This window comes from Arachis ipaensis, chromosome B8 (assembly GCF_059453495.1).
Source record: "Arachis ipaensis isolate K30076 ecotype BB chromosome B8, ASM5945349v1, whole genome shotgun sequence".
Classification (NCBI taxonomy): Eukaryota; Viridiplantae; Streptophyta; class Magnoliopsida; order Fabales; family Fabaceae; genus Arachis; species Arachis ipaensis.
This window is the reverse complement of record NC_142443.1, coordinates 129,191,601-129,335,779: the sequence shown is the minus strand read 5'-3', so window position 1 is coordinate 129,335,779 and position 144,179 is coordinate 129,191,601. Positions and strand designations below refer to the sequence as shown.

General features: G+C 36.8%; 7 protein-coding genes, 1 non-coding gene and 2 pseudogenes across 25 annotated transcripts; 5 read left to right on the top strand and 5 right to left on the bottom strand.

Moving 5' to 3' along the window:
* Window positions 1–16,235: 16,235 nt before the first annotated feature.
* LOC148549835 (uncharacterized) lies at window positions 16,236–16,730 on the bottom strand. Its single transcript, XM_088495802.1, has one exon. It carries the CDS (start codon window positions 16,728–16,730, stop codon window positions 16,236–16,238), a length of 495 nt encoding a protein of 164 aa, XP_088351928.1.
* An 8,399-nt stretch (window positions 16,731–25,129) lies between these two features.
* CPSF73-II (cleavage and polyadenylation specificity factor 73 kDa subunit-II) lies at window positions 25,130–92,149 on the bottom strand. 16 transcript variants are annotated; one of them, XM_088496408.1, is made up of 17 exons: window positions 91,695–92,126; window positions 35,140–35,206; window positions 34,868–34,928; window positions 34,609–34,738; window positions 34,357–34,534; window positions 34,176–34,248; window positions 32,985–33,124; window positions 31,976–32,093; window positions 31,544–31,617; window positions 30,557–30,693; window positions 30,083–30,146; window positions 29,544–29,609; window positions 29,374–29,443; window positions 28,351–28,455; window positions 27,239–27,380; window positions 26,636–26,729; window positions 25,130–25,744 (listed from the first exon to the last, which is right to left on the bottom strand). In XM_088496408.1, exons 8-17 carry the CDS (start codon window positions 32,064–32,066, stop codon window positions 25,301–25,303), a joined length of 1,287 nt encoding a protein of 428 aa, XP_088352534.1. In that variant the 5' UTR covers window positions 32,067–32,093; window positions 32,985–33,124; window positions 34,176–34,248; window positions 34,357–34,534; window positions 34,609–34,738; window positions 34,868–34,928; window positions 35,140–35,206; window positions 91,695–92,126; the 3' UTR covers window positions 25,130–25,300. The 16 variants fall into 16 exon arrangements, with proteins under 16 accessions (XP_088352534.1, XP_088352537.1, XP_088352539.1 ...); XM_088496411.1 differs by having other exon boundaries at window positions 91,734–92,126; XM_088496413.1 differs by having other exon boundaries at window positions 34,352–34,534; window positions 34,609–34,928; window positions 91,734–92,126.
* On the top strand, window positions 43,219–43,326 carry LOC148549834 (small nucleolar RNA R71). Its single transcript, XR_015897953.1, has one exon. It is a non-coding gene; the product is annotated as a small nucleolar RNA R71 (small nucleolar RNA).
* LOC148549833 (uncharacterized) lies at window positions 48,749–49,384 on the bottom strand. Its single transcript, XM_088495801.1, has 2 exons — window positions 49,375–49,384; window positions 48,749–49,278 (listed from the first exon to the last, which is right to left on the bottom strand). Exons 1-2 carry the CDS (start codon window positions 49,382–49,384, stop codon window positions 48,749–48,751), a joined length of 540 nt encoding a protein of 179 aa, XP_088351927.1.
* LOC148549832 (uncharacterized) lies at window positions 50,719–56,297 on the bottom strand (annotated as a pseudogene).
* LOC148549831 (uncharacterized) lies at window positions 78,899–79,919 on the top strand (annotated as a pseudogene).
* Window positions 91,862–109,326, top strand: CYL1 (alpha-N-acetylglucosaminidase family / NAGLU family). The gene is made up of 19 exons (XM_016314962.3): window positions 91,862–92,118; window positions 93,433–93,506; window positions 94,236–94,447; window positions 95,018–95,139; window positions 96,107–96,192; window positions 96,719–96,813; window positions 96,964–97,045; window positions 97,241–97,347; window positions 97,439–97,469; window positions 98,033–98,150; window positions 98,612–98,662; window positions 101,433–101,542; window positions 101,636–101,738; window positions 101,990–102,088; window positions 105,812–105,922; window positions 106,780–107,024; window positions 107,260–107,497; window positions 108,626–108,704; window positions 108,846–109,326. Exons 1-19 carry the CDS (start codon window positions 91,903–91,905, stop codon window positions 109,082–109,084), a joined length of 2,418 nt encoding a protein of 805 aa, XP_016170448.1. The 5' UTR covers window positions 91,862–91,902; the 3' UTR covers window positions 109,085–109,326.
* Window positions 109,327–115,925: 6,599 nt separating this feature from the next.
* LOC107613480 (Cyclophilin-like peptidyl-prolyl cis-trans isomerase family protein) lies at window positions 115,926–122,322 on the top strand. Its single transcript, XM_016315493.3, has 7 exons — window positions 115,926–116,262; window positions 116,859–116,882; window positions 118,021–118,108; window positions 120,043–120,135; window positions 120,922–120,954; window positions 121,061–121,117; window positions 121,952–122,322. Exons 1-7 carry the CDS (start codon window positions 116,084–116,086, stop codon window positions 122,060–122,062), a joined length of 585 nt encoding a protein of 194 aa, XP_016170979.1. The 5' UTR covers window positions 115,926–116,083; the 3' UTR covers window positions 122,063–122,322.
* Window positions 122,323–123,446: 1,124 nt separating this feature from the next.
* LOC107613611 (LYR family of Fe/S cluster biogenesis protein) lies at window positions 123,447–128,353 on the top strand. Its single transcript, XM_016315699.3, has 2 exons — window positions 123,447–123,859; window positions 127,944–128,353. Exons 1-2 carry the CDS (start codon window positions 123,647–123,649, stop codon window positions 128,127–128,129), a joined length of 399 nt encoding a protein of 132 aa, XP_016171185.1. The 5' UTR covers window positions 123,447–123,646; the 3' UTR covers window positions 128,130–128,353.
* A 1,602-nt stretch (window positions 128,354–129,955) lies between these two features.
* LOC107613231 (transcription factor TGAL1) lies at window positions 129,956–138,611 on the bottom strand. 3 transcript variants are annotated; one of them, XM_016315129.2, is made up of 10 exons: window positions 138,120–138,611; window positions 137,361–137,419; window positions 137,055–137,253; window positions 136,744–136,815; window positions 136,577–136,636; window positions 135,351–135,428; window positions 135,172–135,223; window positions 132,784–133,055; window positions 130,857–131,105; window positions 129,956–130,390 (listed from the first exon to the last, which is right to left on the bottom strand). In XM_016315129.2, exons 3-10 carry the CDS (start codon window positions 137,118–137,120, stop codon window positions 130,244–130,246), a joined length of 996 nt encoding a protein of 331 aa, XP_016170615.1. In that variant the 5' UTR covers window positions 137,121–137,253; window positions 137,361–137,419; window positions 138,120–138,611; the 3' UTR covers window positions 129,956–130,243. The 3 variants fall into 3 exon arrangements, with proteins under 3 accessions (XP_016170615.1, XP_016170616.1, XP_020965465.1); XM_016315130.3 differs by having other exon boundaries at window positions 137,361–137,437; window positions 138,120–138,594; XM_021109806.2 differs by having other exon boundaries at window positions 137,361–137,431; window positions 138,120–138,544.
* Window positions 138,612–144,179: the final 5,568 nt, after the last annotated feature.

Below are 144,179 nucleotides of genomic sequence, written 5' to 3'. Positions count from 1 at the left end.
CAAGCACACTAGTCTCAATCACTTAATTTTCATTTCTTTCAAACAAAATAACAGGTACAACTACAGCAAGAACATGAATAAGTCATTTGTTTCTTCCCAGATACAATTGGCCAAACTGCCTATCTAACTTTAAGACAAGAATAGCTACTGTAACCAACAGCATAAATACAAACACCAAAACTCCACCCACTTTCAGAACCCTAACTTCAGACTCTAATCTTCCAAGTTTCCAAGCAAACTTCAGCTTCCATTCTTCATTGTCAATTGAAGGGCTTGCTCTACCATCACATGTCATCACATCTTCTTCAAGAATTTTATCAATCCACAAAAACAAACCACACCACTTCTTGCCTACAGTCTACACCAAGGTAAAAGAATCAACCAAATTTATATCCAAAATTACAGCAAACAACAACAACAAATGCTTACATTGTAGTTTGGGCAACCCACGAACGGTCTCCCTGGATTAGAACCCGTTGTTGACCATCGCAGCACTGGTCTCAAACCGCATCTACACCATTCTAGCAAAATCGAGTCCCTGTTCCTGTTCATTCTTCTCATGATACTTCCAAACGATCGTGGGTTGTTCGAGCTCCCAGCAGCGTTGCTTGTGCTAGCTATTCCCGTCTGGGTATCAAGATGCTGAAGAGAAACCAACGGAAGAGACCAAACGAGAAGAGAAGGGCACTGGAGATTGAGCTTCAGATTTAGGAATTAGGGATTTTAAACTTCGAATTAGGGACCAAATTGAGTCATTAAATTCGTTCATCCACCTCAGCTAGCCGTTAGCGTTGCCCAGGTGTCACCAACTTAGCCACATCAGCTTTCCGAACACGCCAGCTGGAGCAAATGTGCCGGAAGGACAACATTGGGTCCCGAAGTGTAACTTCAGGTACTATTTTGAGTAATTGTTAAGTTCTGGGACCACTATGAAGCACGAGTGTAACTTCAGGGACCACTCTGAGGTTTAGCTCAATTGTTTCCAAAAAAATTGTTTTATATTTTTCATTTCAGAGAACGAAACTTTAGCCCAATAAATATAATTAAGGGTAGTGTTAGTAGGTGAACAAATCTTTTTGATAATTAAGTTTAATTAATCTTTTTGATATAGCAAAAATCACTTACATAATATGCATGTAAATTATATATTTCTTATTCTGCAGTTGCACAATTTTCTTTCTTTTTTGATATATATATATATTATTGTTGCTTTTGCTTTTTTTTTTTTCCTTTTGAAAGGTGAAATAAAAAGAAGAAAATGAAAAAGGAGAAAGAGAACTTTGAAAAATAAACAAAAAAAAAACACAATTTTTTGTTAAAAAATACAAAAAATTTAATTGAAAAATATAGAAATTTTGTTGGAAACAGAGAAATTTTAGTTTATATAATATAAAAGTTATTTTGAACTGTACAGTTTTTTTAGTTGAATTGAATGGAAAAGAAGAAAAATACAAAAATATTACTTAAAAAATACAAAAATTTTAGTTGTATAACATAGAAATTGTTTTGAATACTTTAGATATTTTAGTTGAACAATAAAAAAGGAAATAGGATAAGATATGGTATGTTGTAAAGTATTTTTTTTATTGGCAAAGAAGGAGTGAAATGCACACATATGGTTTAAAGAAGTGTGATATATATCTATATGATCATTTGAGAAATCAGATTCTTCGATTTTATTTTGAAATAAATAAAAAAGTTTATTTTAAACTAAAATCAGATACTCTAATTTTACTTTTCACAAAATTAAAAAATTCAAAAAATTTATAATATTAAAATTGGACCTTCTAATTCTTATTTTTAGAAAATTAAAATATTTTAGAAATTAAATCGTCATATTTCTATTTCAAGTTTAGATTTATATTTTAAAAAAAAAATTAAAATCATGGTTCATTTTTTGATATGGAACATAATTGAGTGTTTACGCATTGATATTGGAAAAGTTGTGTGTTTTCTCTTATGTGGTGTTTATTTTTTTTAAAATATAGGTAATTAAATCGCACCAACCGATTTATGCTGGATGGGTTAAAAGAAATCGAATTGTCAAATTTTTTTTAGAGAATTTGAAAATTTGTTGTCCATAAATCGGTTGGTCCAAGTAGTAGATTTGTCTTTTTAAACTACGAAGCCCAAGTCTCTGGGTCCAAATTGTGGACTTGTAATATTTTTGAATAAAAAAACCCAAATCGTTGGATCCCACAAGTAAAAAAAAAAATTTAGAAATTAAAGGATATTTTTTTGGTGACTTACAATTTTTTGGTGACTAAATTAAAGGATATAAATTGAATGGAAGTAAGTGATGGTGAAAAAAAAAAACGAAAAGACTTCACCACCTCTTCTCAGCATGTCTTTACCCATTGCTCATCACTCTTTTTCGTCTTCACCACCTCTTCTCATCGGGTCTTCTCAGTCGAACGAATGGAAGTAAGGTAGCGTTTGTTTTTAGAGACACGACAGAATAGGACATCGAGACAAAGACAATAAGACGGAGACATTAAAAATTATGTTTTGTGTATCGTGTTTGGATACGATGGATAGGACACTAATGTAATGTCCAGTATTATGTTTAGATACACATGGACAAGACTAAAATATTATATAAAATGACTAAAATAGCTATGTGATTCCAAATTTTCTAATATAAACTAATTTAATAAAGAATGAGAGTACGCAGGAGTACAAACACTGGGAACTTGAAAAAAATATTTAAAGCAGTCAAAAATTTTAATAAAAAATTATATAATAGTATTTATATTAAAATAAAATTTATAAATATAATTATTTTTTTTAAATTTATTATTAATATGTAAGAATCCATATGGTTAATATTAACAAAAAAAATAAATCTCAGTTTGATTAATAAAAAATTTCGTTTAGGTTAATAAGCCAAATTAATTTTAAATACAAAATTAATTTTAAAAAAAGAATCCAACTTTACATGAAAAAAAAATTAATTTTTGCACATAAATCTATTTTTATTTAGAAAACTATTTTTTTTATCTAAAATTTTATTTTTCTTTTTAAAAAATTGATTTTTCTTTAAATTATATAAAATCAATTACAACTTATAAATTATTTTTTAGTATTTTTAAATATCAATTTTACCTTTATAATATTTATCTTTCAAAAGTCTCAAGACTAATTATTTTTGTTATTATTTTTATTACAAATCAAATAATATAATATAAAGTTAAAATAATGTTGAAGTAAGAATGATAAAAAAAAAGAATTATCCAGTCCAATAAAAATTTCTATAAAAAGGTGAGAGTACCTGAGAAAAAAAAGAGAAAGAAGGAGGATGTAGGGATAGAAAAAGAGTATGGAGAAAAAAAAAATACTTTCTGAGAACGATGCAAAATAGGAAAAATAAGAAGGGGTAACAGTGGAATAATAAAAAATAGCACCATGGACAAAAAAGAAAAAAAATTCATAAAAACAGTCCGCGTCTCTCTTCTAAATCCCGTGTCCATCATTGTCCTTCGTAAAAGAGTGGACACAAAAGTATAAAAAACTGTCCCGTAGACAATATGTTTAGTGTCCATGTCTTTGCTTCCAAACGCTTTTTAAAGATGTGCTGTCCATGTCTCTGTATTGTGTCTTCAAAAACAAACGCTACCTAAGTGATAGTGAATAAAAAAACGTTAAAATTAAGTAACATTTGTACTTAATAGCATTCATTCAATATACCCAAACAAAAGACTTTGTCTCATGCCGTACCTATAACTAACTATCTATGTTTAATCAAATTAACACACTAATATATATACACATTATCTCTGTCATGGGTCAGGATTCGGTGGTCTCAGAATCTTTGGACCACTTAATGGTTCCATTAGAAAACATGTTTTTAGAGTTTTTTTTAATAATTGTTACATAGTCTTTGAACTAATTTTAATTACAAATTAACTCCATATATTTTATTTAATTATAGAAACTGTTTTTTATTTTATAAATTATTATTTTATCAATTATCTATTATATTTATTAACAATCAAATACAAAAACAACAACTAATTATATCTTCCATTGATCCTAATAAAGCTTTTAGCCATTCCAATCGATTAAAATATTAAATTTGATCTCGTGACGTTCGTCATGGCTTCCAAATCGTGTTTCCTTGAAATTCAATCGATTGGATTACAGTGTATCACAAAACAATCGATTGAAAGTTGTAAGGTAGAATGGTTTTCGCTTAAACCAATCGATTGTTTATACTTTCCAATCGAATGAATGCCTCAAAACAATCGATTGTTTTTGTTACTCAATCGATTGAATTCACGAAAACAACATGGATTTGCCAAATACAATCGATTGGAAAGTGATGACATTGAAGTTTTAGCCAAATTTAATCGATTGGTAATGTAATTCAATCTATTGCCAATCAGTGCCTCTCTCACAATCAGTGGCCTCTCTCATAATGGAGAAGAAGAAGACAGAAGCTTTCTGGATTTTAGAGAGAGGAGAGAGGTGTAGAAATGGCGTTCGAACGTTTAAAAGGGGGAGAGAGTGGGTGTGAATACGCAGGGTTATCTGCTTTAATACATAGTACGTTTCAAATTTCAATCGATTGGATTACATTACCAATCGATTGAATTTGGCAAAAAGTTCAATGTCATCACTTTTCAATCGATTGGATTGCATTACCAATCGATTGAATTTGGCAAAAAATTCAAAGTCATCACTTTTCAATCGATTGGGTAGCATTACCAATCGATTGAAGTTGGCAAAAAATTCAACTTAATCACCTTCCAATCGATTGGATTACATTATCAATCGATTGAATTTGGTTAAAACTTCAATGTCATCATTTTCCAATCGATTGTATTTGGCAAATCCATGTTGTTTTCGTGAATTCAATCGATTGAGTAACAAAAACAATCGATTGTTTTGAGGCATTCATTCGATTGGAAAGTATAAACAATCGATTGGTTTAAGCGAAAACCATTCTACCTTACAACTTTCAATCGATTGTTTTGTGATACACTGTAATCCAATCGATTGAATTTCAAGGAAACACGATTTGGAAGCCATGACGAACGTCACGATTGAAATGGCCAAAAGCTTTATTAGGATCAATGGAGGATATAATTGGTTGTTGTTTTTGTATTTGATTGTTAATAAATATAATAGATAGTTGATAAAATAATAATTTATAAAATAAAAAACAGTTTCTATAATTAAATAAAATATATGGGATTAATTTGTAATTAAAATTAGTTCAAAGACTATGTAGCAATTGTTAAAAAAACTCTAAAAACATATTTTCTAATGGGACCATTAAGTGGTCCAAAGGTTCTGGGACCACCGAATCCTAAGCCCTCTGTCATATAAAATTAAGTAATTCACTAAATATATATAATCTGCATACAATAAATCATTATGACCAAACAAGATCCAACTAACTAATATTTTTTTAACTAAAAAATAAAATATAACTAGAAACTAATTACTCACATAATTAAAATAACAAAGATAATTAACAATGTAAAATTAGTACGATCAACATCTTTAATTTTAAGTTTTTTTGGAATTGTTATAGGATGAAAATGATGAAGCAAGGCTTCTTCCTTCTTTTATTCTTCACTTCTTCTGGTATGTGAAGAGAAGAGTTTTAGTTGACAAGAGATATGTGAGAGTGATGAGTTGAGTGTGAGAAGAGAGCTTTTAGCCTTATAAGCATATTTTAGTCTTTTTAAAATTATTTTTAAAAGAGTATTTTAGTATTTTTAAAATTGACTAAAAGGATATTTTAATCCTTTTAAATCAAATTGACATTTATAAAAAAATCTAAAAGAACTTTGATCATATAAGGGTATCTTAGTATTTTGAAATTAGTCCTAAAAAGATTATCTTAGTTTTTAAAAAATTGACTAATATTTTCGTCTTTTTAAATCAAATTAATTTTTGTATTTTAACACTATCAAATAACCTTAATTCTAAAGAAAATACTCTAGTCTTTTTTTAAAATTAACTAAAAGATATTCTAAAATTATAAAATTAAATTCAAATTATAAATTATTAATAAAATTAAATAACCTTAATTCTAAAAGATTATTTTAATCTTCTTAATATCAAATTCAAAATTTAAAATTCGAATACATTTTTCTATGAATTATTTCAACGATTAACTTATTAAATTTTTCAAAAATGCTATTTATACACTATTTTTCAGCCACCAATTCAGCCACTCTCACTAAAATACAGTATAAAATACGTTATGTATAAGGAAGTAAAAAAATACGGTTACAGTAGCAAACGCGCTGGGAATGGGTTTCTTCATCGCGCCAAAATCTCTCGCGCTTTCTTCTCTTCTCGCAGAAAGGGTTCCATTTCATGCACCTCAATTCTCTTCTCTTCTCTTCGATTGCGCCAACCTCACTCCTCACTTTCTTCTCTTCTCCGTGGTTTCCTCCGCTTTGCTTCGTGCCGTTTTTGGTTCTTGTTATCTTAGGGTTTTGATTATAACTTTTGATTCCATGAAATCCACAAGCTCGAATGATGAGGTTTGTGTTTAATTTACTTCATTTGTTAATTTGTTATTCTTGATTTGATTTTAATTTTTTGATTATCCATGTTTTATTCCTGATTTGATTTTAATTTTGTTGATTATTTAGTTATACAAATGCTTCTGATTTGGCTTATTCTTTGATTTGAGCGACATCACTGATTTAGTAAATTACTATACACCGATCAATATTATTTCTCGAAAAATTTCAGTAGCATAGGCCTGTTAGAAAGAGGAGCATGTCACAAGCTTATGTCAATGGAAGAATTTGCATATACAGAAGTAATTGCCTTTTATACACAAGCTTATTCCATAGGCAAATTCCTAATAGTTATGCTTCTGATATGTGGCTTCATTATGTCATTTAGATCCTTTTACATCATGTACGTTGTGTGATTATATCCTAAAAAATTTATGTTATAAATTTGTATAATGAGAAAAATGTTTAGCTTTTGGATTGGAGTCAAATTGGTAGTTTGCATGTTTAAAATTTCTGCATTTGCTTAGATCAAATGATGATGCTATGAATGTGTTGGAGTTTAGTGTTATATTTGACTATTGAGTTTGATTATCATGTTTACCGAGTTTGATTATATTCGGGATCAGTATTATATTTGACTACTGAGTTTGATTATAAATGTTTACTGAGTTTGATTATACTCAGGTTCAGTGCTTGACTACTAATTTGTCTTGTTCATTCATAGAAAATTTAGAGCATTTTTATACCTGATTTGATTTTATTAAATTTTTTATTATCTATGTTTTTAGGTTGTTCCAAACATAGGAATGGCATTCTCCTCTGTGAAAGATTATGAAACTTTTTATACCAATTATGCAAAAAAGGGTTAATTTTTCATGGAATATAAGAACTATTAAGTGGGATCAAAATAGATAAATTACATACCAAATCTTGGTATGTTCTAGAGCTGGTTATCGAAGATCAAAAATTGATCCACTAAAGAAGACAAATATAACTTTCGAGCAAAATTGTAAAGTTAGGATTATTGTGAAAAGGGATAAGAAGATGGAATATGTGTTAACCTTTGTTAATGTCCAGCACAACCATGCTATTAGTCCTAGCATGACAAAGACTCTAAGAAAGAACAGGGAACTAAGCTTGCATGCCAAACGGATAGCTGAGATCAATGATCAAGCTGGTGTTACAATAAGAAACACCTATCAAAGCTTAGCAACTGCTGCTGGTGGATATGATAAATTAACTTTTACTCAAATAGATCTTCGGAATCATGTAGCAAGAAGTGTTAGAGTGATAGAAAAAGAGGGGGATGCGCAATCATTAATGCAGTATTTTCAGAGGATGCAAGAACAAAACCGCAACTTCTTTTACGAAGTTAAATTGGACGAGCAACATCACATAAAGCATGCTTTTTGGGCTGATGCTAGAAGTCTTGCTGCTTACGAGTACTTTGGCGACGTTGTGAGCTTTGATACGAAGTTAATTATATGCATTTTGGTTTTTGCATGTGTTTAATGTATAGGGATAGGCAGAATAGAATGAATTTACTGTTGCTGTGCATGATATACTGATTTTGATTATGTACTTTTGTTTTTGCATATGTTTGATGTATAGATAGGTACAATAGAATGATTTTGCTGCTGCTGTGCATGTTATACTAAGTTTGATTATGTACTCTTATTTTTGCATATGTTTGATGTATAGGGATAGGTACAATATAATGAATTTGATTATAGGTAGAATAGAATGATTTTGCTGCTGCTGTGCATGTTATACTAAGTTTGATTATGTACTCTTGTTTTTGCATATGTTTGATGTATATGGATAGGTACAATATAATGAATTTGATTATAGGTAGAATAGAATGAAACTGAGTTTGATTATTGTTCGTTACCTGGTGTTCTCGGGTCGTCGGTAGGTGATGATTAGGAGAGAGAGGAGACCCCGAGCTGGCGTGGAGCGAGGGAAATCGTGCGCTGGCGACGTCGGAGGTTGAACGGAGCGGGGGGTGGCCACTTGCAAGGACACTCCAACGATCAAGTCAGAGTCCGTACTGGAGGGTGGCAGAATTAGGTAAGGATGTGACGTACCTTAGGGGGAGAGCTGTCCTCTCCCCTTATATACTATGTTGGGTGGGCTCATTAAAGGTTAGGCCCATTGATAGAGGACCTGTGAGCTGTTGCTTTCCACGTGAGTGGGTCATCCCGTACTTCGGGTCGGGATGCCGGGTACAGACCCTGAGGGTATCGACCCACACGATAGCATGCTTTGGGTGGAGTTGGTCGGGCCCTGGGTCGGGTGTTAGGGACCGACCCGTGGAACCCTTTTGCTGGAGGTTTGGGCCTGGGTGGGGTAGTGCCCCGACCCGACGACTTCCTGGGCTGGACTTGGCAGTCCGAAACAGTGCCTCCAACGTGCCAGCCTTGAGGTCTGGGGCTCGTGGCTGGACACGTTTGTCTTTTTCGCCAAGGGGGCAAACTTTTCTTCTTTTTCGGGAACTCGTTGATAGCGTTTTGTGTCACCCACGCATGGTCGCTTCGACCTTTGTGCTGCTTTCTTGGTTTTGGCGCTGGGCATTAAATGCCCATCATTTCATTGATTTAAAATTTTGGGTGAAATGGCAAATATGCCCCTGCCTTTTGGCGCTTTTCCTCGGCGGTTATGCTTTTCTCCCCTTTTTTATTTCGTAACCTCCTCTTTTCTTTACTTTTCCTTTTCCTCATCTCTTATTCTTTCGCACTGTTGCTGCTCCTGCCCTTGCTTCTGCTTCGAACATTCTTGCTCCTTGCTGTTGCTTTGATCATTCTCGCTCACAGTGTCCCATCTTCCTTCCTATCTGCTTCTTACAGATTCTGCTTCTTCTGGTAAGCTTTCATGGCTTTTCCCCTTTTTGGTTGCTTATTTCCAGTTTTCGTGTATTTTTGCTTGTGTGCCTGGGCTTCTTCGTTTTGCTTTTTCTTCTTAGAGGTGGTGCCACTGGGTTTTCTTGCATTTTTACTTGCGTTTCTGGGTTAGTATAAGGGGCTAGAAGGTGGATTCATAGTTATCTTTTCAATTTTTTTGTTTTGAGGGTTTCCGACTTTCCATCTTGACTAAGTGGTGCCCCCGCTGTAGGTATGGCTGAGCGTCTTACTTCCTCGAGTCAGGCTCAGCGCCCCCTAGCCGACTTCGTTGACCACTACGCCTGGGTTTCCTCCGATGTGAGGGATACTCCTTTTAGGATTACAAAGGAGGGGCTCTAGAAACTACGACAGTCAGGGCTCTTGTGTGGAGGGGGTCCCGAGGAGGCGCTCTATCAAGTCTATGTCCCTGCTGGTCGGGAGAGCGTCTGCCAAAAAAACTTGGCTTCCCCTCGAGTTGTTGATTGGTTGTGGGTTTACGAGCCCATGTTCACGACCTTGGGGCTTCGTCTGCCTTTTTCTCCTTTCGTTATGGGTTTATTAAATTGCTGTGATGTTGCACCGTCGCAGCTTCACCCGAATAGTTGGGCCTCCATCCGGTGCTTTGAGATGGTTTGCGAGTACCTGAAGCTGCCGATCTCAGTGAATGTCTTCCTCTACCTCTTCTTGCTCACGAACCCTTCTAGCTAGGGAAAGGCTAAGAAGGGTTATATGTCTTTTAGGGCCCAACAGGGGCGTAGAATCTTTGCCTATTCGAGGATTCCTATCATGGCTTTAAGTCTACCTTTTTTAAGGTTAGACCGGTCGAGGGTCATCAGCCTTTCTGGCTTACGGCTGAGGGGGCTAGGCGGATCCCGACTTACTGGAGTTTTCGGGCGGGGTCCGACTATCTTATAAAGGTATCTTATGACTGGCTGAGCCCGGAAGATCGCAATATTGCCGATATTCTGTTGGCCATTTTTGGTGAGAAGAACCTTAATCCCCGTATGGTGATGGGGGACCGGGAGGCCAGTCGGTCGTATGTTGGTGGGTTCCTTTTTCCTTTGAGTTCTTCTATTCTTTAATTTTCTATTGTTGACACCTTTTCTCTCTTTTTCTTTACTCGCAGTTTCCATGGCTGGCGGGAAGAAGACTTTGGATGACTTGATGAATCTCATCAAGGGGAACGAGGAGGGTGAGGATGACTCTTTGGCGACCCCTATGGCAAGTCAGGGGCAAGGGGAAACCGGGGAGGCCAGTGGTCAGGTGCACGGGGCCGACCAGGCTCATCTGGAGAAAGTTGTTCCTCCCGAGAAGGTTGCTGGGTCCGATGGTATAGAGACAGAAATTTTTGAAGATGATTTTAGTTTTGGTGATGATGAGCTGAAGGTTGTGGGTAAATCCAAGAAGAAGAAGTGAGATACCGGGAAGGTGCTCTCGGTTATGGAGAAAAACTTCGATGCCGGGGGTTTCATCGACTCCCAGTTGCTCCCCAGCACTGAGGAGTTTTTTCATGAGGCCGACCTTTCCGGGTAGGCCAAGTGGATCTACGGTAGTCTTCTCCGAGCTGCTGCTATCGCCAAGAAGGTGGAGCCTGTCTTGGGCAACTATCATGCTATGGAGGTAAGGCTTCACAACTTCCAAAAAGATCTGACGGACTCGCGATCTCGGGAGGAATCTCTGAAGACAAAGTTGTCCGAGCAGGAGAAGAAGGCTGAGGAGGATGCCAAAGAGATTAACAGGCTGGTGGATCGAGATATGGCCTTGATGAAGGATCTGAATACCTCCCGTGGTGAGACTGCTGCCATAAAGAAGAGGGTTGAGGAGAAGCTGAAGTTGGCGGAGAGCTCGGCGGAGGCTGCTTCTCAGGAGATGGCTACCCTGAAGAAAAGGAACAAGGAGCTTGCAAAGGGGGCTCGTGAGGCCGTCAAGCTGACTAAGGAAGGATAAAGCTGCAGGTGGCCGTTCTGGCTCCCGATCTTGACCTCTCCCAAGTTGGTACGATGAAGACTGTGGAGGCCGGGAAGATTGTTGACATTCTTTAAGCGCTTGGATGGATATTTCCCGGTTTCCTTTGCTCTTTGTTTTGTTTTGTAACTTGTTCTTTATTCTGGGGCCTATTATGAGGCGTCCTTTGGCTGTACCGAATACTTTTTCTTTTTGCTTATATTTACGACTGCCGTTTAGGTTATTGCTGGTTTTATTCGGGCCGTCGTGGCCTTGCTTTTGCTTTTTGTTTGCTCGGGCCGTCGCGACCTTTTGGTTTACCGTTATCGTGATATTTATTTGTTGTTGCTTGTCTGAGCCAATTTGTTTTCTTTTGGTCCCTTATGGTTCCCGGGGTGATCAATCTCGGATTTCCGTTAGGTCGACCATTTTGCCTTTCTTGTCTCGCTTGTTATTCCGATTTGAGACTTTGCAAAAAGTAAACTTATCATATTGTTAGGATTCTGAGACAAGAAAATAATGTAATGTGTAATTAAGTGAAAGATAATAGAAGGAAATGACATGATTGTAGAAAAGAGAGACATAGAATGAGAATGTAAAGGTGGGACATAGGAGGCGGGTTGAGGTTGTCGGATCGTGTGGTCGCCCCTTCTTACGAGTAGAACCTCCTGAGGTTTGCCATGTTCCATGTTCTCGGCATCTCGTTTCCATCCAGTTTTTTTAGCTTGTAGCCTCCTTTGCTGAGGACTTCTCTTACTCTGTAAGGTCCTTCCCAGTTCGCGGCTAGCTTGCCTTCCCCAAGGGTTGGTGGTCCTATGTCGTTACGTCGCAAGACCAGGTCGCCTTCTCCTAAGCTTCTCTTCAGTACTTTGCCATTGTACCTTAGGGCTATTCTGTGCTTTATTGCTGCTTCTGCTAGGTGTGCCATTTGCCTCGTCTCATCGGCCAGGTCCTTTTCGATCGCCTCACTTCCTCCTCCGAGGAGTAACCTTGGGGTTGGTTTCCCGACCTTGACTGGGATGACTGCGTCGACCCCGTATGTGAGTCGGAAGGGGTTTCGCCGGTAGATGATTGGGGGGTGGTTCTGTACGACCACAAGACTGAGGCTAGCTCGTCTATCCATGAGCCCTTCTTCCCTTCAAGTCGCTTCTTCAGCCCCTTTAGGATGACTTTGTTGGCTGCTTCGATCTGGCCGTTGGTTTGGGGGTGTTCGACTGAGGAGAACTTCTGTTTGATCTTTAGACCTTCTAGGAATCCTTTGAATTTTTTGTCGGTGAACTGTGTCCCGTTGTCTGATATGACGCTCTCTGGGATCCCGAATCTAGTGACCACTTGTTTCCACATAAACTTTTGACAATTAGCTGCGGATATGCTGGCTAGTGGTTCTGCTTCCACCCATTTGGTGTAATAGTCTATGACCACTATTAAGTACTTCACTTGCCCGGGCCCCGGTGGGAATGGCCCTAAGAGGTCGACTCCCCATTGGACGAAAGGTCGGGGGGCCATCATTAGACTAAGCTCTTCGGGAGGTGCTTTGTGAAAGTTGGCATTTTCTTGGCATTTTTTGCATCTTTTCACGAACTCCTGAGCGTCCGACATCATTGTGGGCCAGTAGTATTCTGCTCGGATGATCTTTCTTGCTAAAGATCTTCCCCCGATGTGGTGACCACAACACCCTTCGTGGACTTCTGTTAGGACATAGTCCGTCTGGTCGGGGTGTAAGCATTTGAGTAGGGGTTGGTGAAGCCATCGCTTGTACAATTGTCCTTGTATGATTGTATATTTGGGGCTTCCCTTTTAATAGCCTGTGCTTCCTTCTCATCTAGGGGTGTTTCCGCATGCTCCAGATACCGGGAGATGGGGTCTATCCATGAGGGTGGATTTGGCACCTGGGTTGTGCACATGACGATTGCAGGTTTCGTTGCCAGCCCTTGGATTAGGGATCTGTTCCCCGTTCCGGGTTTGGTGCTCGCGAGCTTGAAAAGGAGGTCTGCTCGGGCGTTTCTTTCTCTTGGGACGTGCTGGATTGTGACTTCTTCGAAGCTTTTGCATAGCTCTTTTACCTTTTCCAAGTATTTCTGTAGTAGCGCGTCCCTGGCTTGGTAGTTGCCATTTACTTGGGAGGTAACGACTTGGGAGTCGCTACTGATTTCCACTTTTGACGCTCCGACTTCTTTGGCTAGTATCAGTCCCCCTATCAGTGCTTTATACTCGGCCTGGTTATTGGAGACCAGGAACTCGAACTTGATGGATTGCTCGTAGGCTATTCCTGCAGAGTTTTCGAGGATGATCCCGGCACCTCCGAATATTTGGTTGGATGCTCCGTTAACATAGAGTTTCCACCGTGTGTTCGGTGTGTCGGGAGTCTCCATTGTGACTTCTACAAGGAAGTCTGCAATGGCTTGGGCTTTGATTGCCTGTCTTGGCTCGTATTGCAAATCATATTGGGACAGCTCTATTGCCCATGCCATCATTCTTCCCGCCAGGTCGGGTTTCTGGAGGACTTGTCGAATGGCTTGGTCGGTTCTCAGAATGATTGTGTGCCCTTGGAAATATTGCTTTAGCCTTCTAGATGAGATCAGTAGAGCGTAGGCCAGTTTTTCCAACTTGGTGTACCTCATCTCTGCGCCCTGGAGTATTTTGCTGATAAAGTATATTGGGCGCTGAGCCTTGTCTTCTTTCCGGACTAGGACTGCCGCCATCGCTTGCGTAGTGACTCCCCTTCTCTGGGCTTGCTGAGTACAGGAGGCTCCGAGAGTATCTTCTTGAAATGGATGAATGCTTCTTCGCATGCCGGGGTCCATTCGAAGGCGATTCCTTTCTTCATTAGGTTGAAAAATGGGATTGCCCTTTCAGCCGAGGCTCCGAGAAACCGAGATAGAGTTGTGAGCTTTCCGGTGAGCCTTGGCACATCTTTGATGCACCCAGGGCTTGTCATCTTGAGGACGACTTCGCACTTGTCCGGGTTGGCTTCTACCCCTCTTTGTGTTATCATGAACCCCAGAAATTTCCCTACTTCCATGGCGAATGCGCATTTAAGCGAGTTAAGCCTCATGTTGAATTCCCTTAGTGCTTTGAAGACAGCCTGGAGGTCGTCTATTAACTTCTTCGGCTCTGCTGTTTTTACTAGGATGTCATCGACATATACCTCTACCGTCTTGACGATGAGGTCGTGGAAGACTTTGCTCATTAGCCTTTGGTAGGTGGCCCCTACATTCTTCAGTCCGAAGGGCATTACCTTGTAACAATAGGTGCCCCCTGGTGTTATGAATGATGTTGTGTCCTCGTCGGGTCGGTGCATCTGGATCTGGTTATAGCCGGAATAGGCATCCATGAAACTGAGGAAACGATATCCCGCCGCCGAGTCAACCAAGGTGTCAATGTTGGGGAGGGGAAAGGATTCTTTTGGGCACGCCTTGTTCAGGTCGGAGTAATCGACACACATCCTCCATTTTCCACTGGCTTTTTTTACTAGGACGACATTGGACAGCTATGTCGAGTACTCAAGTTCTTTGATGAACCCTGCTTCTAGCAGTGCTGCTATTTGCTTGGCGACTTCTTCGGCTCTTTCTTGCGACATCTTCCTTCGCTGTTGGGCTACCGGTTTGGCCTCGGGCTTTATGGCTAGCCGGTGGGACATGACCTCGGGATCCAAATCCGGCATGTCTGATGGAGTCCATGCGAAGAAGTCACCATTTGCTCTTACGATCTCTATGAGGGGGCCCTTGAGTTCATGGGGTAAGTTCCTGTTTATGAAAGTAAACTGATCTGCCAATTTCCCTATTTGGAACTTTTCCATGTCTCCTTCTGGTTCAGGTCTTGGCTTGTCCTCCATCCTGACGTCCAGATCTGCTAGGAATATGCCAGCTGCTTTCTTAGATTCTTTCCTTAAGGAGAGACTGGCGCTGTCGCAGGTGACTGCTGTCTCTAAGTCTCCCCTTATGGAACCAACTGTTCCCTTATCCGTTATGAACTTCATTGTTATGAACTTGGTGCATATTACAGCTGAGAATTCATTGATAGTTTTCAATCATAGGATAATGTTATAAGTAGTAGAGTCTCTGAGGACTACGAAGTCTGCCATAACCGATTTCCTGGTGTCACCAGTTGCATATTACAGCTGAGAGATCATCCCGTTGGGTTTAATGTAATTGTCACCTAGTCCCATAACTCCGTGTTGGTGATTTTTGAGGTCGGATTCCTTAAGCCCCATGCGTCGAAGACGTTTCTAAATAAGATATTAGAGTCGGCTCCCGTGTCGACGAGGATGCGTCTAACCAGTCCTATTCCGACCATTGCTGTAACTACCATGGGGGGTTTTCGGGGAGGTCATTGAACCATTTGTCTTCTGGGCCAAAGGATATTGTGAGGTGCCTTTTGCTGGTGGCGGGACCATTTGCCGAGATGGAGAGCACGCGGGCATCCCTTTTTGCTGCCGACTTGGATCTGGGGGGGCTGTCGCGCCCGACCACGATGTTGACCACGAAAGTTGGGGGTTGCCTGCATCCCCTACGGGTTCTTGTCTTGGCTTAACAGTTCGGCTCTGGTCTTCCTCGGAGCGTTCTCTTTCCCGCCTCCTCGGTTCTCTGATGAGCCGGGAAAATTCCCTCAGCTTTCCTTCTCTAATGGCTTGTTCCAGGGCATCCTTGAGGTTGAAGCAGTCTTGGGTTTTGTGTCCAAACCCCTTGTGGTAATCACAGTAGAGGCTCTTGTTGCCTCCCGTTCTCTCCTTCAACGGCCTAGGTTTGGATAGAATTCCCTTGTCTGTAATTTGTTGGTAGACTTCTATTATAGGTGCCGCAAGTGGCATATAGTTCGTGAACCTTCCTAACCGTGGGTGCTTGGGTGGCTTGTTTAAGGTGTCGTCCCTGGTGGCTTCTTTGTACTTGTCGATTTGAGGGGCCTGCCGGGTTGACGAGCTAGGGAGCTACCGTTTATTGGCTGCTATGACCTGGCTGACTTCTTCATCGTTGATGTATTCCTTGGCCACGCTTTGAATTTCCTGCATGGTACATACGGGCTTAGTTGTGAGGTGCTTCCTAAAGTCTTCGTTTAGTAGGCCGTTTGTTAGGCATAGACTAGCGACTGAGTCTGTGAGGCCGTCGATCTCCAAGCACTCATCGTTGAACCTATCTAGGAATTTTCTAGTCGGCTCCCTGGGTTTTTGGGTAACCCCCAACAGATTGATTGGGTGTTTCGCTTTGGCCATGCGCATCGTGAACCGAGCTAGAAAGCTTCGAGCTATGTCTACAAAAGTTGTGATCGACTCTTGTGGGAGGGTGTTGAACCATCGAATCGCTGGACCAGCCAGCGTTACGGGGAATGCTCGGCATCTGACCGCGTCACCTACCCCTTCAAAGTTCATCCTTGCTTCAAAAGCCATGATATGCTCTTGGGGATCCTTGGTCCCATCGTACCTCATGTCCGTCGACTTGTCGAAGTTTCTCGGGAGCCGGAGCTTGAGGATTGACGGGTGAAAGGGGGTGGCTCCTAGGATAATGGGATCTTGTTGTCTCCGGGGTTTCCTTTTTGGGGATTCTCAGCGGCTTTCTGATTCGCCTTGGGTGGGTCTTGAAGTTGCTTGTGTGTGCACCTCTTCATGCCTTGTTAGTCTTCTTCCTTGGCTGTCATGTGCTAGGGAAGGGGAGCGGGTGCGGGCATGGGACCGGCTGGCGCCGCCGTGTGAGTGGCTGACGCCTTCGTGGGATTGGTTCCTTGCCGCCAGCTCCCGCTCAAGATTTTGTACTCTATGCCTGAGTTCTTGCATGATCTTGGCGCTGTCGGCTCCCGTCCCTTCGAAGGGACACCTTTCGGGGGTCTTGGTGTACATTTGTTGATTGGTTGAACGGAGGTTCTCGGTTGTTCGGCAGTGCGGGCTGTCGAACTCGCCCTGCTCAAACGAGCTCCGCCTCCTTAGCGGAGCTCCTCTGAAGTGATGGGTCGCTCCATGTCTGCATTGGGTCCCCACAGACGGCGCCAATGTTCGTTACCTGGTGTTCTCGGGTCATCAGTAGGTGATGATTAGGAGAGAATGGAGACCCCGAGCTGGCGTGGAGCGAGGGAAATCATGCGCTGGCGACGTCGGAGGTTGAACGGAGCAGTGGGTGGCCACCTGCAAGGACACTCTGACGATCAAGTCAGAGTCCGTACTGGAGGGTGGCAGAATTAGGTAAGGATGTGACGTACCTTAGGGGGAAAGCTGTCCTTTCCCCTTATATACTATGTTGGGTGGGCTCATTAAAGGTTAGGCCCATTGATAGAGGACCTGTGAGCTGTTGCTTTCCACGTGATCGGGTCGTCCCGTACTTCGGGTTGGGATGCCGGGTACCGACCTTGAGGGCATCGACCCGCACGATAGCATGCTTTGGGTGGAGTTGGTCGGGCCCTGGGTCGGGTGTTAGGGACCGACCCATGGAACCCTTTTGCTGGAGGTTTGGGCCTGGATGGGGCAGTGCCCCGACCCGGCGACTTCCTGGGCTGGACTTGGCAGTCCATAACAATTATGTACTCTTGTTTTTATTATAGGTATGATATGCCTTTTGGCACATTTGTTGGGGTTAACCACCATGGCCAATCATTGCTACTTGGTTGCGCTCTTCTTTCATGCGAAGAAGATAATTCTTTTGTTTGGTTATTTGATTGTTGGATACGATGTATGGGTGGCAAGCCGCCTATTGGCATATTGACGGATCAATGCAAAGCTATGCAAAATGCCATTGAAAAATCATTACCAATGACACGACATCGATGGTGTATTTGGCATATCGCGAAGAAAATTTCAGAAAAAACTAGGAGCATCCAAGCAATTTAACGAGATTTGTGTTGATATGACACATATTGTGTGGGATTCTAGGTCTAAGGAAGCATTTGAGAGTTTTTGGACTGATTTTATCAACAGATTCAGTTTGCATGATAATAATTGCTTAGCAGGTATTTTGTATGAGTTTGATTATCTTATATATACTGTTTGATTATTTATCATTTATTAATCAATATGCCTTACAAGTTTGATTATACCCATTTTATGGTTTTAGGTTTGTACGAAGAACGTGACAGGTGGGTCCCTATTTTTTTTAGCAACAGTTTTTGGGCAGGCATGAGTAGCACTCAAAGGAGTGAAAGCATGCACTCATTTATGAAGGGCTACCTAACCTCAAAGAGCAACTTGCAATAATTTGTAACACAATATGATAACTGTCTGCAAATAAAGCTCAACAAGAATATGAATTGAATGCTACCAGCTTCAATACCATTATCCCTTGCATTTTTTCTAGTTGTAATAGGTTTTACATGTGATTAGTGAATTTACACTCAAACATTCTGAGTTATCTAAAATTCTGAGTTATTATTGGCCTTAGGAACAAAATGATTGGTGATCTCTATTCTCTAAGTCGCAACATATATTTAACTATACACTTCCAGCTATGGTGAATTTAATAAATAGTAACATCTAACAGGGCTTATTGAATATTATAAATGAAATCTACAACTTCTTACTCGAATTTTATTATAATCAAACTCAATAGTCAGATATAGCACTGGAAGTGACTATAATTAAACTCAATAAACATTTATAATCAAATTCAGTAGTCAAATATAGCACCAAACGTGACTATAATCAAACTCAATAAACATTTATAATCAAACTCAGTAGACAAGCACTAAACCTGAGTTTGCACCGAACCTGACTATAATCAAACTCAATAAACATTTATAATCAAACTCAATAAACATTTATAATCAAACTCAGTAGTCAAACACTAAACCTGAGTTTGCACCGAACCTGACTATAATCAAACTCAATAACCATTTATAATCAAACTCAGTAGTCAAACACAACCTGAGTTTGCACCGAACCTGATTATAATCAAACTCAATAAACATTTATAATCAAACTCAGTAGTGAAATATAGCACCGAACGTGACTATAATCAAACTCAATAAACATTTATAATCAAACTCGGTAGACAAGCACTGAACCTGAGTTTGCACCGAACCTGACTATAATCAAACTCAGTACTCAAATATAGCACCGAACCTGACTATAATCAAACTCAATAAACATTTATGACTATAATCAAATTCAATAAACATTTATAATCAAACTCAATAAATATTTATAATCAAACTCAGTAGTCAAACATTGAACCTGAGTTTGCACCGATCCTGACTATAATCAAACTCAATAATTAGATGGTTGAGACTAGATTGGATATATGTTTAAATTCAGGACAAAACTTATAATTAGATGGGGGAGTTCTGCAGTTATCCTTTCTGGTATGGGTATATGAACACTTATAGGGTAGATAATCAACTAGCTCATGACTATAAGTGTGACATAGCGGTAAGGTCTTGCTCGAAGTAAAAAAACACACTATCCATTTTAATCAATCCATACTCTATAGTGGTAAATTGATGACTTTAGAGTGAGACCAATCCAAATTTTGTGCATATCCTGAAATCAAACAAGACCAGAAAACAGTGTTCCTTTGGGGCATTTCAGCATATAGCTTCTGTGTGCATACTAATCAAACTAAGCATAATCAAACTCATTCAGTATAATAATCAAACATACTCCAACTCATATCACAAAAATCCAGTTATAATCAATTAATAGTCTACTAATAATCAGTTGTTAAAATTAGTTAACTGAGACTTCAATTCAAAATCCTAACTTAAATATTTTTAGTACAAATTATGCACAACACAAATTCATTTATAGAAACTCAAAATGAAGAAGGAAAATGCAATTGAAGAAGCTAATAGAAGCTCAAAACGAACAAGGAAAATGCCATTGAAGAAGCTGATAGAATAAAACAAGAAAAATGCACGAAAAATACATAATCAAACAAGGAATAGAAATTTACCTTGCAGAATCAAACAAAGAAAATGCAGTCGATGAAATTCGCGTCTGAAACACAGAGAGCACCACGCCTGAGATAGGAAGGAGAATCGCAACTGCGCTTGAAAGAGAGCGAAGGAGAATCGTGCCACCAGAGAGAGAGGGAAGGAGAGTCATGCCGCCGGAGAAAATCACTGTTGAAAATCAGGATGAGGAAGGAGAATCACCGTCAGAGAGTGAGAGTGAGAGTAAGGGAAGTACAGAAGAAGAACATTGTTTCAGCGAGCACGTGAGAGTAATATTGAGAGTGAGATTTTTATTTTTAAGTTTTGAATTTTGTATTTTGTATTGTATATGTATAAAAATACAGTAGCTAAATTAGTGACTGAAAGTACCGTAAATTTTTTCTACTATCTAGATCTTTTTTAATTTTTTTCAGCAAGACCTGCAAAATGTCTTGAAATATTTTGGAACCATTTAAAGCAAAGCCGACTTTGTTGGTTCATTCATATACATCCCTAGCTTCAACGTTAGATAAAATTAGTTTCATTGCAATCTTCCCATCATTGCAAACCAAGTGCAGCACAAATATACTGCTTTGGTTTTGATCTGATAGATCTTTCGAAATCCTACAGAGTTTTGATTCACTTCCATGTAACCCACATAAAAATAAACAAAAATTAAGCGCAATTAATTAGCTTGTGATTAGGGGTGGCAGGAGTACCCGAACCCGCGGGTACCCGCCCCGACCCGACCCGGGCGAGGCGGGTTTAAACCCGACCTGGAGCGGGGCGGGTTTTGATCAGGGCGGGTAGCTGAGCGGGGCGGGTCGGGGTCGGGGTCAGGGTAAACCCGCCCCTACCTGCCCCGGAGTGCATAGTATATATACACACTTACAAAATTAGGGTTTCTCAGTTCTCACAGGCGCATAGTTTACCTTCACTCCTTCAGGCTTGAGCCCCCAACCCTAACAGAGAAGAGGTCACTTCCTCTTCCTCTTCAGCCGCAACCTTCTTCCTCTCCTGCCGAGCCTATCACCGCTGCGACGCTACCTTCCTCCGAGCCCCTCGCTCACTTCCTCTTCCTCTTCAGTTGCAACCCTCTTCCTCTCCCGCCGAGCCTATCACCATCGCAACGCTACCATCCTCCGAGTCCCTCGCTCACTTCCTCTTCCTCTTCAGCCGCAACCCTCTTCCTCTCCTGCCGAGCCTATCACCGTCGCGACGCTACCATCCTCCGAGCCCCTCGCCGAGTCTTCATCTGCTGAATAGTGAACCCCTCACTGTGTCACTGCGCTGCCGTCCTGCGCTACCAAACCTCTGCGCTGCCCTCTTTGTCGCCGTATTCCTCCTCTAGTAAGTGGTAAGTTGCCTCTTTCTCTATCTCACATTATGCTCTCTCTGTTTTTTCTTGTAAGTGCTTGATCGATTTGAAATTGTTCAGATTTTGTGATTGTTCATATCGCATTTGGTGAGCCAATAATAATAATAATCGCCATATTAGTTTCATCATGTCTGTTAAGTAACATAACCCGCCCGTTTTAAGCTAATTTCAACATTCAATTAATAGTTTGGTAATGCTTATGAATATTGCGTTGGTGATGCTTATGGTTTCATTCAATCATTGTATTCCTAAGTTTGGAATTAACAATAGTTTTGTTCAGGAGCATCCATGTACCAATCTGAGGGTTATTTATTTATGAAATTATTGAACATAATAATATATTTCATATCTTTTGGTTTTCTTCATATATTTTTTATATTTTCCTAGTAGTTCTATGCTATTCTTAAACATTTTCACCAATTTAATACTGTTCTCACCAATCTGAACAGCATTCTTTGTTTTCATTATAGAGTTGCTATGAAGGAATTATAGGTTTCCCTTTGGCACCTTTTACATGCTCTGGAACTTAAAAAGATTCAGCAGCTGTAACTGTTTTTGGATATTTGTGATGAATTATTTGGTTGATAAATGAAAAACCATAAGTGGAATGATTCAGAGGGATTCAGATTTTTAATGTTTTAGTGATGTGAACATGATTAATGACTAGATACCTATATAGCGCTGGAATGTTCATATTAAACTATCATGTCATGAGTTATGATAATTTAATCCACAGCTATGATAGTTTGCCAATTCTTAAAGTTTGTTTTGTGTTTTTTTTAATTGTTTCCTCTTGTTGTGATTGAAATTTTGTGGTTTATTGAATTGTGGACAAGAATTTGTTACTTTATTGTTGTGATTCATTCTCCACACTTATATATCTCTAGTTTATATGCTTTGTGTTTTCAATGTAGGTTTGTTAAGGTAATTTTATGGCTAGCAACGCTAGAGAAGATACACAAAGCAATAATGGTGCTTCGACCGATAATGAAATTAAAGTTTAAAGTAATATTAATCCAACTTTAGAAACTCCACAAGCAACGGATAATAATGCCTCAAATCCAGAAGGATGAACTCCTGTTGAAGGTGACAATAAGGCTAATGTTAAGAGTGCTTATTGGGAGTATTTTGATCGTTTAAAAGTCGAAGGTGAATGGAAGGCAAAATGTAAATTTTGCAAGAGTGTGCTTAATGCAAATTCGAAGAATGGTACCAAGTCACTGAGAAACCATGTGAACTGATATTGTAAGAGAATAAAAGTGGCGAATTCAAGGCAATAATCAATTGTTGGATCTCTAGCAAAACAAGCACAAGTGTAAAAAGTAAATAAAGATGGCTTTGTGTTTGACCCTTCAAAGACAAGAAAGTGTGTCGCCGAAATGATTGTCCTGCATGAGTATCCTTTGAGTTGTGTGGACCACCATGGACTGAGGCAAGCGTTTGCATCAATGCAACCAACATTTAAAATGCCTAGTCGCAATACGGTTAGGAAAGACATCTTGAAGATGTTTGGGGATGAGAAGCTGAAGTTAACTCTTCAACTAGATGAAAATGATAGTAGAGTTGCGATAACTAGCGACATGTGGACTTCCAATCAAGAAAAGGGTTACATGATTGTCACAGCTCACTATATCGATAGTTCGTGGAAGTTGCAAATGCGCCTATTGAGGTACTTCAAAAATTTTGTAAACTTTTATACATTGTGTTGTCTTTGTACGTTGAGCTTCGTTAATCTAAAATGCATGCATGTTTGTTTTATTTTTCAGCTTTTGTTATGTTCCTTGTCCCCATACAAGTGAAGTTCTTACTCAAACATTGATGAAAATATTGTTAGAATGGAACGTTGATAGAAAACTGTCTACTGTTATATTGGATAATTATTCCACTAATGATGCTATGATAGATGAATTGTTAGGGCGTCTAGATTCTTCATTCTTAATGTTGGGGGGTAAATTGTTGTATATGCGTTGTTGTGCTCATATATTAAATTTGATTGTGAAGGATGGTTTGAGTATAGTGAAGGAAAGTATTGAAAAGATTCGTAGTAGTGTATTGTATTGGACTGCAACGCAGAAAAGGAACGAAACTTTTGTGAGTTGGTGTGCTAAAACAACGATTCCATTTACTAAGAAATTGGTTCTTGATTGTCCGACTAGGTGGAACTCAACTTATTTGATGTTAGAAACTGCATTGTTATATAGAGATGTCTTTCCTAGGTTAAGGCAGAAAGAACCCCAATATAAAATTGTGCCAAGTAATGAGGAGTGGGAACTTGCCAAGGAAATATGTGATAGATTGAAGTTGTTTTATGATGTTACTCAGCTGTTTTCTAGTTCTAAATTTTCGACGGCCAATCTTTACTTTACTTTGGTTTGTAAAATAAAAGTCTCATTGGATGAATGACAACTTTCTAGTAATTCTTTAATTGCTAATATGGCATCTAGCATGAAGAAAAAATTTGAGAAGTATTGGGATGAGATTCATGGCATTATGGGTGTTGCTGCTATTTTAGATCCTAGGTACAAGATGGTTGGAGTTGAGTTTCAATTTGAAAAAATGTATCCAGATCCAATAGAATGTTCCAAGCAAGTTGACAGAATTCATCAGTTGTGTAATGAGTTGGTTAATGAATACAATCAAAAAATGAGTTCTGATGTGTCACATGTTGGTACAAAGGAAGCTGATGAAAGTGGAAATACAAGCATATTTGGGAGTGATGATTATATAGTGTATCTTAAAAGAAGAAAAATGACAAGGGGTTCATGTGTAAATGTTGAGATTGATCATTATTTTGAGGAAGAAATTCATCCTCCAAATGATCCTAACTTTAATGTTTTGAAATGGTGGAAGAACAATCAAATGAAATTTAAAGTTTTGGCAAAAATAACCAAGGATATATATGCCATTCCAGTATCCACTGTTGCTTCTGAATCTGCTTTTAGTACAAGTGGTCGTGTAATCTCTCCTCATCGCGGAAAGCTCAAAGAAAGCATAATTGAAGCTTTGATGTGTGGCCAAAGTTGATTGTGGGCAGCTTTAGGAAATAAAGGTGATATATTACTTAATATTCATTTATGTTAATTTTTTACATCATAATAATTATTATATTAATTGCTATCTCTTTTGATTTTTAGGTTTGAATCTTGATCTTCAAACCTTTAATGATGATGAAGATGTGAAAAGTGATCAAGAATAAGGATTGAAGACTTTTTTATATTTTAATGATATAATTTCTTTATGTTTGTATTTTAATTTAGTTATTTAACATTGTATGAACTCTTTTTTAATTTTAAGTTATTTGACATTGTATGAATCTTATGTTTGTATTTTAATTTAGTTATGAATTTTAAGTTTGTATCTTGATTTATATATAAATGTGTAAAATTTAAAATGTCATTTACTTTTTATAGGGGCAGGTAGGGGCGGGACGGATACCCGTGGGGGCAGGTTAGGGTAGAGTAGACTACTACCCGCGGGTAGAGGCGGGGCGGGTAGTAGTGGGGTACAAGGAGGGAGGGGCGGGGTCGGGTAGGGCAAAAACCCGCCCCTACCCGCCCCACTGCCATCCCTACTTGTGATTATGCGAGAACAAGAGAGAAGGATAAAACTCGTAAGCGATTTAATCCTCCAAAGCTTTTTCCTCCCCTCCAAAATCCATCTAAACTAATAAACACAACCTAAGATGTAAAACTAGCTAGTGCCACCAACCACCCGCCATAGATATTCTAATAAACACACACACCACACACCACAAGATAATTTGCATGCTAATCCTCCGTCTTCTTTTCCCCCAGCATGACCAAAACCTCATCATTGTGCACAACTTTCAGCTTTTTGCTTTTATCCTCAACTATAAATACAGCTTTTTCATTTATCACTTGAAGCTCAGGCACTACGTTTTTGTCTGTCAAGGTTTTGATAGATGGCTCCTGTGAACTGCATTTATGTAACTTGAAGTTTGGCTTTAAGCATCTTTCCATGAAAGCATCACTTGCTTGAGCTTTTACATAGACAGTTGAAGGAACGGATACAGTTTCATTATTTGCAGGATGATAACATGGAATCCCCATTTCAGAATGAATTTTTTCTTTAAGAGAAACCATCTTAGGCTTCTCACCATGCACTAGTATAACATGCTTAGGGGAGAGAAATTTTATTAGATCCATTATCCCTTTAGAATCCGTGTGAGGACTGAAAGCCAACTGATGAACCTGTCAAAATATACAACAGTAGTCAAAGTTATTCCAGATATTAATAAACTGAAATGAATTGAATCCATGTCAATTTGCACTAGAAAATCATTTGATAGCAAAATGCATTCTTCTTTTGTTTCTAAAGCACATAAGGAATTTCAAATAACCACAAAAGCTTTCTGTCGAGGAGCATGAAACTTTTGAAACTCAGTTCATAATGTTTAAATCAATTGCGAGTTAGATTTTTGTTTCTCTTAAAAGATAGAAAAAGTAATACATGGTTTCAGTTGTGTACTTGCCCCCAAGTCCCAAGTCATGTTAAATGTAAATCTCATCACACTATAAAACTCAGAAAGACTAATAAATGCTCAAGTGTTCTTTTTCTTTTGGCAGCTTTCAACATACTATCATCTTATTTTATTCACTAGGCAGATTTAGCAAGATATAGGTATTCAATTCGAGAGCGAATAGATGAAGAAACTCTAGTGTATTAATGGACCAAAGGCTGATATCAGTGAGATATCAAAATAGAGCAGGTGATGAAATATAAATAAGAAAAGATACATATGGTGAAGATTTAGCACTCTTGCACTAGCCTCTGAACTATTTTCCTCGGCATTAATTGTCTCGATATAAATATTTCCCAACCCACAAGAACATATCACTCTCCAAATTTACTGCCAGCTTACTTATGCATTAGTGAGACGAGACCTATATTTTTCCAGTTTCCCTACTCCATACAATATCAATATTTTTGGTCTCATAATTTATTTACATGTGTATCTGCTTGCACTTTTGTCTACCCAGTTGAAAACTAAATAATCTTTTTTCAGAGAAGAAGAAAGAGAGCCTCACATAGAATGCATGTTTCCATGTATGTAAACAAATTAGCAGAAGAAATATATTTACCTGGCAACGCACATCAATTTTTGTGTTGGGGTCCAATTCAATTTTTGGGGGCTTAGACATTAATACATGTCCTACTGTTCCAGGCAAACAATACCTACAATAATAACGAAATAAAATATTTATACAACACATCAGAAATATAAATCCTTCAAATATAAGATTGATATACATGGCTTTGCAGGAAACAAATAAAAATCTATGGTGAATGAGATATGAGGAACATCCTTTTACATCCAAACACACACAAACCTCTTATACCAGAAATCTTGCAACTATTCAGTTTTCCTAACTGATGACACAGATTGGAAAGAGAATTAAATTTTAGATAGAAAGGAGAGTCACTTTCACTAGAGGAGAACTTCAAAACGCAGGGGCTTCAATCATACAGGCTATATAGAAAATGTGCACAGTATCAACTGCTTGTCGAAACTCTCTATGGGCATTTTATAGATTTGGTCTCACTTTCTATGTTTGAGTTTATCTCAATGATCATGAAGTAAAATATCAATATAACTCAATTTAGGGGGCAATTATCGGCCTTTTGGTCATCCTGCAATTAATGCGAAAGGAGAGAGAGAGAGAGAGAATAAAAAAAGGATGTACCCAGGTAAAGCAACAAGGGTATTTTCAAATGGTGCCCAACGTTTGAAAACTTCGAGCGAAAGCCCACCGCTTATCATCCCAGGAGATGCAAAAAGAACACACGGACCAGGAGTATCAAGTACAGACCTTTCATACTTGCAAACTGTAGCATCAAAACCAGAGCACTGAAATGAGGAACATATCAAGCAATATGAAGCAGTGAATTATATCGCCAATCTCAATTATTATAAAATTTACATTAACAGAAACGAGAAGAAGATGTTTACGGCTATTCACCATGTAATTTGATTATCCTTTTCTTTAAACAAAATTCAATTTGAATAAAAGATAAAAATCCTTTATTGAAAATTCACAAATGACTAGATAAAAATCCTCCCTTCACCATATTCCCCTTCATTCACTACTAACTTTGTAACAAACTTCTGACTATTTTTCCTGCTCATTCCCCTTTCATTATTCTTTTTACATGCTTGAACCTGATTCTCAACCCATTTTCTTGCCCTTCCTATCCCTTCTGCTATACACCAATCCATAAAAGAATCTCTGACATAGACCAATTTCCTGAAGTTTCAGGGATTTTCTCTCCTTTTCAACAAATCTAGATTTGGTAGCACAAGATGTGAAAAAAAAAAAAAGAAGGAAATCCCTCACATTCAAAAGCTCTAACAAAATTAAAGTTGTCATAAGTATGTATAGTCTAATTACCTGGTGGTGAACATGCTTTGACCTAAACCCTTTATGCATGTCCTTCTAGAATACTATGCACGGCTGACTGCTGCCAGTCATATATCAATATTTTATCTCAGTTTCTGCTGTCTAAATACTTCATATTTTTTAATTTGAAATGCCTTGAACAAGTGGCAGAAATTTTCTTCAGATTAACTAGTTGTTACCATTATAGAATATACAAGTAGTCTAATCACTAAACACAGGTTTCAACAGCATATCTATAAGGCATCACTAAACACAGGTTTCAACAGCATATCTATAAGGCATCATTACCTGCTTGTTATTGAATGCAGAAAATAGTATGCAAATATGTGAAAGCGCATATAAATGCATAATTTGTGCCAGATTAAAATTCAAAAATGTATGAAATATATGGAAATTACCATTCTTAAAATCAAAAGCATTATTTGTAGGGTATGAATCTTTAATCTTCTGGCTTGTCCAATTGATAAGCATCTTATAGTACACGTTAGCTTGCTTTGTTAAACCTGAAAAATACAGATTCTAGTAGTTAGGTCTACTTTGACACAGATAAATGAAGAAAATAGTAGAAGAAACGGCTTTAAGAAGATCGACAACACAAGCAACACAGCTAAGCAGTAGAAAACAGAACATTGTCATATTTTCAGATTTTTAGTTGCAATAATTGAAACAATTTTCTGAAAATGCAGTGGCATCTATGTTACATAACATGACTTATTTAGTTAACTTCTACGAAGAGCCGTGTTTGGTCATGGATGACGATCTTCCGTTCTTTCCCAGTTTCCCCAATGCTTCACATTTTGTGCCTTCTTGGATATTATTAATATCAATTTTTATTAGTCTGTCCAATTGTTATTCTTTTTTCTTCCTTTCCTTTTGTTGTGTATGGAAAAGTTATTATTTGCTCTATGATAATTTCAATCTTACTTATTTTGCATGTTTTCTTTCTATTTGTTATCTCATTTTTTAACAACATTACCTTTCTTTTAAATTCTATTGAACATTTTGTTGTTTGATTCAAATCCTTGCAATCAAATAAGGCATAAAGAAATAATCTTGTTATTTTCATTTCCAATAAGTTGTTTCAAATATCCATGAGTGCTCATTTGGAATGCTAGTAATTATTTAATTAATTATTGTTCTCCTTGGATGACATTTTGTGGAATTTCCACTTTATTCGAGTTTGAATGGTGGAGAAGTTAATGAACTAGACTTCTTAATTTGCTTAATCATCACATTAACTAGGATCTGGACTCTTGACACCTCCAGTATTTTTGCTGCAAATCTTATTTTAATTCTTGACCTCCTATGTGAACATTGAAAGATTTCTATTGGAAACATAATCAAATGAATATACATGTAATGAATATTCAGCAAAACGAGTATATATAATGTTTTTAAAAGGAACAGTAACTAATTCAAACCTGCTGAGAAGTATATAGGAACCTTCAAATTCATGCGCTCCCAGTAGTCATCCATCAAAATGCATAGTTCCTAGACGTCATAATAACATAGAAAAAAAGAGACAACTATTATATCTCCATCAATATCATGAGAAGAAGTGATGGTCTAATGGTTATCTTGATGAGAATACCTGAGCCCTTCCAAGACCAAATGTTGGAATAAGCACCTTTCCTCCCGCAGAAACACATTTATGAACCTAAACCAATTATTTTGAAAACTTAACAGTAGCCATAGATTTGAAGCACTTGAATTAAAAAGGAAAAACAGAAAGTAAAAGATGCAGAGATAATATATATGGCACCAAATCAAGAAAAGTCAAAACGTGATCACCACAAATCATGAGCAAATTCTCCATTAAAAATAAAATAAATAATGGAGGCGACAAGAAGTAAAAACAGAGGATTCACTGTTCATTCCTCTTAAAATAATAAAATGAATGAAGAAAAGAAAGGAGAGGAGGATGAACATGAGAGATGGAATCCTTAAAAGATCCTCTACTTTGCACCATTGGAAACCAAAAAGGTAATAATATCCCAAATAAAATCAATAGTTGAAAAGAAATCAAACCCTAGAGTTCCTTTCCAAACAGATACACCAGGTTAATGTAAAAACCAAATTACTAAACAATTATAGCACATAATTCTACAGAGTGGGTGTTACAATACATACAGCATCCAGGAATTCCCTCTCACGAGCATATTTTGAATCACGAATTGTAGTTCCATATGTGGATCTGAAAAGAGAATCAAATGCAATTTTCTCAGTTATATAGATTAGAGCAGAAAGTGTAATAGGATCCATCAATTAGTGTGGCACAACACATTTGATACTGAAATCAATTGATTTAAACTGAAAAAGTGGGCAACTGACAAATTAAAATCATGAGCTCTTGGTCACATACACTACCAGCTTTCCAAGAGCTTAGCTTGTTATATGCAAGACAAGAAAGTCTTATATTTCTAATGTAATATCAAAATATAGTGAAAATAATGTACCAAAAGCTAAAATCAATTTAGAGTATGATCTAATCTATGAATATAACTTGACACAACAAATAAGAAGAAAAAATAGTTTATTTCTTTCTCTAAATACTCAAATGTTGTTATAGGCAAGACTCGTGGACTCAATTAGTGCTGGTCTTACTCAGTAATGAGAAGGTCAAGTCGCAATCGATCAATTTGGGCTGCTCCAAGGTGTCTATCTGGTGTCATATTGTAGTCTCCTGTATATACCATTTCCGAGTCTCCCACCTTTGCATGGAACATTGCAGCTCCAAGAACCTTAAGAATTAATGTAAGGTACTCAAAGAAGGTAAACTGGATAAGGCAAGTGACCGCAACAATGCAAAACAATATCATACACATCCAATAAATTATGATCCATGAATGCTGCTTGACTGCTTCACATGACATTATTAATAATGCAAACACAGTGTTATCAATTAGGATATGCTGAACACAAATAAGTCTTGCAATGATAATAATAAATTCAACCATGCTGCTAGCCTAAGAGCTTCTATGGCCTCTCTTAACCCATTCCTATGTATGAGCACCTTTTGGTAGGATCATATATGACGGTGAATTGATTGTAAGTTACATAAAATAATTGTAACATGCATTTACAAGAAGTGCATTCCATATAACTTAAGGAGAAGAGTGTATTTTTCTTATTCTCGGCAGAATGCAGATTATAAGCAATACCTAGACATACAGCAGATAGGGAAGAGAGAAGGAGGTTTCTCCTAGAATATCTGACCATCTCAGTACACTGAAAAATAACTCTTATCCTAGCAGATGAGTAACATAGTGGGAAAAATCTAATCCTGACTTAATAACTCTCAACTTATCTTTCATATATTTTGGAGTTAAAAGTGGTTGTTGGGTGATATGGATGACAAATAACCCAGTCCCACTCAAAAACTAACACACTCACAAAACGGCCAATTGTTCATGACAACAATCAGGCTAACAAGCATGAAAAGGCACCATCATGCAGGGAGGAAAGAAAAATGCAACAATAAAAGACCAAAAACAAATTTAAGAAATCAACAAAGTGTATGTAAGTTGGATTACCCAACGTTATTTTAGAAGTCTAGTTTTGCAAATAAAACATGGCCTCAGAGAGACTTACATGGCCAGCATAATAGGCACGAATTTGAAGATCTTTGTCTACTTGTATAGTCTGCCTCAGATCCACAGCAATAACTGTATAGTACACAGGAATAAACCAGATTAAAATGCTTTTATAAAGTTAAAAGGTCGAAGTATAATAGTTTTAGTTAGGAAGCTGCTGCGTTCACCAAAATTCCAAAGTTCAAACCAAACTATTGCTAAGAAAAGTAGACCTTTTAAGTGAATAAATTTTAAAGTTCTCACAAAATTATAACAATAAATCTTGTAAAAGCAGATCGGTCAATAAAAATAATAAATAAATAAATAACGACATACTAGATATACGAGAAAAAGAATTATTTTCAGTCATGAGCATACTTAGAAGAAGTGGCACCAGCTATGAAAATGTACAGAAATACAAATCATGAACATGCTTGACTGGATTGGATACCTTTCTTCATGCACTCAGCAATATGATCAGAATTAAACTGCTCTTCCTCGCCACGGCGTTCAACCATTACTTTCCGATAATCTTCCAACATCAAAGGAGCCAAAGCTTTTGTTGGGTACTGTTTAGAATCAATAGTCAAGTTAAAGTTTGATTATAGAATGGAACCTTGAAACCAGCTAGTACAGTATTTGAAGCACAAAAGAAAGAAAATGTATGTCAAAATAGTGTATATGCAATATTGCTAATATTTCCAAAGAATGTCAAAATACCACAACCACTTTGATAACCAGTATTTCTAATACCATAATATTCTACTCAATAATTTCTTCCCAAGAATGGTAAACCACCAAAAATACACTTGAATTATCTTGAGGTTAACAAAAATGCTCCTGAATTTTGTTATAGACAAAAATGCCATCAAATAATTTAAAACGTGCCAAAAATGCTCAGCCATGATCAAAGACTTGTTCCATTAACAGAAAATCATGACATGGCTCATTTGCCAATGTCAGAGTTTCACCTGCCACATAGGAAGCTTCGTTTGCCACATCACTTTTTTCCATTAATGCAGAATGTTTGAGTTCATGGATGTACATTTTGTCACATTTTTAAATAATTTGAAGACATTTTTGTCAGTAAAATTTGGGGGCATTGCAACAAAATAATTCAAGTGCATTTTTGGTGGTTTACCCTTCCAGAAAAAAATTTGAAACATCAATCAAGCTCATCCTTTTTTCGATAAATATTCTGATTTTGTTAAAACTATTAATTTTTCTTTTTCTTTTTTTTTTCCCCACTTTTTTTTCCCAATTATGCTCAAACTAATACATAGAAAATCTCTTAAAATAACATCTACCTACCAAGAAAATACAAGCAATTATTCTGAAAACATATTCAGGGAATATTGCATTAAAGGCATGGAAAGCTTCACTTTTTTTCCTCCCCTAGATTCATATTGCTATTGATGCAGAACATAATCATGTACACTTAAGAATGTATTGAAATTGACCTGATAGTTTTGCTTAGCTGGTGGCTATGAATGGAATGAACATGGTGATTGCCCTGCTTGGGTATGTTTATGGTGCATATACTATTTAGATGACAGTGCTTATTTGGTGCTATCCATCTAACTGTTGAATACATAAGTACCTATTATGAAAGATTATTTGTACAAAATTTTGTAAAAATTGAATATCAATAAGGGTATAATCTAACATCCTAATTTCATGTTCGTTTAAACTTTTCTATATCGTTAATTTAGATACATATAAAAGTATATCAAAATGATTTTAGATTGACATATAACTATGATCTATAATGTATAAGATTCTAATCTAGAGTGGGTTCTGTATAAAGTTACTCTAATAAAAGAGTATTCAACAGTATAAGATTTACTTAAATGACCCTATAATCAATTAATCTTAACTCTTATGTTTGGATAATTTACTTTAATAGAAGTAGCATCACCAGAAAAAATAGGAAAACAAAACTACAATTTTCAATTTTTTTTATAAAAAAGGATGCTTTAAGATACATTGATTTTATGTCCAAAGATAAAACAACTTCTACATTATGTATCTAAGCGTGGATGTCTCATCATCATGAATACATTCTTTCTCGCTTAGCAAAATTCTTCATTTGCTATCTTTTTTTTAAGAAAAAGCAACCAATCAATGTCAAATGCCAAATAATTGGAAAAAAAAGCTCAGTTCAAGGATGTCGTATGCAAGACTGGTCAGGTATTCGTTATTTGTTATAGTTAACAATTGGAAAATGCTAGATAATCATGAAGAGAAGGTTATTATATAGGAAATTTTGAATTAAAGCAGCAAAGAACTTGGGTTGTCCGTTTTGGTCTCATTCAAAAGGAAGCTAATAAAGTTGAAGATTTGATGGCGAAGGAGGTGCACAATCAGATTCAATATTACCATAGTTTCAGTTATGAGGAGTGATTGTAGTTTTGAGGTGCACAATCGGATTCAATATTACTATAGTTTCAGTTATGAGGAGTGATTGTAGTTTTTAGGAACCTAGTTTCTTATTTTTTTTTCTGCTTCCGTCCTCTTTTTTTCTCATTTTACTTTGCACACCAAAAATGCCAAATAATTGAAATTATGTACTTACGTGAGAAAATAATTATCATCCTCTCCCCACCCAAAACAAAAGCATTACATTGAACACGTAGTAGGAAACAACTCACCGTCATGTAAATTGGTCCGTGAAACCCACAAACTTCAGTGAAATAAACCAATGCACCAAGGTGGTCCAGGTGACTGTCACCAATTATGCCAAAAAAATATATAAAAGAATAAATCAGTGAGTGAGAAATTTTAAAGATTAAAAAATAATGAAAACGAAGGAAGAGTATGTTGATACAATACAAATGGGTGATGATGATGCAAGAGAGGGCGGTGTCAAAATCGCCGGTGGGAGAGATGAGACTGAAGTTGGGGTAACGGCGGTGGTCCGAGACACCCATGTGCATTCCGCAATCGAACATGATCCGCTTCCCATTTATGTTAACCACCACGCAGCTCTTCCCTACCTCTTGCCCAGCACCTGAAAAAGAAATAATAAAATGTAATGCACGAGAGAAGAGAAGAAGAAACAAGAGGAAGGGAATAAGGAATTACCGAGGACTAGAGTTTCAATAGCCATGGATGGTGTGTAGCAGTAGAAAAATCTCCAAAGGAAGCCAAGGAGCAGATTGGAGCTCAGCTTGTTAACACTACTATGTCCTTCTATTGGCTTTACCACACTCTCCTAATCCAACATCCATGGAACAAATTCATTGAATGACATGCATAATTTGAACATACATAAGTTAAAGAAATTAATCAAACACATGGTGCGCGTGACATGTAAAATTTGAGTTGAAGAAATGTCATCCACCCCCTCAGGGAGGGCAATAGAGTGGCCGATTGTTTGGCTAGAATCGGCGCCGAAATTGATGCTGGTTTGTGATGATGAGAGGGGAAGATCTTTACCCAGTGTTGCTAGGATGTATAGTGCTTTTTTTTTCCCTCAATGTATTCTCTGTCTCTAAACAGGTCAAGGAGGTCAAATTGGTCAATGAGTTATTATATACAAAAAAAAAAAAATCATATTGGAACCTTCAATATTTATTTACGCAAACTAACGAACGAATTACTAGACTAATCCACCTTAATTGCGAGGATGTATAGTATTGATGTTTGTTTCGTTTTCTTTGGGCTCTAGCCTCTAGGCCTTCTATCAAAAACTAAAAGTGAAATGCTCATTTTACTTTTGAGTTACATTTTTTAGTAGAAAGAAGGTTTTGAAAATTGAACTAATTATTGAATGTTCTAATTATTGGTTGATTGATTTACTGATTTAATCGGTTTAATTATGGTTTAACTAAAAAAACCATTTATAATAAAATAATAAAAAAATTATAAATAAATATTCTATAAAAGTACAAACATCAAAATATTAACAATTAATTTTTAATGTTGGAAGAAATAATTAAATCACAATAACAATTACACAGCGACCACACCAATAATTAAATCACAATAACACAATAATAAGTTACACAAGAGCAACAAACTTTTTCAAAGATTAACAAGGATTATCAAAATTTTAGGCAGCATCACTACTTTCTTTGATTCATTATGATTAAGGTGGTTGTTGTTCTTGAAGCATTTTGGGTTATCTAAGAGTATGCTTTGAACTTGATCCCTTCACCAGTTTCCACCATTAAATTCCTATTCTAAACTTGATCCCTTCACCAGCTTCACCAGCAGCTCTCAAAAGATCCCAATCAAAAATACCATTACCAACACCACAACAGACTGAACAGCAGCCAAGAATCAAGAACAATCAGCAACAAAAATTAAAAAAGCAACAACAATTAATCACCTTAAACCAGAAATCAATAAATATATCATTTAACATTCAAAAACAGCATATTCACTCCCTTAAAAATTAAAACTCAAAAACAGCATACTTCCATCAGATGCATGTCAATAAAAAATAAAGAACACATAAAACAACAACACAGCAACACTCAAAATAGCAACACAGCAGAACCAGAGCTCATTCAATAAAAAATCACAACACATAAAAACAGCAACACAACAGAACTAGAGCTCATTACTAATCAAATAATCATTCAATAAAAAATTAAAACACAAAACATTCAAATAATCAGTAATTAAATAATCATTGAACATGGCATGAATAAAAAACGCAGAAGAAGTTAGCAGTGAACTGAAAATTGACCTTCGAAGTCTAGGGTTTTTTCTTGGTTTAGCTTCTGCTCTCTGAACTCGAAGGAAGAAAATTGAAATGGAGAAGGGTTTTTCTTCTGAGCAGTCTGAGCAGAGGGGCAGAACCGCAACGGAAACAGGGACCAAGCGACGAACACGTCTTAGAAGACGGTGGTGGGTTGGAAGAACCTGCGGCTGAGCAAACGAAGAGCAGAAAGACTACGAGCTCGAGGAAGAAGCTGCAATTGGTGGGTTGGGGACTTCGAGCACGACAACCAGACGAAGACGTTTGTGCCTGAGCGCGCGACGGACGGCGGCAGGAGGGCGACGGAGCAGATGAAGACCAGGGACTGACGCGCCGAGCTCGAGGAAGAAGCTGCAATTCTTGAAGGAGGAAGAAGCACGGACGACCAGACGACGATGGTAGTGCCTAAGTGCAACGGACGGCGGCAGGCGGCTGTGGTGGAGAAGCTAGGGTTTCCTGTTTCAACTTTTTTTTATTTGGGGAAAAGCTGTTAGGTAATTGGTGTGCGAAATCGTGATCATTCCTTCCTTGGTAACGGCGCTAAAAACTTAATACGCACGTTCATGTTCTTAATTCTATTTCACAACTTCGTACAACTAACCAGCAAGTGCACTGGGTCGTCCAAGTAATAAACCTTACGTGAGTAAGGGTCGATCCCACGAAGATTGTCGGCTTGAAACAAGCTATGGTCACCTTGTAAATCTCAGTCAGGCGGATTCAACTGATTTTATGAATTGATAAGTAAAAGATAAATAAAATATAAAATAGGATAGTGGTACTTATGTAATTCATTGGTGAGAATTTCAGATAAGCGTATAGAGATGCTTTCGTCCCTCTGAACCTCTGCTTTCCTGTTGTCTTCATCCAATCATTCCTACTCCTTTCCATGGCAAGCTTTATGTAGGGCATCACCGTTGTCAATGGCTACATCTCATCCTCTCTGGGAAAATGGTCCAATGCGCTGTCACTGCATGGCTAATCATCTGTCGGTTCTCGATCAGACTCGGTCCCCTGTATTAGATATCCAAGAGATATCCATTCAATCTAAGGTAGAACGGAAGTGGTTGTCAGGCATACGTTCATAAGTTGAGAATGATGATGACTGTCACGATCATCACATCCATCATATTGAAGTGCGAATGAATATCTTAGAAGCGAAATAAGTTGAATTGAATAGAAAAGCAGTAGTACTTTGCATTAATCTTTGAGGAACAGCAGAGCTTCACACCTTAATCTATGGTGTGTAGAAACTCTACCGTTGAAAATACACAAGTGATAAATGTTCAGGCATGGCCGAATGGCCAGCCCTCACAAAAGTCTAAGATAGCATAAAACTAATCAAAGATCTCCCAAAGATAGTAAAAAGTCCTATTTATACTAAACTAGTTACTAGGGTTTACAAAAATGAGTAAATGATGCGAAAATCCACTTCCGGGGCCCACTTGGTGTGTGCTTGGGCTGAGCATTGAACTTTACACGTGTAGAGGTCTTTCTTGGAGTTGAACGCCAGTTTGTAACCTGTTTCTGGCGTTTAACTCCACTTTGCAACCTGTTTCTGGCGTTTGACTCCAGAATGCAGCATGGAACTGGCGTTCAACGCCAGTTTACGTCGTCTAAACTCGGGCAAAGTATGGACTATTATATATTGCTGGAAATCCCTAGATGTCTACTTTCCAACGCAATTGAGAGCGCGCCATTTGGAGTTCTTTAGCTCCAGAAAATCTACTTTGAGTGAAGGGAGGTCAGAATCCAACAGCATCTGCAGTCCTTCTTCAACCTCTGAATCTGATTTTTGCTCAAGTCCCTCAATTTTAGCCAGAAATTACCTGAAATCACAGAAAAACACACAAACTCATAGTAAAGTCCAGAAATGTGATTTTTATTTAAAAACTAATAAAAATATACTAAAAACCAACTAAATCATACTAAAAACTATGTAAAAACAATGCCAAAAAGCGTATAAATTATCCGCTTATCACAACACCAAACTTAAATTGTTGCTTGTCCCCAAGCAACTGAAAATCAAATAGGATAAAAAGAAGAGAATATACTATAAATTCCAAAATATCAATGAAACTTAGCTCCAATCAGATGAGCGGGACTTGTAGCTTTTTGCCTCTTGAATAGTTTTGGCATCTCACTTTATCCATTGAAGTTCAGAATGATTGGCATCTATAGGAACTCAGAGTTCAAATAGTCTTATTGATTCTCCTAGTTCAGTATGTTGATTCTTGAACACAGCTACTTTATGAGTATTGGTCGTGGCCCTAAGCACTTTGTTTTCCAGTATTACCACCGGATACATAAATGCCACAGACACATAATTGGGTGAACCTTTTCAGATTGTGACTCAGCTTTGCTAGAGTCCCCAATTAGAGGTGTCCAGGGTTCTTAAGCACACTCTTTCTTTTTCTTTGGACCTCGACTTTAACCGCTCAGTCTCAAGTTTTCACTTGACACCTTCACGCCACAAGCACATGGTTAGGGACAGCTTGGTTTAGCCGCTTAGGCCAGGATTTTATTCCTTTAGGCCCTCCTATCCACTGATGCTTAAAGCCTTGGATCCTTTTTATTATCCTTGCCTTTTGGTTTTAAGGGCCATTGGCTTTTTGCTCTTGCCTTTTGGTTTAAAGAACTTTTGGCTTTTTCTGCTTGCTTTTTCTTTTTCTTTCTTTTTTTTTCGCTATATATTTGTTTTTCTACAAGCTTTTGTATTCACTGCTTTTTCTTGCTTCAAGAATCATTTTTATGATTTTTCAAATTATCAAATAATATTTCTCCTTTTTCCTTATTCTTCAAGAGCCAACATATTTAACATTCATAAACATTAACTTTGAAAGACATATGCACTGTTCAAGCATTCATTTAGAAAACAAAAAGTATTGTCACCACATCAAAATAATTAAACTAGTTTCAAGGATGAATTCGAAACCATATACTTCTTGTTCTTTTGTAATTAAAACATTTTTCATTCAAGAGAGGTGATGGATTCATATTCATAACTTTAAGGCATAGACACTTAGACACTAATGATCATGTAATAAGACACAAATATAAATAAAACATAAAGCTCAAAAATCGAAAAACCGAAAAATAAATAAACAAGGAGATTAAGGAATGAGTCCACCTTAGTGAGGGTAGCGTCTTCCTCTTCTTGAAGAACCAATGGTGCTCTTGAGCTCCTCTATGTATCTTCCTTGTCTTTCTTGCTCCTCCCTCATAGCTCTTTGATCTTCTCTAATTTCATGGAGGATGATGGAGTGCTCTTGATGCTCCACCCTTAGTTGTCCCATGTTGGAACTTAATTCTCCTAGGGAGGTGTTGATTTGCTCCCAATAATTCTGTGGAGGAAAGTGCATCCCTTGAGGCATCTCAGGGATTTCATGGTGAGGAATCTCCTCATGCTCATGTTGAGGTCCATGATCTCTTATTTGCTCCATCCTTTTCTTAATGATGGGCTTATCCTCTTCAATGAGGATGTCTCCCTCTATGTCAATTCCAGCCGAATTGCAGAGGTGGCAAATGAGGTGAGGAAAGGCTAACCTTGCCAAATTGGAGGACTTGTCAGCCACCTTGTAGAGTTCTTGAGGTATGATCTCATGAACTTCCACTTCCTCCCCAATCATGATACTATGGATCATGATGACCCGGTCTATAGTAACTTCAGACCGGTTACTAGTAGGAATGATTGAGCGTTGAATGAACTCTAGCCATCCCCTAGCCGCTGGTTTGAGGTCATGTCTTCTTAGTTGAACCGGCTTGCCTCTTGAGTCAATTTTCCATTAAGCTCCTTCCACACATATGTCCATGAGGACTTGGTCCAACCTTTGATCAAAGTTGACTCTTCTAGTGTAGAGGCGTGCGTTTTCTTCCATCATTGGCAAGTTGAATGCCAGTCTTACATTTTCCGGACTGAAATCTAAGTATTTCCCCCAAACCATGGTGAGCCAATTCTTTGGATTCGGGTTCACACTTTGATCATGGTTCCTAGTGATCCATGCATTTGCATAGAACTCTTGAACCATTAAGATCCTGACTTGTTGAATGGAGTTGGTGAGAACTTCCCAACCTCTTCTTTGGATTTCAAGACGGATCTCCGGATACTCATTCTTTTTGAGTTTGAAAGGAACCTCAGGGATCACTTTCTTCTTGGCCACAACTTCATAGAAGTGGTCTTGATGGACCTTATAGATGAATTTCTCCATCTCCCATAACTCAGAGGTGGAAGCAATTGCCTTCCCTTTCCTCTTTCTAGAGGTTTCTCTGGCCTTAGGTGCCATGAATGGTTATGGGAAAACAAAAAGCTATGCTTTTACCACACCAAACTTAAAATGGTTGCTCGTCCCCGAGCAAAAGAAGAAAGAAAGAAGTAGAAGAAGAAGAAAAATGGAGGAGAGGGAGAGAGAGATGGTTTCGGCTAAGGGGAAGAAGAGAGGGTTTTGTTGTGTGAAAATGAAGAGGGAATGAGGGGTTTATATAGGAGTGGGGAGAGGTTTAGGGTTTGGCCATTTAGGGTTGGGTTTGGGAGGGAAATTATTTTGAATTTAAAGGTAGGTGGGGTTTTTGGGGAAGAGAGGATGGATGTAATTGGTGAAGAGGTGATGGGGAAGAGTGATTGAGTTGATTGGTGAGGGGTATTTGGGGAAGAGAGTTATGGAAAGGTGTGAAGAGGAGAGAAGAAGTAGGTGGGGATCCTGTGGGGTCCACAGATCCTGAGGTGTTTGAGGATTTCTCATCCCTGCACCTATTAGACGTGTAAAACGCCCTATATATGCAATCCTGGCGTTTAACGCCAGACTGTAGCATGTTTCTAGCGTTAAACGCCACTTCCTTGCTTGTTTTGGGCGTTCAACGCCAGTCTATAGCATGTTTCTGGCGTTGAACGCCAGTATGGTGCATGTTTCTGGCGTTAACGCCAGTCTGGTGCTTGTTTCTGGCGTTTAACGCCAGCTTTCCTCTGGGTGCAATCTTGGCGTTTAAACGCCAGACTGCTGCTTGTTTCTGGCGTTTAACGCCAGTTTCATGCTCTGTTCTGGCGTTAAACGCCAGCCAGATGCTCCTTACTGGCGTTTAAATGCCAGTAAGCCCTTCCTCCAGGGTGTGCTGTTTTCAATGCTGTTTTTCATTCTGTTTTCGATTTTTCAGTAGTTTTTATGACTCCACATGATCATCAACCTAATAAAACATGAAATAACAAAGAGAAAATACAATAAAAATGATTAAATAACATTGGGTTGCCTCCCAACAAGTGCTTCTTTAATGTCAATAGCTTGACAGTGAGCTCTCATGGAGCCTCACAGATAATCAGAGCAAGGTTGGGACCTCCCAACACCAAACTTAGAGTTTGGTTGTGGGGGTTCAACACCAAACTTAGAGTTTGGTTGTGGCCTCCCAACACCAAACCTAGAATTTGAATGTAGGGGCTTTGGTTGACTCTGCAGTGAGAGAAGCTTTTCATGCTTCCTCTCCATGGTTACAGAAGGAGATCCTTGAGTTTTAAACACAAGATAGTCCTCATTCAGTTGAAGGACCAACTCTCCTCTGTCCACATCAATCACAGCTCTTGCTGTGGCTAGGAAGGATCTTCCAAAGATGACGGATTCATCCTCATCCTTCCTAGTGTCTAGGATTATGAAATCAGCAGAGATGTAAAGGCCTTCAACCTTTACTAACACGTCCTCTACTAGTCCATAAGCCTATTTTCTTGAGTTGTCTGCCATCTCTAATGAGATTCTGGCAGCTTGCACCTCAAAGATTCTCAGTTTCTCCATTACAGAGAGTGGCATGAGGTTTATCCCTAACCCAAGGTCACATAGAGCCTTCTCAAAGGTCATGGTACCTATGGTACAAGGTATTAAGAACTTTCCAGGATCCTGTTTCTTCTGAGGCAATCTCAGTTGATCCAGATCACTCAGTTCATCGATGAGCAAGGGAGGTTCATCTTCCCAAGTCTCATTACCAAATAATTTGGTATTCAGCTTCATGATTGCACCAAGGTACTAGGCAACTTGCTCTTCAGTAACATCTTCATTCCCTTCAGAAGAAGAATACTCATCAGAGCTCATGAATGGCATAAGGAGGTTCAATGGAATCTCTATGGTCTCTAGATGAGTCTCAGATTCCTTTGGTTCCTCAGAGGAAAACTCCTTGTTGATCACTGGACGTCCCAGGAGGTCTTCCTCACTGGGATTCACGTCCTCTCCCTCCCTTGTAGGTTCGGCCATGATGGTTAAATCAATGGCCTTGCACTCTCTTTTTGGATTTTCTTCTGTATTGCTTGGGAGAGTACTAGGAGGAGTTTCAGTGACCCTTTTACTCAGCTGGCCCACTTGTGCCTCCAAATTTCTAATGGAGGACCTTGTTTCATTCATGAAACTTAAAGTGGCCTTAGATAGACCAGAGACTATATTTGCTAAGCTAGATGGATTCTGCTCAGAATTCTCTGTCTGTTGCTGAGTGGATGATGGAAAAGGTTTGCTATTGCTAAACCTGTTTCTTCCACCATTATTAAAGCCTTGTTGAGGCTTTTGTTGATCCTTCCATGAGAAATTTGGATGATTTCTCCATGAGGGATTATAGGTGTTTCCATAGGATTCACCCATGTAATTCACCTCTGCTATTGTAGGGTTCTCAGGATCATAAGCTTCTTCTTCAGAAGATGCCTCTTTAGTACTGTTGGATGATTCCTTCAATCCATTCAGACTTTGAGAGATCATATTGACTTGCTGAGTTAATATTTTATTTTGAGCCAATATGGCATTCAGAGTATCAATTTCAAGAACTCCCTTCCTTTGAGGCGTCCCATTACTTATAGGATTCCTCTCAGAAGTGTACATAAACTGGTTATTTGCAACCATGTCAATGAGTTCTTGAGCTTCTGCAGGCGTTTTCTTTAGGTAAATGGATCCACCTGCAAAATGGTCCAATGACATCTTTGATAATTCAGACAGACCATCATAGAATATATCCAGGATGGTCCATTCTGAAAGCATGTCAGAAGGACACTTTTTGGTCAGTTGCTTATATCTCTCCCAAGCTTCATAGAGGGATTCACCTTCTTTCTGTCTGAAGGTTTGAACATTCACTCTAAGCTTACTAAGCTTTTGAGGAGGAAAGAACTTGGCTAAGAAAGCCGTGACCAGCTTATCCCAAGAGTTCATGCTATCTTTAGGTTGAGAGTCCAACCATACTCTAGCTTTGTCTCTTACAGCAAACGGGAAAAGCATAAGCCTGTAGACCTCGGGATCAAACCCATTGGTCTTAACAGGATCACAGATCTGCAAGAATTTAGTCAAGAACTGAAAAAGGATCTTCAGATGGAAGTCCATGAAACTTGCAGTTCTGTTGCATCAGAGAAACTAATTGAGGTTTAAGCTCAAAATTGTTTGCTCCAATGGCAGGGATTGAGATGCTTCTTCCATGTAAATTGGAATTAGGTGCAGTGAAGTCACCAAGCATCCTCCTTGCATTGTTATTATTTTCGGCCATATCTTCTTCTTTTTCGAAAATTTCTGTCAGATTTTCTCCAGAGAGTTGTGCTTTAGCTTCCCTTAGCTTCCTCTTCAGAGTCCTTTCAGGTTCAGGATCAGCTTCAACAAGAATGTTCTTATCCTTGTTCCTGCTCATATGAAAAAGAAGAAGAAAGTAGAAAAGAAAATATGGAATCCTCTATGTCACAGTATAGAGATTCCTTTATGTGAGTAGAAGAAAGTAAGAATAGAAGAAGGAAAAGATGAGAATCCAAACACAGGGGTGAGGATAGAAGTGTTAATGGATGAATAAATAAATAGAAGGAGATTAGAGATGAGAGAAGAATTCGAAAATTTAACAAAATAAAATAAAAATATTTTAAATTGAAATTTAAAATTCGAAAATTAAAATTGAAATTAAATTAAATTAAAATTAAAACAATTAGTTAACTAAAACGAAATTTTGAAAAAGGGGGAAGGGATTTTTGAAAATTAAAGGTAGAGAGTTAGTTGGGCAGTTTTGAAAAAGATATGATTGAAACAAAAAGATATGATTGATTAAAAGAGATTTGAAATTTGTTTTTGAAAAAGATATGATTGAAATTGAAAAAGATATGATTGAAACAAAAAGATAAGATTGATTAAAAAAGATTTGAAAATTGTTTTTCAAAAAGATAAGAAGTTAGAAAGGAAGTTAGAAAAGATTTTGAAATTGATTTTGAAAAAGATGTGATTGAAACTTAATTTGAAAAAGATTTGAAAAAGGAATTTAAAAAGATTTGATTTTGAAAATTAAAGTTGATTACTTGACTAACAAGAAACTAAAAAGATATGATCCTAGAGTTTAAAGATTGAACCTTTCTTAATAGGCAAGTAATAACTTAATATTTTTTTGAATCAATCACATTAATTGTTAGTAAAGATTTGAAATTATGAAACAAAATAAGAAAAAGATTTTTGAAAATCATTTTGGAATTTTCGAAAATTATGAAAGAAAAATGAAAAAGATTTGATTTTTGAAAAAGATTTGAAAAAGATAAGATTTTTAAATTGAAAATTTGATTTGACTCATAAGAAATGACTAAATTTTAAAATTTTTTGACTAAATCAAATCAAATTTTCGAAAATTATGAGTGAAATAAGATAAAGATATTTTTTTTATTTTTGAATTTTCAATGAAGAAAGAGAAAAACAACCCAAAGACTCAATGCATGAAAATTTTGGATCAAAACATGTGATGCATACAAGAACACTATGAATGTCAAGATGAACACCAAGAACACTTTGAATGTCAAGATGAACACCAAGAACATATTTTTGAAAAAATTTTCAAGAAAAGAAAACATGCAAGACACCAAACTTAAAAATTTTTATTCTTTAGACATTAACAAATTAAAAATGCATATGAAAAACAAGAAAAGATACAAAACAAGAAAATATGAAGATCAAACAAGAAGACTGGCTAGGAACAACTTGAAGATCATGAAGAACATATGATGAATTTTTGAAAATTCTTGAGAAAAACAAACACATGCAAGACACCAAACTTAAAAATTGACTCTAGACTCAAACAAGAAACATAAAATTTTTTGTTTTTATAATTTTATAAGAATTTTTTTGTTTTTTAGAAAAAGATTTTGGGAAAAAACGAAAAAGAAATTTTTTTTGTATTATTTTCGAAAATAAGAAATAAAAAAGCTTAAAAATAAAATAAAATTACCTAATCTGAGCAACAAGATGAACCGTCAGTTGTCCAAACTCGAACAATCCCCAGCAACGGCGCCAAAAACTTGGTGTGCGAAATCGTGATCATTCCTTCCTTGGTAACGGCGCTAAAAACTTAATACGCACGTTTATGTTCTTAATTCTGTTTCACAACTTCGTACAACTAACCAGCAAGTGCACTGGGTCGTCCAAGTAATAAACCTTACGTGAGTAAGGGTCGATCCCACGGAGATTGTCGGCTTGAAGCAAGCTATGGTCACCTTGTAAATCTCAGTCAGGCAGATTCAACTGATTTTATGAATTGATAAGTAAAAGATAAATAAAATATAAAATAGGATAGTGGTACTTATGTAATTCATTGGTGAGAATTTCAGATAAACGTATAGAGATGCTTTCGTCCCTCTGAACCTCTGCTTTCCTGTTGTCTTCATCCAATCCTTCCTACTCCTTTCCATGGCAAGCTTTATGCAAGGCATCACTGTTGTCAATGGCTACATCCCATCCTCTCTGTGAAAATGGTCCAATGCGCTGTCACTGCATGGCTAATCATCTGTCGGTTCTCGATCATACTGGAATAGGATTTACTATCCTTTTGCGTCTGTCACTACGCCCAGCACTCGCGAGTTTGAAGCTCGTCACAGCCATCCCTTCCCAGATCCTACTCGGAATACCACAGACAAGGTTTAGACTTTCCGGATCTCAGGAATGGGCGTCCATGGGTTCTAACTTATACCACGAAGACACTAATAACTCGGACTCGGTCCCCTGTATTAGATATCCAAGAGATATCAATTCAATCTAAGGTAGAACGGAAGTGGTTGTCAGGCACGCGTTCATAAGTTGAGAATGATGATGACTGTCACGATCATCACATCCATCATATTGAAGTGCGAATGAATATCTTAGAAGCGGAATAAGTTGAATTAAATAGAAAAACAGTAGTACTTTGCATTAATCTTTGAGGAACAGCAGAGCTCCACACCTTAATCTATGGTGTGTAGAAACTCTACCGTTGAAAATACACAAGTGATAAATGTTCAGGCATGGCCGAATGGCCAGCCCTCACAAAAGTCTAAGATAGCATAAAACTAATCAAAGATCTCCCAAAGATAGTAAAAAGTCCTATTTATACTAAACTAGTTACTAGGATTTACAGAAATGAGTAAATGATGCAGAAATCCACTTCCGGGGCCCACTTGGTGTGTGCTTGGGCTGAGAATTGAGCTTTACACATGTAGAGGTCTTTCTTGGAGTTGAACGCCAGTTTGTAACCTATTTCTGGCGTTTAACTCCACTTTGCAACCTGTTTCTGGCGTTTGACTCCAGAATGCAGCATGGAACTGGCGTTCAACGCCAGTTTACGTCATCTAAACTCAGACAAAGTATAGACTATTATATATTGCTAGAAAGCCCTGGATGTCTACTTTCCAACGCAATTGAGAGCGCGCCATTTGGAGTTCTGTAGCTCCAGAAAATCTACTTTGAGTGAAGGGAGGTCAGAATCCAACAACATCTGCAGTCCTTCTTCAACCTCTGAATCTGATTTTTGCTCAAGTCCCTCAATTTTAGCCAAAAATGACCTGAAATCAGAGAAAAACACACAAACTCATAGTAAAGTCCAGAAATATGATTTTTATTTAAAAACTAATAAAAATATACTAAAAACTAACTAAATCATACTAAAAACTATGTAAAAATAATGCCAAAAAGCGTATAAATTATCCGCTCATCAGTAATTAGGTTAGGTATTTGGAAGAGTAAATACCCATAGTCGTCCCTCATATTCGCGTAAATACTCAATCTAATCCTCAAGATCCCGATTTTTCCCTTATAGTCCTCCAGATAGAGCTCCAAGCACTCAAAGAGGTCCCTGGGCATATTTTTGGTGATGAGTCATCACCGGAGCGCTGACGTGGACTTGGTTTGCCACACTGGAGGGGTCCAACGGCTAGCTGAGCTGGCTGATTTCCAATTTGTACCCACGTTGGTCCCTCCTGTTATATGTAAGCCTAAATTCCCAAATTTTCATACATTTCATATCTTCTTCTTCGTCATCTCTTCTTCTTCTTTTTCATACACTTCTTCCAGTTCATACACTTCAGTCTGGGGCCGCTACTCATGTCGATGATGGGTGGTGGTAGCACTGTAGGTGGAAGCTCTGTCCGTTCCCCTTCAAGCTGGAACCGGACGAGAATGCAAATGAAGAGCAGAAGATCGGTCCCGCCAGAATGGTGCGGCTGTGGCTGCCGGCCGGTTCTCAAATGGTCTGGCACAGATACGAATCCGAACAAACCGTTTTATGGCTGCCCCAATTATAATGTCGGTTAGGATAATTACTTGTGTTGTTATGATTGTCCTCCCTTCACTGTTCTTCTATTGTTCCTCTCTGAACTTTGATTGTTTGTTGGTTACAGACAAGTGGGAAAAGATGGTGCGGGCTTTTTGTGTGGGCAGATTCTGTGAATGAGAAACAGGTTGATAAATCAGAATCTTGTGGTGATGATTATGAAGTGAAGATGAACTTTGATTGGAGGCTTCGGAGGTTGGAGGAGGATGTCCATATGCAAAAAGTGATTATCCAGTTGTTAGTGTTAGCTGTGTTTGTACTGATAGTGTTGTTGGTAATCCTGTATTGTAAATGATGAATGAGTTGGTGGTTTAGGGTTCCCTGTTAGCAACAAATGTAAAAAAACTTCTTGTTGATGGAATGAAAATGTTGTTAACTATGAAACTATTGTTATTTATGTTTGTGCATGAAATGAACAGTAATTAGTAAAGGCTGAATAAGGCAAGAAAAGTGATTGGTAAACCACAAAGCATAGTGTATTAAGATAAATTCCATTATTTATCAAAAAACAACAAAAGACAAAGATAAAAGGCAGCCAAGGAACATGAATGTTGCTATCTATAGTTTCATCAAAAGCAAGGCATCTCAAAAAGGCCTTTGGATCACAATTCACCATATAGTCATTATATGATGGAAAAGACTAATTACACAAAACAGAAACTCCTAAGTAGATTTATCTAAAGTCTTTAGTTCTTCTTGCTTGGTAGCTTAAATCCTGGCGTTGTGATGAACTTCATCAAGTTGGCAAACTTTGTAGCTGTTGCTGAAGATGCACCCTGCAAAGGGTTCACTGTTGGTGAGGTTGGCAGCAAAGAGGATCTTCTTCTTGGTGACAGCTTCGAAGGTCTTTTCAGTCCAGGATCCTATATGAGAAAAAGTTGGCATTAAGTATAATTGATCGACGGAAATAATAAAAGCTTGAAGATATAAAATTTTAGTTACATTTTGAGAATCCTCTTGCTCAGAAGCAATAGGCTAAGTTATCTCGATCTCCACGGGATTGCTTTGCACATCTACTTGGCCACAATCATCTTGGGGCTGCTCAACAGGCTGCTCAGACGCATGATCCTTTTTCTTCTTCTTAGCCGCCTCAGTAGCAGCGACAGCATCAGCATCCCTCTTCTTTTTGCAGCCTCTCTTCGTATGCCCATTTTCACCACAGAAACTGCATGTAAAGGCCCCTAGATGTCTTTTCAGGTGTACACCGTCTCCAATGTTGCCCAACAGTTTTGGGTCAACTTTAGGCTTCTTAGTTCCAAAACCACTCTTCTCATCCGCATCCATCCTCCTCTTCATCTTTAATTTTCCAGGTTTTGTCTTGATTTTAGGGGCATGTGGCCTGTTACAGTCCTCTGCTTGCTCCCATAGTGGTTGCCTCAGAATTGGATTAATGTGGTGGTTATAAATTTTCCTGTATGATTCCATGGTCAGCCATCTGTGACAGAAGTCCTCTGGCTGCTTATTCACATGAGAGAGGGCAGCACAAGCGTGCACACACGAAATACCTACAAGTGCCAAACAGTGACATGAACCATGTTATACACAAGCAACTTGAAGTAACTACTATGCATAAAGACAATTGTTATACACAAGCAGCTTACCTGTTAGCATCCAAAATTGGCAGGTGCACAATCTTTTTTCTATGTCTACAACATGGTTAGTTGGATGTCCGTGCACCTCAAATTTCTCATATCTGTTATCCCCAGTCCAAATGGGCTTCCAATGCTTGGATTATTTCCTAACCTTTTCCAGCCTGCTCTTTATAACCGGTGTGAGCTTCCCAATGTGATTCTTCAGTTTTACCTTGTTCTTCGCTATGGTGCGCATGACAAACATTCTTACTTCCTCCAGTAATGTTATGATGGGTTTGACTCTTGTATCTTTGATCTTAGCATTGAACACCTCGCATGCGTTGTTACATATGCTATCCAACTTTGGCTTATGGCTGAATAAGCTTCTGGTCCAAGCATCCATCGGCCACTTCTCTAAATATGCCCAAGCATCCTCGTTTAATTTTTTGATCTTATCCATTCCATCCCTAAACTCTTGGTAAGTTGTTGCCCTTGCACATTCCCACAAAAGCTCCCGTAGCTGTAAGTCCTTCCAATTCTTGTTGAAATTTTCCATAAATGCCAGATGCAGAAATAGTGATGCACGTTAGGCATCACCTCTTTTACTGTTGATATCAGTCCTTGCCAGTTTCATGAAACATTATAGTACATGACTACAAAAGTAATGTGCACATATACGTCCCTGACATTATAATCGTGACACATAAAAGTCCTTAAAATTTGATAAATATCCCCATAATGGTCCCTAAAAATCATAGTAGTGACCCATACAAGTCCTTAACCTATATCCAGCGTGCACATAGTGATTCAGGAAGTATATAATATAATTACAAGACACCCTGATTAATCAGACAACCAATAATTACAAGTTTTCCATATAAGCATACAAGCATAATGATTTAAGAGATTAACCTATTTGTCGCATCTAGCAGCAACCTTTGTATAACAACATAATTACAAGTTCTCCATATAAGCATGTAAGCATATAAGCATATAACAACACAATTCTTAATGGAACATCTAACCATCAATATCCAATAAAATCAAAGCAGGACAATAAGTATAAGTGCTCCATACCTTTTGCATATCTGATATGAAGCACCAGTCATGATCTTTATAGTAACCCAAGTCCTGATGAAGTAGCTCAAGAAACCATCTCCATGTCTCTGTATTTTCCACTCTAACAATAGCTCAGGCTATTACATAGATATGGTAATTTGCATCTAACCCCACGGCTGACAAAATCTGGCCACCAAACCTTGTCTTCAGGAAAGCACCATCCAGACCTATCAAAGGACGGCAGCCAGCCTTGAACCCGTTTTCACAGCCGCTTAAGCATACATACATCCTATCAAAGGTAACTTCACCATCTGGTTAGGGGGTGGTGCATATTTGCACAATGGAACCGGGATTAGTCTTCAACAGCGTCATACCATAATCCCTAACCATCCTATATTGCCCTTTCTCATCCCCATATACTACACTTCTAGCATCCGTTAATGCCCTGGATATTGAATTCTTATTCAGTGCCAAGTCAAACCATGTCTTGAAGTAAGTTGTAGCCTCGCAGTGTCTAAAATTTGGATACTTTCTCACCTTCTTTACAAGCTTATTGCATACCCAATTCCTGTTGGTAGCCCTATTCTTGTCCTCTCTTGGACAAGTGTGGTCATCGTTGAAGGTCTTAATTTGCCAACACGTGTCTTCATGGTCTCTTGATGCATAAGCCACCCATGGACACTCTTTGACCTTACACACCGCCCTGCACCTTATGTTATCATTTTTCACTAGCTTTATGCTTCTACCCTCTTAGATTGTGTATTCCCTCACGACTTCTCTAAATTCCCATTTCGTTTTGAACTTCATGCCCACCTCAAGATGCAGCTCTCCAAACCTTGCACCCTCCCTAAACAGCGAACATGCCTCTTCAGAATCATTTCCTTCCTCCAGCTCATCTTCTGAGTTTGGAGGCGTCTCCATCTCCTCTGAGTGCCAAGAATTGGTACCATCTGAGTAAACACTTGGGTCTAGTCCATCCTCTGCACCTTCATCACCACAACCCACGAATCCAAGGTCAACTTCAGCGTCGCTCACCTCCTGCACCAAACCGTCGTCTTCATGTAATATCTTCTCCTTCCCTTTACCTAGTGGATTAATATTTCTGGATCCAACCTATGCATGTACCATGTTTCTCCTAATCCTACTCCTAGTTTTAAGATCATTCCCTGCAGCCTCAGAATCAGAGGAACTACCCTCATCCAGACCTGGCTTAAACAGGCTATGCTCTTCACTGTCAGAGGAGTCAGAAGATATATCAAAGGGAACTTCATTGTTAAACACTTTGCTCCTGAATCCTCTAGCAGCAGACCGTGTACAGGGTCTCCTGAAAATACTTGATCTCTTGGACAATTTCTACTTGTTGCTCTTATCTGATTTAGTGCTCTAACTGGGCTTCGTGGGCTGGCTGGTTTTCATGGGATTGGTGAGCTTGGTCGGCTGGATGAATCTACTGGCTTCGTTGCCTTTGGGGGGTTGGTCTTCTTGGGAGGGTTGGTTGTCTTGAGATGATTAGTGTTTTTTGTAGGCATCTTGGTTTTGGAGTGTGATGGTTGTGATTGCCGTGGAGATGTTTTGTTTTTTTTGGGACTGGATTTGCAAGAACTATTGGGTACAACCTTCGGTATAGGAGCAACTATGAGTGTATGAGTCTCATTGAGTGGGGGACTCACATCAGCATCTGTACTTGCATTACACCCCTATCCACCATCGTCATCCAAGTACACATCTCCCTCTAACACCTCCGGCACTGACACTCCATGATCGAAATATACATCAATCAATCCCTCATTTGTCCTAGCACAATTAACCATCTCTCTTATCTCTTTGTCACTGTTTACATTTCTCAACCCATTATTCAAACCTTTTCCAGGAACATGCCACCAACACTGTTTTATGTCATTGTACCCAAGCTCCTTATGGTAGTTCCATATGTAGAAGACATCTAGAGTATCAATGTCTAGATCACCTAAATAGTATTTATGCCACCAGCACTGTTTTATGTCATTGTACCCAAGCTCCTTCTTGTTGCTAAACGTAACAATGAATTACTTTTAAGAAATCATGAAGCGCGCCCAGCTGGCACCGCTCCATTTTCTGAAGTAAATGCGGCAAATCATTACCCCGGAAGAGGTAAATGGCAATGTTTTAGTAACAAAAAAAATTATAGAAGGAAAAAGAATTATGTTCACAAGAAAGGGTCTCACCAGAAGTGAGATCAAGAAAGAAATAATGGGCAAAATAAATCAATTGAGGATAAATGTTTCCATTGTGGTGGAAAGGGCCATTGGTCACATCCCTGACGTACCCCAAGGCACCTAGTCGATCTTTATCAAGCATCTTTGAAAAAGGACGACAAAGGAAAATAGTCAAATTTTGTTTCAAATGATGCTGAAAATTCCACCACTGATTATGATATATCTGATTTCTTTGAGGATCCTAAAGGAAATATTGGTCATTTGATCAATGATGGAATAGTTTAATATGTGAGATTGTTAAGTATTCATGTAAATAAATAATGTAAGAAACTTATTGTTAAGTTTTACTTTCTATGTATTTAAGTTTCAAATATGATGTATATAAATAATGAAATATTAATGTTTGTGTTTAAGAATTTTGAAATCATTAAATATGTTAAGTTTTAAAAATAACAATAATAGTAATAATAATAATAAAATTTTAGTATATGACATTATGTACAGTGTTTCTGAAGGTTGTAGAAGGCTTAGAGAAGTGGGGTTGAATCTATGACCTTCTTTTACTTTAATTAAATAACCCTTTAAAACAAACTTTCAATCTGAATCTGTTTGAACTCAGCAGCAGAAAATTTATGAGACAATTTCATTTTGTCTCATGAATATAAAAAAACAAAATAGATCAGGGAAGAGAGAAGTTGGCACCATCATGTATCTTGGTTCGGTTGCCTTGTGCAATGCAACCTACATCCAGTCTCCACCACAACAGTGGTGAAATTTCCAGTATAGTTAAAGTATTACATACACCAATTCCACAGGATTGACACCGTCCTTTCACTCTCAATTTCTAACCTAACTTGACTTGGTTATGCTAATACCTAACTCTTCACTCTTAGTGCTCACCTAACTAAGAAATAGGTACCTCACAGGTACAAGATACGAGACACAGAATCAACCTAAAAAAATCTGAAATCACTCTAGACTTTTCATTCAAGTGTATCACCCTGTCTCTTTCCACTCTTAGGCTTTTACTTGAGCTCTCTCATTCTGCCTTTTACCTTAAGAAATTATAGAAAGATAAACATTTAAAAGAAAATTACAATCTGTAAAATATGAAGGAGATTAACAGCCTCTTTGCTATGTGATGAACCAGATTGGCTTGCCTCTGATTTAGTTTCTCATTCTGATGGAATGCTCCTTTGACTAGGAAGCACTGTCCAAGTTGATGAACTTCTTCAGAGAACTCTTCTCAGAACATAAACCTCAAAACAATGGTTATCTCTCCTTGGCTTCTGAAGGATGAAAAATCTTCTTTTGTATCTTCTTGCATGTTGTTCAGTTGCTCTCTCCTAGGTCAACTCTTTGAGCTGTGTGCTTCCCAGAAGTGACATTTCACTTTCTTCCATTAACCCTAAAATCAGGGATTTCAAATCTAATATTCTTGCTTGACCGAAATCAATTGAGCAGCGAGAATGGTGGTTCAGTGATGAGCCCCAAATCCATACCATTAAAAATGTGCTTTGGCTCCAAGTAACTTTGTGAACCATTGATTTACAACAGCATAGATCAGAAATAACTTTTTCCATTTATCCAAAAATAGTGTCGCAGAGAGTTGGAGATGGAGTGAAAAAAATGAATTGCATGCAAATGGAAATAAATCACCTTTTATCTTTTGACTTAGCTTAACATAGTTTGATTTTGGTGATTAGACATTTGCTTTATGCTTAACCCTTCTCTTTCTTTCTTCTTTGATAAAATGGACAAGAAGAAGTTCTCTCTCTCTTTCTCTGTGATTCTGACCACAAATGAAAAAGGTGAATGTTGCTTTGGAGGCAACACCTTGGAGAGATCAGCTTGAGAGGAATCCCTTGGGCTTGGATCATATTCACTTACTATTCAGCCCATTTGCTTTCTGTTCATCACCTTCGGGTTGTTAGTATTTTGTAGCCCACCAGCTTTGGTTTTATTTTCCATCCTATTGGGCTACTGCTTTGTTTTTCTTTGGCCTGCAACACTTAAATAAATTCAATTAAAAACTAATTGGGTGTTTAACCCACTAAAAATAATGTTTGTCATCATCAATTAATTTAGTTAATTTCTTAACTCAACAATCTCCCCTTGATGATAAGCATAATTAAAACATTAACCAAAAGGAATTGAATTTGAATGAAGTTAAGGAACTTCCCTTTGAATGTTGTCACTTGCTTTTGTGTTACTCCCCATTTCCTTTTCAAAAGTAGCTCTCCCTAGATTTATGCTCTTCTCTTCCTTCCTGTTTACATTATTCTTATAGAGAGCACATTGAAGCACTACACACAATTTAACTTGATGAGGGATAGTGCACAACTAGTAACTTAAATTGAATTCAGCCCAAAACTAAGCAAAACATAGCAGTGTATTATGTAAGGCAGATTCATAAACTGAAATTCACTTTCAGAATTCATATGACAGCACATTCAAAATTCACATGACAACAGCTAAATTTAAAAATATCACACACAGTAGCAGCAATCAAAATTCACAATAAAATTCACAATATTCATGCTACTTATGCATATTCATGCTGCTCATGCTACTACTCCTCCTTTTGTCATCAAGGGTGGAAAATAGTCAATATCAAGTAAAAACTGCACCATAAAACCTGCAAGAAAGTGTTAATGCACAGTCTACACACCAAATTAATTGAAAGTAAATGCAGCAGTAGTTAAAGTATTACAATCATCCGAAATAACAGAAAGTAGTTCAAAGGTAACAAGAGAAATAGTTTTCATGAGACAAAAGTGAGCAGACAACGGCAGTTTCATGAGACAAATCTAGGCATCTGAACCATTTTCCTGAGAATCAGCTTCTTCTTCAGCATCAATGGCATGATCTTCATCTTGTTGGAGATTATCAATGAACTTGAGAAAAATAGCAACTCGATCTCTTGATTTTCGGAGGAAATTCTCATGCTTGTTTGCTAGCTTCCTTTGTTCCTTACTCATGGCAATCATATGATTGGATTGGGAGACAAATTCTTGGACCACATCTTTAACGACATTAAACAGAGCATATTTTTTGTCCAGTGGAGATGGAGGTGCCTCGGTGGAAGGAGGAGGAGATTCCTCAGGAATGAACTCATCATCTTCATCATCTAGAACCACCCTCTCAGAGTGAGTAGGTCCTTTATGCTGTTTCACTGAACCACTCCCCCCCCTTTAGATACGAATGTCTATTTTCATAATCCTCATTGGACAAGTCAACACCAAAATGCTCAAAAATACAAGTTAGAAACATGCCATAAGGAAGAGCTTTATCTTTCTTACTCCTAACAAAATCAAACATGTATCTTACCATCAAATAAGCAAAAGAGATTTCTGTTTTAGTGAGAAGGGCATACAAAACAAGAGTGTCAGTGTAAGATACCCTTTGGTATGAACCACTATGAGGAAGTATGATAGGATTTACTATTCGGAGCAACTGAGCACGTTCATAACCCAGGGCTTTGTGAGTAGGGGTTATGCCATCAATCAGAGAAACATGTTCACAAATATGAGCCATAGCATCATTGAAAGAGATACCAACTCCTTCAACCCACTTACCAGAGGTATATGCACAAGCCCCAATATCAGTATATTTCAATGAATCATTGATTGTTTTACTGTTTAACACAATATCTCGGCTCTTGACATAAGAATAAACACTGCCCTCATGATAAGTCATGTTAGCATAAAACTCTTTGACCAAAAGTGGGTAAATAGGCTTTTGATGTTAAATAGATGATTCCAGTCCAGAAATTCTAAATTTTCAATAAAAGAAAAACCTTTCTTTTTCAGATCTGGTAAATCAGCAAGAAATGAGGGACACAGGGTATGGTACTTAATGACTCCTTCATAAAAATCATTATTCATGGCAGACTTAAATCTATAAGGGTTATAGTCTGAGTGGGAGGTCATGAAGTGTGATTTGTGTGCAAAGGAATCAATATCTGGTTCTTTAACAGATTTAAGAGGGATACGAGGTTTACCTCTCTGAGAACAAGTGGGAACGGACCTTGTCTTAGGATGAGTGGGCTCAGAGGTAGGTTCGGCAGCAGCTGGGCGTTTTCCTTTGGAGGTGCTAGGCTTTGATTAACTAGGTTTTGAAGGAGGTTCCTTCAGTGGTGGCGTCTGCTTGGGTGAGGGTGAAAACCTTGAGGAATTCTTAGTGTGAGCCATTGGATCCGAGTGAGGAGGTGAGGTAGGAGGAGAAGGAGAATGAATGAAGGTTCGGTCTTGAGAGCGATTGGAAGGTTTCTATTTTTCAGGAAGCTTGAAGATCTTTTCACGAGGAGGCTTTTGTGAGACAGTTTTCTTCCTCATTTGGTTGGTTTTTGGTTTTGAACAAAGAGAAGCAACAAAGGTAGTGAAAAAAACCGAAGAGTTTGAGGAGGAGTTATGAAGGGGGAAGAAGAAGTGTTGGTAACTGCACCAAAATTTTTTTTCTTAAAACATCCAATTGCATCATCTCTGATTTGACTTTGAAAGGAATTGACATCACAAAAGGAAAGATTTGATTTTATTAAAAATTAAGATGGAAAGTAATTTTAAATTTTGAAACCTTTTGACTGAAAGACAAAATGAAAAATAAATAAAGTAAACCATGATACAATAAATAAATGAATCATGTAACACTCATATTGGGCCTAGAGGTGGTTTGGTTTAAGGAAACATATTGGACCACCCAAATTCTGAATTATAAGGTTGGCCCAGATGATTCTGCACGTGCAACAAGGCCAGAGAACGCTGTTTAGAGAGATGGTTCTTCATATGCCCAGAATTGTCTCATACCTGTTTATGAGACAAAAACTCCAACAAACACATCAGCAATTTTCAAACAATGAATCATAACTCAAAATCTCTAGACTAGTCCTAAGCATGCAAAATCTGTCCTCAGCTAGTGGTTTAGTGAAAATATCAGCCAATTGCTCTTCTGATTTAACAAATTGAATGCTAATATCCCCTTTTTGAACATATTCTCTTATTGAGTGAAATCTCACTTCAATATGTTTAGTTCTTGAGTGCAAAACTGGGTTCTTTGAAATATTAATGGCACTCATATTGTCACACAACAAGAAAATATTTTCAGCAATTAATTTATAATTAGCAAGCTGTGTTTTTAACCACATAAGTTGAGAACAGCAAGAAGAAGCAGCTATATACTCAGCCTCTGCAGTGAAAAAAGTCACTGTTGATTGCTCTTACTTGACCAAACATTCAAAGACTTTCCAAGAAAACAACATAAGCCTGATGTGCTTCTTTTATCAACTCTATCACCAGCAAAATTTGCATCACAATAGCCAACTGCAGAAAAATCATCAATCTTAGGATACCATAGACCAAAATTGGATGTGCCATGAACATATCTAATGATCCTTTTTACTGCTGAAAGATGTGACTCTTTAGGTTTTGATTGGAATCTTGAACACATTCCAACACTTTGCACAATATCTAGTCTAGAGGAAGTTAAGTACATAAGAGAGCCAATCATTCCTATACCTAGTCTCGTCTACATCTTTCTCAGTTTCTCCCTTTTCTAAATTTGAATTAGGGTGCATGGGAGTTCCCATGGGTTTGGCATTTTTCATACAAAATTTCTTAACTAGTTCCTTGGCATACTTCTCTTGATGAATAAAAATACCATTTTCAGTTTGCTTAATTTGAAGCCCAAGAAAAAATTAAGTTCACCCATCATACTCATGTCAAATTCACTTGTCATGAGTTTTCCAAATTCAGAACAAATGGATTCATTGGCTGATCCAAAAATAATGTCATCAATATATATTTGGACTAGAATGAAAGAATCATTAGAATTCTTGATAAATATAGTAGTGTCTGTGGTGCCTCTTTGAAAACTATTTTTCAGAAGAAAAGAGCTAAGTCTCTCATACCAAGCTCTAGGAGCTTGTCTTAAACCATAGAGAGCTTTTGATAATTTGAAAACATGGTTAAGAAATTCTTTATTTTCAAAATCAGGTGCTGCTTCACATACACTTCTCTATCTATCACACCATTTAAGAATGCACATTTCACATCCATTTGATATAATTTAAAACCACAAAAAGCAGCATAAGTTAAAAGAAGTCTTATGGCTTCCATTCGGGCAACAAGGGGCAAAAGATTCATCAAACTCTATTCCTTTTTCTTGGTCATATCCTTGTGCCACTAGCCTTGCTTTGTTTCTTGCAATGCTACCATCTTCTCCTAACTTGTTCCGAAATATCCACTTGATGCCGGTCACTTTCTTTTCATTCGGCCTTGGAACCAATGTCCAAACTTGGTTCTTCTCAAACTCATGAAGCTCATCCTCTATTGCCTTTACCCAAGAGGGTCATCAAGGGCTTCCTTGACATTCTGAGGCTCCATTTGAGAGAGAAGAGCAGTGTCTGATTCTTCACTTGCCTTTCTAGTTGAAGACCGAGTTTTAACACCATGAGAGACGTCCCCAATGACAAATTCCTCAGGATAATTCTTCAAGAATCTCCATTCACGAGGTCTGGTGGACTTGGAGGCAGATTCAGTCACCAAGGGATTCAGGGAACTATTGGTTTCAGGATTTCCTTCAAATTTATGAGACAAAACGGAATTGTCTCTTGTTGGATTTTCAGTCGTTGCAGTTTCTGGTTCAGTTTGTCTAGAATTTTCATTTTCATGATTTTGTGCAGTTTCATCGTTCTTTTATGCTTGATTCCCTGCATCACAGTCTTCCAAAATACTTTGAACCAAGTTAGTATCACAAAATGTAACATGTATGGACTCCTCAATTATTCTAGCATCTTGATGATACACTCTATATGCTTTGCTAGTTGTAGAATATCCTACAAATAAACACTCATATGCCTTTGGATAAAATTTTTCCAAATTGTCTTTGTTATTTAGAACAAAACATTTGCATCCAAAGATATGTAAGTAGTTCAAATTTGGTGGGTAACCTTTCCAAAATTCATAAGGTGTTTTCTTCAAAAATTTTCTTATGATGGTTCTATTCAAAATGTGGCAAGCTGTGTTAACCGCTTCAGCCCAAAAGAATTTTGGAACATTGCTCTCACAAAGCATGGCTCTTGTCATTTCTTGAATGCTTCTATTTCTTCTTTCCCCAACACCATTTTGTTGTGGTGTCCTTGGACAAGAGAAGTTGTGAGATATTTCAAATTCCTCACAAAAGGATTCAAATAATTGGTTTTTAAATTCAGTTCCATGATCACTTCTTATAGAAGAGATCTTTAAATCCTTTTCATTTTGAATTTTCTTGCTAAAAACTCAAAGGCCGAAAATGCTTCATTTTTGTGTGCAAGAAATAAAACCCAACCAAACCTAGAGTAGTCATCCACAATTACTAAACCATAATGTTTACCACCTATGCTTTGAGTTCTTGTTGGACCAAATAAATCAATATGTAGCAATTCAAGTGGTCTTTTAGTAGTGATGTCTTCCTTTGATTTGAATGAACTCTTTGTTTGTTTTCCCATTTGACAAGCATCACAAGTGATTTTTTGTCAAATTTTATCAAAGGAAGACCTCTTACTAATCATTTCTTGACAAGTTTGATTATTTGAAACATACTTGCATGACCCAATCTCTTGTGCCATAGCCACTTTTTAGATTCTTTGGAATAAAAATAAGCTACATTTTGATCCTTTAGTTCATCAAGGGTAAGTCCATACACATTATTACAACGCTTAGCAATAAACAAAACTTCATTTGTTTTTTCATTCATAACACAACATTCTAATCTTTTGAAAGTCACTAAATAACCTAAATCACACAATTGGCTTATACTCAAAAGATTATGCCTCAACCCATTTACTAAAAAGATATCATCAATGAAGGTAGAATGATTATTACCTACTTTTCTAACAGCAACTATTTTACCTTTTCCATCATCTCCAAAAGTCACAAAACCTCCATCATACTTGTTTAATTTGATGAAGAAAGTTGACCTTCCAATCATGTGCCTTGAGCATCCACTATCCAAGTACCACATATCCATTTTGTTCTTGGATGCCAGGTAAATCTGCAATAAAAACTTCAAGTAACCTTAGGTATCCAAATTAATTTGGATCCTTTAAAGTTAATCCATCTTGGTTGCCCAAGTGCATTGAAATCACAAACAACATTGTAAATTTAGTTTCCTACAATTCTTTTTTCAATGAAGCATTGTGAATATGAGTGACCAAATTTCTTACAGTTAAAACAATAATTTTCTGATGCATATTGCTGAAATCGATGTGAGTCATTATGTTGGAAATGATTAAAGGACTGAAATTTTCTGGTTTTTGGAGGAGGTGCATTTCTCTTGGCAAACTGATTCTTGTTATAATTTTTTCTCTTTGTAAAATCATTCCAACCGGAATTTTTGAAAGCTTTTGGACTTTTCGAATGTGAGGTTTTGTTGTAAAATTGTGGCTTTTTGAAAGCAACCTCATTATTCGAAATGTATCCCAGACCTGACCTATTTGATGTAGGTTCGGTTATACTAGTGTAAAATTCATCAAGTTCCTCCTCATGTGTGGGAGCATATCCAAGACCATGTTTGTTGGAATTGGGTTTAGTTTTTTATGAAGAAGCCACAAATTTCATAGAGGAATCATTAAGAACTGCACTTTTCTTGGTTACATAACCTAAACTAGATTTTTCAAACAATAGTCTTTGACTTGCAAGTAATTTGTCTAAGTTACTAGAATTTTGAGCAAATTTTGCTAAATCACCATTCAGCCTTTTAATCATTTCATGTAATCTTTCGTTTTCAGCAATAAGCTCTTGAGAAGAATCCACAATGTGCTTTCCTTTTAGTTTTTCAAGTTCAGGTTTCAGAAATCTATTTTCTTCAATAATATCCAAAACACATTCAGTTTCCTTCATTTTTCCTCTCAAAAAATCATTTTCAGCTTTCAACATATATTTTTCAGATTTGCATTTATTGTACTTATCCAACAGTTTTGAGGAATTTAGTGTAAGATCATCAATTATAGCATGTAAATCATCTATGGACAAGTCATAATAATTTACCTCATCAAGATGATCATTACCAGCCATGAAGCAGATTTTATCTTCACCTTCAGAGTCTTCTTCCTCATTTGAGTCATTCTCAAGATCCTCCCAAGATGCCATGAGCACTCTTTTCTTTTCTTTCTTCCTTTTGTCCTCCTTCTTGATCTTCGGACAGTTGAGCATGACATGTCCAGCCTCCTTGCAATAATGACAAGTCACCTTGCTCAAGTCCATCTTGTGTTCCTTTGAGCTTGAACCCTTGTACTTGCCTTTGTTCTTCATCATCCTTCTAAGTCTCCTAACAAAAAACACAAGTTCATCATCTGAAATACCATCACTAGACTCACTCTCTTTTGATTCTATTTTTGACTTGAGGGCTATTCCCTTTTTCTTTGAGTCCGGGTTTGTGTGTGTGGCTTCATAGGTAAGGAGTTTTTCTCTCAGCTCATCATAGGTTATAGGGCTTAGGTTATTGCTCTCGGCTAGGACAGTGGCAGTAGTTTTCCATTCCTTTGTGAGGCTTTTAAAGAGTTTTCTCACTAGGGTTTGTTCTGAGTAGGTTGTACTCATATCATCAAGGTTATTGATTATGATTGAGAATCTCTCAAATGCTTCATCAATACTTTCTCCATCCTTCATATTAAACACCTTGTACTCTTTTCGCAGCATATCAATCCTCATTTCTTTGACTTGTTTAATGCCTTTGTGTGTAACCTAGAGTTTTTCCCAGATTTCTTTGCCTGTCTTGCATCTAGACACCTTTTGGTACTCTTCAAAGCTGATAGCACAGTGAAGAAGGTTGATGGCTTTAGCATTCAGCTCCATTTTCTTCTTGTCGTCATCATTCCATTCAGTTTCTTCTTTCGGAGTTACCACTCCATCAACACTTGTTTTTGTTGGAATCTTAGGATCGCTTACAATAATCTTCCATATGTTGTAGTCAATGGATTGAAGGAAGATCCTCATCCTCTCTTTCCAGTAGGCATAGTTCTTCCCGTTGAAGAAGGGAGGCATATTGTTTGATTGGCCTTCAGTTAGAGTGTAGGCAACCGTGGTTGTGCCCAAGTTTTTCTACATTGGACATTTGCTCCAAGCGGTGAAGCTTGATTCTTGAGACCGAGGCTCCTGATATCAATTGAAGGTTGTAGAAGGCTTAGAGAAGGGGGGTTGAATCTATGACCTTCTTTTACTTTAATTAAATAACCCTTTAAAATAAACTTTCAATCTGAATCTGTTTGAACTCATCAACGGAAAATTTATGAGACAATTTCATTTTGTCTCATGAATATCAGAAAACAGAACAGATTAGGGAAGAGAAAACTTGACACCATCATGTATCCTGGTTCGGTTGCCTTGTGCAATGCAACCTACATCCAGTCTTCATCACAACAGTGGTGGAATTTCCACTATAGTTAAAGTATTACATACACCAATTCCACAGGATTGACACAATCCTTTCACTCTCAAGTTCTAACCTAACTTGACTTAGTTATGCTAATACCTAACTCTTCACTCTTAGTGCTCACCTAACTAAGAAAGGGGTACCTCACAGGTACAAGATACAAGACACATAATCAACCTAAAAAAATCTGAAATCACTCTAAACTTTTCACTTAAGTGTATCACTCTGTCTCTTTCCACTCTTAAGCTTTTACTTGAGCTCTCTCATTCTGCCTTTTACCTCAAGAAATTATAGAAAGATAAACATTAAAAAGAAAATTATAATCTGTAAAACATGAAGGAGATTAATGCTTCAACAGCCTCTTTGCTATGTGATGAACCAGATTGGCTTGTATCTAATTTAGTTTCTCATTCTGGTGGAATGCTCCTTTGACTAGGAAACACTGTCCAAGTTGATGAACTTCTTCAGAGAACTCTTCTCAGAACATAAACCTCAAAACACTGGTTATCTCTCCTTGGCTTTTGAAGGATGAAAAATCTTCTTTTGTATCTTCTTGCATATTGTTCAGTTGCTCTCTCCTAGGGCAACTCCTTGAGTTGTGTGCTTCCCATAAGTGACATTTCACTTTCTTCCATTAACCCTAAAATCAGGGATTTTAAATCTGATATTCTTGCTTAACCAAAATCAACTGAGCAGCGAGAATGGTGGTTCAGTGATGAGCCCCAAATCCATACCATTAAAAATGTGCTTTGGCTCCAAGTAACTTTGTGAACCATTGATTTACAACAGCATAGATCAAAAATACCTTTTTCCATTTATCCAAAAAAAGTGTCGCAGAGAGTTGGAGATGGAGTGAAGAAAATGAATTGGATGCAAATAGAAATAAATCACCTTTTATCTTTTAACTTAGCTTAACATGGTTTGATTTTGGCGATTAGACATTTGATTTATGCTTAACCCTTCTCTTTCTTTCTTCTTTGATAAAATGGGTAAGAAGAAGTTCTCTCTCTCTCTTTCTCTGTGATTTTGACCACAAATGAAAAAGGTGAACATTGCTTTGGAGGCAACACCTTGGAGAGATTAGCTTGAGAGGAATCCCTTGGGCTTGGATCATATTCACTTACCATTTAGCCCATTTGCTTTCTGTTCATCACCTTCGGGCTGTTAGTGTTTTGTAACCCACCAGCTTTGGTTTTATTGTCCATCATATTGGGCTGCTGCTTTATTTTTCTTTGGCCTGCAACACTTAAACAAATTCAATTAAAAACTAATTGGGTGTTTAACTCACTAAAAATAATGTTTGTCATCATCAATTAATTTAGTTAATTTCTTAACTCAACAGTTTCTTAGAAAAATAATTCCAATCAAGAATTCAATTTGACTGTGCATGTATTACTACTCATTTTATTATTATTTATCTTTGAAGAAAATAGCAAGGATAAATAATGAAGATGTATGCCTTGCGGATAGTGCAAGTTCGCACACCATTCTCAAAAGTGATATATATTTTATCCATCTTGTGCTAAAAGAAGAATGTGTTAATACTATTATTGGCTCAGACAATGTGATAGAAGGCTCCGAAAGAGCTATAATTTTGTTTCTCAGAGGAACAAAATTCATAATAAATAATGTACTATTGTCTACGAAGTCTCTAAGAAACTTGTTGAGTTTCAAAGATATTCGCTGAATCGGATATCATATTGAGACAATGAGTTAGGAAAATCATGAGTACTTATGTATCATAACTCATGATTTAAATAAAAAGGTTATATTAGAAAAATTACCCTCATTTTCATCCGGGTTATATTATACCAAGATTAGTGCAATTGAATCACATGCCATTGTAAACCAGAAGTTTACTAACCCAAATGAATTCATAATTTGGCACGATCAATTGGGTCATTCGGGAACAACCATGATGTGGAGAATTATTGAAAACTCCCATGGACATTCACTAAAGAACCAAAAGATTCTTAAAACTAGTGAATTTTGTTGTGCTGCATGTTCTCAGGAAAAGTTAATTTTAAGGCCATCACTAGTAAAGATTGGATTTGAGTCCCCTAAATTCCTAGAAAGGATTCAAGGCGATATATGTGGACCAATTCATCCATCGTATGGATCTTTTAGATATTTTATGGTCCTAATAGACACATCTTCGAGATGGTCACATGTGTGCTTATGTCTTCTCGCAACCTGGTGTTTGCGAGATTACTGGCTCGAATTATTCGATTAAAAGCACAATTTCCAGAAAACCCAATCAAAGCAATTCATCTTGATAATGCTGGTGAATTTACTTTCCATGCCTTTGATGCTTATTATATGGCTAATGGAATAAGTGTTGAACATCTAGTAGCTCATGTTCACACACAAAATGGGTTAGCAGAATCACTTATTAAACTCCTCCAATTAATTGCTAGACCATTACTTAGCTTATGAGAACAAATCTCCCAACCTCAGCTTGGAGGCATGCTATTTTACATGCCGCAGCACTTATTCGATTGAGGCCAACGAGTTATCATCAGTTCTCTCCTATGCAATTAGCTTTTGGCCAGCAGCCAAATGTTTTCCATTTAAGAATATTCGGGTGTGCGATATATGTTCCCATTGCACCACCTTCTCGCACCAAAATGAGACCCCAAAGAAAATTAGGAATATATGTTGGATATGATTCTCCCTCTATAGTAAGGTATCTTGAGATTCAAACTGGGGATGTATTTAAAGTCCGATTTGCAGATTGTCATTTTGATGAATCAAAATTTCCAACATTAGGGGAGCAGAATAAGCTTCCTGAAAAGGAACTTAATTGGAATGCATCATCCTTGATGCATTTGGATCCTCGATCAGGGTAATGTGAACTAGAAGTTCAAAAGATTATACATTTGCAAAGAATAGCAAATGAATTGCCTGATGCATTTTCCGATACAAAGAGGATAACCAAATCTTTTATACCAGCGGAAAATGCCCCAATTCAAATTGATATCCCTGTTGGACAAATTGCCATTGAAACAAATTCACGCCAGAAGCGTGGCAGGCCTGTCAGTTCTAAAGACAAAAATCCTCAAAAAAGGAAAGAGGTAAATACTATTCATGTTGAAAAAGACATAGTAAAGACACCTGTAGTTGTCCAAAATTTTGATATAGTTTTAACGCCAGAAGACGTTCAGGTACCTGAAAATTATGAAAATGATGAGATCTCGATAAATTATCTCTTAACAGGAGAAAAATGGGAACGAAATAAGACAATTGTCAATGAAATATTTGCATATAATGTGGCATTAAATATCATGCATGAAAGTAAGGATCTTGAGCCAAGATCAGTCGAAGAATGTCGACAAAAAAATGATTGGCCAAAATGGAAAGAAGCCATGAAGGCTGAATTAGAATCACTTGCAAAACGTGAAGTCTTTGGACATGTAGTCCGTACATCAGAAGATGTAAAACCTATTGGATACAAGTAGGTATTTGTGAGAAAACGAAATGAGAAAAATGAAGTTGTGCGCTACAAAGCCCGACTTGTGACACAAGGTTTTTCACAAAGACCTGGAATAGATTATGAAAAAACATATTCCCCTGTAGTGGATGCAATAACATTACGTTATTTGGTCAGTTTATCTGCATATCATAAACTACATATGCATTTAATGGATGTGGTAACAGCCTATTTATATGGCTCATTAGATCGTGATATCTATATGAAAGTCCCTGAAGGATTAAAAATATCTACACCATCCAATGAATATTCACAGGGATTATTCTCAGTTAAATTGCAAAGATCTTTATATGGTCTAAAGCAATCTAGACGAATGTGGCATAAGTGTCTTACTGAGTATCTGGCCAAAAACGGATTTAAGAATGATGATATCTGCCTATGTGTTTTCATAAAGAAATCTGCATCTGGATTCATTATAATTGCTGTGTACGTTGATGATTTAAATATCATTGGAACTCTTGAAGAGATTCCAACAATTATAAAAACACTAAAAGAAGAGTTTGAGATGAAAGATCTTGGAAAGATTAAATTTTGTCTCGCCCTACAGATCGAACATACAAAAAATGGGATCTTCATTCATCAAACAATATACACAGAAAAGATCTTGAAGAGATTTTATATGGATAAGTCACATCCATTAAGCACCCCAATGATCGTAAGGTCTTTGGATGTAGAAAAGGATCAATTCCGTCCTAAAGAAGAAAATGAAGATATCTTTGGTTTTGAAGTACCATATCTTAGTGTCATTGGAGCGCTAATGTATCTTGCTAACAATACACGACTGATAAACCCCAATTTGGTGGTTTATATTGTGTAGAATTTGGGGGGTTTTGTCAATATTTTTCACACTTATCCACAAGAATTGCATGGTTTTATGTTCTCTTCCTAATATTGCTCCATGATGGAAAGCATGCTTCATTTGCCTTAGAATTGCTATATTTTGATCTTCTTTTATTACCATTCGATGTCGTGACGTGTTTGTTGAGTGATTTCAGAATTTATAGGGCAAGAATGGCCTAAAAGAGAGAAAGAAAGCATGCACAAGAGGAAGGAACATGAAGATTTGGATTTTTGGGAACTTCAGCATGGACGCGCATGCGCACCTCGCGCGCACGCGTGGGTAGGGACAGCTGGAAGCGGCGCGCAAAGATCGGCGCATCCGCGCATATTAGGGAAATCCACACCGGCGCGCACGCGTACATGGCGCGCACGCGTGGATCACAAAATCAATTGGCGCGCACGCACACATAGCGCGTATACGCGACAAGCTGCACGTGACCTCATTAAAGGAAATCGTGCCTGGCGATTTCTGAGGCTCAAGAGGCCCAAATTCAAGCTAGTTCTGCATGGAAAAGACCCAAGGATGCTAGGGGAAAGGGGGGATCATTCATTGACACTTAGACACAATTTTTAGCTAGTTTTTTGTTCTTGTTATTCTAGAGAGAGAAACCCTTGTTCCTTTCTAGATCTAGTTTGATTTGATCTTTCCTTGTTGAATTCTGAATTGGATCTTGTTAATTACTAGTTTTGATTGCTTAATTTGAATTTCTTAGCATAATTTTGTTTAGATCTTGTGTTAGTTTTATGTTTTCTTGTCAATTGTCATTTTATACCCATTTCATGAATCTTGTGAATTTTGGATTGTTAATGTTACATTGATGATTTTTATGGTTAATTGTGTTGTTTGAGTGATTGTATGTTGATAATTGTTAGTGGGTACTTGTTAATTTCAATTTAATTGCAATTTGAATATGTCTTTTAGTAATGCTTACCATGTGTTTGATGAAATGTTTCCTTTGATTATGGAGTAATTCTCTTTACTCTTGGCCTAGGCTAAGGAAATTGGGTAAACTTGAGTCGTTGGGTCTAATGGATTTGATGATTTGAGAACCCTTAGTGGTCAATTTGATAGCCATTGACACTAGCCTACTACTAAGTCAATTAGTAGCTAGGTTGGACCTTATGGGTTGATGTTGACTAAACCATTTAACGTACTTCAAGTATAGAAGTAGACTTAATGAGTTTGGTTCCTCATAATTGTCAAGATATGGTTATTAGACAAGGATAGTGATCCCAATTCCCATGTCTAGCCAAGAGTTGCTTTATTATTCATATTTGAAAACTCCAAAAATCCTAATTGCTTTGTCTTGGTCATAGTTATTTGGTTAGTCTTAGAGTAGAATTATATTGGATGTTATCTTATTAGTTTGGAATTGTTCACATCTTGCTTTAGTTGTTTGAATTAGTTTCTTGCACTTCAAGATTACTTGCTTGTTAGGATTCTTAGTTTAATTTCTTGCTCATAACTTGCAACTCCAGAATTCTAACCAATGTTGAAGCACATGTTTGCCCATTCCTTGTGAGACAACCCGAGGTTTGAATACTTTGGTTATTTTTATTGGGGTTGAACTTGTGACAACCAATTCCTTCAAAATTTGATTCGCGGATTATTTGCCGGTTGAGGGCTATACTTGCAACGCAAAAATCTTGTGAAATTCCTTACCGACGGTATTCTGTGGCCATCAAATTTTTGGCGCCGTTGCCGGGGAATGGTTGCAACATATGCCTTGATATTGGTTATGCGAATATGTGAATATTGTAGATAGTTTACTTTCTTTCAATACTTAGCTATAGTTTAGATTTCTTTTGTATGTGTGCTATGACTCCCAAATTTGATGACTCGGTCTCAACCGAATTCTAGCTTAGCCGAGTTTGACCCTGAGATTGAAAGAACTTTGTTACATACTCGGCAAGCTAGATGGCGGTTGGACTATACGCCTAGTACTTTGGCCTCTCTTGAGGAACATACCGAGTCACTAGACGGTACCGAGAGTGACTTGGAGTCCGCTACTTCCTATTCTTCTGTTGGCACTATTAATACATCTTTGCATCCTACAGGTGAACCATACTTGGTGGAGCCACGACGGATCACTTTGCATGAGCAAGGAGCTCCGGATATCATACTTCAACCTTTGCAAGTAAGGTATCCCAACCTTGATCTAAACTTTGAGTTGAAAAGTAGCTTGATACATCTACTTCCTAAGTATCATGGGTTGCCGGGTCAAGACCCCATCCGACATCTAAGAGACTTTCAAGTTGCTTGTTCTACGGCTCAAAGGCATGGAGCCGATGAGTTGGCTATTATGGTTTTTGCCTTTCCCTTCTCTCTTGAAGGGCAAGCAAGACATGGTTTTATTCGCTACTGGATGAGATTGTGACCAATTGGGATTTCTTGAGAAGAGAGTTTCTAGATAAGTTCTTCCCAACGGAGAAGACCGATTACGTCCAGAAGGAGATCTCGGGTATAATGCAAAGGGACCAAGAGAGTTTATATGAGTATTGGACTCGGTTCAAGAGGCTACTGGAATCTTGTCCACACCATGGATTGAACACTCACTTGCTCATTAGTTACTTCACCGGAGGTCTTTGTGTGGAAGATAGAAGATTGCTCACCACTTCTAGTGGTGGTTCCCTTTCAAAAAATAAGACGGAGGGAGAAGCTTGGAAATTGATAAATGATGTTGCCGAGGCTACACAACATGTAATGGTGAGAAGTAATCCTCTCAAAGGTGTGGTAGAACCATCCCCTTCCGAAGCAAGCTTGACCAAAGCGCTTGGGGACATGACCACTATCCTCATGCAAATACAAAAAGATCAAAAGGAATACTACTCCATCCAAGCCCCACCACCAGTTGCTCAACTTGAAGGCCCTCCTAGAATTTGTGGTTTGTGTGCTAGCACCACACATTACACCAATCAATGCCATCAAATTTAAGAGGAGCATGCCCTTGTCGTGGCCAATGTGAATTACAACAACCATCCGCCCTATCCTTCTCAAGGCCAAAACAACTACTCTCATGGTAGTAATCAAAACCAAGGGTGGATGGGTAATGCACAAGGGAGCAATCAAAACCAAAGATGGAACAACTCTTCTTATCATCACAACAACAACCAATCTTCATCCCAATACCACCATAACAACAACAACCCCAAGCCAACCAAAATTACCACAACCAAAACCAAAGCAACTACACCAAATACCAAGCACCACACCATAGACAACAATTCAACCAAACCTCTTCATCTTCCACCAATCAAGTTGATGAGCTTAGAGCCGCTATGGAGAAACGGGATGAGAGCAATAAGGCTCAATTTGATGCCTTGGGCGCTCAATTGGCCAACCTCGCCGACATGCTTTCAAAGATGTCCATGTCCTCCTCCAACAACAACACCAACCAACCCTCAAGCTCTTCTAACCTTCCATCCCAACCCCTTCCAAACCCCAAGGGCGGTCTCAACGCTATCACTCTATGGTCGGGGACTACATTGGAGGAGATACCTCCTAGGGTCATAGAAGACATTCATGAGGAAGAAGTGGTTGTTGAAGCTCCACATGAAGAAGAGGAGGTAGACAAAAGGCATGAGGAAGAAGGAGTAAGCCTTAAGGAACCCAAGAGGAAAGCTATAGTGGATGAGTCCATTCTTATCCCATTCCCTTCCATGGTGAAGAAGGCAAAGAAGACTCCAGAATTTGATTTGAACATGCTTCAAGTGTTCAAGAAGGTTGAGGTAACCATACCACTTCTTTATGCTATCCAACAAATTTCGAAGTATGCAAAATTTCTGAAAGACTTGTGCACACACAAGGATAGGATAGGAGAGTTGGAGACATTATCCTTGGGTAGTTCGATTTCTTCCTTGATGGAGCCTATTCCAAAAAAATGTGGTGACCCTGGGCCTTGTTTGGTGTCTTGTTGTATTGGTGGGCGCACTTTTCATGACTATATGTGTGATCTAGGAGCTTGCGTAAGCATCATACCGCTTTCTATCTTTGTGCGGTTGAATTTAGCTCCATTAAAGAAGTCGGCGGCGAAGTTTGCCTTAGCTGATAAAAGTGTGATCACTGTGATGGGAATAGCAGAAGCTGTACTTGTGACGATCAAGGACTTGGTCTTTCCGGTTGACTTTTATATCCTTGAAATGCCCCCAACAGAAAATAGAAGCTCATCCTCCGTTCTACTTGGTAGACCCTTCCTTAAGACCTTTAAATTCAAGTTAGATGCCTTCACCGGCACATATTCTTTTGAGGTCAGAGACAAGACTATCAAGTTCAATTTGGAAGAAGCCATAAAGCACCCTCCCGAAGAGCATTCTGTTCTTCGATGTGATGTAATCGATGAAGTGGTAGCGGAAGTGCGAGAAGAAGACTACAACAAGTTATGCTACCCTATTGTTGAAGAGACGGATGACCACGAGGATGAACAAGAGAAAGTTGTTGAGAATGAATCCCGTGAGCTTGATGAAAAGGAACCTCAGCTTGAGGCAAAGAGTGAATTGAAGCCTCTTCCATCTCATTTGAAGTATGCTTTCTTAGAGGACAACCAAAAGTTTCCGGTCATTATTGCTAGTGAGCTTCCTAGTGAAGAAGAAGGGAAGATCCTAGATGTTCTAAGAAAGTACAAGAAGGCAATTGGTTGGAGCCTAGCCGATATTGTGGGGATTGATTCCCGCAAGTGGATGCATCGTATATTTCTCCAAGAGGGAGCTAGGCCAGTTAGGCAACCGCAAATGAGGCTCAACCCAACCATATCCTCGATGTGTTAAAGAAGGAGGTCACCAAGCTACTTGATGCGGGTATCATATACCCAATTTCTGACAGTGAGTGGGTAAGTCCGGTCCAGGTTGTTCCCAAGAAATCGGGCATCACTGCGGTTAAAAAGGATGACGGTAAAGTGGTCACCAAGAGAGTACAAAACGTGTGGCGAGTGTGCATCGATTATAGAAGATTGAATGCCGCTACAAGGAAGGACCACTACCCTTTGCCCTTTATCGATAAGATGTTGGACCGTTTGGCGGGTAAATCCCATTATTGTTTTCTTGATGGATTCACTGGTTACTTTCAAATTCACATTGCCCCTGAGGATCAGGAAAAGTCCACATTCACTTGCCATTTTGGCACCTTTGCCTACAAAAGGATGCCATTTGGACTATGTAATGCACCTGCTACTTTTCAGCGGTGTATGACAAGTGTCTTTTCCGATCTGATGGAGAATTGTCTAGAAGTCTTTATGGATGACTTCAGTGCTTATGGAACTTCATTTGATTGTTGCTTAGAGAACTTGGCCAAAGTCTTAGCTAGATGTGTTGACACTAACCTTGTCTTGAATTTTGAAAAATGCCACTTTATGGTAAGACAAGGCATAGTGTTAGGACATGTAGTATCTCATGAAGGTATTTCTGTAGACCCGGCCAAGGTCGATGTTATCACCACTTTACCTCATCCCTCATCTGTGAGGGAGGTCCACTCGTTTTTGGGACATGCAGGATTCTACAGGCGCTTTATTAAAGATTTCAGTAAGATTGCTTTGCCATTGTCGCACCTACTCCAAAAAGATGTGGACTTTGAGTTTGACAGTGCATGTGTGAGTGCATTTGAAGAGCTAAGGAGAGTTCTTACCACAACACCGATTGTGCGAGGCCCAAACTGGACGCTACCGTTTGAGATAATGTGCGATGCGTCAAACCATGCTATAGGTGTCGCGCTTGCACAGCGCGATGGTAAACTCCCTTATGTCATTGCTTACTCTTCTAAAACATTGGATGCAGCACAATCCAACTATACCACTACAGAAAAGGAACTCCTAGCTATTGTTCATGCTTTAGATAAATTCAGATCTTATTTGCTAGGGTCCAAGATAGTGGTATACACAGATCATGCAGCTTTAAAGTACTTATTGACAAAGAATGAGTCAAAACATAGACTCGTACGTTGGATCTTGCTTTTGCAAGAATTCGACATTGAGATTAGGGACCGGAGTGGGTCTTAAAACTTAGTTGCGGATCATTTAAGCCGCCTTGAGAATTTAAAATTTGACCCATTTCCGATCGATGACTCATTCCCATTGGATAGTTTGTATGCTGTGTCGGGTAGCTTTCCTTGGTTTGCACCAATGGCGAACTACTTGGTTGCAGAAATCTTCCCTCCTAACTTTTCTAAACACCAAAGAGACAAGTTGAGGAGTGATTCCAAATACTACATTTGGGATGACCCTCACTTATGGAGGAGGGGAGTGGACCAAGTAATTCGAAGATGTGTTCCGGAATCTGAAATCCAACCCATTCTTGAAGCTTGCCATTCATCCGAATGTGGTGGCCACTTTGGCCCACAGTGGACAGCTAAAAAGGTGTTAGATTGTGGATTCTGGTGGCCAACCTTATTCAAGGATGCTAACGGGTTCTATGTGTCTTGCCATCAGTGTCAGAAGTCAGGAAACACGTCCCAAAGGGATGAGATGCCTCAGCAACCTATGTTGTTCTGGAGATATTTGATGTGTGGGGCATTGACTTTATGGGACTGTTCCCCAACTCAAGTGGGTATCTATATATTCTGTTAGCGGTTGACTACGTGTCAAAGTAGGTAGAAGCAATACCTATCCGCCTTGATGATGCCAACACCGTCATTTATTTTATTAGGAATAACATTGTATGCCGTTATGGGTTACCACGAGCAATCGTGAGCAACCAAGGATCCCATTTTTGTAACAGGAAAGTAGAGGCACTGCTCAAGCGCTATGGAGTATTGCATAAGGTTGCCACTGCTTATCACCCACCCAGAAGTGTCCAACCGAGAGATTAAGAGAATCTTGGAGAAAGTGGTAAATCCACAAAGGAAGGATTGGAGCCTCTGGTTAGGAGATGCACTATGGGTGTATAGGACGACCTACAAGACTCCGTTGGGGACGAGTCCCTTCTGGATCATCTATGGTAAGGCATGCCACCTTTCGGTGGAGATTGAGCATAAAGCCTATTGGGCAGTAAAGCAGTGCAACATGGATTTAACCAAGGCGGGTGTGGCTAGGAAGTTACAGCTAGAGGAGCTCGAGTGTTTGAGGAACGAAGCATATGAAAATGCCCGGATCTACAAGGAAAAGACTAAAGCATTTCATGACCATCACATCCGGAAGAAGGATTTTCAAGAAGGTGATGAGGTTCTCCTCTACAACTCGAGGCTTAGATTCATGCCTAGCAAGCTCCGTTCTAGATGGGAAGGACCCTTCAAGGTGAAGGAGATAAAGCCCTATGGGGTGGTGGAATTGTTTGATCCTAAAAGTGAAGCAACTTTCAAGGTGAATGGACATAGAGTGAAAAAATACCATGGCTATAAGCTCCCAAAAGAGCTAGAGGTGTTCCTACTAACGGATGCACCTAGAGGAGGAGAAGCTTGAGCGACTGACCATCCAACTTAAGGACATTAAAGAAAAGTGCTTGGTGGGAGGCACCCCACCGTGGTAAGATCTTCCTTGTGTATACCTTCTTGCTTTTAGCTCTAGATTTTTGTACATTTTGTGACTTCTTGATGTTGTTGATTGCATAGGAATGCTAGTTTTGTTGATCTTGTTGGATAACTAGGGCGTTCATATAGATTTCATCATTTTGGTATGGATGAATGGTTGAAGTAGAGAGAATGTTATGTTTTGAATAGTGCATGAATTTGTGAGTGTTTTCTTGACTACTAGCTTAAACACCTGCCAAGAATATGTTAGAATAGCCCTTTTTATATTGTTTAAAAAAAAGGAAAAAGGGGCATCCGCGCGCGGGCGCCGGTGGTGCATTTCATACTCCTGGTCCAAAAACCCGAGAGTTATGCCCACCTTGTGCCCACTTCATGCCAGGCACCCACGCGCCAGTGTGCATGCCGCCTGCGCGGCCCTTGCAACTTGGCCATCGACGCGCAAGCGCACTATGCGCGCGCGCATCGGTTGTGCAATTTGAACTCCCTGGTACAAAAACCAGATAGTTATGCCATATTTGTGCCTACTCTGTGCCCGCACTGACACGCAGGCGTACTTGGTGCGTCCGCACTGGTCGCCAACTCGATCAGGCACGTGTTCGCGCACTGTGCGTGTCCGTGCCGCCTGTGCTGCATGCCAACTCTGGTACAAATAGCCCGAGAGTTAGGCCTACTCTGTGCCAGGAGCCCAACTGACTTCACGCGTACGCACCCCTCGCTCCACCCTCATCGACGCGCTAGCGCACCGTGCGCGCGCGCGTTGATTGCGCGACCCAGTTTTAAACCTGGCGCGCCCTGTCTCTTCCCTCTTTCTCACCTCTTTTCTTATTTCCTTTCTTCTTCTTCTTCTTCTCCCATCACCTCCTCTCTTCTCCTTCTTCTTCCATACTTCACCACCGTCTCCCGCCACTCACCGGCGACCACCACCACCTCCGGTGGCACTACATCTCTTCTATCTCTTTCTCATTTTCACAAAAAGAAAATTCTACCTTGATTCTTTTACACTTCTCAAGGTTCTACTTCTTCTATATCTCATCTCTTACTCTCTTTGCATAATCTCTTCTTCTAGTAAGATGTTTCTTGTCGATTCACTTATTTCCTCTTTTAGTTGCATGATTACACTACTTGCTTTTTGTTTGTTTACTTTTTCCCTTTTTTGCTTTTCCATGAATGTTGAATTTGAGTTTTAATTTGCTTTAATAGATCTTCTTGTTATCTTTCATTATCTTTGACAGTAGGTGATGTTGTGTGATTATTGATATTTCATTTTGGGCTTCTAATTGGTTGAGTATCTCATAATTGCTCATTGCTTGATAACTGAACACCAAGTGTTTGAGAAAATGCACGAATGCCATTTTGGTTTATTTTAATCATGTACCTTCAATTTGGTGCTTCTTCCTCACTCACTTGCTTTCTTCTAAATGTATTGAGTCTACTTTGCTTGCTTAGAGTGTATGCTTGCTAATTAGATACTTATTGAACATGACTTGCTCTTTGTCATGGATGCTTGAGATCATTCTTCTCATGCCATATTGCATGCTTTACTCCCTCTTGTATCCTATGCGAAGTGTTGTGACCCATGTCTCTATGATCACCTTGTTGCACTATTTCTTTTGAGCACTACCTTTCACTTGCATGTTTTTGTTGAGATGATTCTTTGGGTTTAATGCTTTCCTTCTTTCCCTTCCTTTTTCAGGATGGCCACCAAGAAAGGCAAGGAGAAAGCTTCAAGGAAACCAGCCGCAAAGAGGGCACCCCAAAAGTCAAACTCTAAGGCACACTCTTCATTAGGAGCCAAACCCCTATCTAAGAAGGCGAATGCACCCGCTCCTATTGATGAAAAAGAGAAGAGCAAACCGGCAAAGGATTCTTCAAGGTTCCCCAACCGCTTCTGTGAACTTGTGTTCCCCGCCATGGTTGAAAGGAACTATCATGCCGAGCATCTACTCGCCCCACCGGACAAGGTTGTAATGACCAAAAAAAAAAGAAAAAGGAAAGGAAAGCACGTGGGGGGCACATGCCCCCACTTAAATTTCTTTCCCTATTTCCCCTCCCCTCCTTCGAAGACCCCGTCCCCCGTCCCCCTTTCTTTCTTTCACTTTCTTTTATTTCCTTCCAACAAAACCTAAAACCTTCTCTTCTTCTTCCATTCTCATTCAACTTTTCCATCTTCTCATCTCTTCTTGCAATTTCACACCATTATCAAACTCATCTTCATCATCTTACTTTCCTTTCTTTTTCTACTCTATCTCTATTCATTCAAAATCTCATTTTCTCAAAATCCTAAATCATGGAATGTCAACTTAATGAGTGAAAGAAGCATTCAACTTTGAGTTCCAATTATTATTGAGGCTTCAAGGTAACTCTTTGACTCAATAATTAGCCATATCCCTAATTTTTGTCATCTCTATATTTATGGGTATATATAAATCCGAATTTAGGATTATTAGGATTAGGAAATTTGGGACTTTTGGTCAAGATGAGTTAGATTATGTTAATTGACAATGTTAGCAGCTCACAAACATCATTATTGTCATATTTTTAGAGTTGTAGAGTTATTGGACATCATTTGGTAGCTCGTTGGCGCGCTCAGAGTTGCTTCCGATTCTTTGAAATCAAGTTGTGAGTGGATATTATATCTATAATTGTTTTTAAATATATTATTATCAATATTTTGTTGAATCATTAATTTTGGAGTTTGAAAATATTTTACTATTGTGATTTTTGAATTCTTGAAATAAATAATGATTCATGAAACTCACAATTTTATAAAAATACACACGAGACGATATTTATATATTTTGTAAAGCATACATGTTTTTTTTATTTGACTTTATTAAATTTTAATTAAATTTTAGTATGCATTCTTAATATATTTTTGATTTAATATGACAATTTAGTAATATGTTATAATTGTTAGAGATTTGTTATAAATGATTTCGTTTGGATTGGTTTGGGAGACTCTGACTAGAAAACCGTAGTTAACAGCGGTTATGACGTTAACTTAGATGCATCTAACTCAGACCTCAGCTAGCAGGGGCGTTGCTAGCCCAACGTGTAGGCCACACGTTGGATCTGTTATACCGTACGGGCACACTAGAGGAAAGGGCTACCCTTAGAGGTGAAGCCGCCCTAAGTGTGTAATATTTGATTTGATTTGACTTCTGGAATGAGAACTCCCATTTCAGTTCATCCGCTTAACTACCTATCTTTTTGTTTGCATAATTAATTAATATAAATTTCTCATCTCTGAAAGGAAATATAATTTTCAAGATAAACTCTGTATTGTCTCGTGTGGGTTATAGATGTAATGTTTGCTCACTGAGTTGTAAAACTCACCCTATTATATTCCCATATTTTTCAGATACAGGAGTCATTCCCGATTCTATTCCACCTACCCCTCAGTAGATCTTAGTCATTTTGGTGAGCCCTTCTTCTTTCCAAGGGCTAAGTAATTATGTAATGGAACCTTTACTCAAAATTTAGATTATGTCAATGCTCCATATATCACAGGCAGGATCCTCGTGTGGGTTATGTTATTTTGAATCTTGAACTGTTTAGGTAGTAATTATGATTTGGTTATGTATGACTTATAAATTTAACCATATACTCTAGTTATCAACTTGATATATATATATATATATATATATGATGCGTATTTTTGATATACTTGATGGTGGATATGATTGGAATGTGTTGTTGTTGTTGTCCTTGGAAATGGATGTTTATTATTGATACAGGGAGTTAATATTTATGTTGGTAAGGTCCTAGAAATATAGGAGATTCTGTCTGTTTTTCTAAAAATTTGGTCGTTTGGCTTGCTGAGGGATTTATCCCTTGAGCGTCAGTCATGGCTTGGTCCGAGCCTTGACAAAGTGGTATCAGAGCCTTAGGTTTTCCTGTGTAATATGGAGCAAGTGTTCTTTAGTAAGATCACAATTGTGTAAATGGAAGCCGGCCCATTTTCACAAAGTGTGATGTTACTAGAGGCCTATAGAAAGTTGTCCTCAATCTTTTGGTCTCATAATTCTTTCTGTCTGTCCTATTGTTTTTTAACTCCATATACATATGTCGTTGGTGATCCAATCGCTTTATTTACTCAATAGGTAGAAGATGCCACCTAAGAAAAGACGTGGTGGAGCTGTTAATGCTCCTGATACTGCTGAGTCCAATAGGGCAGTTTTTTCGCCACTTGGAGCGCTTCGACAAAGGCCAAGGAGCCAAAGGATAGCTGATAGGCGCGAAAGAGAGAACCCCGCAGTAAGAGAGGCTCAACCGGACTTAGCGGCTGAATTAAGGGGAATGAATCAAACCCTTAATGCGGTATTACAGGCCCTAACAAATCAAAATAGGGGCGGAGCAGGCATTCCTAGTATGCCAAATCCTCAGCCTCATAGAGTTCATCAATTGTTTGGGGATCAAGAGCCACCAATTGAGAAGTATTTAAAGTTGAATTCGTCCACTTTCAATGAAGATTCATTGGATGAAGATCCACAACAATATCTAGAGGACGCAAAGAAAGCTATTCGAGCTCTCAAGTGCACCAAGGAATGGGCTGTTGAGTTAGTATCCTACAACTTGCGTGGTTCGGCAAGATATTGGTATGAGTCTCTTCTTGAGAGCAAAGAAGCAACCGGACTTCCTCCTCCTTCTTGGGAAGAGTTCACTGAAGAGTTTCTCGCTCGATTTTATCCAGCTAACAAGCAAGCAGAAGATGCAATTGCCTTTGAAAGATTAAGGCAAGAGAATATGACAGTGACTGAGTATGCTAAGGAGTTTACTAGACTTTCTAAGAGTGCTCCATACTTGGTGAATTCAGAAGAGATGAAAGTTCGTCGTTTCGTTCATGGATTGGCAGAACCTATGTTCACTACTCTTATGCCTGAAGTCAGACGCATGTCTTTTAAGGATGTCCTAAACTCTGCTTATGGAATTGAAGCTGGGATAGCGGAGAGAAATGCTTTTAAGGATGTTGGTAAGAAGCCTAAGATGAAGGGACAATTTTCTGGTGGAGCTAGTTCAGGAGGATTTCAGTCTCATCATGGTCAGACTAATCAGCAAGGTTATTCGGGGTATCGAGCTCGTCCTCAAACATCTTTCGGTGGGGTTGCTTCTTCTGGATCTGTTCCTATGAGTGTTTCGAGTCCAAGACCTTTTGTTGGGGGCACCCTTCAATCTAGCGGACATGGTTTTAATCAGACAAGACCAACTAAATCTTACTGCCAGAAGTGTGGGATCTACCATTCTGGTATATGTTTCAAGGCTACTGGTGCATGTTTTGGTTGTGGTCAATCTGGTCATCTTAGGAGGGATTGTCCAAATCCTAGAGGAGGCTTTGCTCCAGGTATTGCACGTCCTACAACACCAATGCCATCATCTTTAGCTATGTCTATTGGAAATTCTTTTGGTCCTAGTGGCAGCGGAGCAGGTGGCAAGGGTCAGACTTATAACAGAGGAGAGAGCCAAAGAGGAAGAGGTCAGGCACGTGTGTACGCTTTAACACATCAAGATGCTCAAGCTTCTAATGCTGTGGTGGCAGGTACTTTACAAGTTTGTTCTTTAGATGCTCGAGTGCTATTTGATACGGGTTCTCATTATTCATATGTATCTCCACATCTTGCATCTCATTTCAATAAACAACCTGAACTGTTATCCCACCCATTTCATGTTGGCACTCCACTTGGAGTCTCCACGGTGGTTCGAGTCGTGTTTCGGTCTTGTGTTGTTAAAATTAATACGGTTGAAACCTTAGCTGATTTGATTCTTTTAGAACCAATGAAAGATATTGATGTCATCTTAGGCATGGATTGGTTAGCAGCTTGTCATGCTGATGTGGGCTGTTACTCCAAAACTGTGAAGTTTGACATACCGGGTATCTCACCTTTTGTTTTTAAGAGTGATGACTGTCCCACTTTAGCTAGCATCATCTCATCTATGAGTGCTATGCAATTGATGGATAAGGGAAACCAAGGATTTCTAGCAGTTGTTAGGGATGTTGATGCCAAAGTGCCTAGTCTTGATCAGGTTCCTATTGTTAGAGAATTCCCTGACGTGTTCCCTGATGAGCTACTGGGGATGCTGCCTGACCGTGAAGTTGAGTTTTCCATAGATTTGGCTTCGGGAGTCCAACCTGTGTCCATTCCTCCCTATCGTATGGCTCCAACTGAGTTACGAGAATTAAAAGTTCAATTGGAAGATATGCTAGAGACAGGATTCATTCGTCCTAGTACTTCTCCGTGGGGAGCTCCTGCTCTATTTGTAAAGAAGAAGGATGGAACGATGCGACTATGTGTGGATTATCGTCAGCTCAATAAGATAACTGTTCGCAACAAGTATCCATTGCCAAGGATTGATGATTTGTTTGATCAACTTCAAGGAGCTACCTGTTTCTCAAAAATCGACCTGCGTTCAGGGTACCATCAATTGAAGATAAAAGAGGAAGACATTCCAAAAACTGCTTTTCGTACTCGCTATAGGCACTATGAGTTCTTAGTAATGTCCTTTGGTTTGACGAATGCGCCTGCAGCTTTCATGGACTTAATGAATCGAGTCTTCAAACCTTTCTTAGATCGCTTTGTTATCGTCTTCATCGATGATATCTTGGTGTATTCGAAAAATGCTACGGAGCATGAGTATCATTTGAGGATTGTGTTACAAACCTTAAGGGATCACAAGCTTTATGCTAAGTTTTCTAAATGTGAGTTTTGGCTTGATCAAGTGACATTTTTGGGGCATGTGGTATCAAAAGATGGAATCATGGTGGATCCAAAGAAAGTGGAAGCCATTCAGAAGTGGCCAATGCCTACTACAGTGACGGAAATTCGTAGCTTTCTAGGATTGGCCGGTTACTATCGGCGATTCATCAAGGACTTCTCGAGAATTTCGGCACCATTAACCAAGTTAACTCAGAAAAATGTGAAGTTTCAATGGTCAGAAGCTTGTGAGGAAAGTTTTCAGACACTTAAGGCTTGTCTAACCTCAGTACCAGTTCTTGTTTTACCTTCTGGGTCTGGGGGATTCTCAGTCTTTTGTGATGCATCTCGGATAGGACTGGGTTGTGTATTGATGCAGCATGGCTGCGTTATTGCCTATGCCTCACGAAAACTCAAGAGGCATAAGCAGAATTATCCAACTCATGACCTGAAAATGGCAGCAGTCATTTTTGCTTTGAAGATTTGGAGACACTACCTTTATGGTGAGACCTGTGAGATCTATACAGATCACAAGAGTTTGAAGTATATATTTCAACAAAAAGATTTAAATTTGAGACAACGGAGATGGATGGAGTTGCTAAAAGATTACGATTGTACTATTTTGTATCATCCTGGAAAGGCAAATGTTGTAGCAGATGCCCTCAGTAGAAAATCTATGGGTAGCTTGGCCCATATCACTCTTGCAAGGAGACCAATTGTTGAAGAAGTCCATCAATTGGAGGCTGGTGAAATTCAATTTGACCTTGGAGAATCAGGAGTTTTCTTAGCACATGTTCGAGCCCAATCTTCCCTAATAGAACAGATCAAGGCTGCACAACGTGATGACCCAAAACTAAGAAAGCTTATAGAAGATGTTCGCAATGGGAGGAACTCAAACTTTTCTCTTGATCAAGATGTCTTGCGTTGTGGTCAACGCTTATGTGTGCCAGATAACCATGACTTGAAGAAAGCTATTTTGGAGGAGGCTCACAATTCTAAGTATACCGTTCATCTAGGCTCCAATAAGATGTATCAAGATTTGAAACAATTGTTTTGGTGGGAAGGCATGAAAAAAGACATAGGAGTTTTTGTTTCTCATTGCTTAACTTGCCAACAGGTTAAAGCTAAACATCAAAGACCTGCTGGGTTATTGCAACAAATTGAGATACCTGAATGGAAGTGGGAAAGGATTACGATGGATTTTGTAACAGGTTTACCTCGTAGCTTTAAAGGTTTTGATTCAATTTGGGTAATTGTGGATAGAATGACAAAGTCAGCTCACTTTCTTCCGGTAAAAATAACTTTTAGTGCAGCTCGATATGCTCAACTTTATGTTGATGAGATAGTTAAGCTACATGGAATTCCAGTGTCCATTATTTCAGATTGCGGGCCCCAGTTTACCTCTCATTTTTGGAAATCTTTTCAAAAAGCGTTAGGAACTCGTCTGGATCTTAGCACAGCTTTTCACCCTCAAACCGATGGACAATCAGAGAGGACGATCCAGATATTGGAAGACATATTAAGGTGTTGTGTTCTAGATTTTGGTGAAAATTGGGACAGCTATCTACCTTTGATCAAGTTCTCTCATAATAATAGTTATCAAGCCAGCATTCAAATGGCACCTTTTGAGGCTCTTTATGGGAGAAGATGCAGGTCACCTGTTGGGTGGTTTGAGGTTGGTGAGGTTAAGCTTTTGGGGCCAAATTTGGTACAAGATGCAGTTGAGAAGGTTCGCATAATAAGAGAACGTTTATTAGCAACTCAGAGTAGGCAGAAGGCTTATGTTGATAATAGAAGGCGTAACTTAGAGTTTTCAGTGGGTGATCAGGTATTTCTTAGAGTGTCGCCTATGAAGGGAGTGATGAGGTTTGGGAAAAGAGGCAAGCTTAGTCCTTGATACATTGGTCCATTTGAGATACTGGACAGAATAGGTGCAGTTGCTTACCGCTTGGCATTGCCGCCTGAGTTATCTATGATTCATCCAGTCTTTCACGTATCAATGTTGCGCAAATACCTTCATGACTCATCTCATGTGCTTGCACCACAAGCCATAGAGCTTAAGGAAGATTTATCATTTGAAGAGGAACCAGTGGCTATAGTTGATCGCCAAGTAAAGAAACTACGTTCTAATGAGATAGCGTCTGTGAAGGTTGTTTGGAAGAATCATTAGGTAGAAGAAGCAACTTGGGAAGTAGAGGACGCTATGCGCAACAAATATCCGTATTTGTTTGAGTCCGAAGGTAACTATCACACTTATCACCATATATGAATTCGAAATTCGGGGACCGAATTTCTTAAGGGGGAGAGAATGTAATGACCAAAAAAAAAAAGAAAAAGGAAAGGAAAGCACGTGGGGGGCACATGCCCCCACTTAAATTTCTTTCCCTATTTCCCCTCCCCTCCTTCGAAGACCCCGTCCCCCGTCCCCCTTTCTTTCTTTCACTTTCTTTTATTTCCTTCCAACAAAACCTAAAACCTTCTCTTCTTCTTCCCTTCTCATTCAACTCTTCCATCTTCTCATCTCTTCTTGTAATTTCACACTATTATCAAACTCATCTTCATCATCTTACCTTTCTTTCTTTTTCTATTCTATCTCTATTCATTCAAAATCTCATTTTCTCAAAATCCCAAATCATGGAATGTTAACTTAATGAGTGAAAGAAGCATTCAACTTTGAGTTCCAATTATTATTGAGGCTTCAAGGTAACTCTTTGACTCAATAATTAGCCATATCTCCAATTTTTGTCATCTCTATATTTATGGGTATATATAAATCCGAATTTAGGGTTATTAGGATTAGGAAATTTGGGACTTTTGGTCAAGATGAGTTAGATTATGTTAATTGACAATGTTAGCAGCTCACAAACATCATTATTGTCATATTTTTAGAGTTGTAGAGTTATTGGACATCATTTGGTAGCTCGTTGGCGCGCTCAGAGTTGCTTCCGATTCTTTGAAATCAAGTTGTGAGTGGATATTATATCTATAATTGTTTTTAAATATATTATTATCAATATTTTGTTGAATCATTAATTTTGGAGTTTGAAAATATTTTACTATTGTGATTTTTGAATTCTTGAAATAAATAATGATTCATGAAACTCACAATTTTATAAAAATACACACGAGACGATATTTATATATTTTGTAAAGCATACATGTTTTTTTTATTTGACTTTATTAAATTTTAATTAAATTTTAGTATGCATTCTTAATATATTTTTGATTTAATATGACAATTTAGTAATATGTTATAATTATTAGAGATTTGTTATAAATGATTTGGTTTGGATTGGTTTGGGAGACTCTGACTAGAAAACCGTAGTTAACGGCGGTTATGACGTTAACTTAGATGCATCTAACTCAGACCTCAGCTAGCAGGGGCGTTGCTAGCCCAACGTGTAGGCCACACGTTGGATCTGTTATACCGTACGGGAACACTAGAGGAAAGGGCTACCCTTAGAGGTGGAGCCGCCCTAAGTGTGTAATATTTGATTTGATTTGACTTCTGGAATGAGAACTCCCATTTCAGTTCATCCGCTTAACTACCTATCTTTTTGTTTGCATAATTAATTAATATAAATTTCTCATCTCTGAAAGGAAATATAATTTTCAAGGTAAACTCTGTATTGTCTCGTGTGGGTTATAGATGTAATGTTTGCTCACTGAGTTGTAAAACTCACCCTATTATATTCCCATATTTTTCAGATACAGGAGTCATTCCCGGTTCCATTCCACCTGCCCCTCAGTAGATCTTAGTCATTTTGGTGAGCCCTTCTTCTTTCCAAGGGCTAAGTAATTATGTAATGGAACCTTTACTCAAAATTTAGATTATGTCAATGCTCCATATATCACAGGCAGGATCCTCGTGTGGGTTATGTTATTTTGAATCTTGAACTGTTTAGGTAGTAATTATGATTTGGTTATGTATGACTTATAAATTTAACCATATACTCTAGTTATCAACTTGATATATATATATGATGCGTATTTTGGATATACTTGATGGTGGATATGATTGGAATGTGTTGTTGTTGTTGTCCTTGGAAATGGATGTTTATTATTGATACAGGGAGTTAATATTTATGTTGGTAAGGTCCTAGAAATATAGGAGATTCTGTCTGTTTTTCTGAAAATTTGGTCGTTTGGCTTGCTGAGGGACTTGTCCCTTGAGCGTCAGTCATGGCTTGGTCCGAGCCTTGACAAAGTTGGCTCCTTGCATTCTACCCCGCATTGAACGGCGAGGATGGGAGTTTCTTCTGAGAAAACCATAGGAGGTCAACCTCTCATGGGTGGTAGAATTCTACACTAACTACCATCTTCCCTTTCTTCAATCGGTATACATGCGCCGGAAGCAAGTCTCAGTTTCAGAAGAGGCTATCCAGCAAGTACTTAATGTCTTACCAGTACCAAGTGACATGGATGGCTACTAAGAGGTCTTACATCAGTGAGAAAAGTTTGGATTTGATTGGGACTCGATCTTCTGAGTCATTGCTGAACCAGAGACATTTTGGACCCATGGTCGACTCCGGATGCGGCCCAAGTGCATTGATGCACGTTTCCTCACTGTAGAAGCTAGAGTTTAGGCCCAGATCCTATCCCACTATGTGTTACCTAGCACCCACAAGTCGTCCTTCACGGCGGATCTCGCCTTGCTTGTTTGGTGCGTTCTCACGGAGAGACCGGTGAGCATTCCGCTTCTTATCAAGCAAGCGATGGGTCAAGTCCACGCCTGGGGTAATTTGCCATTTTCAGCATTGGTATCTGATTTAGTTGCTGTTGCGGGTGTTCCTTGGGAAGCCATGGACACGAAGGCTATAATTCCAGCTAAGGGCGATGTGGTCCCAAGCGGGAAATACTTACAGCTTCCTATGAACAACCCAAGCCTTGATATATCCCTCCCATCTACTATTCCTTCCACCTCATCATCACCACCACGACAAAGATCCATCCATCAAAGGATAGAAGATCTACACTGGAAGATTGATAGATATGAGCAGCGCAACCAACGCCGATACACTTACATCAAGAAGCTGCTGCGTTGTGTTACCCCTAGCATGGAGGAATACGAAATATTCACATCCATCCCAAACCCAAGTGATGGGAGCTCTGATGAAGGGGATAGTGAAGGTTCTGATCCCGACCGTCCTTTGCGCATTGTTGATAGCACAGAGGACCGTGCTAAATTCTAAGTGTGGGGAGGTCGTTCGACCGATCTCCATGGGTAACAATCTCTTCCTTTCAACACCCATGGATTTATCTTTTGCTTAGTAGTTAGTACATTGCATCTGTAGTTAGTGTTGCATGTAAATACCCTTTGCATGATAGTTAGTCTCTATAGAGTTACTTGGTCAAAATAATGACTTCTTCCCCAAGAAACTATAATTTCAGGGTACCCTACCAATTTTGAAAAAAAATTTTGCGGTGAACTTGCTTCAAGAATGTATTTTGGAACATACTGATTGAGCTAAGAACACAAGCATGTGAGGTTTGAGCCTATTGTGTGGTTATATCTTCTAACCACTATTTCCCATTCTTGTGTGCATTATTTTCTCTCTATGATTGCAATCCTTGCTTTGTCTGATTCTATATGTCCATTACTTTGTGTATGAATGCATTTACATGATTGAGGCCATCATTTCAATAGTCACTTTTTCCAAACGGTCTTAACCCTTTTATCTACCATTGCTAACCAATTTTGAGCCCATGATAAACCCTTTTTGTTCTTAATAGAGTACATCAACAATCCTAAGTGAAAAACAATGAATGTCCCTAGATTTGGATCATTGATTAGCTTAGGTAAGTGAAGGTATGTATCATTCAAATGGGAGGGTGTACTTGGAAACTTGGGTAGATATAAAGGTGTGTATTTGTAGTTGTAATCGGAGATTTTGGGAATTGGGAACATACTCATGTATTGAATGATTGAACCATATGCATTGAAACTTTTGTACATGAAACCCCAAGAAAAAGGGGACAAAAAAAAATTATTTTGTGTATATATGAGAATGTAAGAAAAAGAAATAGAAAAAAAAATAGAAGAAACAAAAATATGAAAAAAAAGAGAAAGCAATGAAAGGGGACAAAAATGCCCCAAGACAAAGTAATAATAACAATGCATATGGGATGTGAATTGAAAAGAATGCATGAGTATGCAAAAAAGTGAAACGCATGGGTAGCTAGGTATTGTATTATAGTTGTATAGGTTGTTCTATGTGTCTAGTGGGATCTTAGGTTAATCAAGGATTCAAATTTTAAGCTCACTTGACCATATACATCCTTACCTTCACCCTAACCCCATTACAACCCATGAATAAGATCTCATGATACTTGTAAGCATGCATTAAGTAATTATTGATTGTTAGATGAAAGACAAATCTTGGAAAGCATGATTAGGAAAGGATTGAGTGACGAACCCTATACACTCGAGCGAATAGAGCGGATACACTTCCGGTGAGGGTTCGATGCTCAACTCCTTGTTCCCAGCTTTCACAAGCATTCATCTAGCAAGTTATATGCACTTCATAGTAATGTTCAAATTGGTAGGATTTATGCACTATATATCATTTTCACCCCGTATGCTCATATGTGTTCTTGGAGGATAGATTTACCCTTGACCAAGTAGATAGATGATTTTACATTAGTTGCATGCATTCATTTAGGAAATTCGCACTTCATAAACCCTTTCTTACCATGATCTTTGGTCTTTTTATTTTTTAAGCATGAGGACATGCTTGGTTTAAGTGTGGGAGATTTGATAAACCCCAATTTTGTGGTTTATATTGTGTAGAATTTGGGGGTTTTGTCAATATTTTTCACACTTATCCACAAGAATTGCATGATGTTGTGTTCTCTTCCTAATATTGCTCCATGATGGAAAATACGCTTCTTTTGCCTTAGAATTGCTATATTTTGATCTTCTTTTATTACCATTCGATGTCGTGACGTGTTTGTTGAGTGATTTCAGAATTTATAGGGCAAGAATGGCCTATAAGAGAGAAAGAAAGCATGCATAAGAGGAAGGAACATGAAGATTTAGATTTTTAGGAACTTCAGCATGGGCGCGCACGTGCACCTCGCGTGCACGCGTGGGTATGGACAGCTGGAAGCGCGCGCGCAAAGATCGGCGCATCCGCGCAGATTAGGAAAATCCACACCGGCGCGCACGCGTACATGGCGCGCACGCATGGATAACAAAATCAATCGGCGCGCACGCACGCATGGCGCGTACGCGCGACAAGCTGCACGTGACCTCATTAAAGGAAATCGTACATGGCGATTTCTGAGGCTCAAGAGGCCCGAATTCAAGCTGGTTCTGTATGGAAAAGACCCAAGGATGCTAGGGAAAAAGGGGGGATCATTCATTGACACTTAGACATAATTTTTAGCTAGTTTTTTGTTTTTGTTATTCTAGAGAGAGAACTCTTGTTCCTCTCTAGATCTAGTTTGATTTGATCTTCCCTTGTTGAATTCTGAATTGGATCTTGTTAATTACTAGTTTTGATTGCTTAATTTGAATTCTTTAGCATAATTTTGTTTAGATCTTGTGTTAGTTTTATGTTTTCTTGTCAATTGTCATTTTATACCCATTTCATGAATCTTGTGAATTTTGGATTGTTAATGTTACATTGATTATTTTCATGGTTAATTGTGTTGTTTGAGTGATTATATGTTGATAATTGTTAGTGGGTACTTGTTAATTTCAATTTAATTGCAATTTGAATATGTCTTTTAGTAATGCTTACCATGTGTTTGATGAAATGTTTCCTTTGATTATGGAGTAGTTCTCTTTACTCTTGGTCTAGGTTAAGGGAATTGAATAAACTTGAGTCATTGGGTCTAATGGATTTGATGATTTGGGAACCCTTAGTGGTCAATTTGATAGCCATTGATACTAGCCTACTACTAAGTCAATTAGTAGCTAGGTTGGACCTTATGGGTTGATGTTGACTAAACCATTTAACGTACTTCAAGTATAGAAGTAGACTTAATGAGTTTGGTTCCTCATAATTGTCAAGATATGGTTATTAGACAAGGATAGTGATCCCAATTCCCATGTCTAGCCAAGAGTTGCTTTATTATTCATATTTGAAAACTCCAAAAATCCTAATTGCTTTGTCTTGGTCATAGTTATTTGGTTAGTCTTAGAGTAGAATTATATTGGATGTTATCTTATTAGTTTGGAATTGCTCACATATTGCTTTAGTTGTTTGAATTAGTTTCTTGCACTTCAAGATTACTTGCTTGTTAGGATTCTTAGTTTAATTTCTTGCTCATGACTTGCAACCCCGGAATTCTAACCAATGTTAAAGCATATGTTTGCCCATTCCTTGTGAGACGACCCGAGGTTTGAATACTTCGGTTATTTTTATTGGGGTTGAACTTGTGACAACCAATTCCTTCGAAATTTGATTCGCGGATTATTTGCCGGTTGAGGGCTATACTTGCAATGTGAAAATCTTGTGAAATTCCTTACCGACGGTATTCCGTGGCCATCAACGACCCAATATATCATTTGCAGTGAATTTACTAGCAAGGTATAGTTTCTCTCCAACCAGAAGACATTGGAATGGAATCAAACAAATCTTTCGATATCTTCATAGAACGATTGATATGGGATTGTGTTATCCATATGAATCCAAGTCACAATTAGTTGGCTATGCAGATGTTGGATACTTGTCTGATCCACAAAAAGGGAGATCTCAAACAGGATATTTGTTCACACATGGTGGTACAGCTATATCATGGAGATCCACGAAACAGACAATTGTAGCAATATCCTCTAATCATGCTGAAATACTAGCGATTCATGAAGCAAGTCGCGAATGTTTTTGGCTTAGGAGTTTGATCCAATATATTCTGTCATCAAGTGGACTGGTTGATCATAAGATAGCTCCAACTATCTGTTTGAAGATAATACAGCATGCATTGCTCAACTTAAGGGTGGATACATCAAAGGTGATAGAACAAAGCATATTTCTTCCAAATTCTTCTCCACTCATGATTAGGGGTGTCCGCGGATCGGATCGGATCGGATATGGCCGAAAATTCGATTCGATCCGCATAATTTCCATCGGATCGGATCAGATATGATATCCGCATTTTTTAGTGCCGGATCCGATCCGATCCTATCCGCACATTTGCGGATCGGATCGGATCGGATATCGGATATATCCGCATAATTAAATCTTTTCTTTTTAATTATATTTCTATGTAAAAGAATTCGATAAAAATATTTCTTTCATACTTTTAAACTTATTTATTCCTAAAATATTTTTAATCAAACTCTCTCTAAATAACAAAATTAAAATAATACAATATATGAATAATAATTACTAACTAAAACATACAAACAAGTAAATATAATACCAAACATATATATTTTTTTATTTTTTAATTATTATAGTGAGGATCTGCGGATCCGCGGATCGGATCCGATCCGATCCGATCAATTTGCGGATCGGATCGTATCCGCAATTTTCGGATCGGATGCAGATATTTACCGCAGATCTGCGGATACGATCCGATCCATGGACACCCCTACTCATGATCTTCAGAATCAAGGAACAATTGATGTCCAACAGATCTACTTAAATGACAATTTGGCAGATTTATTCACAAAGTTACTCCCAAAATCCTCCTTTGAAAGATTGATACATGAGATTGGGATGCGCCGATTTCGAGATATTAAATGATGTCGACAAGAAGGGGAGACTGTACTCTTTTTTCCTTGGTTAGGTTTTTTTCCATTGGATTTTTCTTGACAAGGTTTTTAATGAGACAGTCCCCATCACAAAGAATTTTGTATTCTTTTTCCTTCACTAAAGTTTTTTTTTCTATTTGGTTTTTCTTTAGTAAGGTTTTAACGAGACATAATCCTAAATGGACATCCAAGGGGAGTGTTGTGATAAGATTAGTGACGTAGATGCCTATTTATGATGGACGGTTCAGTATTCTCAAGAAATAGTACATTTAATAAGAATTTGATGTACGTATATAAATAGAGGCTTAAGTCTATGATAGTTACACACAATCAATAAAAACACCTTTCTCTCTCTTTATTCTCTACTAAATTACTAATAGTTTCTCTCTCTCTCTTTCTTTTGTTACTACTTATAAATATATGAATAATTTTTATTGAGATAATTAATACTAGAGTCTTCTATTTACACATCTTTATTTTATATTTAGTATATCTTTTATTTATTTTACAACACCAATCATGCTTTATTTTCATTATCAAATAGTCAAAATACCAAAGCAATCAGCTCTAAGTGTTGACTTGTTGCGACTTTCTCTCTTCCCGTCGCTGCCCCTGTCCGTTGCCGCCGTGTCCGCCTGCGTCGCCTTCGTCCTTCACCCTTCTTGCCGTCTCCGTCGTGTCACCTCTCGCCGTCTCTGTGGCGCCGCCATCGCAGAAAAAAAATGTTCAACGAGTTCAATTTTCTGTTTCTGATTTTGGTTCCATCATTTCTGCTGCTTCCTCTGTCACTGTCCGAGTTTGACTCCATAGGACCTCTGCTCCAGCGCTTGGACTTCAAAAGGGCGCCTCCATCTGTTCAAGAAGCTGCTGCTAAAGGTGTTTTGAGTAGATTGCTTCCTACTCATTTGTCCAGTTTCGAGTTCAAAATTGTGTCTAAGGTGATCTCTCTTTTCCCCTCGGAGTTTCCATGTCTTAATTTCAATGTTGGTTGAGTTTGTGAGTGGTAGTAATTTATTTATTTATTTTAGTGATCAGTGGTACGGTATCTTCTTGTTAAACCATCAATTGATATTTTGTTAAATCATAAATGTAAAAGTTGATACTAATTTCTTTATGCAGATTTTTCTTTTTTAATTTTAACTTTTTAGGTAAAGAAAAAAGGTTGCAATACTTTTAACATTTCTTTTAAAAGCTAGGTTATGTTCTTATTGAGAGCTGCATGAAGTGATATTCAAATTACTGCTGTTTATTGAAAGAGAAAGTGTAGATTATCAACAACTTTTTAGCCAACAATCTCATTTCACCTTCCCACAAGAGAGAGAGAGAGAGAGCAGAGAGCATAGAGCATAGAGCATACTTGTATAGTTGATTTTTTGGTTGTTCTTTATATCTGGCTAGATATTTGGCTATAAAACTGTTGGCCATACAGCATGACTCTTCTTAAAATTTAGAGGCTAATATAATCCAAAAGGTTAATGCTGACTTTAGTTCCTGTAGGTATATTCATGAGTCGTTTAACTTGACTTATGTTTACTACTTAGAGGGACATTTTGATTCATTGAAACTTACAGGGACCAAAAATGATTTACACATGTATCTACTCAACCAAAGTGAGCATTAACCCATAATTCTTAAATTTGAATAGAAGACTAACTTATCAATTTTTTTTTATTAGTGACACAGGAAGTAAAATTCTGTTTTAGATAACGGTAACGTTATAAATACTACTCTTGTGATTTTTGCTTATTAAAAGCAATGTTTTTATAAGATTACCAAACAATGCTGACCATGATGCTTTGAGAGTTTTGAAAGAGCTCAGTAGCTCTTTATAAAGGCATCTACCAAATCAAGCCTTTTACTACAGATTTATTGTTTAGAAGTTTCATTGTTGACAACATGGTACTTGTTTTTTACTCCATAGTTCATTAAATAAAGTGAGCTTTTATTTTATTTCATTTTTTTGTCGCCCCTTTTGGCCTTGTTTACCTGGAATTTTGTTTACATGTATCCTAAGATGTATACTTCTCTTTGCCTCCTGACCTTTTGTACAAAGATGTATTATAATTCAATCAGTCATTTATGTGAGAATTTTGTTTGAAGCAACAAGGACTAGATTTATTTATTTAGTTCCAATTTTCTAATGGATGTTTTCACTTAATATATGATATCCTTATACTAACCTTCAGAATTAGTTAGGATCTGCATCTACTCTTATATGATTTGATGTGAAATATGGTTTCCATAGTTTTCAGGATGCATGTGGTGGAGACAGTTGTTTTCTGATAAATAATTACAATCAGTTGAGACAGAGCGGGCCTGAGATAATGTATGTCAACTGAAATTTATGCTGACAATGCTTTCTTTTTCTTTACCTACAAGTTTACAGCTTGTCTTATTTCTTATTCTGTTATTTTTTATGCCTTAGATCTTTATTTCCTTTTAAAAAATGCTATTGAACTTCTTCACATTGTTGTTTGAAAATATTAAATTGGTCAAATTTCAGTATATAATCTGTATATAAAGTGTAATGAAAATTCTACCATTTGTAGTTCACTGATGGTGTGGTTAAATGTAGTTACAATTATATAAGATTCTGAAGTTTCCAGTTTTTCAATGTCATTAGTTGTCTGCTCTTGAATGAGATCAGGTGATCTATAGTAGGACAGAAATATAGAATGATAGGTGCCAAGAAGAGAAGGAAGTTCCATAATGTATTACTGAGATTTCATTTAACCTTATTTAATTTCACTATTACCCGCTTTGCTGGTTACTTGATCTCATGCTTTCTTTAGTATCCAAGTACATGCATGCCTCAGTGGCAGAATGGAACTCATCTGCTGTTGAAGATGTGATTTGGAAAATACATGACATCAGCTTAATTAGATCTCATTTTCTTTTTTACTTTTCAGGCAGAAAATTATTCTTATAACATTTTCCTTGAGTTACTGCTATTGTATTAGATTATGACACAAAGTATTGAATATTTTGATATGGTATGGGGCAAAGAAAGGTTTTTTTCCTACATTCTAACATTGTTAATGTGTATATTTCTCAGTATTAGAGGAACCACAGCTGTTGAGATTGCATCTGGCCTTCATTGGTATCTAAAGTATTGGTGTGGAGCTCACATCTCATGGGCAAAGACAGGTGGAATTCAGATAGCTTCAGTCCCAAAGCCAGGATCACTTCCCCTTTTGAAAGATGAGGGACTAATAGTTAAACGCCCAGTTCCATGGAACTATTACCAAAATGTTGTGACTTCAAGCTGTGAGTACTGAAATCAGCTTTCCATCGAATTACACATTTTCCTGAAACTTTTTGTACTGAGCCACTTATTGAGAATGTGAACCGACGTTAGTTCAGTCGATGGCTAGTGTGGATGGTTAAAACTTTGATCTCTGTCAAAATATAGATACTCTTTAGTCACTTATTCCAAAGAAGTTGAATTAATAAACATTTGTATGCATAACCTATACAAAGTCAGTTAGAAGGTACTAGTGTTCCTCTATCCCAAAATTTAAAAAAAAAAAAGCAGTAATTGATCTTCTAGGACTTTATAAAATTTATGAGAAGCAAATATTTTATTAATGGCTAGCGGTACGTAGTCCAATACAAATAAACACTTAAGTCCTATTGCCAAACGTAATACTATCGAGTTGAGTGAGTTTTCTCAAGTCATTCTGGTCAGGAAGTGTTGAACTTTGGGGTTCCTATCTTATCACATTCAAGGATCATAAGGTTACTGTTAGGAACAATGCATAGTTGCAGAACAAATACACAACCACTGGTTCCTTGTTCAAGGGTATACAATATCACATTCTTTGTGATTCCTTGTAGATTCGTATGTTTGGTGGGACTGGGAAAAGTGGGAAAAGGAGGTAGACTGGATGGCACTTCAGGGGGTGAACTTACCCTTGGCATTCACTGGGCAAGAAGCAATATGGCAAAAGGTTTTTAAGGTAAGGTGCGGTTTAAGACGAACCTTAGTCTAAGTAAAGATATTTCTCGTGTTGAGGGAATTACCTCTGAAAATCAGTGCACAGAAACAAGTTTTTCACTAGAAGATCATTACTTCAGTGATGGTGTTACTTCTTCAGAATGCAAAGTTTGTCATCATGTTTTTATTATTTTTGTTTCTTTCTATCAGCCATTCTTTCAAACTTACGCTGCTCGAAGTAAAGTGTGCATAATGTTTCTATTTGGATTATGTTAATAACTGTTCTGCATATTATTGGCTATGCTAGATATGTTTATACTTTGACAGATATAAGGCCTGGGTATTTCATTTTATGCCTTTTGATTAATGAATATTTGGTGGTTTAAATGGAGATATTTGGTGTCTTATTGCTTCCATAGGCAAAAATGTCAATGCACTCAAATCATTGGGTTTATAACCATTTATAAAATGCTAGAAGTTCCAAGTATTCACTTATTTGGATAAAGTCCTGTTAGCATTTTAGTGGTAGTCATCTAGCATAGTGACTATTTTAGACGGTCTTTCTTGATTGATATGTTAGAGAGATCTGGATGCATTGCTCAATTGTTATGCTTTTTCTCTTTATTTTAGAGGGGTAGCAATGGTGAAGTTTTTTTTGAAACAAACACAAGATATCTTCTTATCGGTTTCTCCTAGGCTTACTTTATGTCTACTCTAACCTAATGAAGACTTTTTCTTATACATTTTAAAGTAGTCTATAATCTACATGCTATATTTATACCACATTGGAATTATATGACATCATTCTGGGCATTTGCCAATGTTTAGATGCATGTGGCTCTGTGATGGGCTTGAAGATGACAACATGTTGTTTTAGCTACCAATGTTAGATGCACTTTTCATTCTTATTGATGTCATTTTATACTCATTAATTAAACATAATGTATTTTCTCTCTCCATAGTGATTTGACTAGTATTTTCATTTGTAGGATTTTAACATTAGTTCGGAAGATCTGAATAATTTCTTTGGTGGACCTGCTTTTCTTGCATGGGCTCGCATGGGAAATTTACATGGGTAGGTAAAGTAAATATTTAAACCCTATCGTTGATTTTTTGTGCTTATAAAGCCATGGAGATGGCATTGTTAGTTGGGTAATCATGTGGTCTGTGTACTTTTGTACTTCTGAAAGTCGAGGCACCCATGTTGGATAATTGATATAATGAGAATATTTTCTGATTATTTTATGAATAATCCTTTATTGTGATGGAATTTTGGTATTATCTCTTTTGCTTTTCACCTGTCTTCTTGATTTACAGCATGGAGGTGAGGGTACAGTTGCAACATTCTTAGTGTCTATGATGTGTAGTCATGGATTCACATTGCAATATGTTAAAATATATTCCGTACATAGTCCACATGGTGGTGGTGCTAGTAGTAATAATAACTTTTTTCATCCTTCTCTATCCATTTTTTCATGATACTAAGGGTGTATCTTTGGTACTATAGAGGCTTTTTGTTGCATTCACTGGTTATTTCAAATAAAAGGTAACTGTTATCATAGCATGTTCTCTGGTATAAAATGAGATCTATCATTTCACAGATGGGGTGGCCCTTTATCTCAAAATTGGCTAGATCATCAATTGGCCTTGCAGAAACAGATTATCACTCGAATGTTGGAGCTAGGCATGACCCCAGGTAAACTTGCATGATTATATAGATTTTATTTGAGTGTCATATTGTTTGATGTCGGTACCTATGTCAGTACCTGTATTTAATTCTCAAATTTGTATGCTACATTTCGTAAAACCAGTGCTGTCATGTAACATTTGATCTTTTATATTCTAGTGTTACCATCCTTCTCGGGGAATGCTCCAGCTTCTTTGACAAAGATATTCCCTTCAGCAAAAATAACTAGACTTGGTGACTGGTATTTCTCTTCCCTTTTATGGTGATACTTTTGTGTACCTAATGCATGACTTTTTATAACCAAGGTGAAAAATTCCCTATCAAGTGGCATATCTTAGATTTGTGCTCATATTCCAGTTTCAAACTTCTTTTGAGCTTTAGAGCTTTGTGCTTCCATGTATGTATCATTGATGTGTTTAATTACTGTTCTGTATAGGAACACTGTTGATGGGGATCCTCGTTGGTGCTGTACATATCTTCTTGATCCCTCAGATCCTCTATTTGTTGAAATTGGGGAAGCTTTTATCAGGAAACAAATCAAAGGTGATTCTCCAAATTCTGAGTTATATTTCATTCTTTTAATCCTCACTATCTTTGTCAATTTTGCATATTATCTAATTTCTGCTTTTTACAGAATATGGGGATGTAACAGACATCTATAACTGGTATGTTTATTTGTACTCCATATGTTATATTCTTTATTTTCCTGCTGACTTTTCCTTGCAAAGTGATGATATAGTCTAGCAGTATGTCGAACCATTTTTCTCGTGTGAGGATTTTCCATTTTATGAAACAGTCATATTTGAGTGAGCATGTTCACTTGTTGATATCTATTGGTTTGAGTCTTGTACATATGTTATTGTGATTTGATTGGAGTGGTTTTTTAAGCTTGATTACTATTAGTTCTGGCATACATATTGTATTTCTATTCTCATGAATCATATCTTCCAAAGGCCTTGTTTGTTAGATAGAGGGTCATAAATGATTTTATATCTAACCCACTATAGTCGTACTGCCCATTGAGCTTGAAGAATTATACTTGAGTCTAGTTTAGCATTTGCTCAAATTAACTTTTTCTCTATAGAAGGATGGACACGTCGTCTAAATTCTTGATCTTTTGGTTATAAGTACTTTGCTATTATGTCATAAACCAACTCTTTTAAAAGTTTAACTTGTTAGATAAAGGCACATAAATGATTTTATGTCTAACATATACCATTGACTGTAGTGACACATTTAATGAAAACTCCCCACCTACCGGTGATCCAGAATATATCTCAAATCTTGGAGCCTCTATATTTAAAGCAATGTCGAAAGGTGACAAGGATGCTGTGTGGCTTATGCAAGTATGTTTCAAATGACTCTGGATCTTTCCATCAGTTTTTACTCCTCCTATATCAAAATTATCTACAATATCTTCTCTAATTATAAGCATCTGAATCCCTATAGATAATCTTTTTGAAATGTATATTATGCATTAGTTTCTTGTAAGTATTTGTTGTCATCTTCTTATATTCTTTAGTCAAATTCACTCTGAGCCATGGATAGTCTCCTTGGTGTATAGTTTCCTCAATATTTTATTTATTTTTCACCCCCTTCTTTGTGTATTTTGTCCTATGTTTTCAAATGTAGAAAAATATGTTTCCAGTAACACCTTACTTCTATCATTGAGTTTGGTCTGCTGTGAATTCTTTTTCCTTGTTGCTTTTCATTGTTAGCGAGTTCCATTTACCTATTTCTTCTAGTATTTTGATGCCATTTGTAATGCATACTGATTTGTAGATGACAAATATCAATGAATCTGCAGGGTTGGCTCTTCTACTCTGACTCATCATTCTGGAAGCCACCTCAAATGAAAGTATGTAAAGTCAAAACAGGCTAAACATCATGTCTTTTTGAGGATTTGCATTTTTTATTTTTTGAATTTTATTATTATTGTTTATTTTCATTTTTCATCCACTGGTTAGACTATGAAACCACATAGAGATCCTCCCTTTTTTGTCAAAATGATTCTTTGAAAAAGAATTAGATAATGCCTTTTTTTCTTGCAGTTGACAACCTTAGCTTAATAAGCTTTCAAGGTTCTCATTTGTGTAGTCTCAAACAGATGGCTTTGTCTAGTTCTTAATGAATATATTAGCAGAATCAATATACCTCTTATCGTTGTGTTAGGATTTTGGCTTCATGGATTATATCAGTGCTATTATGGAAACTAGAGCCTTTTCTTATGTCAGGATTTTGGCTTCTAAGAAAGTCAGTTGCTAATGTTCATTTTTTTCCCTGTATGATCTATATGTATTGTAACAAGCTCCAGGGATTATTGTAGATTATCTACTTCCATGAATTTAGTCAGAGATTATTATGGATTTCTTAAATGATTTTTACTTCCTACAAGTTTGAAATAGTAATTGCTTCATATGTTTGACTGAATTCATGTTTTGTAGCCTATGACATTGCAATTTTTTCCTTTTTCCTTTCTTTTCTTTCTTTTTATTATTTTTTATTTATGTTTGTAGTTCTAACTGGGGTATATAGTATAATAGGGAAGGAAAGGTTGGGGAAATGGTTAGAAAGTTCTGGGCATGGACTGGACGAGAAGTTAGTGATCTGTCAACTGACCTGTGTTATCTTTTCTTTTCTTTCTCCTTTCGCTTAGCTTTTATTTTCTAGTTTAGCCTATAGGAGGTTTCTTGCAAGATATTCAATAAAATCAGATATTCAGTAGGAGTTTCCAATCACATACCAATGAAAAAGCTTGGATGTTCTGATTTTTGGTTTTGCCCATGATAATATCTTGTTCCTTCGATCATGGAATCGAATTCTTCTCTGTGCTCACGGATATTTTATTGTTTAGTTTCTTGAGCCGCTTTCATCTTTCTTGGCTTCCTTCCAGAACTAGAGCACCTCTATTCCCTTATGCTTCCTGAAGTCCTGATCACCACCTGACCTTAATGTTTAGATTGCACTGCTGCTCCAAGTCTGAAATTGTAGATCCCTTGTTCAGTTGTTTGTACATTATTAATGTTTATATTTGCTAAAGCAATTTGAAAAAGTGATTTTAGATATCTAATTGTGATAGTTCTGGAGTTGTATGAAGATCTCAGACAAAACAACAACAACAAAGTCCTGTCTCACTATCTCACTAGGTGGGGTCGGCTACATGGATCAAATGATGCCATTGAGTTTTATCATGTATCATGTCTACAGAGAGATTGTTTACATGTAGATCTCATTTGACCACCTCATGGATGGTCTTCTTCTGTCTTTCACCCCTTGTCCATCTTCCATCTCATCCACCCATCTGACTGGGTGCTTTGTTGGTCTTCTTCTCACATGTCCAAACCACCCGAGACGTAATTCTACCATCCACAATAGGTGCTACTTCAACTCTTTCTCTCTTATATCTTCGTTCCTTATTCTATCTAATCACGTATGACCACTTATCCATCTCATCATCTTTATCTCTGTCACACGTAACTTATGTTTGTGCTCTCCTTTAGTCGCCCAACACTCTGTACCATAAAACATAGACGGTCTGATAGCAGTGCGATATAATTTACCTTTAAGTTTTAAAGGTACTTTTTTGTCACATATAAAACTAGATGCGCTTCGCCATTTGGACCAACCTGTTTAGATCCTATGATTTACATCCTATTTAATCTCTCCATTATCCTGTATGATGTACCTAAGATATATAAAACTTTCAATTTTTTGTAGGTTGTTTTCTCCAATCTTCACCTTTGTATTAGGACTTTCCCCTCGGCGGCCGAACTTATATTCCATATATTCCGTCTTGCTATGACTTATGCGCATAGCATACACTTCTAGAGCTTCTCTCTATAAATCCAACTACTTATTTAGGCCTTCATTGACTCTCCCATAAGAACGATATCATCAGCAAAAAGCATGCACCATGACACAGGCTTTTGGATATGTTCTGTGAGTACTTCCAAGACTAATGTGAAAAAGGTATGGACTTAAGGATGATCCTTGGTGTAATCATATACCAATAGAAAATTTCTCTGTCACACCACATTGAGTCTTCACATTAGTTGTAACCCCATCATACATGTCTTTAATTGCACGAATATATGCGATCCTTGCTCTCTTCCTTTCCAAAACCTTTCCATAAGACCTCCCTTGGCACTCTATCGTACGCTTTTTCCAAATCAATAAACACCATATGTAAATATCTTTTATTACTATGATACCTTTCTATCATCCTTCTTAACAGGTATGTAGCTTCAGTGGTGGATCTGTCTGACATAAAACCAAATTGGTTCTTTGTTACTTGTGTCTCTTGTCTCAGCCTCCGTTCTATCACTCTTTCCCATAACTTCATAGTTTGGCTCATGAGCTTGATCCCTGATATAGTTTTCGCAACTCTGTATATCCCCCCTTATTCTTGTAGATAGGTACTAAGATGTTCTTTCTCGACTCATCTGGCATACCTTAAAACACTGAAATAAAATTCTTTAGCATTATGGGTCTTTGTTATGCAACTTTAGTCCTGCAATGGTGTATGAGCTAAAGCTAGTTCAGTTTAATGCAAATGCTGCTTCTTTGTATTGATGTTTTCTTTTAATATATATTTTTCCTTTCCGGACTATGCATGTCAATAATTGCAGGCACTTCTACAATCAGTTCCATCTGGGAAGATGATTGTTCTTGATCTGTTTGCTGATGTTAAACCAATATGGAAATCTTCCTTTCAGTTTTATGGTACTCCTTATATCTGGTAATTATCTTTTTGGTAGCTCATATTACTAGTTTTGAAAAACTTTGATATTGTCAATAGCAATTATTCTTTCTCACTCTTACTCTGCTTCAGGTGCATGCTACATAATTTTGGTGGTAATATTGAAATGTATGGTATTTTGGATGCAATTTCTTCGGGGCCTGTTGAGGCTCATATCAGTGCAAACTCAACAATGGTACCACAAATTTTCACATATTGCATATTGCCAATTATGATACATAAGTTAGAAGTTTTTATTTCTTAGAAGCCTACATCGCACCTGCTTCATTCAACTTTGATCATATGCGGCTGATGTTTTATCTATTCTTCGTTTTGTTGGAAAATAAGTATTGATAGCATTAAATTAAAGATAATTATTTAGTAAATTTTTTAATTTATAGCTTCTGCATTCTAGTTTTTAAACTTATGCAGCTAAATTTTTTGTAGGTTGGTGTTGGTATGTGCATGGAAGGAATAGAGCAGAATCCTGTTGTTTACGAACTAATGTCTGAAATGGCATTTCGGGAGAAAAAAGTGCAAGTTCCGGTAATGTTGTTCAAAAGCGTATTGCTTATACAATTATTGACACTTGTTTTTACTTGTTTGTTTTAACGTTCTTCTCATCTAATTTTTAATTCTGGTGTTAAGCTTAATTTTAAATTCAAATTTCACAAATCTAACTTCTCATTTAAATTTTCCCTTGATTCTCCCATAGTTGATCTTTTGATAATCCACTTGAAACTTTTTCAACCCTCTTTATTTTACAAGTAGAATTTTCACATATATATATTGAAGCATCTTACGAATAACAAGTGTTGCACAAAACATATATCAAGAATGCTCTAATATTTCAAAAGAGGCTTAGAAAGTAGTTAATATTGATAGCTTAAAATGTACGAGTTGTAAGTAGATCTTAATATGCATGCAATGACCATGTGCAACAAATTAAGAATTCAGTTCTATTCTTGTAAGGGTTTATGTTTAATAATATCTCAATTAATATTGCATTATAGGGACATTATGCCCTCTATATCACGTGATTAGAATATCATATTGTCATGTCAGGGTATAGCGCTCTTTAAATTATGTATTAGAAGTGCCACGATACTTATAAATATGACCATGATATCCTTTATAAGTGTTTGACTATCCTCACCAATTGAGCTAGCTTTTGGTATTGGAGCCTGTCCTATGTTTGTTAGTTGGCCCTCTGTATATGTCCGGTAATCAGGTAAGAGGGTATTATAAAAGTCTCACATTTATTGGGGATATGACCATGATAGTCTTTATAAGTGCTTGCCAATCCTCACATCTTGAGCTAGTTTTTCGGATTGAGTTAGGCCTACTCAACTCTAATATCATGAAATGTGGTAAGTATTGTAAGTGCTAGTCTGTCTAAAAACTTGTTAAGGGGATTCATACCTCTAATGAAGAATAAATTACCATTTGTACCCATAAAAAAATACAGATGCTGACAAATGTACCTACATAAAAAACGTTATATAAACTAGATTTATTCCTCTAATGAATATAAACTAGATTAAGACGCGATGCGCGGAGAACTAAATTAATTATATTATATAGTATAAATTAAAATGTTATATATATTGCTTAGGGATATATTAGATCATATGTAAATTAATATTAAACTTAGAAGTTAATTTGTAAAAAATATTGTTCATTATATTTATTTAATTTGGCAATTTATATATGATTTAATAATATTATTATTCAACAAAAAAGAAATACAAAGAAAAAATATACCGTTTTAATATAGATAATAATTGTGCTTAATCATTACTTTGTAATTCAAATGAATATGGATTAAATTTAATTGATTAAGAAGTTTAAAATTTTGTTTAGTAGCATATCAAAATTAATTTAAATTTTATAACGGTTCATGATAAATGACAATTTAAAATTAAAAAATACATTCAAAATTTAATAATTATAAAAAATAAAATTATACATAAATTAGACTATAAGTAATAAAAACATTGAAGTTTATTCACTATAATTATTTTTTATTTTTATTTTTTAAATAGTTACTTTTGTTAGGTTATATTTAAATACTATGGTACAATAATGAAACTATTAGATAAAATACAAATATGAATATTATTAATGTTTTGATAATTAAAAACGAACGTTCAATTTTCTAATTTTATTTTTCATGAATCATGACAACATGTGTTTTCAACAATATTATTACAACTAAATGATATTTAAAAAATGTAAATTGTTGAAAAAAAAAAGGGATATATATACGATTTAGACACTATATAACTCATGAATACAATTACACAAAGAAATAGAAAAATTAATGAATGCAATCACACAATACGTTTAGCAAATTAAAAAAAAACTATGGTCATCAACCAAATTCTAGTTGTGCAAAAAATTAGCAAGAATGGAGAGGGAGAAAGAGAAAGAAGTATGAAATTATGTTAGAGGAGATAAAGAAAATGTGTAAAGTGAATATTGATTTATATAGTAAATATTATTAATGTTTTGATAATTAAAAACGAGATTTAATTTTCTAATTTTAATTTTAATGAATTATGACAACATGTATTTTCAACAATATTATTACAACTAAATGATTTTAAAAAAATGTAAATTGTTGAAAGGAAAAAGAAGTGATATATAAGCGACAAAGACACTATATAACTCATGAATACAATTAAACAAAGAAATAGAAAAATTAATGAATACAATCACAAAATTACTTAATACATACGTTTAGCAAATTAAAAAGATAAAAATAAAATCTATGGTCATTAACCAAATTCCAGTTGTGCAAAAAATTAGTAAGAATGGAGAGGGAGAAGGAGAAAGAGAAAGAGATATGAGATTATGTGAGATGAGATAAAGAAAATATGTGAAGTGAATATTGATTTATATAGTAAATATAAGAATGGGTATGAAAGGAGAAGAGAAGAAATTAGATTTTAATTAGATTTATACCTATTTAAAAGAATTAACATTAACATTGAAAGCAATAGTGTAATAACCTACATAAAAATAAAGGGTAAGAGAATATGAAAAGTTAAGGTTAAAGAAGAATCTTTTAACATTATATAAAAATAGGTTATTATAAGGAGATAAAAATACAATGAGAATCCTATAGCATAATGCAAAGATAGAAGATTGTGCTCTAGTTGTGTGAATTAGCCACTTAAGCTGAGGTGGCACAATAGTAAAAAGCTAACAATGCATCTAGAGACTACCTTGAGCTCTAGATAGATTCGTTATACATGACCTAGTTCATTATGGTTGAATGACATGTTCAGAAGAAAAGAGAAGAGAAAGTGAAACAACCTTGCGTATAGAAAAATAGTAAATGGATTCTAAGAAATTGGGTTATCCCTACACCAAAGCAAAGCTAACAAAAGAAAATTTAATCTAAAAAACATTGCTTTCCAATCTCTCGATAAGTTTGAGAAGGAAAATTCCTGGAAAATATTATGAACTTTACACCAAATAGATTCTAGGAGTCTAATAAAACATGCTTGTTAGAGAATCTGCTTTGAAAATACATGGATTTCGCTCCAACCAAATAGTCCAAAAAGTGAAAGAAGGAATTCAGCTAAAACTACCAGAGGAGTCAAGAAATCACAAAAGGTCTAAGAGCATATAGTAGTCAAAGAGAAATCATCAGGAGGTTAAGAGCATCAAGAACTGAGTGGCTTTCCTATCCTTAAGGTTACAAAGAAGGTGAAGATTCCAAGATGGAGAAGAACCCTGTGCAATACAAAAGGATTGAATAGGAGAATTATTCAAGGAAGGTAAGTGGTATAGACTAGGAAAAGCTAGGTCAAATGAAGTATCTCCTATCTAGTAGTCTTATTAAAAGTTAAAACGAGACCTTCACCTACCTTCGAAGAAATCAATGGTTGAAAGTACTACAACCTTGAGATATTAATCACAGGGCAGCTACACATTCCTTTGGCAAGCACCTCCATGACATGATAGCTACACATTCTAATTTCTGATGGCACATGTACATGCATAATTTTAATTCCTGAAACCAAGATTTCAACTCCATTTTCAATGCATGATTCAGTACTCTGAAGAGAGTACTTTTTGTTAACATCTGACGTTCATGCATTTCATGATCAGTCCTTTCTTTCCTCCTCCTATTTTCCTGTGGGTGTGAATCAGACTACAATATGATAGTAAAGTTGTGTATCTAGAATCTTTGATATCATCAAAACCTCGATCCAATGGGTTGTACTTTATTTTATTTATTTATTTATTTTTTTGCAGGAATGGATCAAGAGTTATTCCCATAGGCGATATGGTAAAGCAGTTCATCAAGTTGAGGAGGCCTGGGAGATACTGTATCACACAATTTACAATTGTACCGATGGAATTGCTGTATGTATTTTGATACATTGAATTCGTTGGATATTTATGATAATATATTTTACGCCATACTAGTTTCTGTGTGGCTTTTCTTTTTTCAATTTAAATAGGGATCTTTATACCTAAACAACCACACCGAGTGAGAGTCACTCTTCTTTCTCTATTACTTAGTCTTTTAACAGAGTGGACAGGAACTCTGGACACTAGGAGTATGTATTGTTTTCATTTGATAGGTATGATGACAATACACTATCCTTATTTAGAATTATTGGTCATCCTAAATAAGCAATTAAATCATGAAATACAGGGAGATGAGACGTTATTTTAACAGATTGTGTACAATAAGGTATTTTAAGACATGATTAGGATAATATCAGAACCTCAAAAACTTACTAAGATTTAAATTTGGCACTAATAAACTTTTATGCTTAACTATACCAAAATATAAAGTCAACTCCTTGAAACTTGGCTGGTAATATAAATCAAGCATGATGTTGATTTTGACTAAAGAGTTGGGTTGATTGGTTGAATGTTGCAAAAGAAGAAGAGATTCCACTAAAATGATTGACAGTGACAACAAGGTTTGAACAATGCCATGGTGTCTTGAAAATCATGTCCATGTTTAAACTATTGGAATTCAAATCTCTGTTAATGGTTTTACCTATATTTTTTCTATATCTCTATATATTGGACTACCTCCATTTCATTAACTCTCATTACTGGTTTTATGATCTTGTCCTTGATCATATATGATTTCGGCTGATTATTAGTAAATTTTGGTCTAGTTGCTTTGCAAGATCTATTGTTGATATAATTGTTGAAACCTGGGTACTGATTTGGAAAACTTTGTGAATTACCAATCACCGCAGGACCATAACCATGATTTTATTGTAATGTTTCCTGATTGGGACCCATCAACAAATTTTGGATCCAGTGTGGCGAACGATCAGAAGAAAATTTACTTCTTGCCACCTGGAAATAGAAGATACTTGTCCCAGGAAACAAACTCCGATATGCCACAGGCACATTTGTGGTATCGTCCCAATGATGTAATCAAGGCATTGCAACTATTCGTTGCTGGTGGAAAGGATCTTGCTGGAAGTCTCACATATAGGTAACCTGTTGAGTTTGGTATATCCAAAATTTTTTTCCTGTATCACTCACTTTCCATTTCCATAGAGCATACTATTCTTCTTAAATTGTTCTTTCACTTGGTTTTGGGTTAGCCCAATGGTGCTCTTCCAAGTCGATCCTTATACGGACATGTTAGATAATAGCAAATGGACAGTGTACCGAATTGATTAGGGGGAAAAAATTGTTAATCAAAAGTGCCATTTTCTTTTTGACAGGTATGACCTGGTTGACTTAACACGTCAGGTATTGTCGAAGTTGGCAAATGAAGAATACATCAAGGCGGTTACTTCTTTTCAGAAGAAGGATATTGATGCCTTGCACTTTCATAGCAATAAGTTCCTTCAATTGATTAAGGATATTGAAATATTGCTGGCATCCGATGACAACTTTCTTCTTGGAACATGGCTTGAGAGTGCTAAGAAACTTGCAAGTAATCCAAGTGAGAAGAAGCAGGTAACTAGTTAACTATATATATATATATATTGCTCACAGCATGATCTGTGATCCGATATTGCTGCTGCTAACAAACATATGCATATTAACAGAATTAATATTACTTGTAATATGATTAATTATTTATGGCAACTAATAAGTGGTATATATTTTTAGGGTAAAAGTTATTGAAAAATAGTTTTTCACATTTTCAATACGTTGGATACATAAAAAATTTAGAAAATTTTTATTATTATACTCTTATAGCTAAATCCATATTTTTAATATGTTTTATCTATGATGCATAGACACTGACATGGACACGGGACACGACACGACACGGGACACGTCGACACGCGAATTTTAAAATCTTACATGACACGGGGACACGCATTCATATAAAATATAAAGTATTTTTTAGATAAATCGTAATGATATTTTGATATTTTATTGATATTAAAATATAAATTAAAATTTTTAATTATTTTTAATGTCTTATTTTAATTATATCAAGTATTTAAAATATTTTTTTGTTTTAATAAATAATAATATATACTATATCTAAATTTATTTTAAAAATATATGTTAAGAATAAAACAGGACACGCTGACACGTGATGGTATTTAGGTGTGTCTAGGTGTGTCGGGAGAAGAATTTTTTATTAAGACACGGTCGGACACAGCAGACACGCGTGTCGGACGAGTGTCGGTGAGTGTCGTGTCCAAATTGTGTCCGACACGCGGACACGACAACTCAACGAAGTGTCCGTGCTTCATAGTGTTTTATGCATGTATAACTCATCTTTCTTTTCTTCTCTGCATATAGTTTATTGTTTTACAGTAATGGTATCTTTGGCCGTTGAAACAAATTTATAATATATCATATGCCTTTATAATTCATCGTTTATACGGTTATGTGATAATTGTATCCTTGGGCCAGTGGGATGAAATTGATATGAAACCTGTCATGTGGTTCGCAAAATGTTTTTACATTCTTAGAGATTTTATATTAGAAATGTCATATTCAAATGTTTTTCCAAGGTAAAATTCCCAGAAATTTGAAAACATTCAGGCGAGTCACACGTCAATGGAACCTACAAATACACCATAATTAGATGATTTAATGCCATTTTTACCTTTATATGGCCAGTATGAATGGAATGCTAGGACACAAGTGACCATGTGGTATGATACGAATGAAACTACACAGAGCAAGCTCCATGATTATGGTAAAATACGTTAATAAACTTTGATTTTTTTTTATCTTTTTTGGTGTCTTATTTAACTTTGATATGCCTATTTCATATCAAATTTTGCTATACAATAGCAATTGTGTTGAAGTTTTCTGTTTTACCATGCTTCTTGATCAGCTAACAAATTTTGGAGTGGTCTCTTTGAAAGCTACTATCTCCCACGAGCTTCAACCTATTTCAGCTATTTGTCTGAAAGCTTGAGGAGGAATGAGAAGTTCAAGTTGATTGAGTGGCGAAAACAATGGATTTTGCAGTCAAACAAGTGGCAAGAAGGCAATGAGCTCTACCCAGTAAAGGCCAACGGAAATTCTCTTGCCATCTCCCAAGCTCTCTATGAAAAGTATTTTGCAAAATAATTTGGTTGACAAACCCTAAGATTTGATGTCAGAAATGCAGAGAATAATAAGTAATATACATTATTGCTTTTTATTTATACTCAAGTAATATACGTTATTGCTTTTTATTTATTTTTGTTCTATGAAGGCTTGTTGCTTTTCAGCTGAACTATCTCTAATCATTTGATACTACCCTTGTATTTTTCTTTCTCTTTCTTTTTGATGGTTAAGAAATGTTTAATTCTAAGAAATGAGAAGTTACATAATCACAAAGACTTCAAATGAAAAATAACACACAAGGCAAGAAACAGAAGAAAGAAGCATCCAAAGCAGGAAGGCATATCAAATAAATCTCATCATTCATCACAATCATAATTATCTTTATCATACATGTGATTATTGCATTTTTATTCTCCATTCACCGGGTGATAGTAATTTAAATAAAAAAATAAGTCTTTGATCTTTTATGTCGGTACAAATAAGTTTAATATCTTTGTTACTTTGTCTCTCAAATAACAACCGGAAGCCATTGACGAGATTCTTAGAATGATGATTTGTCCGTTAGATGCCAAGCTGGAGGTGCAAAATAGTAGTTAGACAAGTTAGTCCTCCACCCTCACAAAAATGACATATTTAGTGTTTGTTTTGAGATACTAAGACAGAGACTGAGAGACTGAAATTCAATATCATGTTTGTTAGTTCAGAGGTTGGTACTAAAATTTCTATCTCTGTCTCTAAAATTTCAATATTTCAGTACCTCTAAAAAGTAGAGATACATGGGACTAAAATTTTTAGAGATGGAGATTGAAATTTTAATAACATTTTATATCTAAAATATCTTCATTTCAATTAATTAATTTTAATTTTACCTTTTGTACAAATTAAATTAGAGTTTCATTCTTATTTCAATTTCTGTCTTCTACTTTATAGCAAACAGAATAATGAGATTTATTTCAATCTCTGTCTCTTAGTCTCTGTCTCTCAGTCAGTCTTTCCGTCTCTATCTCTCCACCAAATGCTACCTTAAAGTTAGCAGTCCTAGTTCTTAAAAGAAGATGAAGCTATACCAAGAAGCTCATGTTGTTTGCAGATTTGTGTACGCTCCAAACATGGCTAGTGATGAAAGCTCTTCAAGCACTACATAGATTCGGAATTATTGGAATAAATTTTTACAATAGTCCCGAAATTTATGCAATTATTCAAAATGATCCTCAAGATCTAAATTTCCCTATAATGGTCCCTCATATAGAGCTCTGGACACCATAATGGCCCCTAAATAATTTCTAGTGCTGAGTCAGTTGTTGGAATGCTGATGTGGCTATATTTTGCCACGCTAGATAGTCCCGACGGTTAGGTGATAAAGAGAATTTATCGTTGATCTAAATTTTCACAAAATAGAATTCCGTCGTTGAAAGTATAGTCTAGACCAACAATTAATTCCCAAATCAAATGTTAAATTCAAATCAAAACAAATAAACCGAGAGTCTTTCAACCTCGAGTCGTTCTCCCTAGGACGCAATTGAAGTGTTGCTCTTTCGGTTGTTAGGGGGACAAAAGGGGTTTTGTAATCAAAGAACTAAATATTAAAAGAACTAAGAAATTAAATAACCAAGAAATGATCAAAATTAAAAGTAATGCAAGCAACAAGGAATAAGATCAAAACTAGTGAAAATGCTATAAATGCAATAAAAGGGGCTTGGCTTGGGAATGAAGATCCAAGGAATCCTATCATCGCCATAACCACAACTATGGTAATTATGATGAGTCAATCTCGTCTAGTCAACCCCAACCATCGAGGAGTAAGTCAAGCAAGTATAATTGACCTTAATCCATAAGTCCTAACCAGCTTACCAAACTAGTTGATAAAAGGCTAGCGTTAATGGAAACAAGAGTCAACTAACTACCCAAGAATTACCACTAAGGCTGCGTTTGTTTACAGAGACAGGACACTGGGACAGGGACACAAAGACACAAAATCGTATTTGACAGAGAAGACATGGACAGAAATAATGTGTCCAGAGACACAAAATTAGTGTATTTTGTGTCCATCCTGACAGGAAGAACACGGAGACACTAACAAGGGACACAACTTATTTTTCATTTTTTCTTTCATTATTCTTGTTATTTTTTTCTAATTATATTTTTTATTATTATATTTTTCATCTCAAATTTTTTGAATGAAAAAAAATGAGAATAAATTGGATTTTCATAATTTGTTCTAGTTTATCACCAAACAGAATATAAGAACACAAAATTTTGTGTCTCTGTCCATCAGTGTCTTGTCCTATCCTGTTCTCAGTGTCTTGTCCTGTCCTGTTCTCAGAAACAAACGCAGCCTAAATGTCGGACATTATGACTCTAGTATCCTAGGAACTCAAACCACAAGCCAAGGTGGGAAGATCTACTCAAAATTCATAATTGGCATTTTCACAAACACCTTGTGTGCATAAAAATAAAACATAAAAAATTGCAAGAGAAATGAGAAGCAATAACCAACTATGCACAAAATCAACAATAAACATCCAATCAAGCATAAAGAAAGCATAAAACATTAAATTCATCTATCAAAATTCCAAGGTACCAAAATTGCAATTATAAACAAGTAACTTGAATCAAGGCAAATGAAAGTAAATGTGCTATAATTAAAGAGGAAATTGAGAGTACTTACAATAAAGATGAGCAAAATCAAAGATCAAAGCTTCTATAAAATGCTACAATTGAGATTGATAAACCCTAATTAAAACCCTAAGAGAGCATTTTCTACTCTACTCCTACTCCTACTCCTAATGCATTCTATACCTAATCTAACCTAATGGAAGCCTCTCATTCATATGTGTTGAATTCCCCTTATATAGCACTCCAAAATCAGCATCCAAGCCTTCTAAAATGGGCCAAAAGGCCTCAGAAAACGCACAGCACGCGTTTCATTAATAAAATCACATGCAGGGACCTGTGCGGACGCGTCGCACACTTGGCTGAATGTTGACCTGTGCGTACGCACAGGTGTTCGTGCGCACGCACACTTCGTTGTGTGTGCTTTTCATTGTTTTCTTTATGTTTTCTCTCTTGTACATGCTTTCTTCCACTTTTGGCTATTCATTCTTGCCGCCAAGGCCTGAAATCACTCAGCAAGTATGTCATGGCATCAAATGGAATAAAAGTGGAATTAAATTGCTCATTTCAAGCACAAAATTGCATATTTTCACATTTAGGTTTAATTTAGGGGCAAAACACAAAAGTATGCTATTTTGGTGCTTAAGTGTAAGTTCATGTGCTAGAATCCATCCAAATTAAGTCAAAATATATCATCAAACACGGACTCATCACTAGGCATGTGTTTCATCTCCTTCGTTTCTTTTTTTTTTTTTTCTTATTCTCCATCTCTTTAGTTCAGGTACTCACCCTTGTACTAGTTGCTCTTTTAAGCTGCTTCATAAACCCCTAGCTGCCAATCACTAACTCACTATTTGTTTCCGATTTATTTGTATGTTCCCCTTCATTTGTCTCTATTGGAATATTTTTTCCATCTACTTCTGTTTTTTTGGTGACTACCATCTACTTCTGTTGCATGTTGCGTTGGGCTTACTTCAATTTGTGAGTTGAGCTTTCAAATTGGACTCGCTTTATTTTATTTTATTTATTTCAATTCCTGGCTTCCGAATTGATTTATTTGTGAACATGAGCTATCGTTTAGTTCTTCATATCGTTTGGTTGCAATGCTGCAATGCTGCAATGCTATGAGATGCATTGAAAATGTTGTTCACTTCTATTAAGGATGTCTCTAGTAGTTTCGAATTGATTTAACGGAAAAATGTTATTTAATTAGAACTATACATTTGCTATGTAAATAAAAAGAGATGGAGAAGAAGAAAAAAAAAATGAAAAAGATGAAAAATGTACTCTGCACATTTGGGATTAGGGTTATAAAATGGGAAAGAGATCAAATTGGGTCCAAATTATAATGAATTTACGTCACCTAGCGGTTGGGACTGTTTAGCGTGGCAAAAATGGCTACATCAGCACTTCAACAATTGACTTAACGCTAAAAATGACGCAGGGACCACTATAGTACCCAAGGCTCTATCTAAGAGACCGCTATAGAAAAATTTGAATCTCAATGACCATTTTGAATAACAGTCCTGCTATACATAGAAGTTTTATTGGTAACCAAGTCCAATAAAGTTGGCTCAAACCCAACAAAAACCAACCTTAGATTAGAGTGCGTGTAAACAAGCGCTCATGCAACTATTCAATAGCGCGAACGTTATTATGAAAAACGGTTCTTCTTCCTCGATCAAAATTGCAACTCTCAAAATTCAAATGATGTTTAAAATCTCTCAAAAATAGCTCAAAATCATCGCGAAAACTAAACAAAATTTGAAAGTTAAGTTCGAAATCTTCACCAATAAACACAGAAAGAAAAGAAAAAAGATTATTGAAGGTACTGTTCACTCGTCTAGTTTTTTCACTTTTTTGTCTAATAGTTTCAAATTGATTTAACTAAACAATGTTATTCAATTGGAACTATACATTCACTATGTAGAAAAAATGAGATGGAAAAGAAGAAAAAAAAGAGATAAACAAGAAGATGAAAAGCACGCTCTGCACATTTGGGAGTTATAAAATGGGGAAGAGACCAAATTAGGTTCAAATTGGAATGAATCCACGTCACCTGACCGTTGGGACTGTCCAGTGTGGCAAAAATGGCTACTTCAGCCCTCCAACATCTGACTTAGCGCTAAAAATGACGCAGAGACCACTATAGTGCTTGGGGCTCTATCTAAGAGACCGCTATAGAAAAATTTGGATCTTGAAGCCCATTTTGAATAACAATCCTGCTACACATATAAATTTTTTTGGTAATCGAGTCTAACTAAGTTGGTCCAAATCCAACAAAAACTAACCTTAGATTAGAGTGTGTGTGAGCACGCGCTCACACAACTGTTTAATAGTGCGAAAATTGAAGGAAATCTGGAAGTTAAGTTCGAAATCTTCACCAACAAACACAAAAAAAGATGAAAAGGGATTATTGAAGGTACTGTTCACTAATCGTCCAGTTTTCTCACTTTTCTGTTTCTCATTTCGATCGCGAAACACTAGATAGTGATATTTCTGTTTATTTAGAGATTCATTTTGTGTTCTTGCGTTAAAGTACATATTACTGTTCTCATTACTGTTCATTTGGTGATAATTGTGTTAGGTCGGTGTAAGGATGTTACATAGTATTTCTTGTATAGTTTTACCTATATTTACATGTGTTTGAAGGATTTGAATGTATTTTTGTGCATGTTTGAGCGTTTTCATGTTCTGAACTGAGTTTGTCTGTAGTAATCAGAAATAAATTTTGGTGTATTTTATGTGAATTGAGGTATATTTGGTGCGCTTGTCTTCTTTTTGCTGTAATTAGAAAACAGAATATTGTTCTTGTACTTCTGATGTTATTTTTTACATATTTGAATGATTTACATCAGTTTCTGTCTATTTTTCAGGAATTTTGTTCATGAATTTGTTTTAACTACCCATAGAATTTTGTTGTAGTGCTTTTGGTGTCATTTTATGCATGTTTGATTGAGTTGCATGTCTTTTTGAACACACATTATATGATGTAATCAAAACATAATTACGATGTATTTGGTTTGTCTTTTGGTGTCTTTCTTTTGAATTGAGGTGCACTTGGTGTTTTTGTCCTATTTTTGTTGTAACTAACCTATAGAATTTGTTATAGTGCTACTTGTGTCATTTTATGCATCACCAATAACACTAACATTTTGCTAACATATTTCTTAGCTCTGATTTTCTCTGATGCTATCATTAAATAATTTCACTTGATGCAACTAATAAGTATTGACCAAATTTTTTATTCTTTAAGTAATTGCGGTTCATTTTTTAGTTTAATTGAGGTTTATTTGGATCCAAAAATAAATTCGATATATTTTTGTTAATGACTAAGCCTCTTTAACTGTTTGTTCAAATCTGAACTAATTTCGGTTCATTTATATGCTAATTAAGGTTCATTTACTGCTAACCTGCTGTTGATATGTATTGACCAAATTTTTTAACAAAGAAGAATGAAATTATTCATTATTACTTTATTCAATGGTATTAGATTCCACTCCATTCCATTCAATTAGTTCAGTTTTGAACAAACTTCAAAAAGACTCAATCATCAACAAAAACACATCAAATTTATTTTTGGATCCAAATGAACCTCAAATAAACTAATAAATGAACCAAAATTACTTAAGAAATAAAAAACTTAGTCAAAACGTAACAGTAGCATCAACTGAACTTCAATTAACACGCAAATGAACTGAAATTAGTTCAGTTTTGAATAAGCAGTAAAAAAGACTCAATCATCAACAAAAACACATACAATTTATTTCTAGATCCGAATGAACATCAATTAAACTAAGAAATGAACCGAAATTACTTAACAAATAAAAAATTTGGTCAATACTTATTAGCAGCATCAAGTAAATCTCAATTAATTCACAAATGAACCGAAATTAGTTCAATTTTGAACAAATAGTCCAAAAGACTCAATTATCAACAAAAGCACATCGAATTCATTTCTTGATCCAAATGAACCTCACTTAAAAGAAGGAAAAAAATGCAGCAACAACAGCAACAATAAAAGAATGATGATTGAAAGAAAATGCAAAGAAGAAGACCCGAAGAAGAAGAAGGAGGAGGAAAGCGAATAAGGTGAAAAGCAAAAAAGAAAGAAAGAAAGAATGCGAAAACGAAGAAGCATTATTGAAATATGCATGTGTACACCCTAGTAGAATGAAAATAATTTTTGTTAAATTTGAGTCTACTTAATTAGACTAAAATACCAAAAATGCTTAGACGTGTAGTTGAGGGTTGATCTAATGGGCTAAAAATACCGCCAGATACAAAAAAAGAAAACTAACTAGAAGCAAGTATTACACTTCCACGTATAAAGTACACCCAAGCAAGAACACAAGCAGCAGCAGCTCAACTAAGTGTGCTGTGTGCTTCACTCGTGCGAGGTTCGAAATGGGTTCTTCAGTTGGAGGAGGCAACAGCAACAACGCAGGCGTGGAGTGGCACGTGCGCCCTTCCAACCCTAAGAACCCCATCGTTTTTTTCGATGTCACCATCGGTAACATACCTGCTGGCAGGATCAAGATGGAGCTTTTCGCTGATATTACCCCCAAAACCGCTGAGAATTTCAGGTTCTTTCCACTTTTCGCTTCACTTATTTATTTATTTCTTTATCTATTTGTCTGGTTTTGAAATTGAAATATAGGAATAGGAGTAAGATGCTTGGGAAGTTTATAATTCTGAAATGTTGTACTGTTGCTTTGGAGTCTAACCTAAAAGTACTACGGGATTCTTCAAGTTTCCTCTGCAATTTTTTTTTATTTTGTTTTTTAAAAAGATTCCTTTGTATCCTTTAGTTGAGAGCAAAATGACAATGGTAATAACAGTAATGATGAGAATCAATGAGGAAGTTAATATATAGTAGTTGAGTTGGTATGACCTTCTAGGAACTAGAGAACCCAGATATATAATATAAAATAGAATTATTCATGATCGTTCTTTTGAAACCGAAAAGAACTTATTAACCTATATGAAGTTACTCTTTTCTGGCGGAAGTATTTCCTTAGTTTCTACAGTCTTGATCATCTTTGTATGTTTAAACTTGATGCTATTGGTAAATGATTCTTGGTAGTGGATTCAGTATGTTAATTGATGTCGCTTTATGTGGTTTCATAATTAATTTTATTTCTCCTTCTATTTGAGGGATTTGACTTTTACTATTTTGCAGGCAGTTCTGCACTGGGGAGTACAGGTAGTGAAATGATCTTTTCCATCTGATCCATTCTCATCGGCACCATTATCATTTATACTACTGAGTGGCAATATAAGCTTAATCATTTTAATTTTTGAGTTTTCAATCTGTTCTTGCCATTTTCTGCTTTCAAACTCTGTTGATAGTTATTGGTATTTTGATGTTTAGTTAATGCATTCTATGGTATCAGCAGTTATTCTTTTGCAATTGGCACGATGATAAATTGAAGATGATGATCATTCTATGCTAGTGTTGACTCTGGGATGATAACTTGATCATTTAGACCATAAAACTTATTCGGACTTTTGTTTCCGATATGGGATATGGTTGTCAAAATTGTGATTCTACTTGCGAAGCACAATTCTGCAAGTTTGTAAGGCTGGTTAGTGATCCTGATCACCTTGCAAAACATCTTGGATGGTATCTTAGGACATATAAGCAGCTAGATAGTATGATCATACTGATCCCTTGTCACTGTCTGGTCTAGGATGAGCAGCATAAAATCAGAAAATATGCAGATCCCAGCATGAAACAACTCAACCAAAAATCACTCCACTACAATCTTGTGGCTGAAATGTGTGATTTGAATATGGAATTTGAAACTAACCCATCCCATTGGTGCAACTAAAATCTGAATTTCTTTGCCTCCTTGCAACTACAATTGCTGCTTGCTCCATGCAATTGCATATGCTGCAAGTCGATCTCATTGCTTCTGCCAACCCCCTTTTTCTCTGATTGCTGTGTTGTAGATGCTTCAAATTGGTTAATTGCAACTGTCCCTGTTCCATCGATTCTGTGCTGCATTTGGGGGTGCAAGTGATGATGGAAAGTTATAATATCCAATAATATTTAATATCTAGAAACAGGGAAAAGAAAATGTAGAAATCTAATACAAGACAACACTTACGTATTTTCAATTGAAAGTTTATTTAGATGCCAGTTGGGATTTTAAAGGTAGCTAGCTTATATGTTGTTTGTATGAGTTTTCTTTTCCACTTTTCTTGCACATGAGTTAATTGAGCTCTGAATCAATTGCAAAGTGAAAGCTAAATTTTCAAATAGCTACTTGATCAGAATGAAATATTGTTTCGTTTTCTGTTGATGAGGTGACTAACACTTTAGCTTATTCATTTGCCAGGAAAGCAGGACTACCTGTCGGCTACAAGGGTAGTCAATTTCATAGAGTTATTAAGGATTTTATGATTCAGGCTGGTGATTTCGTTAAGGTATCGTTGTAGCTACTGTAACTTTGACTATAATATAACTGTTTTACATCATATGCAAGAGGAGGCCCTTTTATAACCTAAATTATTAAGCTGATTACACATTTATCTGTATGTATAACTTGGTATTATCTGAAACATAGAACATGAGGAGCATCTTAGGTATATAGTCGGTGTTTCCTATCCAATATGGTTAAGAACAAAGTGCATAATATTTTCAGATAAAGAAGATATTCATATGAAGAGAAGATGATCAGGAAAGGGTTAGGAGGATAAGGAACCTGCTAAGGAAGTTTAAATAGAGGACAAACAAAAAAACAAAAAGAGAGAAAACGGGGGTGGGGGGGTGGGGGTGGGGGGGAGTGATGAATGAATCAACCACTTCCACAACATGATAGTATTTAAATGTAGATTCATTTTGCTTTACCCTGGAATTCTTAAATGACAACTACTTTATATTTCATCACTTTGAAGTCTTTTTCTTTTATTATTGTAGCTTTCACTTGTCAACTCAATTTTAGTCAGGGCTAGATATAGCAGTGTTTCCTTTATTCCTTCAATTTATCTCCAAAGACATATTAACTTAGTAGTGTGAATGTGATATCAGATGAGTTTAGGACATGGTACTTCCATTTAACCTTTTAGAAAATTCTCCCTCAACACTTGGCTTTTGAAAGAGCCTTTCCCCCTTTCTTCTACATCATGCGGTATGCTGGTATCAAGGTTCGGTTTGTCAAATCCCAATGTCGTTGAAGTGCACTTCCTCACCTTTTGTTTTTGGGTTAGATTTAGATGTATGAATCCTATACTGAATTATTGATTTGGTGTGAGATAGAATTCTCATTGAAACCATGTTTTTCCCTCTTAACATCCTGGTTTTTAGAAGTGGTTTTTCCTTTATATCCCTTTTTTTTTTATATATATTATAATTTATGCTACTTGGTTTTTTTTGTAACCTGATTGGAACTGGAGTAGCTAATTGGAATCCTATCAAAATAGAGGAAACTAAAACAGATTAAAGAAAGAAAGAATTGGAAAAAGGACAGACAAAGTAGTCCCCTCGTCAGCATGCTCTCCAACCTATCCCAGATGTACTCAATTCTTACATCACTTCTCCAATCTCCAATTATAGGCTTTATCTCATTTTCTATTACAGATTTGCACTCTTTCTCTCTCCACTTTTGCTGCCATAAAATTTTCTCCTTTATCTCGTGTTCAAATGTCCTGCCTTTGTTCTTATGTCAATTAAAGTGCATCCCATTCTCATCCTTCCTCCTCCTTTACCCTTGGGCTAAGGTTGTTTCATATTCCATTTCTCGTCGTTGAAACCATTTTACACATCATTTGTGGTTAGGGAATTCAATGTCAAACATTATGTGGTCATTATGTATTTATCTTTCATAAATGAAGAAGCATTATTAAATACAAAGGAAACAATATTAAGTAGATGTGGAGGATAAGACATTCTCAATACGAATAGTAATATACAAACAAACAAAAGGGAGAAACTCTATAATCTCCATGCATATCAAAGATAGATCCCGCTAAACAGGTTATGCACCTTGCAACAGGTAGATAGATGAAAGATGCGTGATCCAACCAAGTGGTCATATTAATTAATTCTATTAATTAGTTTATCTTCATTGTAGGCTATCTGTACAGCTTTTTTCTTTTCTTTTTTTTGTCAGTGAATGACACAATCTATCTTCTTAGTGCATCATTTTTATTCTAAATTATTATATTTGCACTAACTTTTTATGCTATCATTATAATATCACAAATAATGAGATGTATGGGTTCAAATTCAATTTCATATGTATAGTAAACTGCATTCGATTTGACTTCAGAGGATTTGGTTATACTGCTGTACAAATGTTACAAATCTAGAAATCTATCATGTTGTAATGTGAATTGACTAGTATAATATTCCCTGGCAGGGTGATGGCAGTGGATGTGTCTCTATCTATGGACACAAGTTTGATGATGAAAATTTTATTGCCAAGCATACTGGCCCTGGTCTTCTTTCAATGGTATGTTATTATTGCTTCATCTTGCATTAATTTTGGGTTATTTCAAAACAGGGTGACTATTGATGGTATTTTGTGTCTAAACCATGCTGCAAAGGGTACAATTATATCAGTACAATATTACAGTTATAAATGTGATAGTATCATTGTAATCAATTTTTGTAATAACTCTTTAATTGTAGCAATAATTGACTGTATGCATATATGAAAATGACATATCTACAAGATATTGATGTTTGGAACTCATTACAAATTTTAAGTTTTAGTAAGCTTATTATTATTATTATTATTATTTGTACATCTACACCTCTATACCTATATATAAGGAGGATTGAGTGACTTTGTGTATCTCACATTGTTTTTGTAAAATAATTATTGTGAAGGCTTGAACTTGGTATTTTTAGGTTATGCTTCATATGCACTCTTTAACCACCGAGTTAGTTATATTGTTTTTTCTGTTTATTATATATATATATATATATATATAATTTTACTTTCTTAATTTAATAAATTGTATTAATATCTAAAATATAAAAAGGTTGGCCAACATACGCTAGTCAAAATTAATGGAATCATGGAAATTCTAAAATTAAATAACTTATTTGATTTTCAACATTCTAATCAGTAACTATATTCACAAATCAAGGCAATCCCCCTTTTTCCCAAGTGCTTTGAAGTTTTTGTTATGTTCTATTACTAAAACTGCTAATTGATTCAATTTGATTGTGTTAATTATGCTTTTACTGATTGCCATGTCAAATGCTAAGTCTGGTTACTCTTAATCTGCAGGCAAACAGTGGAGTTAACACCAATGGTTGTCAGGTAAAATTTCATCGGTCACTACACTACCTTTCTCTTCCCATTTCTCAGTGACATGAAATTGGTGAAGCTCTATTTCTACTGATAAATTGTCTTTTTTTTGGCTCAGTTCTTCATAACTTGTTCAAAATGTGACTGGCTTGACAACAAGCATGTGGTTTTTGGGGTATGCTTCAATTTCTTTGGTTGCCTATCTTTATTTTCCTTCAAACCGCCCATATGGAGTTTGGTGTAGTTAGAAGAATGTTTTTACATTCTTGGGAATTTTAAGCTTAAATCCTTACGTCGGAATGATTTTACAATTTTAAGGAATTTGAAAACTTTTCACTAACCCCATCCCTCCTTAAGATCTGTTATTATTGACCTTTTCCTCAAGCCTTGAGAGTTCTTGCAAAGCATGAGAAAATCTTGGCTAACTGAGTAACTGGTACTCATATAAGGTTTATTCATTGTAACCAAAAGAAAACAACAACACAAACTATTTATTTTCCTTAAACCCTTAACTTGGACTCTAATTGATATCTATTGCTCAAATAATAATATAAGTTCCCATATTGTTCATCATAGATCATGTTCTAATGAAGCTCATTTATTATAAAAAATTTCCAAATAATTTTATCAATTTTGTTGACTTCAGGTTAGGCCGTTAGGTATTTTGGCGTTGATGCTGGACAAATCAAAGCCACCTAAATTTAAGCCTAGGCATATGAACAACTTACTTTTACTGTTTGTTAATAATACAGATACTGAAAATAAACACAATATCTTCTTATCCTTTATCCCTGTTTATTGTTATTTCGCAAAGATTATGCACTACTGCGGTCGAGAGAACTGGCTTTGTTGTGTCCTTTCCCTTGACACTCCATCCTCACTGCTCATTTATTGTGCTTGCCTCTTCAAATATTTCATTTCATATGCATCCTTGAATAGGTTGCATTGTTTGAATTATTTTGCCAAACCTATCCAATTTTGGTCATTTTCCTGTCTTCCTTTCATGCAGAGAGTGCTTGGAGATGGTCTTTTGGTTGTCCGGAAGATCGAGAATGTCGCAACTGGACCCAATAACCGGCCGAAATTAGCTTGTGTCATTGCTGAATGTGGTGAAATGTAAATTTCATGCAAATTCTCTTTTTGACTCAGAACAGAACAAGTAACTTCTCTAACAAACGATGGTGCTGCTTTGGTTGAATCCTCTATAGCCACTATCAATCACTATACAGAATGACGCCTTGTATGCAAACTATCTTTGTGAACATCGAAACTAAATATTATTATAATATCGGAAAATTTATCGCTGGATTGTTGAATGATGCAACTGTGTAGTTTTCCTCGGTTGCTAAATGGAGATACTAATCAAACCATTCTTAGTCATCTCATTGAAACACTTTTTTTGAGCCATATCTACTTGTCTAATAGCATATTATATGATAGTTAAAGTTTCACATTAGTATTTCGAACTGATCAGCTGATGGAGGAATTAACTTGATCGATAATTTAACATTGTGAGATTAACTTGATCAATTTAATTTTAAACCCTAAGGACTAATTGATTATTGCATGAAAAGTCAGAAATGTCAATACATGAAGTTAATTTAAAATAGAGAGTAAATTGTTACTAGGGGTGGCAATGGGTAGGGTAGGGTAGGGTTTGGAGTCAACCCTAACCCTACCCGCAGGTTGAGATTTTTATATAAACTCAACCCTACCCTACCCACGAGTTGAGAATATCGCAACCTTAACCCTACCCGCGGGTTACAAAAAAAAATGCAACGTTATTATATAACTTGATGATAATTTAAAATAGAACTGACTTTTATGTAAAAAAAAGTTTATTAAATTATCAATTAATGATTTTCTTTTAATAACTAAGGATCATTGTATTTAGTGAGAAGTCTTTAGTTGAACATCCACTTAAAATATATTTTTATATAAGTATATAACATATACATATATAGGATGTGGGTTGGTCGAATAGGGTTGAGACTCAACCCGTATCCTACCCGACCCGCACAAAAACCCTACCCTATCCGTTGCGGATCGGGTTGGCAACTCTACCCGACCGGGTGGGGTCGGGTTGGGTACCCGCGAGTAGGGTACATATTGCCACCCCTAATTGTTACTCTTTTAAATTTTTTATATTTTTATTTTCATAAACGGCAAATAATTTATATATTTGATCTAATTTAATGTGGTAAATTGGTAATATTTGAATAATTATTTAAAAAATATAAATTGAGACAAAATTTGGTCTTTAAACCGCTTTCTTGATTTTTTGCCCATTCGTAAAATCATGGAATTTTAAGGATGGAAGATCTAAATTTTTGAAACAGGTTCACCGTTCACCAATAAGTATATCTCTATAATATATTTTGTTGGAGATAATTTTTCAGATACCAAAATTCATTTTCTTCTCAAATTTATTTTATTAAATATTAGTTTCTTTATTAACACCAAAATGGTCATCTGCTCAAGAATAAAAACAAACGTTTGTAAATGAAAAATTAATTAAAACAAAAAAGGGTAAAAGTAAAAGAAAAACAGTGAAAATTCACGAAGCGTTGATACTTGATAGTCCTCGAGCTCCAGGGCAGATAGTCGTAGGCTCATAATCTATTTATTTTTCATCGCCACATTCCAGAGTTGTGAATTCAGAAGAAAACAGAAAGAACGTAGGTAGTGAGTGAGTAAGTGAAAGATGTCGAACGCACTTAAGAGCGTGAAAGTGGCTCCCAACTCTGCGACTCTGGAGGAGGCCAGACACCGCGTCTTCGATTTCTTCAAGACCGCCTGCCGATCCCTCCCCACTGTCATGCAAATCTACAATCTTGATGACGTCGCTTCCATCTCCGAGCTTCGCTCCACCGTCGCTTCCGAGATCCGCAAGAACTCCCACGTCACCAATCCCAAGGTCCCATTTCCCCCTTTTTCTCTTGTTATTTTAAATTATTCAATTGAAATTCTCTGGAGCTGTTTATTCATTGGTGAAATTTGCCAAAATTTTATTATTTTTGGATTTTAGTGAAATTCACATTTTTCTTTTTTAATTTTCGGGTTGTTATTCGTGCTCGACTGCTCGCTACTTGAACACCTTAACGAATATAGATTTAATTTTATTTGTCTGATGTTGCTAATCTGTTCCATGCTCCGCACCATTCTCTTTGTAATAGTGAAGTTCTGGAAATTTTTGGAGAGAGGTTTTATCTGTGTCCCAAGATTCATTGTTTGGGCATTGGACCTGAACTTTATCTTTTGCTAAAGGCAATTTGTATGTATTCGTAGAAGATATGGTGTGTCCTGACACTTGTACAGTGCTGGTTATTGGCTTTCATTTTATCATTCTTAGGAATTTAGAATGGCTGTGAGATAGGATTGGAAATTTAGTGCCATATGCAGAATTGTTTGTTTAAATCATAAGGATGAAACCGATAACCGAGTTTTCTCCCATGTTACCAGATTAAGTGACATCATTGAACTCTGTTTAAAACCAAATTTTCAATTAATCTAGCTATAGAGAAATATATTGTGACCGCTACATGCATTTCCGCATTTCTGGAAAATTAATTTTCCATTCTTTTCATAGAGGATAACTAGTTAGAACTTGACTGATCTGCCTGAGTTTGATAATCAATGAACATCGGGTGAGAACCAAACTGTCACATTGCACAGGAAAATGTTGGAATTTAGACTACTTCTGTGTCCCTTGAGTTTTGAGTAGTTATCAGATTTTATGACTGACATGCCCTAAAATATGATCATGGCAATTGTTGATTAATAGCCTCTAGTTTCCGCACAAGTTTTCTCTCATTTAGGTTTAAATGCATCACCAAATTTGGGAGTTGACACTAGTTTCAACATAAGGTTTTTGTGAAAACAAGATGGATAATTCATTTGATAATTTCAAATTAGATTTGGAGCCAACTTGTTTGATATATCTTGCAACTTTGAAGATCTATTCTGAAAGAAAAAGATTCTGTGGACGAGTATGAATGATATATTTTGCTAGATATTCTTAGCTTACCTATACAAGAAAGCTATGTATGTTAATGTAGCACGTTGAAGTTATACCCGATCTTCTGGAAGTTTAAACCTGCTGCATAAATATTCTTTTTTACGTTAGTTGTTTCTCTAATTGTTGAATTTGTTTTGTGAAAGTGAGTGGTTCTAAGATTATTTTCAGACACAATATCAGTGGGTATTTAGGTTTCTAGCTTTTTCTTAGTGGCAATAAATCATGTTTCTTAAATACTGGCATATTGCTTGATTGAACACATGGAAATGCAAACATATATGATTGGTAGTTAAGCTTAGTGAAATTTCCTTTCTAATAATGTCCGAATTCCAGTTTTCCAACTCATCAATATGGTGTTTTTCCTAGGCTGAGTTTAGGTGGTAATTTTCCAAGTATATTATAATTTGCATTAAATTTGGTTGGGTAAATTACACTCAACTCCCTTAAAGTTTAGTGTAATTACATTAGAGACCCTTCATTTTAAAACGAAACATCGTGGTCTTTGAGTTTTTTAGCACTGCACCAAGTCACCAACCACTGTTGCTGTTAATGTGATGTAAAACAGGCCCAACAGAAAATAAAATAAAGTAATAAACCTTTTCCTAGTCATATGATAAATAATGGAACTTATGAAATTTTTGGTGTTATTTAATGTGCACTGAAATGGATACTTTTAAATATTAAGTTATAAAACAGCACTTAATTATCCCAACATATATTTCCAATGTTTGGTTGTGCCATCAAAGCATCAAACCACCACCACCACTGCCACCTGCCAAATCATCACTTAAATTTCTGTGCTCCCAGCTAGTAGTTGTACTGATCTACAGACTACAACCACTACCGATTCACAACTGAAGTTTTGTTGGAGTCCTACATCACCCGGAAATAAAGTCTAGATAGAAGTATAAGAACTTGGGGTGTCCTTTATCTCACAAGTTAGCTTTTGGAGTTGACTTTGACCTACTCAATTCTAATATGATATTAAAGCCAATGGTTGCTAATAGACCACTTGCAATTGTCCAATCCTACAAACTTCATGTTTCAGATGTCTAATATTGCAAACTTGATACTCCATATATCTCGTCTTGGGCATGACGGGTGTGGGTTAAAGCCTTATATTGCCTTGAATTAATGCCTAGGTAGTTTTTATAAGAGATTGAACATCTCTCTTCTCATAAGCTAGCTTTTGAGGTGGAGTTAGATCATCTAAATTCTTTTAAAATTAAACACCCTAATCTCACCACTTACACCGTGGTCACTTCCATGAATTGTCACGGTTTCCATTTTCTAGATGGAATAGATTGAGACATTAATTTGTTTACACTTACTATCAGCAAACAATGGCTTTCTTTTCCCATTAGGGTGTGGGTTAAAGCCTTATATTGCCTTGAATTAATGCCTAGGTAGTTTTTATAAGAGATTGAACATCTCTCTTCTCATAAGCTAGCTTTTGAGGTGGAGTTAGATCATCTAAATTCTTTTAAAATTAAACACCCTAATCTCACCACTTACACCGTGGCCACTTCCATGAATTGTCACGGTTTCCATTTTCTAGATGGAATAGATTGAGACATTAATTTGTTTACACTTACTATCAGCAAACAATGGCTTTCTTTTCCCATTAACAAGGTAGATGGAACAAGAAACAACTGCCAAATCACACCAGACATAGATTCAAGTTCAGTTTTCCAGCTAACATTAGTGCAACTAGGAAGAAAATTTACAAGAAAAGGTCAATCATCAACATGAGATTATAACAACTTAAAAATTAGGCAAGTTAAAATAGCATTCCAGGAAGATCAACTCCCTTTTCATTTCATAGTTGGGAGTATACACAGAATAACGTTGTGAGTTTAGACAGTTTAGGTTTGAGACCAGTGTTCTGTTGCCCTTGCCAACCGTGGCGCATCATCATTTCATTGCTGCTTGCAATTGAACCCACCTTGTCTGGGTCTCTGCAGCTGCCCTTATGCTGCCCCTAATCCACCATTTTCTTGCCAAGTGAACCATTACATGTTTTCACCATCTTCTTGTGTCTTGTGGAGCAGGTGAGGATGATGTTCAAGGCTTAGCAACCAACCAAGGTGGATTTCCCTTGGATGTAGTCCTTTTGTTGTTAGCCAGAGTTTCAAACTAAACAGTATTGAAAAGAATCCGTGGAGAGGGAGGCACAGATGGCATTGTTGGTGGGCTTTAGGAAAAAGACGTAAGAAACAAGGTGAAGGGTTGTCGTGTGTAATTACACTAAACTGGTGGTGAGTGTAATTTACACAAACATAAGTTTACTGTGGCCAAAGTGAGGATGTTTAGATGGATGGGTGATCATACGAAAATAAACAAAACAAGGATTAAGGAATGAGAACATAAGATGGTGGAGTATCGTCTTTAAGTGGTTTGGACATGTAGAGAGAAGACATCTTGTGGGGAAGGTAGATCAGATGGAAGATATACTAGTGGTTAGGGTAAAGAAAGAAGACTTTGAATCAGGTGGCCAAGAGACTTGTAAGCATGCATGGTCTTATTGCAGACATGGTACATGATAGGGGATACTGGTGTTGTTTGATCCATATAGCCAATGCCCCCTAGTAGGATGAATCTTCCATGTCATTGTTCATAAATCCTACAAGGTTGGACAACTTCGATCTGAAGTAACTTTCAAACTCCCAAGTTTGGGGTGTGTCATACTCTTAAATGTATCCACGTGATGGCAGAAAGATACGAGAGTATGTATAGGCTTTTGAGATCTAGTTACATCAACAATAAATGACTTCCATTGGCCATTGCTTTTGAAATCTCCTCACATTGCATTATGAATCTTGTCCTTGCATATGCATCAAAGCTTATAATTCTTCAGAACATCGAATGATATTTATCAATTTATCAACTACAAAAGAAAATGTATCAATTTATGCTTCAGTCAAAGAATCTTATCTATGAGAAAAGATTGTACTGTTATCGCTAATATCTTGTAGGCATTCAGGTGATTGATATGCTGCTGTTCAAGGCGTTCGAAGAGCTGAAGAATGTTGTGGATCATGCAAAGCAGAGGCATCACATCATTGGTCAGTATGTTGTTGGTAAGGAAGGGCTTGTGCATGATAAGGCCACGAAAGACCAGGGCATCTCACCTTTCCTAAAGAATTTCTACAACAGCAACTACTCTTGAATTTCGGTCATGAGTTGTTCTGTGTTTTCCCAAACTCAAATAAGAATTGTCTGACTGTTTTATATGTCAACACTCGATAAAGACTGTTTTTGGATCAACCCGCTGTACTAGTTATTCCTTGGTAAATTTGAGGAAGTAATGTTTTGCTGATTGATGTGCACCATTGCATACTGCCGAAAGTATTGTCATTTATTACAATTTAGCATTATCTCAGACGGTAAAAATTCTTCCAAGTGAGTCTATTAGCAAAGTAGTATGCCAATGCCATGGTGTTAGGTTCTTACAATTTGTAGTTAATTATTTGGAATACATTCTTGGAATTACATTTCCTTGATTGCTATTGAGATCTGCAATTTCTAGTAATTTCATTGGGTGGCAGCATTGAAGCAGCAGGCCCTTGGTAAACATGGAATCTGCAATAACATTATATATATTGGCACAATTAACGGTAAGAACCATGATTCATGGTTGGTGAGTTTCCGTCGTTGGCTGGATAAGATTAAATTGACGTAACTTAATTGGTGTTTTTCACTTTCTGTGTTACTTTAGGTGCACACTATAGTATAGATTAAGTTTGTGTAGATTTACAGATTTTTTAGTTAAGGCCTCTGGGACTTTCAGGTGGTATTTGCTGTGAAGCAGGACATGACAGGCGACCAGGCTTTATCTTGTTAATGATCTGTAATTAATGGGCTAAGAATTTTACTGTTTGCACAAGTGTAAACGGTAATTAGTTATAGGCTTAGACGCAGCCGTAGGCTCTGTTTGGTTAATGTATGATTAATGTATAGGATGAGAAATAGACAGAGACATATATGACCGTGAATCTGACAAGGGACAATAATGTTCATGAGGTTTTGACAAACCCTCAGCAAAATGCCTTAGTTTTTGTCCACACAGCAGTGACGTGTACAAATATCTACTCAATGGAAAAAATGTATTAGATTTAATGAGGCTACCTTGTTGAGAATAAATTTTAACCCACTTTGGACTTCAATGGCGTCAATTTCTTCAACATTTTAGGTGATATGCGCTGCATAATCTTATCCGATTAGTCACAATTTAATATGCGATGCCCAAGAGGTATAATTACATCCATCAAGCTTGTTAGTGGTAAGAGGTATACTAACATAACTATTTAAAGTAGGGTTTTTTAGTCTTGCAAATACCAATAGTAGCACCAGTCATGGAGATAGAAAGATAGAAGAGCGACAATAGATAGAGATCAGAAACAATAGGCTACGGATATTGGGTAAGAACAAAAGCGCAAAGTTTACAGAAAGCAAAATGCAAAATGGCCAAATAAGAAAAATATGACCACTAGTATTGAGTGTTGACAGTGTTGAGTGTTCTTTAAGTCTTGAACAATGTGAATCCAATAGTATGATCTGCAAGCGAATTGGAAGACAGTAGGCAACGACAGCGGGACCAGAACAACATGAATGGCAACTGTACAAGTATTTATGGGCTGCAAAAGTGATAACACAACAGAGGACATTCCATCTGCTGAGAGGACACACAATTTTTGAGGAAACAAGAAAACAAAATTCTTTGGAGGACTGAGGATTCTGTTGTTCGAAGTGAGTTTTCTCCTTGAAGATCTAAATATCATGTTGAATTAGACGAGTAACTCGTGTTTATTTATCATGGGTTATTTTTATACAAGCAATGAAGCAAACCACTAAATTCCACCTAACAACCTAACCAATATACCATGTCCAAAAAAAAAAAAAAAACTAACCAATATACTATCACACCTAACTCAACAAAACTACAAAAGAATAAACTCTTTCTATGAGCCACAAAGTTCTATAAATTCAGGTCCATGTGAAAAGTGAAAACTATGCCATTTAAATGTATCATCTTGTACAACTATCTGTTAAAATTAAAATAAAAGTCTTCAACAACAATTACAATGTACAATATTAGTAATTAATAAAATACACACTTCCTGTCACCCGCCTCGGTTTCTAGACTGACTCTGAAGCAATAGCATATGTGATAAGAAAGGCTTGTAATACAACATAAGAAAACTTGTAAGAACCTAGAAGGCCAAGCCATGGCAAGTGAAGGATCCAGGAAAACTAATTTGACAGACTATTTTACCACGCCCGTTAATCTCTTGGGCGGGCCAGCCAGAGTGAACTAAGGGCACGCAGCCGGGAAAAGTAGTCATGTATTGCAAGGAGTGCACGAGCTGATTGGCGAGTTGTTAGAATACGATGCATTTGCTGTAGAGTTTGCTGGCGCAGATTGTCAGCCTTATAACCACCACAGAAATGTAGCCAATAGTAAGATACTTTAACAGAAGATATATTAACATGACTGGTATTAAGATAACATGATATGAAATCCAGTTTACGAGAACACTTTCATGGTTCTTTTTTCTAGGGGTGAGGGGTAATACATGGAATCTAAATGAGAGAAGCAAGGTATGCAAATGATTTTTTGCAACAATGCTATGAAGCTAAAAAGACATCAATAGATCTCAAACCAACACAGAGATTTGAATTCCAATGTAAATGAATCTCTACAGTTCTGTTAATTCACTATCTTATCATCGTCCACCTAAAAAGCATTCATGGGAGGGAAGCATTTCCATATGATTTTGGGCAAGATAGTCATCAATTATAAATAATACTGGAAACAGTTGGAGTAGAAGTGATTCCTCAATTATTCAGCAAGATGTTTATAGGTTTATTTACATAAAAGGGTGGGGAAATTTACCTGTCGAATAAACCCCTCAAGTGTCCCTAGCTTACCCATGGCCATTGCCATTTGACCCATGTAATTTGCCACATTCCCTGAGGAACCAGATGAATTTTGTGAGCCGGTGGACAATGTCTCAGCAAGGGATTGTTGCAATGCTTCCATGCCTTGAGATAATGCATCTTCTGCTTGCTGAGAGGACTCCTGCAAGTTTGTAATACCCAATAGCTGCTGCTCTGTGAGAGGTTCCAATTGACTTACCAGGAGCTGCAACCAAATTCATGGCATTTGTCAAGGGTAAGAAAATGGAAACAAAAATTAAGTTGTCACATTTATGAGAGATATGTATATAGCTCAAGACAAACACATAAATCATGTGGTGTAAACGGAGAATGAAGCATCTCTGATTATAAGGATACTACGGTTCGACCTCAGCAACACACAATAATTTAGAGAGTCAGGACAACTTAGAGATGATGCGAGTATATTCTCTTCAATGTTTATAAAAATATCTTCCAATTAAGAGAGTGGGAGTTCAATTGATTTTGACCCACTAGAGTACTAGCAGCGCTTATTATTTTTACTGTGCTCCATCTGAGTGTGTATCACAAAAAGATGAGCCATAGAATGTGATTTCCACTGCTATGGCCTTTAGGAAATTGGAGGCACCGATTTCTTTTTTCTTTGTACGGTGGTATCTATAAATCATACCGTCCAATTTACATTGTTTAACTTTTTTTAGAAAAATTACACAAATCGGAGTGTCCAATTTGCGTTTTTTGAAAATAAAAAAATTTACATTAGAACCAGACCCTCCGATTTTTATTTTCAAAAATAAAATTTAAAGTACAAATAGGACCCTCCGATTTGTAGCTTATTTTCCTTCTTCAAACAAATCGGTCCGTCCGATTTGATTAATATCAATTAAAAAAAAATAACGTCATATCAAAGAAAAACACCCAAACTTCCAATAACAACGTATTACACACATATTTAATCAATATAAAAAAATTACCCTACTGACAGAAGGCAGAATTTACCCAATTTTGAAAAATCAAGCAAAATGAGTGTCATCAAAAGGCAATATAAAAATGTTCAAATTGTAGCTATATCTGCAAAGCAATCATGTTGAGGAACAGGCGAGCAGCAGAAAAAGATTATCACAGAATTGGTTATAAACTTGAGAAAATTGGTTACAAAAGATTATTGTTCATTTCTTGTCAGCCATCACCAAATACTGAGTAACTGTAGGAGCAGTGTTAACTAGTGAAATGCTAGCTTTCATATTATAGTCACAATAGGTAATCTGCACCTTGTCTTCACTTGGTTTTCAAATCTGGTATCTTATCTTCTTCTATTTGCCCCAATTCAGTTCCTTATACTTCAAATCCTTTTCAATTTGATCCCTTACCTTTTATTTTTGTCAATTCGGTCGGTTATGTTTTAAACCAATTTTAATTTGGTTACACCATTGAATAACTCACCAAAAATGCATAAGTGGCACATATGTAGATCAGAAGTCACCATCTTTTGTCGGTTATTTAATAGCATAACTAAATTGGAAATAATTTGAAACAAAGACAAAAATTGACAACTGCCATAGATAAATGATGACATTGAAAAAATATCAAACATAAATGATATCAAACAAATCAAGTAAATAAGGAAAAACAAAACCAAAAAAGAATTGTATCCAGCCCATATTATAATTAAGCCAAATTATTCCATAGTTGAAAGATGAATGATGTACGGGAAAATGATTTCCAAGTGTGTCTCAGTTTGAAAGTGCATGGGTGGTAAATTGTGCTGAACAAAACTGAATTCAGTTTTAATTAATTGAACCACATTTATCTGTCAAGTGCCAACAACATAACTGCTCAGGCGCATCCCTTATATTTTTCTTTAAACCATAAATGTCAAAAGAAAAGGGTAAGCATAAGATCACCTTGAGGAGTTCAGATGACCGAAAACCACCAAGCCACAAAAAGCACCTCTCAGCAGGTGTTTTCCACATCCCAGACAGCAAGTGGAAAACATCAGCCTTAGCTGCAATGCCTTTCAGCCTAAAAATTTCATCATAATGTGCCATTACACCATCAACAATCATTCGAAGTTCAGTATCGCCTGCATGCGAATTTACAGCTGCTCTAAGCTCATTAACTTGTCGATTCTGCTCTTCCAGCCACCTAGCATATTCAGCATCGAACTGCATTGCTCCTGTAAAGAAAATTGAACAATGATTATGGATAACCTGTTGTAACACTGGAGGAATTAAATATCCACTGAAATAATTTAATACAGTTGACAAAATAAGAAAAATTACACAACTATTACAATAAGAAGCCTTGTCCCACCAGGTGGACTTGGTCACATTCATCAAACATTACAGCATTGTTGTCAAATTCACGAGTTAACTCGTACGAGTCTACGAGTTTAGGTAGTGGAATCAAGTTAACTTGGACACAAACTGGTTTTTGGGTAGACTCGGCTAGACTCACATAAACTCGGTCAAACTCGCGAGTTTGAGCTCGAGTTAGCGAGTTTGATTTGGGTGCCTGTTTTGGCCAAAATACGGTGTCGTTTTGGCCCAAATAAAAGAAAAAAAACCCTAATGGCTCGTCACTCACTCCTTTCCCTCGCCAGTCTCGGCCGTCCTCTCACTCTCACTCTCACTCTCACTCTCATTGTTGTGACTTGTGACCTCTGTCCGTCTGCCGTCCGCCTTTCACCGCCGATCTCTTGCGCTTCCAAACTGCCGCTGTCACTCTCTACTCTTTGATGAATCTGCTCTGCTTCTCCTTACTCTCGCTCTCTGTTCTGTTCGGGTTCTCTTCAAGTGGAGCATCTTTTGTCCGCCGTGCTGTCGTCGTTCATTGCGCGTTGCCACCGTTTGTCGTGTCCTTTGCCTCCGCGCGCCGCCATCGTTCGTTCGCGCACAGCCACCGCCTGTCTCTCTGCACAACTGCGCCTAGTTTCTCTGCTCCATTCAGGTATGTTTCAAAAAAGAAAAATCATAATTTCATAGTATCTCTGATGTTTCTAAAGCTTGAGAACTTAATTACTTCGATTTTTTACTTGTTCTGTCTTCTGTGATAGTTGTTACTTGTTACTAAATGTCTAAATTTTGCAATAGTTGTTAATTCATGGTTAAACTTAATTCTGTGATAGGCTGATAGTTCATAGTTGTTCTGTGATAGTTGTTACTGCATTTTTTATGTTAGTTGTTACTGAATGTCTGAATTCTGAATTTGTGACCATTGTTATTTCATTTTTAGGGACAAAATGTCTGAGAATGTTGGATCAGGGGTGAGGGAGGTGAGTGTGAGTTCATTGGGGAAACAACTCAATTTAATTGAAGAACAGAAACATGTGAATGATAATGATCTTGTTGGACATATCGAACCTAAACCTCAAAGAAATGATGTTTCTGATGAAGATGGTGAAGATGACGATATCAATGCCATGGAAGATGAAGATATTGGAAGATTTCAGTTTTAGATTGAGTTTATTAGAACATTTAATTGTTGCTTTAGTTTTTTTTTTTCGGTTGTTATATGAAGATTTCCTTGTGTGTGTTTTTTGTTGAACTAGATGCATTATCATGAAGGATTTGAATGTATGTTCTAAACTACTTGTTGTCATTATTGTACTGATGTACTATTTTAATTTATTACGTATTTTGAGGTTAAAAAATTGTTAACTTTGAATGCCTATATTTGAGTAAGTATATATATGTGTGTGTGTGTGTGTGTTTTTAAAAAATCCATAACAGGTATACTTAGACTCGCGAGTTTGACAACCTTGCATTACAGTATACTACTACTATCATAGTCCATGTCTGTAGCAACCCTTTAAAGTTAAAATCTTTTCTTAATGGTTTCAGCTGTAGGTTTTTTTTTTCTTGTCTATGTTTACCTCTCTTATTGGGCTGCTCCACATATCATTCACACTCTTTACCAGGGGTTTTTATCTGCCTTTGCCCATGGAAAACCAGACAACCAATGGTAAAATTGTACTAATTTTTCCAAAATAAATGGTTCTTCAATTTTCTCTCATGCAATCATTCCTAATCTTATTTGTCTAGTGTGTCCAATAATTCAGTACAACATCTTTATGTCCAGAAGAACGAGCTTATTTTCTTAGTGGGCTTGTCATGGCCTCACATTCTATTCCATACAATATCATAAATATTATAGATGTAAAATATGGTTTTTGCTTGAGTGGTACTTTTATATTTCAAATAATACCCAAAGCATTTGTCATTTCAGGACTATGATATAAAGTACTTCCATATCCAAACTTTCAGAATGAGTATATTTTAAAAACAAGATACCATTGCCACTCATTGAATGCGCTTGATCACCCGAGCTTGATATGAAGATTCCCTACAGGAAGAAGCAGAGATTAAGCTTTAGAATTGAAGATGACTGCAAGGAAATGTAACAGCAAAACTGAAGACAGAAAGAGTAGATAGTTAAGGCAATCAAATTGCAAGCGTTAACTGAATTTCACCTGTTGCCTGGCTCGCTGAAGCTCTTGCTCTAGCTGGGTCAGCTTCAAACGACTACTTTCCAGCTGTTGCACATAGGCCTATGTATAAAAGCATCAAGTGCACTAAGAATATGAGCTTACAGCATCATGCCATGCATTAATATGACCAAGAGGTAAATATTAACATATTTATTATTTCTTACAACTATCATTAGAAAAGGCCATGTTGAAATATTACAAGGGAATAATTGGATTCCATTGCATAGCATGGATTTTGGATTTTGTTTACTTATTTATTTTGGATTTTGGCTATTATTTCATTGCTTTTGCTTTTGGATCATGTATGGATTACATGATTCCAACCTTAATGTATGGGAGATTTCCTTTAATGTTTGCAGTCTCCTGGTAGTTGTTTGTTGATTCCAGTATTATTTAGCATTTATATTGATCCCAACTGCTCTGGTCCCTATCTGTATCTGATTTTGCTTTCAGCTGTCCCAGTGTAACTCTGGTTTGTGCCAGGCCATGGTGGGTTTCCAAGCATCCCACTCTAGCTGAGTTTGTTCTCAACAGTAACAGGCCCAATTTGTTTTCACCAGTCCCAGGCACATAAGTGTTTCAACAAGTTCAACTTATATTTTCTTATTACCAAGAAAGATTTACATGCAACTGCCTAAGCTTTGAAAGTTTCTACTTAAGGGGGAACATCAGAATATATGAGAACATCCCATATTATATACTAGATTATCATAGAGCATCTCAGATCATATCTTATAGTGCTAAAAGAATATGTTGGATAGTCTCCTATGATTGGTTCCTATATTTTCTAATATTATTTGTTCCTCCATTGAATGATGATTAGTATAATACTATTATCATAATTTATAGGGATTGGTGTTTGTCTTTGGTATCAAATCATAACATATCACACCAATATAATGTGCTATATTTGTATTCCTTACTCTTTATTTTCCTTTTCATATCAAAATCCTATAATATGAACAGTCATAGTAAAGGCAGTCTTGCTGCAACTTTGAGCATTTTCATGTTCCTTCTTGTATCTAAAACTGTCTTATTCTATTTTTCAATACAAAAACGTTATATATAACCACATAGATGACAATATACGACAGACATTATTAACTAGACTAGATGTTCTCCATATATCAATATTATGAAGCCACACAAGAAATGCACACTTTTAAGAATAGTATTCACAAAAATAAATAAGTAAATATGATTCATACTTTTTTTCTCAGCCGGCTTTTTCTGGCAGCCTCACGATTTTGAGCAAGCCTGCGAAGACTCTGCAGTAATACATTTATGAAAAAAGAAAATGCTATGAAACAATTGCCCTCTGGAATTAGAATATTAGAAATTATTGAAACAATAAATTTTTGAAAGTATGTTCAACCTTCTGATCGGTTTTATCCTTTGATCTGTCACTTGAGTCAGAAGCCACAGGAACCAGGGCACCTCTATCAGACTGCAAATATACCATGTATCAAAATATTAGATTGGTTAAGGCTACTAATCGTATTTTATGAGCCTGCCTAGAAAGGCTTATTCCCATGCATTGTGTTTAGATACTATTTTTATTTTCAATTAATCATATAGTCTGATAGTCATATCCCAGTACTCACTTCCCAATGCAGAACTAGAACTTGTCATGTCATGAATGGAATGATAAGGGAAACAATAGCAAGAATGGTAAAGAAAGATCACCCGCTGATTTTTGTCATCAGTGTCAACATCTGTAGAGATATCAGTCCTAGGACTGGCGTCAGCCATAGCTGGCTCTTCTTGATTATCTTTATTACCAATTAATATAGTAACAGGACTTGATGATTGAACCTTCTTTAGTTGTAACCTGTTCGGCTCTGGTTGGTTTGTCAGTAGGCCTTTTATCGGGAGAAGTTGACAGCTAAATTAAACAGCCAGAAAAATATAAGTTAATAACAAGAAATTAGCCTTATTAACGAAAGCTGGAAGTTCAGAAGAAACAGAATAAAAGGGCTATAAAAAGCTCACCTTATCCAAATTATCAATGTGAACAGAACCAGGAGAAATTGTTTGATTACTTACTTTAACTGAAATAAAAGCTGAATCTGAATTATATATCAGCAGAAAAACCACAAGAGAAGGACAGGTCAGAAAAGTCTATACTTGTTAACAATAATTTAGAAACAAGTTAATCAGATTTATATTTTGTAACTCATAAACATAGATATATCTAACTGATTTGGATATTATGTGCATTGTGTATTGTGTATTGTGTCTCTGTCAGTGCAAATATTCCCTTTACTTAGTAGCAAAATACTAGTTAGTTTTGAACTGACATACTGCAAAAACAGCAGCTATTGCATAAACTAGTGCCCCAATGAATGAGGCTGCTACCATGACCTGTAGGTCACAGGACAGCTGCGTGGTTATCAAGCTCTCGAGTTAACTATGAAGTTTCTACGAGTTGGGATTTCCAAGGAAAGGGGAAGGAAAAGTTTGCACCCTTCCCCTCTCTTTCCTTCCAAAACCCCAAATTACAAACAAACCTAAAGAATTGAGAAGTTTAGGTCCCAATTGAGTTTACTATTTTAAAACAAACTCTGGAGCTGAAGTTGAGCTTTACAATTTAAAATCTTAAATTGACCTAGAATGCTTCACAAGCCTAAACTCTCGAGTTCGATTACGAAAGCAACTATTGCATAGTTTCAGAAATTTAACTAGGTTGAATAAAAATGTATATGAAAGCATGGGTACAAAGCCAAGTGAACCAGCAGAACCAACACAAACCTTTCTCTTCACCGTTCTTCTCCAACTGCTCGCCACCGGCAACGACGACAATGACAACTGCAACAACGACGGCGGCAACCCACCAACAGAACTTGAAGCAGATCGCAGTTTATGTTCATGATGATGGAAAAATTCACGGCTTTTTACGCCCTGTCGATGCTGCCGTCTCCGATCGCCGGAGTTTTCATGGCTCCTCCGCTCACGGTTGCTTTTTGTTAGGTATCTTCCTCGCTGTTTTCCCAAATCTCTCTTTCTCTCTCACTGTGTTTAGGGGGAAATGAATCTGGCACTACAACTCGTGATACAGTCAAAATAGTCAAACAGATGAAACCTTGAGCTTCTGTATTGACTTAGGAAAGGAAAGGAGAGGAAAAGAAACACTGTTTTCCCACCTTTTTTTTATATATTTTTGTTCTCTGTGTTCTGTTTTATGGCTTTTTGGTCAACACTTACAAAATACAAACTACAATGCCCTAACTACTTGGATCTCACGCCTTTCTTTAGTAGCTAACTTTCGTCTATTAGGCCGCATTTGCTTGTCAGAATAGGATACCATGAACAAGATATAAAATATAGAAATATTAAATTTAGTATTTTTATATTTTATTTGATAATAAAATAAAATAAATTATAAAAATTTAATTTTTTTTATTTTTTTATTTAAAAAATTTAAAAAAAATATATAATAATAAAAAATATAATTATAAAAAATTAACAAATAAAATATTTAAATAAATTAAAGTCAATCTTAAATTACACAAATCACCTAAATAAAAAATATTACATAAATCTTCTTAATATAGAATTTTATGTAAATCGAATGAGTCTTAATCGATTTATATACGTTGGTAGTAATCGAATGACATTGAATTGATTTATTAGGATTTCATGCAAATCAAAGTGGGCTGATTCGATTTATGCATGCATGTTGTGAATCTTAGTAAATTGAATGAGTATAATTCGATTTATCCATGATTTCTGGCAGCTAGTAATTCGAATCTGTGTGCTTCGAATTAGGCAAGTTCGTTGTGCATAGTAAATCGAAACAGTCCAATTTGATTTACTATGTATTGAGTTATATGTATAAATAGAATTTCCCAAATTCGATTTAGAGTGAAAGCAACGTCTATAAATATGATCTAAACGTGAATTTCTTATGATAGTGAAACACAATGAATACTGAGGATAATTTTTTAGTATTGCTGCATTATAGAGGGTCGATTAAGAAGAAAACGTATTTCGAAATTAAGTTTACTGATAAGGATCCCTTAGTGTTTTTCCAAAACCTTCAACGAGCTTCACCAAGTTCCTGAATTCTATAATCTAAAAACTAGGGTTGCAAGATGTGAAACAGGTTGAGAAGTTATTCTATAGAATTCCGATTTCAATCTTGCGGGATGATGTGAGATACGATTCGTTCGTCATAAAAAGTGACGAAGATTTGCAAGTACTATTCCATTGTCGTCGGCAATTTCTCGAGGTCAGGACCCCTAAGATGTTGGCCAAGCTTGTAGATGTGGTCTCCAACTCAGGAGGTTCAAACTGGAATCCCCAACCCCCAACAACGGCAACATGTTCTAGTTCAAGGCCTGTTGGTGCCTCTTCATCTGTGTCTGTGATTGCACCTGAGGCAATGTTAGTTGCCTCCCTATCCTTCGCAACTGATTTAAACAGCAGTCGTGACGAAGAAATAGGTGATACTACGATTGTCGGATTTACTAATATGGCACTGGTTCCATTACATAATGGAGCATCGGATGGTGTGGACGACGTACTGTGGGATGATGATGACGATGATGATGTGGAGCCTGAGACAATTGTTGATGATAGTGGTGATGACATAGCAGGGAGTAATCCAGCTGAAGGTGGTGGAGCGTTTAGTTCAAGTACTCAGCAGTATCCCCCGCACTTTTCAACTTTAAACTTGGATGCCATGAGACAGCAGGGGGTACCTAGCGTACCTGTTAGATTGGGGCCAGAGATACATAGGATACTAGAGGATTAGCAGAGTTTCAAGTTTGGTCAGCATTTTCAGGATAAAGAGGAGGTCGTGTTAAGCATGAAGACCTATAGCATCCGACGTGGGGTTTAGTACAAAGTGGTGGAGTCCGATTATCGCAAGTACTATGGGAAGTATAAGGAATTTGGCAACGAGTGCACGTGGTTGATTCGGACCAGTCTCTGCCAGTGCAGAGGTATTTGGGAGGTAAAACGGTACAATAGACCTCATACTTGTCTAGCCATATCGATATTGAGTGATCACATGAGTCTTGATTATCATGTGATCTCGGCATTCATACTGCCTATGATTAGAGCTGATGCTGCCATGTGTATCAAAGTACTGCTGAATGCGACAGAGGCACATTTTGGTTTTAGACCGACTTACAGGAGGGTTTGGTTGGCTTAGCAGAAGACCGTGGCACAGATTTATGGAGATTGGGATGAGTCATACAATGAGTTGCCGTGATGGGTATTAGGTGTGCAGACGACAATGCCGGGTAGTGGGACGGGCCTGGGTTTGGAACAATATCAAACCGAATGACACGACTCGCCCTGTCAGTCCGATCCAATGGAGGTACCAAAACTGCAAGGTGTGTGGGAACCACCGATCACCACCTCTGCCATCCTTCGCCATCAAGAAATCAATATCGAGTGCGGCTCGTGGTCAAGGCTGTACTCCCCCAAACTGTAGAAAAATCCGATCTACCTGATGCCACTCTATGACAGCAAAATAGATCAATGCTGTCACAAACATCCACAACGCTGTATGCCAAGGCTCCAGTTTCTCTGGATGCACCACCTGAACTACATCATGAGAGCTATACGGCATCCAAGTGAACTGTGAATAGAAACAGTTATGAAACATCATCATTAAATGTACAGGTTGCCAAGCTAGCATCGACGTTAACTATTTTGATTTACGAAATACTCATATTCCCAACATGTAAGAGATCTCCTGAGCCTCCAATGTGCAACTCGAGGTCCTTTCTCGCTTGAGGTCGGGATGTGACCTGACCACCTACACCCAAAACACACGTTATCACTAGATGAAAATAACACCAAAAAATTGTGACAAACATAGCATATAAATATAACACTACCTCGAGGCCAAAGACCAACCAAAGGCGCCATATCCATCGGGCCTTAAACCAGGGAACCGCCAGAAGATCCATGGCTAAAGCAGCTGCAATGGACCAGCTAACTTTACAACGTTCCTGTTCGTCACGCGGCACATGCACCAGTATAAGCATGAGAGAGCAGCTGATCCCCAAATGTACCCACCCATGTTCTCAAGTTTGGCTACATATTGTAGCTACCAAATGTGAAGGAAAATACCGGACTTGTCGCCGAATAGCTGAGTCCCCAAAAGCATAATGATATACGCCCGAGCATACCTCCTAACAGTGGCATCGTCGGCGCCATGAGGAAGCTTACCGGATGTCTCTTGCATCCAACTGCATTTCACCGTGAACTTGTCGATGCAGTTCGCAGGAGGTAAAACACCCTGCAGCTCCTCGAACCGCACTCAAGCTGGGCAACTACCCTTGATGTATCGCTCAAAATCCGTCAGGCATCCACTTATATAATTTCCATCAATCGGTAGTCCTAATTGGTACGCCATGTCCTGCAGTGTAATCGTGCACTTCCCGAACTGCATATGAAACGTGTGCGTCTCCGGACGTCATCGCTCCATGAATGCACTCACTAATGGCTCATCCGACCTAAACCAAGTCTCGTTCAGCCTCGCGAGATGATATAAACCGACCATATGTAAGTACGAAACGATCTTCTCATTCAGGCGCATACCCTGCTGCCATCTCATGCTCGTGATACATCGGTAGGGCTGTATAAACAAGATAACCAATTGTCTCTTAGGATCACATCAAAACATATTTCTATAACAATATCAATTAATGCATCTGTTAATCTAAAGAATACCATAAACGCAACCAAATAATCTTACGGGTTCAAACACAAAATAAAATCATATATTCATCAAACTAGGACTAATAAAATAAGTTTAATATTAATACAAAAATTGATTTAATGTACAGGATCGCACAATCTTGGATCACTAACAAGTTCATCGCTAGCAACCTTGGCATCACATGAATTCTAAGTAAAACAGCATGTCACTACCCATACTTTCTTTAAAAACAACCCAAATCACAACATAGACTCCAATCACTATTCTTACTCTAACCAAATTTCACTACCCATTATCTTCACTACTCATAATTTTCTAGTTATTTGTAATCACTATCCAAATTAGAAATTGCCCCGTCAAACCTCTAGAAACTAATAAGTCACTACTCTAACCATTCTATCTAGTTTAAAAATTGTAAATTATGACTAACGTTAAAAGAGACAAAAAATAAGTAAAACATCTAATCGTATTTTCGAAGAAAAAAATGTATGCATTAACCTCTTCATTGATGACACCAGCAATATGGGCAATTTCGTCCAAGCGATAAAGACGATCCGGGTTATCCGTCATCAGTAGAATATCCTAATGTTGGAGTATTTGGGTTGAGGTTTCTTTGGGGTTTGGTGGGGTTGGATTTTTGAATTGTAGTTTGAATGAGCTCAATTTGAATTCTATTTATAGGGAAATGCTTAATAAATCGACTCAGTCAAAGTCGAATTACCATGGGCACATATTGTATGTAATTCGAATCAGCCTAATTTGAATTACTATGGGAACAAAACCAAGGCTAAATCAAAACAGCTTGTTTTATGGTGGGAATCACGTGCATGCATAAATCAAATTGGAGTAATTCGATTTACTACATCGACAACATGCATGCATAAATCGAATCAGAGTGATTCGATTTACTACATCGACAACATGCATGCATAAATCGAATCAGAGTGATTCGATTTACATCTTACCTTAGTGATTCGAGTTATACTGATTTGATTCAGCAGGAAAATTGCTAAATCGAATCTAGCTCATTCGATTTACATAGAAACGTCCATTAGGGAGATCCATGTAACGTTTTTCTCGTTTGGGTGATTTGTGTAATTTGGGATTGACTTTGGTTTATTTAAGCATTTTACCCAAAATTAACAAGAATAATAAAAGAAAAAATAAAAAATAAATTCTGTTCTTTGTTAGTGTCTGTATCATTCCTGTCAGAATGGACACAATATATATTAATTTAATGTCTCCAAATACAATGTCTTTGTCCATGTCTCATTTATAAAATATGATTTTGTGTCTCTGCGTCCCTGTCTCAGTGTCTCGTCCGTGCAAACAAGCACAGTTAGGCCTTTTGTAGGGGCTGTTCAAGACTTATTCCGACCCAAAATCCAATCTAAATTTGAATTGTTTGGATTTTTTTTATGTAGTGTTATTTTTAAATTAGATTCGGATTGTGCTTTAAGTCATTTGATCCTGTTCAAAACTTCTTTTGTAATAAAAATATATATTTTAGAATAAAATTAATAATGTCATATTATATTTTTATATTTTAATTAATATTTTTATATTATATGATATTATTTTGACATAAATATAATATAATATTTATTGAATTTAATTTTTAGAAGTAAAATTTTATTACTTTAATATATAAATTCACAAATTTATATATACTAATTTTACATCAAATCGATCCAGTTTAACCCGATTTATTTTGATTCACTTTCATCTTGGGTTAAAATAGACCCAATCTTAAACCTGTCTGGACTTAACTCATGAACACCCCAACCTTTTGGCCTTGCACCACTATGTTTTCATTTTTTAGTAAAGCCGAATAAACCTGACCAAAACTAACAAAGACTAGCAACAAACACTTTATTATTGTGGCTGAGATTGTGTTCTAATAACAAAATTGTTTCTCTCTAAAAGTGTCCCATCGAGCTCAATCCCTAACTTTTGTGATTAAAGAGCCATATATTATATGTGGAGTTAAATCTCAAAGTGGTCTCTAAACTTGTAATCAAACCTCTAACTCGTCCTTAAACTTAAAATTTTTTCAAATTTGTCCCTGAATTTAACAACGGTCGTACCTGAAGTATATTCCGGCGAATATTCACAAAATGAGTGATGACGTG

What these genes read in the sequence shown, in the direction of transcription:
- LOC148549835 (XM_088495802.1), bottom strand. Translation starts at nt 16,730, where the DNA reads ATGAGGTACGATGGGACCAAGGATCCCCAAGAGCATATCATGGCTTTT.
- CPSF73-II (XM_088496403.1), bottom strand. Translation starts at nt 34,633, where the DNA reads ATGGCTATTGAAACTCTAGTCCTCG. An exon ending in TTGGTCTTGGAAGGGCTCAG is followed by an intron (nt 29,444 to 29,543) that starts GTATTCTCATCA and finishes TATGACGTCTAG; the next exon opens with GAACTATGCATTTTGATGGA. An exon ending in AAATTGATGTGCGTTGCCAG is followed by an intron (nt 25,745 to 26,635) that starts GTAAATATATTT and finishes ATATTTTGACAG; the next exon opens with GTTCATCAGTTGGCTTTCAG.
- CYL1 (XM_016314962.3), top strand. Translation starts at nt 91,903, where the DNA reads ATGTTCAACGAGTTCAATTTTCTGTTTCTGATTTTGGTTCCATCATTT. An exon ending in GTAACAGACATCTATAACTG is followed by an intron (nt 97,470 to 98,032) that starts GTATGTTTATTT and finishes CATTGACTGTAG; the next exon opens with TGACACATTTAATGAAAACT. An exon ending in ATCCAAGTGAGAAGAAGCAG is followed by an intron (nt 107,498 to 108,625) that starts GTAACTAGTTAA and finishes TTATATGGCCAG; the next exon opens with TATGAATGGAATGCTAGGAC.
- LOC107613480 (XM_016315493.3), top strand. Translation starts at nt 116,084, where the DNA reads ATGGGTTCTTCAGTTGGAGGAGGCAACAGCAACAACGCAGGCGTGGAG. An exon ending in AGGCTGGTGATTTCGTTAAG is followed by an intron (nt 118,109 to 120,042) that starts GTATCGTTGTAG and finishes ATTCCCTGGCAG; the next exon opens with GGTGATGGCAGTGGATGTGT. An exon ending in TTAACACCAATGGTTGTCAG is followed by an intron (nt 120,955 to 121,060) that starts GTAAAATTTCAT and finishes TTTTTGGCTCAG; the next exon opens with TTCTTCATAACTTGTTCAAA.
- LOC107613611 (XM_016315699.3), top strand. Translation starts at nt 123,647, where the DNA reads ATGTCGAACGCACTTAAGAGCGTGAAAGTGGCTCCCAACTCTGCGACT. An exon ending in CCCACGTCACCAATCCCAAG is followed by an intron (nt 123,860 to 127,943) that starts GTCCCATTTCCC and finishes GTAGGCATTCAG; the next exon opens with GTGATTGATATGCTGCTGTT.
- LOC107613231 (XM_016315129.2), bottom strand. Translation starts at nt 137,120, where the DNA reads ATGGCTGACGCCAGTCCTAGGACTGATATCTCTACAGATGTTGACACT. An exon ending in AAAGCCGGCTGAGAAAAAAA is followed by an intron (nt 135,429 to 136,576) that starts GTATGAATCATA and finishes TTTTATACATAG; the next exon opens with GCCTATGTGCAACAGCTGGA. An exon ending in TTGAGGGGTTTATTCGACAG is followed by an intron (nt 130,391 to 130,856) that starts GTAAATTTCCCC and finishes GGTGGTTATAAG; the next exon opens with GCTGACAATCTGCGCCAGCA.